We start from the raw sequence: 144,179 nt of genomic DNA on the forward strand, positions 1-144,179 counted from the left end.
AAAAACAATATTTCCCTCTGAAACGTAGTGGAATAGACCTATAATTCGAGGTAGGAAGACTACAAATAGTGAAATGTTAATTCTTTTGGGCTAAAGTTGCTCTTTTAAAATGAATTAAAAGGTAATTTAGGATATTTAGACGGATAGACGCCTCTCTAACACTAGAGGCCGCTGGCGCTCTTCTCCTCTCTATGCTCGGCAACAGACTGTGGTCGTTGCTTATTGGCTCGTGTGTTTTTTGCGTCACGCCTCCTCGAAGTCATTCTCCTTTCCCATTGGTCGGTTTATGCGTTGATCATCCGTGCGTCAAACTGAAAAACATAAGGTTAGTTTCACTGTCAAGAGTAAAAGGAAGCGGACTGATGGCAGCGACACAAACCCTCCAGCCACACTGTGAGTTCATTAATTTGTTACTCGCTGGTGACGGAAATATCATCGACATGCTCTCAGTCTTAAAGGCGTTAACATAAACAAACGCACAGACGTTTTATATTTGCTTCAAAATGCAGACAAAATGGCTCTGGAAGACTTGTTTACGTTACATTGCCGAACCAGCCGGGGGTGCTAAGCTAAGCTGAATGCTAACATTAGCTGAATGTGCTGCTAAATTTAACGGGAGCTCACCTTAATTTCGTCGCCAAATGACGTTTTGTAGAAGTAAGCCTACTGTATGTATGTATGGGCTGTCGAGAATGAGGTTCGTTTTACATGCTAATGCTACCCTTTAGTAGTGTTATTATCCAATGTACCAGCGCCTTGGTATTGCTAACATCTCTTTACAATAACGTACATTTGCACACAGCTTTAATGGACTTGATGCAGTAACGTAACGTTAGTTATTAACTAACGGTCGCAACATCCATCAGTCCCAGGTGGTTGAGTTACTTAACCTTCCTGCTAACGCTAGTTGCTGTAAGATTATTTTTTGGTTCAGGATGGGTTCACAATTTTTCAAGCCTTTCTTTAAACAACAGGTGCCCAAATGAAGTAAAAAGTCATTTTTATTTCTTGTAAATTTGTTTGGGATTTTGCACCACAAGAGTCCAATAACAGCTGGGTGCTGCATATTGCATACTCTTGTGGAAGGTTCCTGTTTTAGAATCAATCAATCAATCAAATTGCGTCTGTATGCCACCTCTCCTACAGGTCAGTACAGTTCACAGTGCTTTACAGATGACTGTCAAGACAAGACAAGACAGAACAAGTGTCAAAAGCAATTTGAGACTAATGCACATGTGATAAATCCATTAAAATAGATAAACAAAATAAAAATCCATCTATAACACCCTTATTATTCTGTCTTCGCTGTGCTTGCACATTGCATTTTCCTAATTAAAGTTGTGTTTTTATCAAATTACCACAAACACACCTTTAAGACATACTTAAAAATCTGTGACCCTACCCTTTAACATCCGGCCTTGTGCCTTAAGAATACATACAGTTAAACCTGGCAGGGCCTTTACAAAGGGAGACAGGAGCTATAACATTAGTACTTTTTCTGCAGTACATAAACTATTTTTATTAACAGTCACTGTGATAGGAAATGCACATACTGACTGCACTGAAATGCTGCCTTGGTTGCCAGGTCCAAAGCCAGGATTTTAGATTTACTGAGGTCATTAGTCCAAGCCTCCTTATTAAAAAAAAAAAAACCCAACAAAAAACTCGTTCTCTGTCCTGCTTAACATCTTGAAGGGACCCTGAATACAGTTTAGCTATTGATTTAGATTCAAAAACAGCTGAAACAATTACATGATTAAATGATTAGATCGTCAGAAAATTAATCATGAAGTATTCATAAAATCCAAAAAGTCTTTTCCAAACAAAAATGCCAAATATTCCCAAGTTCCAGCTTCTCAGTTGTGTGGATTTCTTGCTCATCTTTGTATTGTGTGATAGCAAACTGAATGTCTTTGCCTTTTGGACTGTTTTGGCAAAACAAGAAATCGATTTAAACATGAAACTAATCTGCAAATTAATTGATAATGTAAATAATTTTCTATTTATTTTATTTTTTATTTGAAGGGATTCATTTCTCCCAGAGTTCCCATAAGAATAAATAAAGGATCAGCATTTCCCCACCAGAACTTTACTTCTTGCAGTGTGCAAAAGGTTATTAGGAAGCACAGTTTGGACTCTCTATTAGTCCATACAGAGTAGAGTTCCGGTGGGGAAATGCTCGATCCTTTATGGGTCTAAAAATAGTCAAATGTGAAGACCCTTAGGCTAGAAATGATTGGTATCTGACTTTAGAAAGTAGAAAGGAGGCTATGCACATAACCACAGGCACGTGGCTTTTAGAAATCTAGATCTGGTAATAAATTAAACCCCCACACACCCTGTTCAGTCTGCAAGTTCATTCGGTCCAAACTGTCAGGTAAAAGATATTTAAAACTTTCTCCTGTCAATAAACGTCAAGTAAACGAGGCAGGGACAAAGTAGTTTTAATGAAACAAGTTCTGGTGCAGACTCAGGCTCCACTGCTCACTAGATTAAAGGTTGGAACAGATTCTGGCAGACTCCAGCTCTGCAGGAGGCAGTTGAGCCTGCCCAAGCAAGAAGTCCTGAGTCATCCGGTTCAAGGTGAGGTAGAGGTGAAGGTTTGTGAGACAAGAAACACGGAAAATGAGGAATAGGGCAAGTTTAGGAATGGAAAGAAATCCAGAACCTCAGACATGTATGATATGAAGTTAGGAGGTCAAAGGGCAATATTAATAAGAAGCTGGACTAGAGTTGAATGGTGCAAATGCAGCCTTGGCTCTGTCATATCATTGACCTTCAGTAAACTTTCACTTGCAAATTTGAGTTTGTGATCAGGCTTTACTACGAACACCTTACTAATACTTTGTCAAATCAGCCTTTAAAACCCACCATGTTGTTACAGTCCATTGGGTTGAGAAAATTTCTAAGTTTCTAGCTTTATTAAAACCCTCTAAAAACCAACAGGATTCTGTTGAAAATGCATTTTTATCAAGGTTAAAACAAGACTGTTTTTCTATGCAGATACAGGGGTTTCATCCCAAAGCTCTCATTTGTAGCATGAAATTGCAGAATGTAAACTTTACTCCGGGTCACCTGAACCCCTAAAGTCCCATAAAACATAAAACACACATGACCTCAGTGTCCTTAGTGGTAGCTGTGGTAGCCTGAGTAAGCAGGTGTAATAGAAGAGATTAACTGTTATGCTCAAGCTCTGAAACACTAATCCACTTAGGCACGGAAGGAGTTTATTTTAAATTAACTGAGTGCCAAAATGGGAGTAAGAATGAATTTCTCTACTTGTGTACCAGGCAGGAGTAAAACATTTATAAAGTAGTAAAACTTTCCAGCCACACACTTGACCTGAATGAATCCCTGTTTGCGTATTTGCACTGCTCTAAATGTATATGCATGTATTCTACTGTATGTGTGAATCTGTTTAGTAGACTAGTAACAAAAGATGAATGAATCATCACCCTTGACCAACCAGTCAACCAACATAAAAGCATTATACTTTAGTAATAATTGTGTTTAAATGGAAAGATAATTTCCTCAAAAATACATCTACTCAATATCTTTCCCCCTTTTTTTAATAGATTTTCTCAAGAACATTTAATTGGTGGAAGACAGCAGTAGGCTTTTCCTGCAGTCACACAAAGCTTTCATTGATCTGCTATTTGCTAAATGTTTTAAACAATTTTATTATCAACTAATCTGTGGATTATTTTCTTGACTAATCATCTGTAAAATGTCCAGAAACGGTGAAAAGTGCCCATCACAATTTCCCGAAGTGTAAGTTGACATTCACATTGCTTGTTTTTTCTGGTCAAGAGTCCAAAAAACTAATTTACTATCATAGAAAACAAAGAAAACATCAAATGCTCTAATTTTAGAAGCTGGATCCAGTGAATGTTTGGCCCCCCCCCAAAAAAAGACATTGCAGATTAATTTTCTCTAGATTGATTAATTGACTAATAAAGATTAAAAATGTTGCCTACATGGTTTGCTGTTATCTGTGGATCTTAGGAAGATTAAAGAGCTTTTTTTTAGGTCACAGGACCTTTTAAATAAACAACCAAATTCTTTGGAGAGAACTTGTCCTTTTTTGCAGCTTTATTTGTGTTCCCTCAGTTTGAGATCCCCAAGGCTTTGGACAGTTCTGTGTTTTGTTTATTGTCTCATGTGGACCCCTTCTAGGCTGCTTATTGCTAATAACACTGTTTTCAACTACAAACAGTCAGTTTTGACCCTTGTGCCTCACGCAAATGTCTGTCAGAAAAACTGCCATAAAATATTATATGTTAATATTTTCCACTTTCACAGAGTTAAATCTTTTAACCAACTTCAGGCCTGATCATCACTACAAAATATTCCTTCATTTTCAGAATTTTAACCCTTTAAAAGCCAGCTTACATAATGCCACTGTTTTTTATGGAAACAACACAAAAAATTAATAATTTTGTATATTCTAAATGCTAGGGGGAATTTTTTTATTTTTATTTTTTCACAGTCTGGGATATGTCAATGATTAGCAACAACATTGATTTTGATGCATACATATTTTTTGTTCAGTGTCACATTTGAAGACATCATTTAGAGGACAAAAATGTTCCCTTCATTAAAACTGACATAATAATACTATATATTTATATTATTTTCCACTTTCATTGAGTTAAATTTTTTAACCAACTTCAGTTCTGATCATCACTACAAAATATTCATTCAGTTTCAGAATTTTAACCCTTTAAATTCCAGTTTTTGAGGGAGAGAGACCTTCAGTACCATATAATTTCTATTTCTCTAGCTGCACACACCACTCTCCAACATCCATATCAACACACACGCACATCATTTTAGTTGCATACATTTGCTACATGTGCTCCGTAATACAGCAGCGCTTCCCTTGGTGAAAACCAGGAAAATAACATGTATTTGCCCCAAAGGACAAACATGAGAAAATGGCTCAGTCTGGTGGAAAATAATAAAAACTACAATTTTGAAGTCGGGGCTCTAGATTGAAAGCCTTATATAATAGAATGCATGATTTTATGCTGTATTGGCCGTGGGATCAAAAATTACAGTTTAAATGGGTTCATTTATGTCCATAAAGATCTGAGTGTCTTTATTTTGGCTACACAGTTTATTATAGATTTATTATATGAATGGAAGTTGAATCCACACCCTTGTTGAAATTTATGCTGTATACTGTAGCAGCTGTAAAACAGTAGATAAACTGTTTTGAGTGAAATGACTCCTTTCACTATCAGAATTTGGTCCATTTGGTCTGATAATATTTGGAAAGTCTAGAAGAGCCGCACGATTGAATTATTTTAGCCCCGTTCAAGTTAGCAGAGGGCTAACCGGAAATTAGCCACCCGGCTGGCAGATGTCTCTGGTGTGCAGGATGCTTTGTCCATAGAGCATGTGCAGTGTGCATTAATCTGGCCAGCGCGGGAATGTCGCCACTGACATCAGATTTAAAAACTCTGTATACTGTGAAATACAGAGAGATTTACCTGGCGGCGATAGACTTAATCAGCACTGTGTGAACCTGTTTGGCGTTTATTTATATGTAAAAGTTCTGCACTGCAGGTTTAACACAGCCAAAATAATCAAAAATTTGCAATTTAAAAAGCCAAAAATGTCCCTAGTGAGACACAAGGGCTAGAGTGACTGTGCCTGATGGTGAAGTGGTTTGTTGTTCACATGGGTGTCTTATAGCGTGCCAGAGAGTCTCCATGACTGCCTTATGTTTAGTGGTGATGGAAATGCAGATCAGAGCTTGTGCTCCTGCTGTTTCGCAGCACCAGACTGCAGCGTCAGGGCTAAATGTTCAACAGTAGAGTAAGCACTGGAGGTAATTATTGCTCAAGCACTCAACCATTTCTTTTTGAAAGTGACGGTATATCAGCCATGATTTGCGGTGCCAGACACTGTGTTTTACTGTGCAGAGGCCAAAACTACCTATATAACCTGGCATAATGGGACTGTACTGGAAAAAACAAAAACATTGCATGCTTTTTAACAAGGATAAGCACTGAAAGGATTTTATTAATTTTATATTTAATTCTGTTTATGATGGTGTATGACACAGAAACGCTTTAAAACCTCACATTCAAGAAGCTGCAACGAGCTAATTTTTTTAGCATTTTTTCTTTAAAAAATGACCATTATTTGATTATAAAAATTGCTGCCAATTAATTTTGTGTCGATCAATTAATTGACTAATTTCCTTTTTGAGAAATTATTGGGTGGAATAAGAATACATACACATTTTTTATTTAATTGTTTGTTGCCTAATATTTTACACACAACTCACATTAACTGAACAAATTGAACAGTATATACAGGAAATATAACATTTTAATAAAATCCCAAGAAAACCATAGAGTAACATTTGTTGAGTTGACAATAATTCTGCATATTTCTGGACCTTTGTTGCAGTTGACGAACATTATCCAAAATAAAAGCAGTTTTCTAGTTTACGTAAAATATCGTATAAGGTGTTTCAATTCACAGAAAATTTTCCTGCTTATGTGTGACTTTTACATTAACATTAGATGCTAATGTTAGATATATTTGATTTATTTTCTTTCCACGTGAAAACAAACATCCATGAGGGGTGTATGTTTTATAATATATCCTTGAGCGCAGTGAGACTGTAACTGTGATTAGTGGGCACCCAAATGAATAATACTCAACACTATGATGCATGTTGCATATGAAACAACTGCAAAAATAATATCCAATGTTTCGTTTCTCTTGCAGGACTGTCAGTCTTATATACAAATGGAGGAAAGGACTGTCACCAGATAATTGGAGCTGTAGCCTCCAGGTTGATGAAGACTCTGGAGAAACCAAAGCCAGACATATGAGATGGGAATTTACTAAATGAAGAATGAGAAACTTGAGCAAAGACGTCGTTACAGAGGACTGACCAACACCGTCGTTTCTCACATAACCTTTTACGTTTGAGTCCCGCTCATTCAGTGTTGTTCTGCTCCTCTGCCTTCATCCACACCTTCGTCTTCAAGCTCTGCTGTCCAGCCCAGGCAGAGTGGACCCGTCCCTCTCCCCAGGCCTCGTGCCCTTCCATCGGCGGCCCGCTCCGGCGGTGTGTTGGTGTACGATGGCGCGGTGGGACGCTGAGGGCTGCCGCGGGGGACTGTGATGTCAGAGCCCAACAGCCCGGGCGAGAGCCGGCGTGGCGCTCCCAGATTCTTCGTGGGCTGCGAGGACGATGAGAGCGAGGTCCTGGAGGATAGCATGAGGACAGACATGGAGCTGTATGAGGACGACGAAGACACAGACTCGGTGGGAGACTTCTGTCAAACCACATAATCTTTTTTTACTATAATCTGTTCCTTTCCTGAGCTATCTGTGCTGGCTACAAAAGCAGCAGATCATCTGTGAAAATCACAGATGAGTCATCAGCAGATGGCTTTCAGGGTGCTTTCACACCGATTCTTAAGAGTTTTAAAATGATTTGTTTTGGCTGGAGTGAAGCCAGTCGATGCGGACTAAACTACTGGATTGAGAGTGCTTGAAAAAGTGGGTCTCGATCCACTACCAGGCCGACTCTGGAGCAGCGTAGTTGTAGCGTGAAAGCAAAACAGACAAACAGCAGGATTGTATGATAGTAGATTTGTGATTTTATCATTACAATTAAATCTGCTGCTCGTTACTGTGAAGTAAACTGTGTCATAAACAATATGTAAAGGCAATGTATATATTGTAACGATGGTATGCACATAGTTACCACCTCCCAGGGTAATATTATGGTAAAATACATTTCTTTTTATCCATTATATTTATTAGTTTATTTGTCAGGGACGATGCAAACAACATTGTCACAGGTTAAAATAACATGAAACAGATGTGTTGCATATAGGATTTCTAGCTAAGGCTAATTTGTGACCCCTGTCCCCCTGTTTAGGCTTTTTCTACTTAAAAATAGTCCTAACATATCATTACCAGAAATACATTTAGTTAAATAGAGCTCATAATAAATAGTGACATTCTCATTTGTCCAGTTCCTCCCTGGATGTCACTGTTCATAAAATAACGTCGGAGTTACAGTCTTGAGCGATGACGCTCATTAATTTCTTTGTGAGCTCTTGTGTCACAATGTTCAGTAAAAAGTCTGCATAACTTTTTCAATCAATTTGATTTCCCCACCAAAACTGACTCGGTCGTTTGTAAAATGTTGGTGTGACCGCTACGCAGACCAGAACTAAAAAGGAAGGAAATAACTTTATTATGACTGGTTCCAACCGAACCACAGGTGTGAAAGTGCCCTAAATTAACACTCAGCACCCTTGACAGCCATAGTAGGTCTTCATCTTTTCTATTTTCTACTTTCATAAAGTAGCAGACACTACAGCCATCTCTCTCTGTTGATATGTGTAGCTATTTCTATGCACAGTCAGTTCTTTGCTATGAGATTTTTTGGGAGATTTGCGGGACAAAGCCGCCATTGTATTTCTCGTGCCCTTCAACGGTTCACTACAACATCGCTCTCTTTCTCCTCCTCATCCAGCCCCCGGAGCAACAGATCATGGTGGGGATCTGCTGCATGATGAAGAAGTCCAAGTCCAAGCCGATGACCCAGATCCTGGAGAGGCTGTGCAGGTTTGAGTACATCACCGTGGTCATCTTCCCAGAGGACGTCATCCTCAACGAGCCCGTGGACAAATGGCCTCTGTGTGACTGCCTCATCTCCTTCCACTCCAAGGGTACGACTGTCTTTGACACACACAAACAAAGATAGACAGAGTAGTGATCACCTGCACTGAGAAGATAAACAGGTTTTCTCTATTCACCCTAAAGGGCCTATATTCAACTAGACGACTCTATAGGGTTTCTAAACATGCATTTTTTTGTGTTTTCATGCATTGAGTGATCACATGGGCTCCTTATCAGCTGTTCAACCATTTACACATTAAACACAGTGTCTGTCTTGTAACACAATGTCAGCATTATGTTTTTAGTCTGATACACAGAGAATCCGCAGGTCCGGAAAATTCTGTTCAAAAGCTTTCAGTTTCCTCAACAAAAAAAGCCTCATAGAAGATTTTAAAAAGTCTTAAATTCAATTTACAAATAACGATGAGATTATGAAACAAGTATGTGTGTTTAAAAATATCTTAAAATGTCTTAAATTCAACTTGGTGAACCTTGAACAGAGTCATTCTGTGCCATGTGAGTGTCCCAACAATGTTTCAGTATTTTTTTGAATCTTGTAAAATCTGTAACTTTTAACAGGATGTTTTCTATAATTATTGAATAAATTCTTTGCATATCAACCAGGATTCCCGCTGGATAAGGCAGTGAGCTATGCCAAACTGAGAAACCCTCTGCTCCTCAATGACCTGAACATGCAGTACTACATACAGGACAGGTAAATCCACATAGCTCCAAGTCCCCTTCCTCCTCTTAAAAAATGTGTTTTTTGTCATTTTGGATGTTTGAGCTTCACTGTGCATAATATATGTCCAGAGACTGACACTAGAAGGCCATTTCTCACATTCATCCGCTGCTTTTGCACTCAGCTCAAGTTGCAGTTTTAACACGTGCGCCTACCTACGAGCGTGATTTGTGACATCACAACTAGCTGGGAGCCATTGTGCAGTATGCAGCTCACACAAACGTGATGTGGAAACGTGACGCCTCCAGTGCACAAACACTGAGAATGGACTTTGAAGTGAAGCAGGAGACATATTGTGTCCAGCAGTTAAACCTTTGACATGAAAAACGTTTGCATATTCATAGATTAGGAATTTTTCAATGATTAAAACATGTCTATATATTTCCAGTATTGGTTGAAAGACAACAACGATCATAGTTTTTTAATTAACATTTGTTCATGTTTTTCCAGGAGGGAGGTGTACCGCATCCTGCAGGAGGAAGGGATAGATCTACCACGCTATGCTGTGCTGAACCGTGACCCAGATAAACCAGATGGTCAGTCTGCTATTGATAATCAATATATCTTTTTTTTTTTTACTTTGCAGTTACAGCAAATGGGAGTAAAGACAATACAAAGTTAACTACATTCCCTCCACCTCTTGATTTCATTCTGGAAGATTTCTTTTTTTTTTCCTCCTCAAGAAAAATCTGTCAGAAAAACAGCCCCCCCAGCCCCTGTTCATGCAGCATCCTGAGGCCGTTAATTTTAAGACTGCATTGGTTTTATTTCAGCTTGAGGATAAATATAGTATCAAATGTGAAGCAGTTGCAAGTGTCCCATACTTGAGTGCTGTGATATGTTGTGTCTGGCATTTAAATCCTGTTTTTACACAGTGACGTAGAGGCAGTCCCTGAACCGATGAGCGATCAGTTATGTCTAGTGCCTTTCCTTGACAGTAACGACTGTTTTTAACAACAACCGATGAACGTCACATGGTTCAGAGCGCAGAGCTGCTCCACAGGGGGGCTCAGGAATAAAACACCGATGGGGCGAGCAACATCTGTGTGTATTATGAGGGTAGTGAAATGGGACTTACATCTGCTTTGTATGTGTGTGTATCTCTCAGAGTGCAACCTGGTGGAAGGAGAGGACCACGTGGAGGTGAACGGAGAAATATTCCAGAAGCCTTTCGTTGAGAAGCCCGTCTGTGCCGAGGACCACAACGTCTACATCTACTACCCCACGTCTGCTGGTGGTGGCAGCCAGCGCCTCTTCAGAAAGGTCCTTCATTTCATGCTTAAGTCATAAATTATAACCTTTTAATGCTACTAGTGGGATGAAACTGACAAGTAATTACAAAAAAAAATCACCAAATTTGTGACCATCCTGTAACCGTCCTGTCAACACCAGTGTGACCATCATACAGGGTATCTGCAGGTCTTGAAAAGTCTTAAAAAGCATTGAATTCACTTTACTAAAAAAATGCACGAGGAGGTTTAGTTTACAAAGGTCTTTCATATAGTTTTTCTTGTCTGCGGTAGACAACAGTGTCATCACAGGCCATCAGAACCATCCTGACTAGACCTGCAGCAAACTAAGCTAATGCTAGCTACAGTAGCAAGGAAGCTCATCCACTCATAATAGACAAGTGTCAGTTTTAACTAAAACTTAAATCAACTAATTAATTATTGTGTAATTAGTTAATCCAGCCATCATTTACTGCCACCTAGAGGGGCCCAGGTCACATTAATTGATTTTTTTTTTACTAAGAATTATTGTTATATACAGCTGGAAAGTACTGCAAAAATCTGATATAAATGTCTAAAATAAATAAATAATTTTAGGCCATATTCTCCCCTTTGGTTTCCTTTTCTTTGGCCAGTGTGTCTGTAAAAAAAAAAAAAAGTATTAAATTGCTTTCTTTGTGGTGTTGAAAAGGTCTTAATTTAATTATGTAAATGCTGCAGAAAGCTTGGTTATCCTAACACTTGTACATGTAGCAGGAACAAACTGATGTGTTTCACAGACTGTGAGTTGGACTTCCACACCACTGAAACTTTTCCCTGTAATTGTAGTGCTTTGGACTCGTCGTTTGGCTTCGGTCTGATTTGGCTTTTAGACTCTAGCCACCCCTCACCTCCATCCAAGTGCACTTGTGCGCCTGAAGTAACAGCACTCGTGTTATATTTGGAAAAGCGTTACAGGCCCCGGGGCTGGTCTTGACATTTTGAATGTACACCCCTGCTTTTATCTGTTAAGTAATAATGGCAACTGTTAATCAAGTGAACAGAGTAGAACACAACAGGTATTAATCTGCACCACTTAGTAGCCTCTCATAAAACACTTGAAACAGTACATGAGTCTTTTGCTCTGCCAGAGACGGATCATTATCATAAATCAGTTGCCAAACATGGAGCTGCAGCCCTTTTTGTTCTGATAGTGATGGATCTTAAAGAGACTGTGCACAGAGAGCAGCTGAACTAATGGCTTTGTCATTTCACAGTACTTTTTTTTACTCACTCAACTCACTCTGTGACTTGTGTAGATCGGGAGCCGGAGCAGCGTGTACTCACCGGAGAGCAGCGTGAGGAAGACTGGCTCTTACATCTATGAAGAGTTCATGCCAACAGATGGCACTGACGTGAAGGTAGAGTATCCGGTGATTACTGGCAGCAACGAACCGTGAACCGTCCACCAGCAAGCAGCTGGTTAAAACGTCTCCCTGAAGTATTTATTGTAAAAAAACTACCCTTTAAAACACAGACATGATCTGTGGGCTGATAGAATCCTTAAAAAATGTGTTAAAGGGATAGTTCGCATTTTTCAGAGTGGGGTTATATGGATGGTATAGATGGCAGTCCGCATCCCCCCAGGTAGGAGAAGCAGGCAGAAGCTAAACAATGTACTGCTGTGGACGGGGCCAGCAGCAAAACATATTTTAACCACTTAAAAAAATCCAATATCAGAATATTTTCACTGCTTTACCTTTACCTTTCCTTTGGCACTACATTTTCTCAACCGTAGCACCTTCATATTCCTACGCATGCAGCAGCACACTTTATGTCGCAACAGCACTTTCTGACCGAAAGAGCTGCTGTGTAATACAGTATGCAGCATGAAATTATTCTAAAAATATAGCGTACACTTAAACTGTTTTGTTTTGTTTTTTCTTTTTTTTTTACATTATGCTGCCGGCCTCGTCCACAGCGGTACATTACTTAGCTTCTGTGCCGCCATCTACTGCGAGTGATACACTGACTATGGATAAGTACCTCATACAACCCCGCTTCTTCAAGTTCAGTCATGAAAACAGTGTTAGCAACAAGCTAGCATTAGCAACACTAGATAAATATCCCTCCTTTGAAACAGCAGCTGAAACATCCACCTTCTAGATGGCAAAAGTTGTCAGTATTTTATATACAAACAAACGCTCCCTCTTAAAAGTGCAATGTGATTGGTTAGTCTTAATGTCACTCCTGATTGTGGTTTCCTTGTTTTTATATTGGCAAGACTGTCCAATCACAGAGCTCCCCTGTTTTTTTACCCAGTAACTGATCATTCCAATAAAGATTAATTGTAGAGTTGATTTTAATCTTAGGCCCAAAAACTAATTCATGTTTTTTTTAGTGTCATATTACTTTTTTGTGCTGTGGAACAATAATAATTCCAGTCAGTTCATTACTTTAAAATTTAAAATAATGACTGAGAGGATGTCTGTTGGTTTTGGGTGTTTCCTGTCCCCTTCAGGTGTACACTGTGGGGCCGGACTACGCTCACGCTGAGGCCCGAAAGTCTCCCGCTTTGGACGGGAAGGTGGAGAGAGACAGCGAGGGCAAGGAGGTCCGTTACCCGGTCATGCTCTCAGCCATGGAGAAACTGGTGGCGCGTAAAGTCTGTCTAGCGTTCAAGGTAAACAAAGAGAATGATATTGATGCCGTCTGGTTTGTTGTACTTAAACTTCCTTCTTACATCGCTGATTTTCTGCTTGTCGCATCTCAAAACATTTTTGCAGCAAACGGTGTGCGGCTTCGACCTTCTCCGAGCCAACGGACACTCCTACGTGTGTGACGTCAACGGTTTCAGTTTTGTGAAGAACTCGATGAAGTACTACGACGACTGTGCCAAGATCCTCGGGTACCGTTGTTTTTTTTATTTATCTGTCGTTCATGCTGGACGTCGGTTGTTTCTCATTCAGATCTGTGGATTGAATTTGTGTCTCTTCGTGACTCTTGTAGGAACATCGTGATGCGAGAGCTGGCTCCTCAGTTTCAGATTCCCTGGTCCATCCCTACTGAGGCAGAAGATATCCCCATCGTTCCCACCACGTCAGGGACCATGTGAGTCATAACACCAGAAAAACCAGTTTAGCAATATGTTTGCAGTGGAGATGTGTTCAGTGTACTTCAAATTAATTTGGATGGTGCCTAAGTTATCATCATGTGTATTATTATATTATAATTTACCTACCTACATATATATATATATATATATATGTTTTCCTTTTGTACAGCACTTTGGTCAGCTGAGGCTGTGTTTAAATGTGCTCTAGAAATAAACTTTACTTACTTTGAGTTCATCAGCTACACCTGGATTGAAAACTGAGACAATACTATGACTGTATGTAATTTAAATAACAATGAACAGTATTAATAAGCAGACTTGAAGTTACCTGATGTATAGAAACACTGCAGACATAAATATTAAGTTGTGTTCATAAATGGTTTTCTAATTGTTTTATAAAATTGCTGTTGGTCAGACAGACACAATCACACATTTCTCAGGTTATGAAATGTATCTTAAATGTTTAAACCCATTCACATCTGCTAAAGCTGGGTGGTTGCCGCGGTAACTGATACACATTTGAGACTTCAGGTGCTTGAGTTGTAAATTAGAACCCACCTCTCAAAGTTTGAGCTGCTGTTTAACTTCAAACTTTACACAAAGAGTCTGACCTGTGTGTGAGCTTTTGGTTAATATTGTTCTTGCAGTCTTGCATCTTATTTGTGTCGTTCTACTTCATTAGAAGGGCTTCAAATATTTTTTTTATCATCCTCTTACAAGAGTTTAGAAAGGAACAACGTAACCACATGACTATTAGTAAATGTTTGTAGTTGTAAGATTTTATCAACACAAGTTAAACCACATAGTGTTCATTTTCGAGTCTCATTGATGAGATTGATGAGACTTACATGTGCACTTTTCAGGATGGAGCTACGCTGTGTCATCGCCGTCATCCGCCATGGAGACAGAACGCCCAAACAGAAGATGAAGATGGAAGTTCGCAACCCCATGTAGGTTATCTCTTCTTTACAACTTTACCTCTGTGACTGATTTTTAAATATTAAAACTTTTGATTAATTTGAAGTTTGTTGTTAATTCATCCAGGTTCTTTGATCTATTTGAAAAATACGGAGGATACAAAACTGGGAAATTAAAGCTGAAGAAACCAAAACAACTGCAGGTAACAAAGATCGTATACGTTTTAAACTTGTAATATTTAACGCTCATATGTCCCAGCCTGTGTGTGGTGAACATCTGTATCGTCTCTAACGGCAACAGGAGGTGCTGGACATCACAAGGCAGTTGTTAGCAGAACTAGGACAGCACAACGACTGCGAAATAGAGGAGAAGAAATCCAAACTGGAGCAGCTGAAGACTGTCCTGGAAATGTAAGCGATAAATGAACCGGGCCACTTCTGTAACCACCAGTCCCCCCCCCGATCTCATATCCATCATTTTCTGGGTCATTTCAGCAAATTGTCTCGAACCACGACAGGCAGCGGAAAAAAATACAGATTTCTGACGTAGACCGGTCGTTAAGAAAAGCTTGAAACCTTGCATTAACCCAAAGTTCACCTAAATATACCGTCAGAACCAGGAAGTGATTTTGGTATTTTTGTGTTAAATGATATGAACAACCTCACTAAGTAAACTTTTAGAAGGTCAGTTTCCCAGACGCGGTCGGGACAGAGTTTCCCAACTTTGCTTTTGGCTTCCTCTCTCTCTCTCTCTCTCTGCTCTCTGTGCTTATGACACATGAGTCACTATCTGCCATACGGAGCTGAATAAACAGTCTGTACACAGAGAGAAGAAGCCCATTGTCTCTCAGACCTTTTTACATGTCTGCAAATTGTAACAGCAAATAGTTTTCTGACCTTCACACATATCGGCATGATAACGTAGAGACACTAATGCTATTTCAGAGAATATAAAACATGAACTGGACATTTCTCACCTGTTTCAACTGGAGCAACTAATGATTATTTTCATTATCAATTAATCTATTATTTTCTAGATTGATCATTTGGTCTGTAAAATGTCAGAAAATGGTAAAAAAAATGGCTTTTATAACTTGCCAGAGTCCAACACCCAAATATATTCAGTTTGTTATCATGTATGATAAGGAAAAGCAGCAAAGTTGAGAGCAAATTTTTGCTTGTATAATGACAATGATTAATTTTTCAATTTATTAATCAGCTAATTAACCAGCTCTAGTTTCTACATTAGTAACACCACATTATTAGTAGTCTGTTAGCTTTGGCTTTTAATGATCCCAGATGTGTTATGTTTCCTACTGATTAAAGGTACGGCCACTTCTCGGGGATCAACAGAAAAGTGCAACTAACCTACCTGCCCCATGGGCAGCCCAAAACCTCGAGTGAGGAAGAAGGTAGGAAGGAATCAGTCTCTCAACATGCGTATACTGGTGTTGGTATATAAACACTGGAGCGACTGTTGATTGTTTTCCTCTGGATTGTGTTTGCAGATACGCGTAAGGAAGGTCCGTCTCTGCTTCTGGTGCTGAAGTGGGGAGGAGAGCTGACTCCTGCTGGCAGAGTGCAGGCTGAGGAGCTTGGAAGGGCCTTTCGCTGTATGTACCCCGGAGGACAAGGTGAGACACACACACACAGCAGGGTTTCTAGACTCAAACCACGTCCGTCCTGTTGTATTTAATGTTTGTCAGAAATTTATAATCGGTGTTTGTTGGGGAGATGTTATAACAGTTCAGTTAAAGCATCAGATATATGGAAACATATCAGAATGCTAAAGCGTATACAGAAACAAACCACCATCACTCATGTTGTTTGACAGTAAATTAATCTGTAACTAATTTGATAACTAATAAATCGTTTTGAGTTATTTTTTTAAAGAAAGAATATCTAAATTCTGGTGTGTCGGCTTCTCTATTATGAGGTTTTACTGCTGTTTTATATCACTGTAAATCTGAACTGTCAGTCAGACAAAACAAGACGTCATTGTGGACTCTTGGAAACTGGAATGGACATTTTTAAAATCGGCTAAATGATTAATCAATAATGAAAATAATCGTTAATCGCTGCCCTACTAAGAGGCTGAGTTGGAGTTGCTTATGTGCCACCACACTGAGCTGCCTCTGATCCATATAAGGTCAGAACAAGAGGCGGGAAGAGGTTCATGAAAAGTGGGTCAAAAGACCATTATCCCTCTGTTCTGTATCTATAAGACACAGTGGAAGATCCTCAGAAAGAGAATATTGTATAAATAGTTTATTATTATGTACAGTCTCCATAAACAATGATGCTTAAGCAACAATCTAATATGTAGATCCTGTTATTAGTTTTATTCATATAATTAAACTGTTTCTGTTATGTCAAATTCCAAAAAATAGTTTGTACTTTAAAGCTGTTCTGCCTGCAAATAATCTCTCTTCTTTTTCCTCTGCTGTTCTCATTACTTCCTTACATAACTCTGCTGTAAACAAGATAATCTGGGTTAACGCGGCGAGGTGCTTCCAGGACAGTGTTTGTGCTCGTATCACAGATCAAAGACGTGACTCTAACCAAAGGAAATGAGATACAGCAGTGACAAAGAAGCAAAGAAAGGTGGAACACATAAAGGTTGTTTAGGATCTTTAGAATATGAGATGTTAGGACATGAGACGTAAACAAAGAAAAAAACTGGACGAGGAAAGCGACACTCTTCAATAAGGAAGAGAAAACAAATCATAAGATATTTTAGCCCAGTTGCAGATGGACATGTGGGACACAGTTAGTGTGTCTTAAGTCACACATGAGCTTGTTTTTTAGTTGGTATGAATTCCTCTGCCCGTCACAAAAAAACGCCTTCCTGCTGGCGTTTCATTGTCACTCAGTTAAAGTCAGAATTCATCCTGGCAGAGATCCAGAGTGTCTTTTAAACCAGCATGGGCAGTATATATATATATATATATATGTATATGTATATATATATATATATATATATATATATATATATATGTGTGTACAATCACAAATGCTGTTGTTTTGTCTCTGTGTGTCCTTGTAGGAGACTATGCTGGATTTCCAGGCTGCGGGTTGCTACGGTTACACAGCACCTACAGACATGACCTGAAGATATACGCGTCTGACGAAGGCAGGGTGCAGATGACGGCCGCAGCTTTCGCAAAGGTAATAATTATTGTTATTGTATTTATTGGGACAATGTACAGTTTTAAACATATAAATGTTAACATTTGATGTACTCTACCAGAGTTAGCTTTAAAGCTATTTTTTAATCTACAGTCCGTTACAAATAAAACATATAACAGCACAATAACAAACAGTACAAAGCAAAAAACACACACATACAAAATACAAAGCTACACACAATAACACATCACATACACGCACAATGTCAACTAGAAATGAATAATGTAAGCAGCGTCCAGAGAGTAGGGTCTTATATTTTTATTTTCTTGTTATTTATTTGCTTTGTATCACAATTAAAACATTTGATTCAACCTACAGCCGGTTAATTAAAGTGTTTTACTTGATTATAAAGCAATTAAAATTCTCTTCCATGTAGAAGGTGATGCTTTTTACATTTACAGAAATATCTACACCTGTTGGTTTTGATTTAATAGAAAAACTGTAGTTAAAACAAGCAGGAATCTACATTTTGTTTGAACAGAAAGAAAAGAGCGCCACCTGTAGACTTAAATGACACTAAAAGACACATTTTCAGGAGAAAGCAGCCTTCTCTGAGCCAAAACTGATCTTTTAGCCTTTTAGAGATAAACAGCAGCTTTACATGTAAGGGAGTCCTGACTGATATGTAATAACTGTAACTGTGACAATAACCTTTTACTGTATTATTTTATAACAGTTGTTTGATATATTTACACTGTGTAGATCACTGTCATGTCAGGAACATATTGTCATATCAAAATACTTTCCACACTGCTGATCTAAATGATCTCTGCACTGTTGTAAAAACACAGGAATGCATCACTATCACTTTACATCAAATATGTTGCCAAAACAAATCACAGACTACACTTCATTTGGTTTGTTTTGTGTGTCCGTGTGTGTGTGTGTGTGAGCAGGGCTTGCTGGCTCTGGAGGGTGAGCTGACCCCCATCCTGGTGCAGATGGTGAAGAGCGCCAACATGAACGGCCTGCTGGACAACGACAGCGACTCGCTGAGCAGCTGCCAGCACCGCGTCAAGGCCCGACTCCACGAGATTCTGCAGAAGGACAGGGACTTCACCGACGAAGACTACGACAGGGTGATTAGCTTAGTCGTCTGTTCCGAGAGGGAAGGAGGAGGGAAACGACGTTGAGAAACAAAGCTGTAAATCAGTAGACGGTGGTTTTGACACAGGAAGCACATGTGATGTCATGCATCATGTGTCGTGACCTGTTTTTGTTTTTTAAAGTCTGGTTGCAGCATCTGGATCAGCTGCAGTAAAAGTATAATAATTTACAGATTAACTGCAGTTTAGTGATCAGTCTGTAGCTCATGAGGAGGGATGGATTGAGATTTAGTTTGTGGTTAAAGATGTTAAATCTTTGCAAGGAACAAGTTCTTGGGACAGACAATACTGAACCAGAACATAGAGGATTAAAAACTTATTCCTCATGATTTACATTTGTGGTTTAAATGAGAAATTCACTCATCCCTAAATGCATAAGTTGAGCTGCTTACAGGCCAACAAGTTCTGTTTTGTGGTTATCATTAGCCGTGTACACGTTTTTATGCATCTTCAAAATCTAAAACCACTTACAGCCACTCCTCCCAAACTGTAGAAGTAGGTTTTTTTTTTGACAAATGTTTCCCACAGTAGTTGTTAGACCGGGAGGATGATATGTAGAGACATATTAACCTGTCTGTCTACCTAATCGCCAGACGATATCTCCTTTGATCATGCACAGGATTACTAACTGCTTGTAATGAAAGCAGAAAGGATTACATTTCATGTGCTGTTTGCAGATTAATTATTAAATCAAATTACAAAGTCGCACACACGTAGCGGCCTTTTGAAGTCTTTGTGCTGTGAAAATAGTCAGAATTAATTTGTTCTGTGTTCTTTTTAATTGGCTTTTTAATGAAAGTGCTGTGGGGTTTTTCTCTTGTGTGTGTGTGTGTGTGTGTGTGTGTGTGTGTGTGTGTGTGACAGTTGGCCCCAACCTGTAGCGCCTCTTTGGTGAATTCAATGAAGATAGTCCAGAACCCAGTGGCCACATGCGACCAGGTCTACGCCCTCATTCAGAGCCTCACCTCCCAGATCCGCAAAAGAATGGAGGACCCCAAGTCAGCTGGTGAGCCGAATCCCTTCATCAGCCGTCGGATGATTTCAACGTTTCCTTTTTATTATCAAAAGTCTTTTTATTATCACTGGTGGTATATAACTATGAGAATAGTTTTGGTTTAATTTGGCAAAGTGTAGAGATAATCCGGCTCAGACATTTCTGTTTCCAGCCAATACGATGGAGATGAACAGAATTTGTAGCACTCAAAATATTGAAAAATGACATTTGAGAAAGTCAGCAACATATTTTACTGGCAACAGTTTTAATTTAATCACATTTCTATCAAAATCCAAATCAAATGCATCTTTGATTTATCATTAATGGGGTGGAAAACCTCAATATAGTGTCTTAGGATATTCTCACAGTCTTCCTCGTCTTCGTCTGTCCTCCTCAGACCTGCAGCTGTACCACAGCGAGACACTGGAGCTGATGCTGCAGCGCTGGTCCAAACTGGAGAGAGACTTCCGCATGAAGAACGGCCGCTACGACATCAGTAAAATACCCGACATTTACGACTGCGTGAAGTACGATGTCATCCACAACGCCACTCTGGGTCTGGAGGACACGCTGGAGCTGTTCAGACTGTCTCACGCTCTGGCCGACATCGTCATCCCACAGGTGAGAGAGAGGAGGAGGAAAGGACACGAGTTACATCTGGACTACTGCAAAGAACTATATTCTTGACCTGTTTGAGTTTAAAGATATGTTTAGAGAACAAGAAGGAATGCACAGTTGCGAAATTTGGCAGGTAATTAAGAAATGTTGTGATTTACTCACTTTTAATTCTGCACAAAAGCGAGTTTGGTCACTGAATGTTTCATATTTAAAGGAGAAAAATCAGAAACAGATTAAAATGTAATAACAATGCTGAAGCAAGAGTGTGTTTTTGTGTTTTCATCATTCACAGTTAAAGGCCTGGAAATAAAATATATATATATATATTTTTAAATGTTTTGTCAACTATTTAACTTCATTTTCCATGATTAATTAATGCATGTTTTTGTTGTGTTTTTAACATTAGAAAATCTAAATCTTTACTTTAGCATCATCGTAATTAAGACTCATTTGAGAGCAGTGAGCTGCTGTTATTGGTATTATCAGTTCAGCAGTTAAATAGCTGTTTGAGCAAAACTTTATTTGTTTTTACAGGAATACGGAATAAATAAAGTTGAAAAATTGGACATTGCCTACGCCTACTGCCTCCCGTTGGTCAGAAAGATCCAGCTGGACCTGCAGAGGACCCACGAGGACGAGTCTGTCAACAAACTTCACCCTCTGTGAGTCTGAGATGAAATATATATAAAAGGCTGTTTATATAGAAAGACATGAAAAGTTTTAGACTGACAGAATATTTTGAAGCATCTAACACAGTTTATTTTTATTTGCAGGTATTCTCGTGGAGTGATGTCTCCCGGCCGCCACGTCAGGACACGTTTATATTTCACCAGCGAGAGTCACGTCCACTCTCTGCTCAGCATTTTCCGTTACGGAGGTTTGCTTGATGTAAGCAGTCAAACCTTAATATAACCATTCATAGTTCAACGGGACTATTAATGTTTTTATTATATTTCTAATGATGAATGCTTCTCATAGAGGGAGGTTAACGTTGAAACTGCTGTGTTTGTCTGCAACAGGAAGAGAAAGACCAGCAGTGGAAGCGAGCCATGGATTACCTCAGTGCTGTCTCTGAACTCAACTACATGACTCAGATTGTCATCATGCTGTATGAAGACAACAATAAGGTAATGTTTTGTTTTTTGTGTGTTTAATTTTCTGTTAGTATGTGAAGCTTCTGTTGCACATGGTGTCTGGGACATTGTATCATCTAGGTTGTGTGTAAAGTGTAACATAAGTGGAGGTTTTGTTCCTCAGTGTGTTAATAAAGCTGTGATTGAAGTGTTGAATGAGTTAAACTTGAAGAGAATATAAAAGTTTCATCTTTGCTTGTAGGTAATTGAGGTTTTGAAGCTTTGACAGATTAAATCTTGTTAAATTTTCTATAGTGCCTTGTTAAGCTGTATCTCTTTTTATCAATATGTATATTTTACAACAAACAATTTAACAATTTTTAAGATGTTTTTTGGATATATTTTGCAGGAATGTGACTGTTTTATGTGATTCTTTCAGGTACTTTTAAATGTATGTGATTTTGATTATTTATCAGGTCCGATAATGATATTTTGGGAGCTAAAATCCAGTGTGCAGACGCTCTACTTTTTCCTCCTCGTTGTATCATGATGTCTAGGGACAGCGGCTCAGGTGGATCTTGTGTTTGTGATGTTGAAGTTACTTTGCAAGTGTGATGACAAGTATCTGCCTTGTTCCCCCTTGAAGGATCTCACCTCGGAGGAACGGTTCCACGTAGAGCTTCACTTCAGCCCAGGGGTCAAAGGCGTTGAGGAGGAGGAGAACGCACCGACCGGTTTTGGCTTCAGGCCGGCTTCTGCAGAGGTAGCACGACAGGTAGAATCACATTCAAACGTTTTCACAGTGTGTTATTGTTCTGCAGATGGCAGCATGCGTCCTCTATTTTTTTTTTTTTTTTTTTCTCTCTGCTCATTCAGAACGGGCAGAAACAAACCGACCCCGGCAGCCTGGAGGACCTCTCACGGGATGAAACGGACCGCGCTGTGCCACTGTCTGAGCCAATCACCATTCAGAGGAGGTCCCCACTCATACGCAATCATAAGACTGGATCCATGGAGGTGAGACGCAAAGACTGATGCACCTAATCAAGGAAAACAGCAGACACTTTACAATTATCTCAGTTTCAAAGCCCCTTTAATTATGGACCACACCAAATCAGGCGGTGCGGCGAAAACGCCATTCATTTCAATGAGGGTAGTGCGGCCGGAGAGTTGAGCCAGAGTCACCATTTGGAGAAACACAACCCGACGTCACTGCGGCTAAAGGCTGTGGCGGCCAATCACAACAGGAGATCAGACTAAGAGTTGTAAAGTCTGCTATGAGGGAGGACAGAGACGTTGCTAGGACGAGGGGAGGACGTTTCTCTTCGCTTGATAACGTTAGTAAAGTTAGACTTCCCGACTCATCTTAAAAAAGACGAGAGAGAGCGGCTGTGGTCGAGCGAGCTAGACAGTGAATGAAGAGAGGGAGCGCTGGTAGCGAGAAAGCCGGTTAATCAGATCAATAAAACATTATATTCTGATTGTTTCACAGCGGTTACGTTGTAAAGCACAAATAAACACACCCACAACCCCCCCAGCACACCTCCGCTCCACCCTGCAGCTGATTCGGTGTGAATGCAGCCGAATCTGTTGAGTCATTAACCTCCACAGACACGGTGTATTTTTTTAGTCACTTATATAATCAGTGTGATTTATAGACCAGGAGTTTCTCCTCTGTGGTTTTGGCCTCTCCTCTCGTCCAAGGTCATATTTCACACTGCAAACCGGCAGCCAACAGTGCAGACCGGCGTATGATATCGAATATGCTCGAGCTACCGTGTTACCACCGTCTGACTGTCGTCTTGTTTTCCACCAGGTTCTGTCGGAGACATCGTCCTCCAAAGTGGGCAGTTATCGCCTCTTCTCGCTCTGCTCGCGTCAGTCCCCTGAGATGAAACAAAGTGGATTAGGTAGGTGTCATAATGCTCTGTTGTCGTGGCAACTGTGTGTATTCATTACAGTGTGAAATGGCTGTGGGAGTGGGAGGGATGATCAGGTTTCATAGATGACTTTTGATCTGGGAGGACATCATCATAAATGGAAATAATATATTTTGAGTGCTGTTTTCACTGTGTGTGGGGGAAATGCATGCAGTCAGATGGTCTTTTATGTCATTTCTACAGATTTTATAAATGTGTTTGTTGATACATTTGCTTGTTTTGTAAGAAAACTAGCCTCCAATTACAGTAGTTTAATGACAATCATTAGTCTTTAAGAACATTTTACTTGTGAGAATATTCCAGTTTTAATGTGCACTTACATGGAATAGTGAGAGGTAACGAAACACTGTTGAAGTTAACGTTTTTGTCACTTCATTCTTGCAATAGATGTCTGATAAACATGTGGAGTTTAAATACTTGCCTTTTAGAGAACAGTGTCAGTAACTGATACTCAGTTTGAGATTGTTGATGTAAAGTAATGATGAGAACTGTAGCTTTACCATACGTGCTTTTATAACTCAACTCAGTTTCCAAAGAGATTATCCTGGTCCTGAAAAATCTCTTTTTGCATGAAGAATCTCCAAATGTAGTTAAATCCAACAATGTGTTTAATCTTTGTCTGGGAAACCAGCCCAGCCCAGTTTTTACATCAATTAGTTAATTGAGATCAAATGTTGGTGCCAGTAGCGTCTTCAGACAGGCTACTGAGGTGTTAAATTCTGTTCACATCCAAAGTTTTAACCGTCATGCAGGTCCATACATACTGCCTCCTCTCTCCATCGCAGTAAGACTCAGATCTTTTCCCTCCTTCATTATAAGCCTGATAGACCGACTCTGCAGCTTTTAAGCTCTGATGTAGTGCTCTTTAAAAAAAAAAAAAAAAGATATGCCCCAATTTGGATTTCTAGGTCAGTTTTGTTTGGTAGCAAGTTCGTGGTGGTGATGAAAGTGTCAGCAGTCTAAAACATCAGAGATAAACATCACGTCCCTCAGAATTAAAGTGTGAAGCCTCATTTTACACTGATGTTCCTTCAGGAAGAGGCTCATCAGATCAGAGAAAAGTCACCACCATTGATCTCATTTTGTCTCTTTTTATCTCTGTTTTCTCTTACTGTTGTGCTCTATTGAGCTCTCTATTTGCACTAATGTTGAAAGGCTTCCTGGGAAACGTAGGAAATCTATAACTGCAGATTAAAGCATAATAATAATTACAAAATTACACTTAATGCATTGTAGGTGTCACAAATCAATAAGAAACACTGTGAAATGATTTCAGGGTGGATATTTTCTTTTTTTTTTTAGCTCCATAACCTGACTTAGTGGCTAAAACTTTAAATCTGTCTCCAGCCTTTCGTGAGGAGTGCAGAGATGTTGGAGTTGCATGGTCTCCTCTGGGTCTTTGTGTCTGCCTGTCTCTCTTTTTTTTTCTGTTTCTTTCTGTCTTTCCTTCTCTTTCTTTCTCTGTCTCTCTCTTTGGACAGATGTTTGAGTAACAGCATGTTATGTAGTGGTGACTAACCCCCCAACCCCCCCCCCCTCGACCCCCCAACCCTCCCCCCCCCCCCCTCGCAGGCTCTCAGTGCGCCGGGCTCTTCAGCACCACTGTCCTAGGTGGGTCCTCTAGCGCCCCTAACCTGCAGGACTACGCACGCGCACACCGCAAAAAATTCTCCACCGGCAGTCTGTCCTACAAAGACGGTACGTGTTTGAGACCGCGCTCCTTCACTTACCTCACACAGGGCAACAGCAGATCAGTGTCTGACACATTTCACTCAGTCCTCAAATGTAAAATACTGTAAGTTTGACATCCTGAGCGATGCCCTGTGGGGGAAACCGGGCACTTAAACATATAGAGCAGTACTGTAAGTTTAGTGTGGAAAAAAGTATTTATCACAGTAGTTGGATGATGTGAAAAATAACAGCAGTTATTCGGACAGGAGAAATATATGTGCCCATACATGTATATTACAGTATTTTATAGTCATGTTTTTTGTAGTTTCTGTATTTATTAGATTCCATATTCATTCTAGTCTCCAAAACCACTGTGGTTCCATCTTTTTTTTTTTTTTTTCACACCACTTCGAGTAAAATTGCTGTATTTCTTTTTTAGCGGTTCATATATGCTGCCTCAGGCCCAATTAAACCCTCCAATCAGAACATAGACTATAGATAATGTAGCTTCACAGAGAATAGTGAATGTAACAACAACTTCTAGATGTTTTGTTTTTTTATAGTGTATTAGATAATTATACATTAGTTAGTGGAGTCTACTAGCTGCATTATATAAGATATTGTTTCATATGTTTTTAAACTGCAACATTAAGTGTGCAGCGGCTATTTCTGCTTCCAATCAGTCCACATTTGTCATTTTTAGACAAGTTTGGGGTTCAGTCAACAATGAGTGTTTCTTTTATTTTTCATTCTGATCAGCACACAATATATATATATTTTTTTTAGGGCCAATGCATGTATGAAGCAACAGTTCATCAGTACATATCTCTTAACTTCCCCTCGCTCTCAAGATCATTATCCTCCCATGTTTATTTATTGATTTATTGATTTATTGCATGAACCATAGCTGCAATGACTTCCTATTACAGTTAATATTTGCACTGAACCCAAAATCTAAAACACTATTTAGTAAAAAAAACTACTAGTAGCCAATGTCATTTAAGAAATAACAATAATAAATAATAATAAATAAACAATCTGATGACATTTAAATTGGGTAATAAATTGTGATTCAGTAGCAGAAGTCATTCAGCAGTTTTACATCATCCACTCTTAATATTTTTATTTTTTTGCACATTATTCTGAGTTTCTCGGCCCTCTGCTGATTGAGTGTGGAAGCCAGGGCTGTAACTGTGCAAATATTATTCAAACCTTTTTCTTTTTTTTTTTTTTTTTTGAATAATATTTTTATTTGAAAACAATCTGTCAAACATATTAAAATTCAGGGCTTTAATAAAGATGCATCAAAAAACATGGCCACCATGCCCCCACCCCCACCCCCTCCCCCCTCCCCCCGGCCATGGTTGTGTGTGTTTAGCTGACATCGATGTCTGTCGTCATGTCGTCCAGTAGATGTCACTGTGGTATCATACAGACTCTCGTCTCGTCTCAGCTGCCATCCTCCTGGTCGTCTCTCTCTCACATGTGTACACAGCCTCTGCTGTCGGTCTTTGTCATCCATCTTGTTACACCTCATTTTCAAGAACCAAAGGAAGCGTTCTGGTCTGGACGCAGTCAGTACGCCCCCCCCAAATTATTGTGACGTTTCAGTGCATGCTCCTCTGTGAGTGTAGTGTGTCATATATATATATATATCTTCATTTGTTTTCATGCTGAAGCATCTTAGCGTAGAAGAGGTCCAGCTTAAATCCGGTCCAGGCGAACTCAGTGGACATTTTTTCATTGTTGTCTCAGTATACGACAGAGAGGCTGAACGGCTTTAAACTGTTCACCGGGATTGTTGCTCATCGCCACGATTAGAGGAAAAGGAAAGAGGAAATAAGACGTGAATATTGGGCTTGCTTTTCCGCTGTCTTTTTTTAAATTTTATTTTATTTTTTTGTATCTTACCTGTCGTGTCTTCACCTCCTAAGTTGAATTTCATTTCATCTTCACCTCGACATCAGAAGATGCTCCACCCATGTGTTGCCCTGCAAACATCTTCAAACATCTATGTTTTACCAGTAAACCTCAGTTTAGAGCTTCCTCATCAACTGGAAACCAGAGATCAGATTCTAAAAAAAACATTTGTTTAGAAGCTGTTGGTTGATCTTTCCACTTTTGCGTTTTGACATTAGAAAAGAACAGGGCATGATACAACATGATATATATATAAAAGTTACTGTGGCTCATGGTAACACTAGTGAATTTTTTTTTTTTCCTCAGAGTTGTTGTCTATGCCGGCAGTAAAACGATTTTCTGTGTCGTTTGCAAAGCATCCGACTAATGGTACGTCTGCTTCTTTCAAGTATATTTCCACTTCACCTCCCTTTGTCTTGCATGTCTTCAAACTTTTGTTTTTTGACCTTGGGTTTTTTGTTTTTTTGTTTTTTCCACATGGCCCTCCAGCATTCCAGGTTTCCGTTATTATTTTTCTAATTAATTTTTTTTTTGTTTATCCATATAAACGCTTTGGACTCTTACTTTTCTAACACTACCTGACATTCTCTTTCTAACCAGGGTTCCCACTGGTCATTGAATTTGTGAAACATAAAAAGAAATTTGGAGACAGGGAATGTCAGCGACTTTTACGAAGGCTTCATAGTAGCGTAGCAGAAAAAAAAATAGCCATCTTCACACTGCTTATACATTTAAAACACACACTGGATATCAGCAGGGATAAAGGCAGCTAACCACAGTCAACATCTCAGACTTTCACTGCAAAATCTACATCCACAGTTTCCATTTTAATAATGTAGTTTAGCGTCTGTCGGTTTCTTAATTCCTACCTGAGTCCGTTTTAAATCAGAGACTCAGCAACGGTCGACTTCTCTTTGTTTTGGCCGTAGTTGGTAGGTTGATTTTTACAGATGTCAATGAGCGGTTGACGTGCATTGAAGTAATCTGTTTACAGGTTTCTATCTGCAGTGATCTGATTTCTGCAGGGGAGGGGATTAAACAGCTAGTTTAGCTTTTATTTGTATAATCATACAAGTGTTCAACAGTAGCTGTTTGTTGGATCTCCTTCAGTCACTACTTGACATATAATAGTGAGCAGCAAACGGAGAGATCGGAACATTTACTAATCCTTGTCATTTTGTGTCATCGCACAACGTCACACAACGGAAATTTTTGCATCTATAAAGTGTGGAGCATTGCATTGTGGGATGGTAAGCAGAAACTAGTGCACATGCCATGCACATAACTTTTTTTTGTTTTGTTTTGAGTCTTTTATATAGCCGAGAAATTTACACTCAGAATTCAGACCCTCAAATTAAATTATGCAGGGTCTTTATAGTTCACTATATAGTAAACCAGCAATGGATTACAAAGCAATTTATCTGGACATAAAATGGAACATGGTGCGTAGTGGTTGCCATGGTTACCATGGCATTGCCCCCTCCATTTGTCTGTCCTGTTCTGGTTCTGCTGCTGGAGGAGACGTGGGTCAGAACCAAGCGGCTGAAACCTCCGGCGGCTGAAACCTCGGCTTTTTAATGTCAGTGTTTTTCTGTTTGAAGTTATCACAGATGTCGACTAACAGTTCTGTCGTTTTATTATTGTCGTTCATATTTAATACGAACCGACACTGAATCAGGTTGATCAGGATCAGCGAGAGTCAACGAGGGCCGGTTGAAAAAAATCATTTCTGAAGGTCAATATCAGCTCTGATTTATTAAAGGGCTTCTTTTAATTAAAGTTTGAGGACTTGCAAGAGACAAATTTATAAAAAAAAAAAAAAGGTTAAAAGAATGGATGCAGCAGAGTCTGAGATATCCTTTTGTCCCTGGTTTGGCTACAAAAACACAGGATCCTACATTTCCCATAATGCAGCTCCCTGACTAGTAATTGTTTTTCCAAGCTCAGGGCCTTTAGTTTGTACTTCAGGCTCTCTAGTGAACAATAGTCTGTAAACTGAGATAACTCTGGTCCTCCTGAGCCACAGAAGACAGAAATAAAACTGTAAACGACTTTAACTTTCCCTTTAACTTAGAACTAAAAACACGGTAATGAGTGAGTCCCGGCTGTCTCTCTTTTTTTGGGACCTGAAAGAGCTTTAACAATTCCATTTTAAAGTGTATAAATCTTCATCCCTCCCTCACTGTTTTCATGTTTAAATAGCAGCTTAACAGCGTAAAGAGCCTCATGAGGACAGGTGGTACTGAGCCGAGGGTGGGAACCCTGTTTAACATCCTGCATACAATTTGCAAATTGGTCACCATTATCCAATAATTCAGTATTTTTTTTTTGTTTCCAATGGATAGATGTGAGTGTGTGTGTGTGAGTGTGTGTGTGTGTGTGTGTGTGGGTGTATATACACACACTCGTATGCATGTGTACACAGTAATGACATAAACTACATACCTGTTATCATCATGTAGAAGATGTGAATTGAGCCCATTTGTTAAAAACGCCACCAACAGCACCTCAATGTTTAACCCTTCTCCTGTTTCCTCTGACCTGAGCTTCAGGACTCTCCTTCAGTCACGTTAACCCCTGATTTTTATTTTTTTAATCAAGGCTGCTCGTTATCATGTGGATTAAAGGATGAATACGGTTCAATAACAGCTGACTGAACCAGGATCAGCTCTTATTGAGAAACCGGGGGTAGGGTTAAAGCATTGTTCATCACATCTCAACTGTGTCTGTCGTGACAAGAATCTTCAGTCAGTTTTTGTTTTTTTAATCCATAAGCATACACATGCGTTTCAGTGTTGCATAGATGTAGTCGTCCTGTGTGTGCAAGACTTGAAAAAAGGCAAATATTCAATTATTATTGAAGAAGTGTTGTATTTTTATTGATTTTTTTTTTGGATCATTTCATGGGTTTGGGCTTTGTTCAGAGAGAAGGGGAGCGTCGACAGTTAAGAGTTGTTTTGTTGTGAGCCAGTTTCTTTAAAATATGGACTGTTTTAACTGGATTAAAGAGGCAAGTAATGGTCAGACTGGGTTTTGTAAATATGCTCTTCTTTTGTGATGAATAAGGCGGATTACTTTATTTGCATACGGAGAGTTTTTTGGTCGTGAAACTGGTGCGATCGTCATTCGCCAAGAGTTTGGGTTGCAAGTATCTTGAGAGTGGAGCTATCGGGCAGAGTGGTGTGTCAGAAAACCAACAATAAATAAACACTTCCTGTAAAGATAAACACAAACTTTCATTCAGTACAACTTCCACACGCTATATCCGTCTATTTCTCTTACATATATCATTCGCCGCAGGAACACAGGATGACTCATCCACCATAGCAGTGGATCCACCTCCATGGTGTTCTGCGACAGGTACGACGACCACACCCCCCCCCCTCGCCCGCCCCCCCCCCCACACACAGCGATGCAGTTTATGTGTTGTTGTCACCAAATGTCAAGCTGCAGCTTTTGTAGAAACACTGTGAGACGAGAAGAAATTCTCTGTAAATGTGGACACGAGACGTATCTGCACATTTACCAGCTGCTGTGGTGTCTCCGTGGAGACGTGGCTGCCAGACCGCTCTTAATTTTGGGCTCTACTGCTTCCTGTAAGTGTGTTTCACCCCTTGCTCCTCTGCGTGTTCTCGTTATTAATTGGGTTTTTTTTTTTTTTTTAACAGTATACTGAATTTTAAAGTTCGAGACGCCGCAGAGGAGCAACGTGACGTCTTTTTATTTTCAGCGTCTTTGCTTGAAGCTTTGCTTGTGCCGTTACTGAAAGCAACGGCGTTCTGCAGACGTGTGCTGGATGACTTTTAGTGAGATGATTTGCTGCTCTTTCTGTTGTTTTGGTGGCCAGGATCAGCTGTTGTTGGCTGCCTCTTTTTGTTTTTTTTTTCAGCTCTACCTTCATACACACACACTCCCACTTCTCCTCCCTCCTCCTCTCCTCCTCTCCTGTATCCCTCCTCTCATCTGTATCGTACTTCGGTCCTGATCTTCTATCCTTTCCTCCCTAGCTTACATCCTATCATTTCATGTCTTTTGTACTGCTCCTCCTCCTCCTCCTCCTCCTCCTCCTCCTCCTCCTCCTCCTCCTCCTCCTCTTCCCTCCACTGCTCTGTCCTTCCTCGCTCTCCCTCTTCTTCCTCAGAGCCCTTGGAGGAGCACCATGTGGCCCAGTTGTTGAGGCGTTTCTCCACCGACCTCAGCCTGGGCCGCTACCTCTCTCTGGACAGGGCTCTCGCCCACCACCTCCACCAGTGCTCCTACCACCTCCGCCTCTTCCGAAACTGGCTCATCTCCGGCCAGGACCCCCTAGAGTACTTCTACGGTCAGCCACTGACCCCGCCCTCCATACCCCAGCCTCACGCACTGTCCAACCACTGCTCACGGTTTAGTAGGGACTGTGCTTGTTCTGTGGTTGACTTCTCATGCTGTGTCTCTTGATGTTTCTGCATGCTTGCCTGTTTCTGTGGTTATGCAGATTGCAAGCTGGAGTGGTGTGAGCTGTTTCTTCTTCTTCTCGTTGTTATTCTGGGATTTCTGGGCCATTTGTTGTAGTAACTTTCTCTCCTTCCCCTCTGCGGTGGTAGTAGCTCCCCTCTGGAAACCCTCAGAGTTCGTAATTCTTTATTTGTTTTTAAGATCAGAGAGTTTATGAAATAAGATCGAAGTCACATCTTTCAGAATTTAACTGTAACAAGATATCAAAGGTATTATCAATTAGATCATTGTCTTGATTAATTGATACATCAGTAATTAAGGAAAAATACCCACCGTACCCACAGCACAAGTTGACATCTTCAAATGTCTGGTTTTTGTCCAACCAACAGTCTAAAGATATTGTGTTTACTGTTACAGAAAACGGAGAAAATCAGTAAATACTATGATTTGAGCTGTAAGAACCTGTAAATCTTTGGCATTTTTATTTAAAAATGGCTTTAATTGTTATTATTATTATCAAAATACAGTAGTTACTGATTTATTTTCTTGTCGATCGACTCCATAAATCATCATCATTAAGTACAATTAAACATTTTTGAAAGACATTTGAAGCTTTGGTTTAAAGTTTGAGAACTACAACACCAACAGCTGTAATGTGAACAGGCAGAGTGACTGTTACTGCCTGCAAAACACACATTTTACCAGCATTTTACCAGAATTTTACGGCTTCTAATTCCAGACATTGTGGTGTTTTACCGCTTTTTTTTTTTCTCCTTTCAGTCACTGAAAGGAGCCAAACAACCATATATATACATATACGTCTATAACAATAGCTCATGCATTCACTAAACACAGTTCTGTCTAATATACCAGTACAAGAAAACTCTAATTTTGGTAGCACACATTATGCACACAGTGAAACGAGCCACACGAGATATTTTATCTTCCGTGAATAAAGGCAGCTGCTTTGAGATTGACGCCACATAGATAGAAAAATGAACGCTTTATTTATCCCCGCAGGAAATTTAATCATCGCAGCAGCAACAAACACGGGACGCAATAATTAGTTTAACAAAATGACAAACGGGCAACAATCACCCACCGATGTGTCGACACACTGCGGTGATCACGAGGCACATCGGCACACAGAGAGAGGGCCGAACACCAAACACTGATAGTGTTTTTAGTGCAGACTGACATTTTGTCTGTTGCAGTAAATATCAAACTGTCATCGTCAAATACTCGCTCAGATTCTGAGTCTTGTTCACATATTGTTTGATTGGATGTAAATCAGGAAACGACAAGTTTTATACTGTAAGTTCAAAATTATTGTGCAGCTGCTCGTGTTGATTTATTTATTTATTTATTTATTTATTTATTAAATGGGACAGTTTGCAATTTGAAATATTAAAGGTGCACCAGAGTTAGCTTGAAGCTAATTAGCATCTGTAGTCCCAGACAAAAAACATACAACAGCACAACAATTCATAAAAAGCAAAAAAAAAATACAAAGCCACACAGCACATCACATCCACCCACAATGTCAATTAGAAATAATGTAAACTAAATTAAAAGTTTAGTGATTGTTGAGACATTAAACACTGATGCAAGAACATTTTCTTTACATTCCTCAAACTATTGATATTACATCAGTATCAAACCTCTCAGGTCTTCCAACCCTGCAGTATATACAGTGTATTATACATTATATAACATATTATCTCCACAAACTGTATACAAATCAACATATTGCACATAGCTGGTTTTTCACAACATGATATATGAATATTTACATGTTGAGACACCAGTCTGACATCACGCTGTCTCAGTTGAGGATTACATGTTTTTTTTTTATATATATATACTTCCATCTTTAAGCAGACATCTTGGTATCATCGTGTGTCATAAAGACATCTGGTATCACTATGAATCCACATGACGTTCAGCTCATTTGGAATCAGCTGCTCTTGTTTGAGTCCAGTTTGAATGCCAGTGGCTCCTCCTACCTGAACCTTTAACCAGCATGTGATTCCTGCTTGTTTGCTGTACACGTGGCGTACTCACACCTGTGCAGATGAACACACAGTAGAAAAAAAACAACAAAATCCTCTTCTGAGGTTTTTTTTAAGGCGATCGAAGCAAGCTGTGGTTTGACGCTTTGTGATTGTGAACGGCTCTGGTGAAATGCGGCTTGGTTGTGAACTAACAGCGGATGATTTGATAACATTTGTTTGGACCTGAGCTACAGTCTGGGACGACTCCGACCGCTGCGTGCCGCTGGTTAGAGCTGCAGCAGCGTGTGCGTGCGTGCGTGTGTGTGTGCGTGTGTGTGTGTGTGTGTGTGTGTGTGTGTGTGTGTCGGGACCGACTTAAAACGGCAGACGTCACGGTTGTAGATCTGCCTGCTTCTTCAAATAGAGCGAGACGTGTCGGTCGACTCGTTAGTGTCTGATATGGTGTCATGTTGTCTTGATGTCCAGCATGGTTTTTTTGCAACTTGCCTGCGTGGAAATGAAACCGTAGAGGCTGGCAGGAGTTAAGGCGCGTTGGGTTTGGGGGGGGGAAACAAGACCAGGATTTTAGAGCACCGTGTTGAGGTGTAGTATGGGGGGCGTTGTGGGGATGGGGGGTGGGAGGGGGGAGGGGCGGTGGTATCGGGTGGTCAGCTGAAGTGGTTCTGCCTGCTCCTCTTCCGACTGCCCCCGTCTAACTGAAGCCTTGATGTGCCCGCGGGCTTCATGTCTCTCCTCTGCCACAGGCTTCGAAGGCTGCTCCATGGTGCCCTCCATCTATCCTCTGGAAACGCTGCACAACTCGCTGTCGCTCAAACAGGTCAACGAATTCCTCACCGGCGTGTGCGAGAGCGCCGGGGACCCGCACACCAGGACTACCAGAGGTCAGAAACACACACAAATCTCATGCAACTAACAATTGTTTTCATCTCTGTATTTGTGGTCATCATCACGACTTAAGTTCACCTGTGGTCTTTTATCCCCGCTGCAGCTCTGTCGGCCATGTTTGACACACACAACCAGCCGTCGGTGGACTCGTACATCCCCCAGAGAGTCCTCTCTTCCTCCATCTCTCTCAGATCTCGCTCTGACAGACCTCCTTGGTGTGAGTATCACAGCGTTTCCTGTATTCGCACCGGGGTTTGACATTTCTAGGTTGGCCTCCCCCCCGGCTGTTTCAGCTTCAGACGTCTGTGGATTATTTATGGAACACAAGTCGTCCGTTACACAGTTTAGTCTCTGTTACCGCCGCCTGTCAGCTTTTCAGACTCACTAAACCCAACGAACAGACGCACAAACACATTTACATCTTTGTACAGTTTTTTTTTTTTTCAGGTGTCGACATGTTGAGCAAATGAATCATAATAATTTGGTTCTGTCCGTGTCGTCTACCTCTTCTCGTCTTCGCAGACAGCAGCGGTCCTTCCAGCACAGTATCCAGCGCCGGGCCGTCTTCTCCCACCACAGCCGACACTTCCCCGCGCTTCAGCTTCAGCGACAAGATCTCCCTCACTCCTCAGAGCAGCGAGGAAACCCACTCCTCTCAAAACATTTCCACTCAGCCGGCGCCGGCAGTCGGGTCACAAGTCCTCGACCCGACCTGCCCCGCCGTTTCAAACCCCTCCGAGGTCCCTCTGACTCCAAATAACTCTCCAGAGGACGACGCCGAGCACCAAGCCGATCATCCCGATCAGGAAGGGTCGGAGGCGGCTGTGGATCCTTCCGGCGATGAAATTCTAGATCCCAGTTTGAGGCCGCCGTGCGCCGCGCTGGGTGAGCTCACTCTGGGTCGGATGGAGGGTTACTGCCTCCCGGGTTCTCTGCCCGTGCTGTTGGAGCTCAGAGAGAGCAGCAGCGAGGCGGGCTCCAGCTCCCAGACGCCACAGTCTCCCGAGGGGCCCGACGAGTTCTTCGACACCCAGGAGTCGATGGAGTTGTGGATGGACAGTCCGGAAAACCCGCCTCCTCCTGAGACGCCTCTGGAGGTCGGAGCCACTCACACAGCAGAGCCGTAGACGCCGAGACACTCAATGCTACAGATCTGTCAGAAACTACTGGTGACGCCTGTAACTTTAAGAGCATCGTCTTCGTCGTCCAATCACGAGCGGCGGGGCATTGTACTGCAGCCCGCTGGGCCTCCCGCCCCCCCCTCCTCCTTTCTCCAGCTACATGACTGTATGTCGAGTAATTACGAAAGGGCAGCTGATCCTCACGCTCGGCTCAGTGCTGGAGAATCATATGACAATGCCATACATGCTGTTCAACGCCTTTTTTTTGAAAAGCACACTGGTTACACACCAGTGACACCACTGAGCCTCCTCTGACAGTGGACTGGTTCAGTCCATCAGTCTGTAAAGATGTGGGAAGCCACTTGTTGTAAGGTGAAGCTTAAATTAAACAGCTCTCTGTTACTGTCGCTTATATGCTGTTGCACAAGCCCTTTCCTCAAAGCTGCATTAATCCATTTCTGACATATAACTAAAATATAAGATTGTCTGTGTGTTAGAAATCAGACGCCCAGTTACATATCCAGCAGACTCAGAGCAACGTTATCATCCTGTTTGAGTGGCGTTTGTGTCCATCTGGTGAACGTTAGTCCGACGTCGATTCTCCTTTTAACAACTCTAAAATATCTGAACCTTTTTAGATGTTCCGCTTTCTTCACCAGTTAAGTCTCTTAACTTTGTGTGTCGGCCATTTTTTGCTGAGCAGGCGGCGTACGGTGGGTTCGTCAGTGGGTCGATGGAAGTGGTGAGACTGAACTTTCAGAGTAAATGTGCCGCAAAAACAAAAAGAGGCTAAAAAAAATGGTGATTTATTTCCTGGTGGTTCATCACTGAGAGCAAAACCTTCAGTTAATTAATTTTTTACCATAAAGATATTGATTAATGAAGCTTTAAATCGTGTTATATCTGCGCTAACGCTTTATTTTACAGGTCTCTTAATTTTATACAAATTTCCTGGGTAAATTGCAGGTATTTAGATTTTTCTGACATCTTACAGAGATGGTTGGTGCAGTCTGGTACAAATTATAAGAAAAGACTTAATAAAGTGTCACATTATTCATTATATTTGGGTTCATACATAGTTTATTTGCCTTTTTTTTTAATAAATTAGACTCTTTACAATTCTTTAACTGACAGAAAATACTTCAGTGTGTAGTTTTGTGTGTCAAACAATATATTAGCATATTCTGTTTTTTCAGTAATTTCCTGAAAGTCGCTGCTGTGTAAATGTTAAATCTTTAGACTTTTATTTGAACGAGTTCTGTAATTTGGTCGTAAACGAGAAATGTGCTGAACCTGATCTGCTAATATCTTAGTTTGACACCAAACTACACTGAAAAATAAGAGTCTAATTTATTAAGACTTTTTACAAATGAACAATGTAATGAATCAGCACTTACCAACTAAACCAATTTAACACTTTTTCTGTTTTTTCTTATAATTTGTACCACATTGCATCAGCTTTTCTGTAAAACGTCTCTAAACATGAACTGTTACACATCTGCAGATTACTCAGAAAATCAGTATAAATTTGAAATACCTGTAATAATAAAACGTTACCGGATCTGCTTCACGTCTTTCTCACCATCATCACTTTCTTCTCACATCATCCATCCATCACGATCAGGTGACAGGTATCAGGTGTTGCCGGGGCAACAGTGCTCGATCATTGCTGTAAGAGCACAAGCTTTTTTGTTGTTGTTGTTGTTGTTTTCTTCGTTTGTTACAGGATTCGGCGACTTATCGACTCACAGCTTTTTTTTTTAAAGGAGAATCACAGGAAACGACTGAAAAGAGGAAAATACAATCAGCAGCTCTTCTTCTTCTGTTCTTTATTACACGCCAGCGTCCGTCCTGTGCTGAGATTCTGCGGCGCTGCATGTTCACAAACTGCGTCGGTGATTTTTTTTTTTTTAAAAGCTGAACTGTTTGCAGCTGAATCTTCATCACTGCCAGCGAAATAGAAACGATGGATCTCCAGGAGAAACCGTGTGTGTGCACTGCTTACTGCCAAAGTCCTTAAGCCTCATTGAAGATTTAATATAATCAGTAGGAAAATGATAGAAAGAGAAAATATTTATTTTGAAATTGCATCTTGAAAGAAGAAAAAAAAAAAAAAGTCAGGTATTTTGAATACCCACACATCAGATATTTAATTGTACCATAGTTATTGTATATTTTTTTTGTAAAATCACCTCATTATGTGGGAGAAATCTAAAAGCTAAATCTCATTTTATCACTGAACAAACAAAGAGGGGCATTTTACATTCAATGTGCTTTTATTGTGGCTAGCGGTTATGTAGCAGGTGTGTATGTGTGTGTGTGTGGGAGGGGGGGATGATGTACGCTGACGTGCAACTGTGTGTTTAATCGGTGGGATTTCATGTGACACTGCGATGTACTGTAGAGGTGAAACTCTGAACCGTCATCCTGTCTGTCTGTGTGTGTGTACAGATTAAAAAAAAAAAAAAACGGCACCGATATGATTGTGTGTGTCGTCTTCTTGAGCTTGTTGTGATTATCGTTTAAAGGGTCAATTCACCCAAAATAACCCTCATTCACCTCTAGTGGTTTTCAGCCACGCAGATAGTTTTGTTGGTTTATTTGTCCAGGTGTGTTTGACGTTTCTTTTAAATCAGTTTTGTTTATTAGTATTCGAGCATAATTATATCGACGGTCGAAGAGCAAAACCTCCGATCTGAAAAATGCACTTTTTTGAGAAAACTAAAAAAAACTTGTTTTCTTGCAGAATGCTATTTGTTAAGGACACCGAATACATAAAACACTGTTATTGGACTAGATATTAATGCCTCACAAAGTGCAGATAGGAGCTTTTGCACTTGGTGCAACTTGGAAGAGGTTCTACAAAACTAACTAAAACTACAAAACGATGCTCTAAATTAAGTTTATAATTAAAATTAAGTTTGTTCTCAGGTAAAAAGATGTAGTAAATGTAATAGTTACTATATTGTAGTATACTCGGGTCAGAACTCCTGAAATTCAGTGTATTTGCTTCCTCGTCCGCTGGAGATGAATGTTCAGTGATTCGTGCTGTAGCCTCTCTGCACATCCAGGGACTCTACGTTGTGTTTTTGTTTTGTTGTGTGACTTTTCTGTCACAACGAAGGGCGGGATTATCTCACAGACAGACTGAATATGAGCAGCCTTCCTGGTTCTCATCATCCAAAGTGAAATCCGCCAATCAGAACATTCTGCAGATAAGAGGTTTTGCGCTTTGGCCATTGATATAAAGCCGGGGTTACAAGTTGATAGACTATAAAAAAAAGTAAATGAATGTAATCAGAAATGTCCAAGCATTAACCAAAATAAGATGATGAAGAAGATGAAAAACTAGAAATAAGAGCACCTGTTCTGTAACTCCCTCTCCAGAAACCTTCACCTCCTGGACTCTCTGGGACAAAGATGAGCCCAACACAACTGAATGACTCACTAAATAACTAATAAGATATTGTTCTGCCAGATGAGGTTCTGATTTGTGTTGTTCTTTAAGATTTCTGTCTGTAACTGTGACTTTAAAAAAAGATCAACAGCAGCTTGTCTTTCCAGAACTCATCAATCTGTTAAAAAAAGATTAAATTCTTAAGTAGTGGCTGCAGCCTTTAGAGAGAACCAGGCCTTAATTGGGTCATTATACATAGTTCCAATTGGGAAATTATAACTCTAAACTTCCTCCATCATTAACTCCATCAGTGCAGCAAGAATCATGTTTACTTTAAAATAAAAATCTTTGAAGTGAGATAAAGGCTTCTGGAGGAAAATACAGCAAAAGATGTGAAATATTTCAGGCTTAATTATCTTGAATATGACAGATTGAAGCTAAATATAACAGCAGAGGAGGATATGAGGCCTTCCTGTTCATTCAGAGGTGATGGATGAGGTTGAGGTCAGAGCTCTCGGGGAAATCTTTATGCAGCTGGTGTCGAGTACTCAACGGAGCCCTCGCTGAACTGTTGTTATAAAGTTGGAAGCTCACGATCATTTAAAACTTTATTGTACACTGTAGCATTAAGATTTCCCTTCATTGGAACTAGAGCTGCAACGATTAGTTGATTGACAGAAAAATATGGCGACTATTTTTTAAAAGCAATTAATCGTTTGCTGAATATTCTCCAGTTGAAGCTTCTCACATGTGAGGATTTGCTGCTTTTCTCTGTTTTATGTGATAAACTGAATATATTTAGGTTTTGTCAGACAAAACCTTTGAAAACTTCAGGAAATTATGAAGTGTTGATTGAGAAAATAATCTGCAGATTAATCAATAATGAAAGTTGCAACCCTAATTGGGATTAAGACACCCAGACTAGGGATGTGCAGAGAGTCCAGTATTTGTATTTGTATCTGTATTTGTTGAGGCAGCAAAATTATTTTTTATTTGTATCCGAATAAAAGTGTAAAGAGGCTTAAAAATCCTATTTTTGCTTTTATTACGCTTTTAATTCTAGAAAATTCAAGTGTTACAATAAGTGTTCATGAATAAACTACCTTACGAAGAATACAAATATTTTTAAAAAATATTTGTATAAAACAAATATTCATAAAAAAACCTACTATTTGTGCTTTGCTGAATAATGTATTTGTATTTGTACTAACCCAGACTATCAGTACACTAGACGATGTGCGACAGGCGTGTGTTTCTTGCTGCTGATGATATGACTCAGACCTCAGCAGGTAAATTTACCTCTGAAGTCAGACAGTGTGACTCTGTTGAGTAAATCTGTCAGAGGTAAGTGTGTCCGGATGTCTGCAGTCAGCAGCATCGCAGTGTGTGCTGTCAAAGTGAAGGTCAGTGTGCAGTGAGAGCGATGTTGAGAAGGAAAGAACGTTAAGAAGATATAACAGATATTTTTCGAGTAGTGGTTCTCAACCTTTTCGGTGTCAAGGACCCTCAAATTAATACACATCAGACCGCAGACTCGTATTTTTAAGATGAGAGTCTCAGGGATCCCCATCTGATAAGATTTTATTATTCCATAACTGTCTATACTGTAGATTAGCAGATTAATGTTCTCTCATTGGGCTCATTTCTAGTCAATGACATAATAGTGAAATTAAAATATACCCTATTTTTCTGGGGACCCCCTCTAGGATCCCTAGAGTCCCCGAACCCCAGGTTGAGAACCACTGCTCAAACAGTGTGTTAAATGTAAAATCTGTCTGCAAAGTAAGTAGTAACTGGATTAAGTGTCAGATGAATGCAGTCGAGTAAAAAGTAGAACGTTTACTTCTGAAAAGTAGAAAATACCACCTCACAACAGTACAGTAGTTAATTAAATGTACTTTAGTAGTTATTTTCCTCTGAAGAAAAGGGAAACTGTGTGTTCACATCTGTTGTTCCTGCTGTACTCCATCCTGATCATGTGACTCTGGAGGTGATGTCATTGCTGCATCTATTCAGCAGCTTCTCACAGCGGGGATTGTTCTCCGGACGGCTCCTTCCTCCGACACACTATCAGCTTTACAAAGACCGAACAGTGTCCGGGCTTCTCCACCTGACAACAAAAAACGGGGATTTGACGCTCTGTGAATCACTGCCGTCTCTGTCTGGTTTTGCATGACAAACAGCTCATATCAGCCCCGCGGGGCCTCGACGCTCCCATCCTGCAGATCTCTGGACTCTCAGACTGTTGAAAAAGGGTTTAACACAGCCAGAACAAAGACCACACTGTTCGTCTGTCTGGACCCCTCTATGGGCTTCAGCCCCCACTGGATTACATCATCCTTACACCCCAAAGCAGTGAGGAAGAAAACTGCTGTGTACAAGGCTGAGATCAGTGGTTCCCAACCTGTGGCTCTGGGCCCTCTAATGGTAGGATGATTCATCTGAGGGAACGTGAGACGATTAACAAGATAGGAAAGAAGAAGAGAAGTAGTTTCTGACTTTATTGATTCTCTGAGTTTTCCTCTAGCAAGTCAAACACTTTGTTAAATATTTCAACACCTGGATAGGCACTAAACGTTGTCCCCAGAAGATCCTACTGACATTAATGATCCCCTGACTTTTCCTTTAAAGGACATAGCTGGTGATTTTCTATGTTTTTACCTTTGCTAGCTTGTTGTGCTACATATCACAACCTCTTGACTTTCTACTGAAGTTCTTTGGTAAACTTACAATGTAGTACAAAATCGAGAGGTTGTGATATGAAGCACAACAAGCTAATGAAGCTGTAAACAGAAGCAGTGTTCCCGCACATGCTCAGTAGCGTCTTACACAGAACTACTCTTAAGAGACTGAAAATGTGATCATTGTTATTAGACTTTTGAGCCGTTTCTAAACAAAGTAATGTGACCAAACTCTTCATAATGAAGGAACATGTGACAGAGTACAGCGTAATAGTTTTCAGACAACAAGGAAGGTCTACGGCACAGAGGAATAAGATATATCAGGCTTTGGAAACACATATAATACTTGTTAGTAGATCAGTTCATTGTAGGTTTGGCTCTGCAAATGAGATTTGTTGACAAGAAAAATATCCCTTATCCTTTAAACCCAACATAAGTCACATTTGAATGAAATGTCTCGCCAACTATTGGACGCATGGAATTTGGTACACACATTAATTTTCCCCCTTGGATGAATTGCAATAACTCTGAAGATACCTTAACTATTTCTCTGGCGCCATCAGGTCACTTTGGAAGCCTTAGCTTATAAACTAATGACATTCCCATCAGACTCAGCTGTACTCTTGTGTTTGGTGCCGATTAGCTATGTTAGCATGCTAAACTGAGACAGTCAACATGATAAACATTATAACTGCTAAACTCAGTATGTTCATATTGTTTGCATGTTAGCATGCTAACGTTAGCATGTAGCTCAAAGCTCACAGAGCTGCTAGCAGGGCTGGAGACTCTTAGTTTCTTTTGAAATGCTGGAGAGTTTTATCTCTTTAGATTTCTAAAAACTACTAAAATAACACATAACTCTTCATCAAAGTGCAGAGACATAATACGAACTGTAAGTAGGCATTGCTTAGCTACAAAAGGTCACAAGCTAAAGAGGTTGGGAACCTACAGTCTATACATCACCTGATCAGTTTGCTAAATAAGCTAAAACTCATAATTTCCGTCACTTTTCATAAGGAAAATATTTACTTCATGTAATATAAAAAGACAAGAAGATGGAGACATTTTTCTTCAGTAAATGATGTTTTATTGGTCTTCACCACACTTTTTTCCCTTTTTAACAATAAATCTGTTTTCTATTTTGACCTTTTTAAGCATTTAAAGAGAGATAAAGAGAATATTGCACTTAAAACAAGAGATGAAAGTAGAACCATGAAGCAGAAAGGAGGAAAAAACGATCACAAGGCTTTCTTTACAGCACAACACGGCCAGGTTACATGTGCCTCCTCGGTACCGGACAGCCTAGCTATTTAAATATACATCTTTTAAAATAGCACTTCTATGTTAAGTCAGTTTTTCTTCAGCTATTACAATACAAGGGAACTCAAAAGGTACACATGCACGTACAAGCAGGGCTCACTGGAAACCAACAGTCTTTATGATGATTTGTTTCACGGCAGGATTCAGACGAGTCTGAACACCAGATTTTTTTTTTTTTTTTTTTTTGCACAATACGAAAATGTAGCAGTTATGTGTGAGTGTGTGTGTGTGTGTTTATTACGCTTTACCTGGAAAAAGTGTGAATAATAGGAAATCTTCTATAGATAAAAATGTACTGACACGAGTGAACCGAGTCTCTCATGTCTGGCAGTCTGGGTTTTGAGTGATCTGCTCATATGTGAGTAGTGTTGCTATTTTAATTATTAGCCTTTATAGTGATGCAGTATGTAATAGTAATGCAGATTACATTGTCATTAACTTGTTAACGAGCCCACACGGGCAGCACAGTAGGTTAACAGCGAAAAAACACCGGCATAAAGGTTAACCCTGTTTCATCGAAGAAGCCATTAATGGATCTTTTTTTTTTAATTAGGCAGGAATTAGGAACTTCAACTCAACATCAATATCGCCTCAATGTGGCAGACAACGTTACTTGTTTATCATTTTTGACAACATCTGCAGACAGAAATGTTTTAAAACTGTATCCTGTCGTCCAAAGAAAGAGAGGAATGGTCGTGTTTTTTTTAACCCGCACATTTAAGTTTAGTTAAAACTGCCCTGCACTGAGTTGTGGTGTATCGCAGGCAAACAGTAAGGACAGCGTGACCGATGAGTCAGATGTACCATATGATGCACGGTAACCAAGGCAACCAGGAGATCAGAGTCCTCCATGGAGAAGGTAAAGGTAATCTGCATCTTCACATTCAAATCATCTGGAGCCGCTGGGCTCCGCTCCCTGCAGCCCTACGCCTTTTTCTTTTTTTTTATTTTAAAGAGCCATCGCCTTTATGTGCATGCATCTGTCATACATGCATCATTAGATGAGTCGAGGAAATAAAATAATATACAGAGAAATATCTGGATTTTTTTTTTATTGTAGATCATAAAATAGCAACCCTGGTGAGGCTTGTTGGTCCGCTAATTTTGTTAAGATAGTTGGTTTTGTTCCTGGTTAAAATCTATCAAATTACTTAAAACTTATCAAAATATAAAATCATCAATATCAAATTAAAACACATCTACACATAATAATAAGTTAATAAAGTGTTACTTAAACACAACCACTTAAATATCAGAAAGAAAACTGATACTGGAAATAACCAGTTAAACGAAGCGATTTAAAAATGCAAGAAGTTGAGGTGATTGTGGCTTTAAACTAGTTTGCAAACTAAAGACCATGATGAGAAAAAAATAGCACGAGATTCAAGTGCAAATAGTGAATTGCTAAATTTGAAAAACAGCAAAAACCACAGTTTTGCACACTGGTTGCTGTTTGTGCTTCTTCGAGTGGCAGCTCCAGGAAAAAAAATAAAAAGACTGAAATACTGAATTGGTGCTTTGAAAAGTGCCGTTTTTATGCTCAAATATGTACAACTCCGACCTTTGCTTTTTTTTTTTTTGTGCGCTGACCTCACCAACAGAAAAACTCACAACCACAGAGGAGACCAGCTCGCCGAAAAAGCCTCCGCCACAGAGCCGTGGATGCACCGCACGCCGGCATACCTCAAAAACCTCTAAGGACGAATTTTCACAATTTCACTTCCCTTCCAGCACAGCGGGACAGAAAGGCACATGTGGGTGACAGTCTAACCTCTAACCACCAGTCGAACCAGCCCCACATCTTTTGTTCACCAAGCAAACACAATCTCTCCTCGCGCAGCCACATGTTCCTATATTATTTGTTGTAGCGGAATACATTCTTCGTTCTTTAACACAGCTTTTTTTTGTATAAAGATCATATTGACACAGCAACTGATGCAAGGTTTGTCCTTCTAACGAGCTCTGAACACAAAGTGCTGCTCCGTATGTAAAGATATAAACAGGTAGAATCCAAAGATCGGATGACGATTCCATTTTTTTTTGTTTGTTTTGTTTTGTTTTTTTTTAAGCGGCATCATCGCCTCTGCCTGCAGTTCTCCTCATGATTCTCTGCAACGATATGTTAACCGGAAACACTGAAAAATACATCAAAGACTACAGAAAACAATTATAGTAGAACTTAACCGTCAAATTCACTGTAGGAAATAACAGCCACTGAGAAATTCTTACTGTAACGAAGTTGAGTTTCACTTTGAGATAACCGTAGAAATATCATAATTCACTACAATACAGAGTTTTGAATATGGTCTTCCCTATGCTACGGTAAATATATTCTCAAAAGACATCTTGAAAAGGACCGCTGGGATCCGTTTGAACGTTTTTCTATCTCACTATGTCAGTAGGAGGCACAAAGTTCAACACCGGGTCATTGTCGTAGAAGAGAGACGGAAAGGGAAAGTAAAGTAAAACTGATCAGGACTAATGATTTTCTATCAGTAAAATGTTGTGAGAGGCTTGATGTTTGGGATCCGGTGGAGAGAAACAATGTTGTTGTTTGTTGCTGGCTTTAAGGTGCGTGAACTTGTGCTTTGATTTAAGCCAATTAGAAGACGAGCGACCAAGCATCAGCATTTCAATTTTTTTTTTTTTACAATACAACGGGCATGTTGTCTCAGCCAATCAATAGAGAAGTTAATGTCTCACAAGGTTTGGAAAAAAACAAGTTAAAAAACAGAAAGAAAACTGTCCCTTTCACAGGACTGAGTATTAATAATGTAGTGGAGGACATAGCTGTCAGAAATTTGCAATACAAATAGTGATAGCCACGACAAGCTTATAAATGAATAAAAATCTAGAAAAAAAAAATAGACAGTTATCCAGATCTGTCTCTGCTGCTTTTCATACGACTTCAACACGAGCGCCCGAAGCTGAGACAGATTTGCATAATCAGGCTATCGAGAAGAGCAATTAAAAACAGGTCTACACCGGGGGGAGGCCAGAGGAGGAGAGAGAGAGAGAGAGAGAGAGAGGAGGAAAGGAGGTCTTAAAACTCGATCTTGCAGGCGGGGAAAGACTCGTCCTGCATGACGACGGTGCTGCTGGAGGCCAGGACCATGATGTTGAGCTCCTGCTGCTTCTCGTGCGTCTGCTGGTACCACTCACGGGTCACCTCCGTGTCGTGGGTGGGGATCAGCGTCACCTGATGGGAGACAAGAGATCTGGATGTGTCACAGCTGATGAGGGTGACAACAAAATAGAAAAGGGAACCTAAATTTCCTGTGAGCGTCAGATTCTCTTAAAATGAACATTAACACTCTTTTGTAGTACAAGTAAACCAGAGCTAATCTAAAATATTTTTTAATTTTGAGCCTTCATATGAAAGTAAAATCGCTCACTCATTCACGCCCACCTCCATCCTCTGGGAAATAACAAATATCAGACTTCGCCCACATAGTTTTTTGCTTTGCTGTCGAGGGGAGGATTTCAGATTCGGTATAATATTTCTCCCCACATAGGAGTCCTTTCTCTCTCTCATGGAAGTACAGCAAAGCTCAGGTTCATATCCAGCTGTTGATGTCATTATAACACACAAATATCTCTTTAGTTTAGTGAAATCTAACAAAGTGTGGATTAGGAGTTAGGATTATTTGAAAGATTATACTGCATTTAGAGCCGAAATGAAACTAGAACTTCCAGTTTCTGCTGCAGAAGTAAGAAAACCTTATTTATAATAAGGCAAATAACAAAAATACAGTCTTCCTCAACGTAATGTTGTTCATACCATATATTTAGATTAGGGTCGTCTTATTTTGAAACACAATCTAATACTGTTGTTTATGCAATATTTCTGTTGATGGTCTGCAGTTATGTCTGTTATAACAGCAGGACAGAGAGGACTGAATGGAGGAGACATGTCTAAACAGCAGAGATTGCAGCTAAAAAGTTGGAAAAACCATTTTGAAGAGTGAGTGTTGGCAAATTTTATGAATATGAAGGAAACCAAATTATGTTGGGAGCTGTAATTTTTCAATTTCTAATTGCAAGTGCTAGAAAATAAAAGCCACGAACATGTTTAATTTTGATGAACATTCATTTTAATGCTGTAGAGAGTTCACTACTTTTGTGTGAGAGTTTATGTTGACCTACATGACCAAACACTACAATCAAAGTTGTCAACGTCAGTCAGTGTGATTTACACACCACAGACAAAATTTTCGCCAAATTAGGCAAGGCAATTTAAAATCCTGAGACTCATCATGAATAAGAAAGATCATTTTAGAATACGGGTTAGCCTTTGTGCAAAACTTAATATAGAAATGTTACCTGAAGGTTTGATCCCCACTGAGCTTTGCCATCCAACAGCGCGTCAAGGACTCCTCGGCTCGGTTCACCGCTCGCTCCGTCGTTCCCGCTCACCACGTAGTACGCAGAGCGGACGCGTTTGAAAAACTCTTGGTCCACGTTCTTGGCACTGCAGTGGTTGGGAATGTAGGCCAAGTCCACATAAATGGGAAGGCCAGGAGCAGCCGCAGAGCCGGACTTCTGAGAACCTGAGCGGGAGAACGAAACCAAACTGTCACTATCGTATGCAAAAAGATTTATCTTACAAAATATCCTGTTAAAAGCTTTCATGATTATTTTTTTAGTTAATTCTGCTCACTTGAACTGCTCTTGACACCGTTGGTCAGCCCCTTGCCAGGGTTGTAGCTCGACCTGGAGAGGTCATCGTCTTTGGAGCCTTGTCCATCTGACAGACGAGACATACGTGAGCTCTTGTCCGCCTCCTTCTTCTTCATCGAGGCGCTGCGTGGAGACGGCGTCTGTTTGACGGGCATGGGAGACCTCTTACGCCTGGCTGGGGAAGATGATTTGGTTTTCCCGGAGGTCTTCTTCAGGCCTTTGGTTTTTGTCTCTTTCTTAACCGAGCTGTTATCCAAAGAGTCAGGATCCACCATGCAAACATCTGGGCGTGGAGGGTGAGGGTAGGGGTCCATGAGGGGTGCGGGAGGAGGGTCGTGGCTCCTCCTAGTAGTAGAGTGATGGCTGCCTCCTCCTGTGGCAGATAATTTATCAACAGGCATGTAGTCTGCATCCTCATCTGAGTCCATGTTGCCTTCACCGGTGACAGAGGGGTATTCCTCGGTTCCTGGAGGCACATCAGAGTCTGACTGAGAGGCGAGAGACTCGCTGACGGAGGTGGGCGGTGTGTCCTCCGTGGCCAGACCCAGCCCTGCCGACATGCCGCCGGCTTGGTGCAGAGAGCTGCTGTGAGACTGGTGATGGTGAGGCTGTTTGTGAGCCCTTCTCTTCACTGACAAGTCGTGCTCATCTCCCTCCTGCGATTGGTCGCTTCTTTGTCCGTCCTCTTCGTCGTCGTCGTCGCTGCATAGCTGCCGCATGCTGGGGTTGATGAAGGAAGGTGAGAGGTCTTCTTTGCGCTGTTTGAACTCAGAGGAGGAATATCCTGGAGAGGTGCGGCTGGCGTAAGAGGAGGTGGCTCCCATGGGTACATCACCAACAAGATCCTGATCGCTGTCATCATCGTCGTCGTCGTCATGCCCTCCTCGGCTGCACTCTTCAGCATAGAATGGCGAGCGGAAAGGCTTATCGGTTGAAGAGAGTGAAAGAGGGCGGGCCGGGTGCTCTGGCTCCATCTCACACTCCTCTTCAAACTCATCATCGTGACGATAATGGGGAGGAGAGTCTCCGGGCATCATTCCTATCTGTGGCTTTGGTATCTCCCACTCGTAAGTGCTCCTGCATCCTCCTGCTGCCTCTTTGGGCTCCACCTTGGCCAGGCCTGATGCTGCACCGCTGGCTGCTGCTCCAGCGAGGAGGGCGGAGCTTGTGCTGACCTCCGTGGGGCCGTTGGCTGTGTCCGGCTTGCTGGCCTGGAGAGGTGAGGACATGTAGGAGCCGAGAACATCAGGGAGTGCACCGCCTGTCTTTTCACTGGCAGCTGGAGCAGCAGGTTTGTCAGAAAATGACAGGCTTCCAGCCAGACCACTAGAGGGCGACCGCCGAGTCATCTCACGCATGTAAACCTCCTCATCCTCTTCTTCGCTGCTGTCAGTCTCCTCGAAGTAATGTTTGCCTTCTATGTCTGGGCGTGGTGAAGAAGTGACACCAAACAGAGCGGCGCTGGCTGCCTCTTTATCCTTGGAGAGTTTAGCGGGTTGAGAGAACAGTCCTGCTGAGGCCCCAAACCCACCAGCTGAGTCCAGCTTGGACCCTTCAGACCACTCAGGCTTATAGAAGCAATCTGATTGAGGGCCTTTGTCCATAAGTCCACCTAATGAAGTGGTATGCTCCTTCTTCTCCTCAGCAAAGGCAGCGGATGATAGTGAAGGGAAGGATTTAACCTCCTCGAACGGGCTGAGGGGTGAGAAGCGGGCTAAACTGGAGGTAGACTCAGCCGTGGTTGTCGTGGTGATTTGTTTCTCAGACACTTCCAGATAGTCGTCTTTGGCACCAGCTGAGCTGGAGAATGGAGAATCCATAACCAGTGAGTGTTCCTCTTTAAAGGAGGAGTATTCAAAGGGAGGCTCGGCAGAGGCAGGCGTCTCCAGCTCCTCTCCGAACTGACGGCTGGTGGAGAGGGAGCCCGAGGTGGAGGAGGAGTAGCTGTAGGCCGAAGAGGAGGAGTATCCGGGGGCAGCCGTGGTCGTATACTGGAAGCTTGTGTCCAGTGACTTCTTGCTCAGAAGGTCTGGTGTCTTCTGTTTTTCAAAATCAGGATCAGCTCTGTCAGTCTGGTAGAAACTGTCCTCTGTTGATTTCAAAGTGAAATCCCCTTTAGCTTTGTCTGCGGTCTGACTGGATAAAAACAAGTCTTTCTCTCCACCTCCATACGAGTATTCAAACCCGGACGAGTAGCCGGAGAAACCCGTAGCTCCTAAATCCATTGGCTTTCCACTGAGGGATGAGGAGTCAATCTTAGCATCTTTGTCTTCAGCTTTTGTGAGAGAGCTAGAGATGCTTTCTTTCACGCTCGGCTTCCCCTGACTGTTATAACCGTATCCAGCCATGGAAATCATAAACTCAGGCCTGTTTGAGCCGAACATTTCACTGATTGGACTTTTTACTTCCTTCTCAGACTTCTCTTTGGCACCTTTCTCCATACCGGAATCAACAGTGCTTTCATCCTCCTCCTCCTCCTCCTCCTCCTCTTCGTATTCCTCCTCATCATCCTCATCAACGACTTCGTCATCATCATAATCTTCCTCATCCCTTGCTGTTAGTTTTCGCATATCAACCTCCAAACAGGCTCCTTTCTCGCTGTAGCCTGGGGCAGCGGCTTTGTCGACATCAAATGCTGTCATTGAGGAGTATGTCGGGGGCTTAGCGCTGTCAGTCTGGCTTTTAAAGGAGAAGGAGTCTTTTTCTGCAGATAAGGAAGTGGATGAGGCTTCAGGTCTATCAGCCACTGACGGGAATCGGCTACCTGCGCTGTATTCAAACGTCTCCTTTTCTTTGACCTCTTTTTCAAATGGAGGAATAGCAGGAGTGCTCTTAGAGTCCAACCATGATGGGATGGAGGACTCTTTTCCATAAGAGGTGGTAAATCCATCCTTCTCTGACATCTTGTCCATGTCTTGAACCGGGGATGGGGACTTGTGTTTCTGCGAATCCACTTCACCCTTTGCTACGTCCTTCTCCGTCTTATCTAAGGACTCGTGACGATATAAATCAGAGTCCACTGAGCTTGTTTTGCTGTCATAAAAGTCGCCGTATGAGAATGTTTTGCCGTGCACATAAGGCGTGTCTTGTCTTATGTATAAGGCCTTTTCTTTGCTCTCCTTCTCTGGGAAATTATAGAGATCGAAATGAACGCTTTTCTCAGACTCTTTAGAAGCGACATCTGTTTTCTCTGCACTGTCCTTTTCTAAGTCTGCTTTGCTTTGATCTGTTGATAACGATTTAGACCCTACCTCACCCGGGAAATAATCTTTTACATCGTCAACCTCGTCTTCATCTTCATCTTCGTCTTCATCTGAGTACATCACTTGAACCTTTGGTTTCTCATCTGTGCTGAAGGACACCTGTGTCTTGTCTGAGGTCTTGACTTCTGTTTCTATCTTTGCAGATTTGGCCACAAAGGAGGAGTCATCGTCCAGGAAACAACCTTCTTTTGCCTCCATAAGCTTAGCCTTAACGGTAGGCTGTAGATCCTTTTTGGCGAAAAAATCAGCTTCATCCTCATCTTCTTCATCGGATTCTTCGGAAGCTTCGAATGCTGTCTTATCGCCTGGCTGACCAATGAAAGAGGTATTGTCAGACACAGTGACTGATTTTTCTGTTTTCTGGGTGTCGGCTTTCACTGCCTCGTCTTTATCTTCTGACTTAAAAGGTTTGTCTTCTGTTGGGGAGTAGCCGCTGCTGGTAGGCACAGACTGTGTGGGCGAGGCCAGTCTCATCGTGCTATCATCTGGACTTAGACATCTTTCCTCACTCTCCTGCCTGGAGTGGGACTCTAACCCGGGGGAGAAAGATGGAGGGGGTGAAACAGTCTTTATCTCAGCACCAGTCTTAAATCCCTCTGTGCTAAAGAGAGCCTGGTTCTCTTTGACAGCCTGCGTGGGAGAAAACTGCGTGGTAGCGAAGGGAGAAGGAGAAATAGCGGCAGAGGGGGATTTCTCTTTCTCCTGGAGCATCATGGAGGTTGCGTGTTCGTAGCCCTCTTGAAGTTTCCCCAGAGGTATGTCAACATTTGGAGTCTGGTCCTCGTCCTCGTCTTCCTCGTCGTCTTCTTCTTCGTGGACCGCTGTGATCTTTGCGTCGCCCTCCATCTCAGGAATGTGGGGCTGGTACTCATCAGAGGACGGAGACTTAAAGCATTTGTCGTCCTCCAGAGAGGAGGTGGGTGAGATGGTTCCTGCTGAGTGGAGATAGTCCTTCCCATGGGCGGCCTCTGCACGCAAGGGGATACTGTTGATGGTGTCGAGCATGAGAGAGTTCCTCCCGACTTCCTCGGTCTGAGGTGCCGTCACCGAGGTTATGGACTGGTCCTCGGCTACAGATGTGGCGAAGGAGGACAGTTTGTCATATTCTGTGATGGATGTTGCTGAGGAGATGTGCTCTTCCTCCGCAAGAGGAGCAGCGATGATGGCAGGGTACGGTGCAAGTTCGGGCTCCTGAGCTCCCATGAAGGCTTTTGGTTTGACATCCGCGACATCAGACACGACGGAGCTCTTCATCTCTTTTATACCTTGCATGGAGTCAAAGGTACCGGGGACATCGGGGACGGAGACGTCATAGGAGCCCACATCATATCGTAGCTGTGGGATCCTATCTTCTGTTTCCTCGTGGATCTCCTCATCAGAGAGGGTCTGTTCAGTCTCGGAGTAACCGGGGATGGTCTCATCTTGGATGAAGGAGAACTGCTCAGAGGCCGAAGCTGCGGCTTGTCCAGACAGAGCTGCGGTTGGTTTTTGCTCAGTTGGCTTGGTGTCCCACTCCTTTCCAGTTTTGTCTTTCTTTGTCTCGTCTGTTTTGTACTTCAGAACCTCGTCGTCTTCTGTTCCTTCGAACTCGGCTTTTTCAATCACATCCCCCTCCTCCTCTGAGCTGTCACTCTTCTTTGATCTGTCTTTTATGTCGTCCTTTACAGGATATTTGTCATATTTCTCCATTTTCTCCTCTTCATATTTCTTGTCAAAGCCATCACTTGCATCCTTCTTTTCAGTGGCTGCACCCTTGCCATCGTTATCTTCTTGTTTGACAGGAGATATGGGTGAAGCAGGTTTTATCTCAGTGGTTGGGGGTATAATTTTTTCATCAGGGAAAATTATGGAAGAAACTTTAGTATCTGTGTACATTGAACGCCCAGATATCACATCATTCTGTATTGGCTCACTAATAAGTTTGGACAGTTCTTCTTGCTTCAGAGCCTCGAAGTCCTCGGTGAGGTCCTCGGGGGACGACACGATGGACCTGTCTGCCAGAGCCGCTGCCGCGACCTCTTCAGGGATGTTCTTCGGGACTGGCTTTTTGTCATTTGCTTCTTCTTTAACTGCTTTATTTTTGTCTGTCTTGGGCTTTGCCTGAGTCTTGGCCTTGTGCAGAGTTTTTCTCACTTCAGGGGTCAGCGGCTTCAGGTCAGGTTTAGTGATTTTTCTCAGCTCCGGTTTACTTGGGTCCTTCTTTTTATCCTCCTTGGCTTTACTTTCTTTTTTCTCTTCCTTTCTTATGTTTTCATCTTTCTTTACTTCACGTTTCTCTTTCTTGATTTCTTTCTTTTCTTTGTCTTTCTTTTCATCCATCTTGGAGGCTTTCTCCTGCTTGGCGGTTTTGTCCTTGGATATTTTCTTTTTCTCTGTCTTCACTCCCACAGGGGCCACCTCGCTGTTTTTCTGTTGTTTGGTCGCTTTTAGACTTTCGCTTTTGACTTTCTTCTCTTCTTTCTTTTCTACTTTGTTCTCTTTAACGATCTCAGCCTTGGACTCTTCCTCCTGCCCGCTGGCTTCCTTCTTGGTTGTTTTAGAGTGTGGTTTGGGTGAAGATTTGAGACTCTCTTTGCTGTCAGTTCTTGATCTCATTTTAGTCTGTTTGATGATGGGAGGCGGTGCACCGGAGGATATGTCTTTTTGGGTAGCCACTGGGTATCGCAGGAAGTCCAGGTGTTTCAGTTTCTCAAGACCCTCGAAGATTTTATTCTGTGGTGCATTTCCTGGGAAGAGCACCCTGACTATCTTTTCTGTGGGACGGTGAGGAATCCAGACAATGAGAGCAGTAACTGATGTCAAATAGGGGACGGATATTTCTCCTTCTTTTCCATTTGGCATCATAATCCCGGTCTTGGCTTTGCTGTTTCCAGCCCATTTTTGCATTAGAAACTGCATCTCCTTGCTCTCTTTTACAGGGTTTAACACATACATCTCTAACTTTCCGACTCCGAGTTTGTGGAACAGTGTGATGGGTTCAATGGTGTTGCTGACGACCCTGTGAAGAGGCTCTGGTGTGATACCGAGCTTGTTGAGGTACTGCAATGTAAGAGATGCTTCTTCAATGCTTCGCTTTACTTTCAGAGTTGACTCCGGCATCCGAAGCTTCTCTGGGACGTTGAAAAACACGATCCCGAGCTCAGGAGAGATCAGGTTCTTCATCCAGTCACCGTTGCTGCTGGAGCCAGATCCTTGGTTACGCTCCTCCTCCTGCTCTGCAATCTTTCTCTGGAACAACCCGTTGATGCCAGGAAGGTTGTCTGCCCCGATATGGGTGAGCAGAACAGAGTCAATCCTGTCCAGGTGGCGAACCAGCTTCCAGAAGCAAGACTTGTGATCAGACCCTCCATCCACCAGGATGTTAAATCCATTAACGGCGAACAGAGCAGAGTCTCCTCTGCCTCCAGGGAAGATGTAGCAGCAGGGTTTGGACAGCTTCAGAAAACCTCCGGAGGTCGGTGGCTCCAAGAGGTCAAAGGGCGATGGCACGTCCACTGTCTCTGAGACATACTCGGTGAACTCTGTGACTCCGTCCATGTCGGGCAGGTGGGGTTCAGGGTTCAGGCGGTATTCCATAAGATTTTGGAGTGGCTGCTGCTCCTGGCTTTGGCCCAGGGAGCTCCAGCCCCCGTCTCCCTGACAGGAAACAGTAAGTCTGGACGGCTGCTCTGAAGAGGCCCTGGACAGGACTTCAATCACCTGTGAATACAGACGCAGGGAAACAAGAAGAATCAAACTAAAATAGATGTGCTTATGTTATCTTTCATAAATGTACACTGTTAAGTATTTGGAGAGAAGTGCACCTTGTTATGGGTTTTTTTGGGGGAGTTTTTCCTTATCCGAATCAAGGGTCTAAGGATAAAAGATGTTGTATTGCTGTATAGATTGTAAAACTCCCTGAGCCTGTACAAATACAACTGACTTGACTTGACTTGACACTCTGCTTACTTGAGGGTCGGAGACGATGTTGGAGAAGTGTTGCCAGGTGAAGGCTCCACCTTGCAGCAGGATGTCACCTCCCTGCTCGGAGTTCTGGCCGCTGAGTATCAGCAACTTATTTCCAGCAAGGTCAGTGATCAGAGAGCGGATCTGGGTAGAGAGTAGTACAGAATAACCACTATAAACACTGCTGACATTAATGCTTCATAATAATAAAAAAATCTTCCATGAATCATTAAAACAAAAGTACAACTGAGCTGAACTGATGGAAGTCTTTTTGGAGCAGCAAAATACAAGCCATTGAACTGAGATCGGGGTTATTTTGACTTTTACTCAACAGTACAACTATCTATTACTGATATGACAGTAACCACATGTCTGTTCTGTAAAGTTTGAGTTTTCTAGGATCTCCAAAGAACAAAACTAACTAACTAATATTTATTTTTGGTTTGAGAGCTGCTTTATTTGTCCCCTAATATATGTCATCCAGGCAACAGTGAGCCACTGAGTGATAATAATAGTAGTAATGGCACTTCAGAGTGACATTCTCAAAGAGAGAAGACATTTTTAAAGATTCCATATCAAAGTAGATATTGCAACACAATGAGTATGAGATGAAAGGTTGAGCATTCATTTTGAAGAACAGTCTAAAATTACTCGTAATAGTTGAACAGTTTCTGTCCCTGCCACTCACAAGTGAATTATTTAGACATGTCAATCTCAGCAAAAGGAGCAAAAATAGATATTTTAGACACAATTTGATTGTAAAATCTCTATTCAGCAACAATTCATTGAGTCTTTAAAGTAGCTGAAGTTGCTGAAGCATTAAGAATAAAGGTTAAATGTAGAATAAATGAATGGTACACTGTATTTCCCAACAAACACACCTTTCCATTCACTTGGATGAGAAAGTGTGTCCAAACTTTTGACTAGTACCTCAGGTTTAATCATTAATTGACTTTCCATTATACTACATTAGACAAAAACAATAGCGAAAACTAAAAGGTTAGCTTATTTTAAGCGTTCGAAAGCCAAACACCTGACAAATATTCACACTGAGGCAGAGGGTTTATTTATAGGCAGAATATTAAAGAGTGTCTCACACTGTGGTGCTTCAGCTGAGAGTGACAAAGTGTTTCCTGTTAATCAAACGAGTAATGATCACTAGCAGGAAAGACATCAACCTCCCATTGGGGCTAAATGATGAACAGCAGATGCTGCTGTGTTCTTCACACTTGAAACCGAGCTCAACCCAGACTGAACACTGTGGTCTGAAACTCCTCATTGTGATTTTAATAAATAATAACTACTAATACCAGAGCATCTGGTCATCGTCACCCAGTGGTTGTTTAGTCAGTGTCGTCCGGTTGTGACTCACCTCTGAACAAGTGGTCTCCTCTGACGGGTTCACCAACACCACTGTCTCGAGGACATCACTCTGATACTGGAGAATCCGCTGGCCTACATGAAACAGAGACAAAAAACCTTATGACTACAATACTAAACTTTAAAGAGCGACGACCAAACCAGCATCTAATGGGTCCGAAGTGACATTTGCAGGTATGTTTAGATGCTACTTAGCTAATTAGCTGCCTGGCTGCTAACTGACATTAGCGGTGAATGTTTGTTTGGTGGCTCGTTCAACAAGCTAAGTTGCAGGACAAGACGTGTGTTCATGTGTGTAAGTTAGATTAGAAGGAGACTTTAGCAGGAAAGCTAATGTGGGTTGTTGTTCAGAGTCTGTGGCTATTGTGTTGTGTAGCAGGATGCAATCAGGCTCAGTGTGACCATCTGCTCTACTGATGACAGAACGACACGTTATCGCTTTATGTAAAGATTTGACTGGCTGAGTCATAATAAGACCTCCAGATACATGATGGAACAGTATTTAATCGAAATGATCCAAAACTAGGGGGCGCCATAATGAAGTCAGAGAATTTAAAACATAAAATTCTCCCTTTTGGTTTCTGATGACAGGATGAGTTACAGAGCAGATATGTTGCTGTAGTAGACAAAAAAAAATGCAGTTAAATTTCAGTTGGACTTTAAAACTGTTTTGGGGGGAAATTTGGCCTCCTTTATAAAGTGACTGCATGCTAATACTGTATTTACGCTGCTTAGGATGTGTGCTTTAATGAACAGCGTATAGGATTTGTGATAGAACTCTAAAGAAAAACAGTTTTGTCTGCTGATTGGTTAAATAAGAAGAGAAACACCAATGTTGCTCAGAATGAAAAATATGATCAGGATCAATCACTGGCAACACAACACCCTGTCTTACAGTATTTTCTCACTGTAATTACCCTCCACATATGGCTGTGCACAAACATCCTCAACCCCGCCCCGTCTCCTCTCTTGCTCACTTGCCATCTTATTTCTCCAGTGGTGTTAACTAAACCCCTCCCCCCCCTCCCCACCACAGATGAGCTTAATCCTGCAAATATGCTCTTTTCATATACAATCACAACAATAATGCAAAAAAAAAAAAAAAAATCCCTCAGCCACAAGCCTCATTGGCTGTTGCTATGGGGACGCTTCTCTCTGGCTGTTGCTGCTAGCCGAGTTACACTGACCCAGTCCTGGCTGAGGGAGACGCATTGCAGCATTTCTGTCTGTGAGAGGGGAGGGGAAGCTCGTACTGCATGAGAGTATGCACGCAGCATCGCATGGTACTGGAGGTGAAGGCAAGTGCCAAAGCAGCAGCAGCAGCATTATAGGCATGCAAGCTCTTCATCAGGGGGATCTATATTTAGCATGAAAGATGTTGTTTAGCTGTTCCTCCACCTTGAAAATCTGAAGGAGCTGTCACACGGTGTTTATCTCACCTTTCCCTACTGAAAAAGAGAAAGGCAAGGGCGATGACAGGTGAAATACATAAATTAAGTGCTCAGGAAGGAAATGACATGCCTTAATATAATAGGGGTTGCGTGTTAGGTCAGAGAACTTTACATTCATTAAACAAGTCACAGATAACACGAGGCACTGGAAGAGCTGCCCCTTTATAACAGTTTCACAAGCATCTGGGGGGGAACGACGGAGCCAATTTATGCGAGCGAACGGCCAACGTCGGATCAGCCGGCTGTTTAGTGAGTAAACACGCAGTGGCCCAGTTTAAAGTTGCTGTTGTTTTTACTGCCACATTCTCTGAAAAACACACCAACAATCTGAATTTGCTCAGCTGCTGATCAAGCAAGCAAGCAGAGTGGAAATGGTGGTTCAGTTTCCTTTTTGAAACCCAGGAGACGGTTTGAATGTGAGAGTAACAAAACCAGAGCGAAGGCATGTATGTATGTATGTATGTATGCAGCATGGAGGTTGTATTTTTAATGAATTAATGAGTGCTGCTGAAAAGACTGGAAGCTCATTGATTACTATGAGATCCTGGAGTATGCATGTTTTATTGATGTGGATGAAACGACCACCGAACTATAAAGTTTCAGCACTTTCTCGGCCACTTTTACATGTATTTATTCCAATCGGCAGAGATGTTCTTAAACCCAAAGATGCAGCTTATTGGCTCTCACAGGCAGCTGCTTTCACTCAACATCAGTACACAGAGTGACAGAAACTGTTTAAACTGTGGCTGAATGTTGCTAATATTGCTGCCAACAGTGGATCGAGCAATAATTGGAGTAAACAGCTGTCGAGTATGTCAACAATTCAAACATCCATCCCACTTTTGAGGACGGTCCCAAAGGAAAAAATCGTTGGACTCCTGCAATGAATTTCGACATGATGTTTTCGAGGATGGATGGTGAGATGATTAACAGGATAGAAAAGAAGATAATTATTCTTTTTAAATTTTCACCATTCACAGGTATACACACCTTGTGGCAAGAGGTCCCAACAACTTTATTTTAAGGTGTCACAAGCCAAAAAGGATGGGATCCACCAATTAAAGGAGGTTTCAATAGTTATAAAAATGTCTCCTGTGTCATAGATTTGATTTTCTCGATACTGTAAAATCATCAGTACTACTTTAATCATAAAGGTTGTTTAAAGCTGTTAAAGAGCAACAACCAAAGTGTGTTTCCAGGTGTTGGGCAGTAAAAAAAAGGAAGTTAAAAAAGAAGTATAAATCATTTTGTGTCTCCAGAGGGGAAATCTGATAAAGAGCATCAAGTGATGTCACTTGAGTCAGCGTCAGTTGGGGCTGAAGACTACAAATTTGAAAATGAAAGAAATCTGAGGGTTTGGAGTTAGAAAGAAGTGAGGTTATCAGACCTCTCTGCTGGAGGCTAGCAGCTCCACGCTACATTAGCCGCTACTAGCGTAACACACCTGAACCTCTGGCTGAACTGTCAGCGGTCGAGTTGCATTGTGGGTGATGTAGGCGCCGGATTTTGACAAGGTAGAAGAATATGTGGAATAAAAAAGACGATATCTCTGGTTTTGCTGCATTGATTTTGATATTTTTTTTGTTTAAACTGTACATCATGAAACCGACAATGTTACAGAAGTGCAATAGTAAATTGGTGGGGTGCTCCTTTAAAGAAATATATATAGCATTATTATGTTAAATCTTATTATCTGATCTTTTAATGGCAAAAAATGTGAATGGCAACAATTATTTTGATTTGTAATAACATTTAGATATTAAAAGTATATCTTGGTATCAGATTCAGAGCTCTAGCCTCCTCAGTACAGTATCTGCCTACGATAACTTTATTCCAGGGAGGGCTGAATGACCACAGAGATGTTCTTTATATTAGCAGTGTAACATTATCTCATCTCTTTTAGTGCCTTTAACTGTTACGACATCACATTAATCTGAGCGCCGTCCTGACACCAGAGGAGATATCTGAAAGACAAAATGTGCTTTGCCGGAATCAAGATAAAACGACCTCGACATCGTCTCATAAAACGGAGAGCTGATAGGAACGTTTTCTCTCCGGTGCTAATGATGAGAACAAACCCTCATTTGTCCACTGGAGTCATAACAGAATATATCACGTATATGTCATGACAGGAACGTCTCAGCAGGAGGAACATGGCTGTGAGCTGAGAGACGGCTCCTAAACATCTGGACTAAAACACTTTTTTATAATATTCAAGTTTAAGGTTTGCTTAAAAACTGCAAATACAGCTTTCTCACATAAGACAACAGCTGCTGCTATGTGAGACAAATTGTACCAACAAGAATAAAATCAGGCTCAGTGTTATCTGTTATCGGACTAAAGCCGGGTTTCATTTGAAGTTTTATGCTACTGGTGCAAATACAAGACCTGATTCTCTGTAACAATACCATTGTTTTCCATGTTTTTCCTCAAAAGCCCTTTTAAAATATGCTAAACTTCTTAATGCAACAGTGTCTAATGTTGCCTTAACACAAAAAGACACACAAGAATTTGCCTACATGCAGTAAAATTTTGTGATTTCTTGATTTAGTTCACGACTACAAAGGATTCAACGGCATTTTTATCAAAAACAAATAGTTTGAAATCTCTTATTAAATCTAATCAGATTCAATTTCAACATTTGCAAGTAACTTAAGTTATAAGTAACTAAAACTCAAAGGTTTAAATTTTGTCTGAAATACCAGAAACACTAGAGTTTTGAGCGGCAGCTTAATTAATGTTAATAACCTGAAAATAACCTGAAAAAGAACCTCATCATTTATGAAATGTTGATTAAACATGAATGTTACAAACATATCTGACACATTGTAATAACATCTACAGCATATTTACTTTTACATTTTATTTTTTTACTAACTACTTGCTACAAATATTAGCGATCCATGTGCAAAACTATTTAGTTGATAATGATGATGTGATACGATATGGATGGATGGAGCCACATTTAACATTTAAGCAGCTCAAAACCAGAAATACTCCTGAAACATAACAAAGTCTTTAATCCAATGAAGAATCGCCACCATGTTGTTGGCGCTGAAGAGTCGACTCGCAGCCATAGATTGACGTGTTTCTTTTCACTGTAGCACATTATTCAGACGACAGCTAAAAGTTTTGTTATAGCTGTTGTGGAATTAACGTTAATAAGCTTCAACTGATTTAATCTGCCGCCAGTGATGTTTGAGGAAATGATATTTACGCAATATCATGTTTAACTGGATAAAACAACAGTCAGCACCACACTGAAAGTTAAAATCTGAATAAAAGATGATAAATTACAAGCTGAAATGTTTGATAAGAGATTCGTTAACCAACTGGGAACCGATCCCAAATGGAACCAGCTATCAGAAACCAAACTCAAGACAATATCTGATCAAAGAATGTAAAGTAAACAAGTGTAACTATGTGACAAAGTATATTTGATCATTTTTCATACTTGCTACAGGAACATTTCAGTCGATTGTTTTCTGTTAGTTAGAACCGAGAACCCAGCTGTGTCTGATCGTTTATTGAGCCGATGATGAAGTTGTGATTGTCACAAGCCAGGTTCCCATTTTAATGGAATTTCCAGAAAATCGGTAAGATAAAATTAGAATTAATGCACGTTTCCATCCGCAGCCGTTGGGTTGTCGAGATAAACAGCTGGTGGTGATAATTCTCCAGTCAGGGGCCGTTAAACACAACCAGATGACGTCATTAAACCTCAAATGGTGAAAAACAATATTTAAAAACATGGTGGAAATATGACATTTCTGTTTGTTTCATGTATTAATTTAATTTAATTTAATTAACACAGATCTGCTGCTATTTTTCATCTCTTTCATCTCTCTTCAGTGAAGTCACATGACTCATGTACATCAGCATTTATCAGCGACTTTTCCACCTCAACCAAGCATACAAACTTTTTCTTGCAACATTTTGGTATTTTTTTTAGAATTTTTCAACATTTCAATTTTTTATGCACAAACTGAAAATGCAAATAAAAGCAGGTGGATGTACAGTAATGTTAGTGAGGCAATAAAATGACCAACAGTAGGGGGGGGGTTGGGCTCTCTAATCCATATCCTCTGTGTTGTGCCAAAACACGACCACTCGAACCATCCGATATAAACGCTTTGCATGTCTGAGAAGCTTATTAACCGCCTCGCTCCTCTCGTTCCTATTTCTAGTTATTAACATGTCCAAGGACAATCTCCTGCGAAACCACTTCAGTGCCCACAAATCATTCAGACTGTTATCATGGAAACAAATGTTCGACAAAATGCAGTCTGGGCCTCTGTGGCTCGAGCCTCTCATCTGGCTGAATACCAAGGACTAATAATGGGAGGATAAGCGGGGCAGCGTGGATGCTGGTAGAACTGTGACCCTCTGTTTGTCTTGTTGGCTCTGAGGGGATAAAGTGGCAGCGGCAAAACACAGAAAAACACACACACACACACACATTATGGTTGGTGTGTAAGACTGTCTCCTTAACAACTGGATGATGAATGAATGGTCAGTGTTGCCTGTAGCTAAGAAATGATATATGTACGCTGTAAAAGATGCAGTGTAATACATCCTGAACATTATATACTAGGAAATAATAAACCTCAAAGAATTACATGAGTCACAAAACAGGATGAGATGATTCACACACAAGATGTTCTCTGTACACCAGTATAGATGAGGATTTTATAGGATATAATGTAGTTTTCCTTTGTAGCAAAATTTCACACAGTGAAGACAATAAAGTTATAATTCTTTGGAAACTGTTTTTTACAAAAACATTCTTTCTTGTTTGCTTTCTTTGTGTTCATTGTCTTTTTTGTCTGTGATAAAGACCTCAGATCATTTATTTTTCCATTTTGAGTTGAGATATTTTGATTCTGGGAACTGAAATAAGCTTAATTGATTAATTGTTCAACAGAAAATTAATGGGCATAAATTTTGAGAACAGATTAAATTGTTGTTGATCATTTTTATGTAAAAAATACCCAACATTCACTGGTTCCATCATCTGTTCTTTGCCAGTTTTCTTTGTCTTCTATGATAATAAATTTAATATCTTTGCGTTTGGGACTGTTGGTCTGACAAAACAGGATGTTGCTTCATGCTCTGGGAAGATGTGACGGATATTTTCCACAATTTTCTCCCATTTTATGCATAGATTAACTTCAACAGCAACATTAAACAGACTTCTTACTGCATTCTGTCAATTCTGTCTAAGATTAACAATATTTTTATTAATATTAGTAGAAACACATATAAACACAAACCTCTAGCACATGTATTCTGTCTTGTTTCCCTGAGCTTTAAGGAACGAGAAGCTTCTCTCTACTCTTGAATATGGAAGTGAGATGTCTAATAGTGAGGGGGTGTTTGCAGCATTAAGGAATAAATCCAAAGCAGAGCGAGAGCCTACACACTTGTACCTCCGGTGCATGATGGGAGGTGAATTGCAGCCGCTATCATCCTTAACTGGCAGCGACACATTTTTTTTTTCTGCCCACTCACAGTCAAGCGGAGGCCATGGCTTCACGTGCCGAGATGCCACCTGAGGCCGAGGCGGATGTCAACTGCGAGTGTGTGTTTATTTGTGAACCTCACCACGGTAAAAGTAGACCATGTTCCATATATGTCACTTCACAATGGCACCATCCTCCTACTGCTCAACCACCGCAGTTAAAAATAAAACAGGGAAAATGTTGCCTGCGGTGTTTCAGTGCTACATTAGAGAGAAGATACATACAGACCATATTCTACTGTGAAAATATTAAAATATAACTCAGTTTAAATGTATAATATGTAATTATTCCACATTAAAATGTCTAAAAACAACTAGACCTATGTTATATATGTTGTTGAGTTGTGTACTGACATTATTCCAAATGTTTCCAACAATTTTCAAACCCAGAGAAATCTGTAATTTAATCAAAGTAACGGACCGTTTCATTTGGTCGCATGTCAATGACGTCATACCTCCTCTACCAAAGAGTAAACACACACAAGATGCATACAGCGGCGCTGTGTTTGTCCGCTACAATGGCGTCTACCAAAGAGTAACTTACACACATACAAGATAATACATCAGCATTGTGGTTGTTCCACAGAAACTGTTATAAATCGACTTTTATTCAGTTTTAAGCCACATTTTCATGATAAATGAAACTACTTTTAACTATATCTTTGAGCCAGAAGAAGGATTTTAGTCATTGGACGTCTGGATCTTAAGTTATCAGAGAAATAAACTGGACAAACGTTAGCAGCAGCTCGGCTAACAGCCCCTCCAGGAAGTCCGGTGGTCACCAAACATCGTCGGAGAAATATTGATTTTTTTAGGTGTAACAGCTTTAATTAGTATTTTAACGATTTTAATCTGCGTGTACGTTTGTTTCTGGAGAGGAGGAGACCTCTGCGGATAATTCGGCTCCCGGGAGAAACCGACCGAACGTCTGGATCTTAAGTTATAAGAGAAATAAACCGAACAAGTGTTAGCAGCAGCTCAGCTAACAGCCCGTACCGGATGTCCGGTGGTCGCTGAACATCGTCGGAGAAACACTGATTTTTTTTTAGGTGAAACAGTTTTATTCAGTGTTTTTACCTGTAATCTCCGGGTCCGTTTGTTCTGGAGAGGAGGAGACCTCTGAGGGTAAAAACATCCTGAACGATTAACACCGGAGTAATGCTATCCCGGTGAACGAAGACAACTCCCATGATCCCTTGCTACTACACACCGTCATCACACTCCATCTTTTGTTGTTGTTTTGATTGAGACCCCTAGCGGCTGAAATTACGTATATTTTGACTCTTAGTTTCATTACAAACACTTCAACATATTTTTCAGTTTATCCAGCAAGGATTCGGGAGGATTTCATAAGCGAAAGTGTTGTAAGCTATAAGTTTTAACTAAGATGAACAAATGCAAATGGGGCTGAGTATATAAAAACATAATTGGCCACAGAAGCTTTGAAGAACAAACTAATTAATGTTGTCTGGCAGGTTGCTGCTCATTCACTGTCCAGCTGGCAGCGGGTTTTGTTTATAACCTGTAAGCTGGTTCATTTTGGCAGCATGATAACCGATTCTGTTCCTTTATTATAAAAGCAATAAGCTGCCCTCGTTACGACAGGTCAGAGTCATTCAGAAGGCCATTAAGCTCAGTGGGGAAAGCTGAATGTGAATATAATGAGTGGAGGTTATTAACGGTGTTTGCTCACGCTGGAGTGTACAACGTATAAAGAGTGGTGATAATTACTGTCTGTTCAGCCACCAGCAGCAGGTTTCAGCTGGTTTCGGTTTAACATTCGGTTGCTATAGCAACCCCTACTGGCACAGATCTACAGCAGTTTCTACAGGACATTGTTACGTCCACCATTTTGTCAGATCTGTGACTCAGCAAATATTGACAGACGACTGCTGGAGCATTAAAGTATCTGTAGGTGTTCTTTTTATTACAGCTGTTTTATAATGGTTGATTTATGATTAAAGGACGTGTTCACAATTTTTCAAGTCTGTCTTAAAGGAGCCCAAATGAACAGTGAAACATGTTTTTCTTGCTGTAATCATTCCTCCTGTTCATACTGACCATTAGAAGATCCCTTCATAATGACCTTACAATGGAAGTGATGGGGGACAAAATCTACAGTCCTCCTTCTGTGCAAAAATGTATCTAAAAGTTTATCTGAAGCTAATATGAAGTTGTTCAAATGAGTCAGATCAAGTAGATATCTTTCCAAAGTCCCTCTTTTTGTTACTATACTTCCACCGCAGCTCAACAGGGAAACACTGTCCGAGGAAACACAAAGAGGGAATTTGATGCTAAAAAGACTGTAAATGTGTCAGATATCCACTTGATATGACTAACTCAGACTGCTGAAGCCTCATATAAGCTTCACATCAACTTTTAAATGACTGTGGATTTTAGCCTCCATCACTTACATTGAAGGATCTTTTAATATCCAGTATGAACAGGAGGAATGATTACAGCGAGGAAAACCTCTTTCACTGTTTATATGGACACCTGACTGTTGTTTTAAGACAGATTTGAAAAATTGTGAAACTGTCCTTTAAGTAGAATTTAGTTTTTCTTTGACTAGCTTGCTGCTAATCAAGCTAGCTACTTCACTATGTATCTGGAGCTAATGTTGGCTAATGCTACATTCTAAGTAATTGTTGAAGTACTGCTGGGTTCTGTGTTTACTAGAGTAATTACTAGAGCTGCAACGATTAGGCTAGTCGATCAAACATTTTTTAAGATAAAATGCTAACATTCTCTGTTTCCAGCTTCTCAAATGTGAATAGTTTCTGGCATCTTAAATCCTCTGTGATGCTAAACTGAATATCTTTGGTTTTTCGGACTGTTTGTCGGGAACAAAATGAGACATTTTAGGTTGCATCTTGGGAAACAGTGAGCGACATTTTATACCAGATACCTTTTTCTGCTCTGCCATCGCTACTCTTGTTTCTTTAGATAGTTATTACATCCTGTTTCACATCAACAAATACAGTATTATTTAGTTACTAATACATCACAATTTAATTCCCATACATGATGAACATTGTTGTTAATTTGCAATACCACACACACTTTATCTTTATGTATATTGTTTGTCTTTTATATAATCTGTAGATTGTTTATATATTGTGTATTGTCTGTTAATAATATGTATATTGTCTGTATTGCTTGAGAGACTCTAACGTACCAAATTCCTTGTGTGTGTTAACATATTTGGCCAATGAATCTGATATTTTATATCTTATTTCTTCTTTTGGTTGGAAGGTTATATTTTTTAAGCAGCATTTTTTATGTAACTAGTTACTATTTTGTACAGGAAGTAAAGGACGATGTCAGTTTGGAAAATAACCAACAAAAATCCAACAATGATAACAGAATGGTTACGTCATCCCTGTGTAACTGAGGCAGAGGTGATGTTTCTTCTTTAGTGTGATTGATAAGTACTTTAGTAAATCACTGTTCCGCCCTGATTGATCAGTTAACTCCTCTTCCATCAGACTGTACAGAACATATAAACCAGTGTCGCACACAGACCCAACACTGTAACTGCATGATATTAAACATAAAAGTGAATCATGACTTCGAGCAACAGGGACATACAGAGAGATAAAAATGTACATTTCCTCGGAGGAACATAACGGTGACATGCAGGTGATTTGTACCTGCTGCTTTCGCTGTCGGAGGTTTTAACAGTGACGCAGTGTTCAGGTGAACCTTCAGGGAAATAATCAAAGGGCTGAATTAAAGCCTGTAGAGCAGCAGGAGTCTTCATGACATTAAGTGCTGCCTGACATAAATGTTCTTTATTACAGGAAGTCATTTTTATATTTATAAAGATACTGTATATAACCAAAGAAGTATAATGAATTGTTCATTAAACTTATGTATTTCAAAATCTTTCATGTTAGGCTGAATAAGCTGGTGTTCAGACCCAAAACAGTACTATGTGTTTAAAAAGTAGCTGCATTAGCTTGTTGCTTCTGTTGAAACAATGAAATATGATCCAGGAATTTCAGTTTTAGTACTTTGTACATTTAATTTATATAACTCACATGAGTTTGAAGTCTTATAAGACAGTTTATCATAACATGAGACAGGATTTCTGTCTCTAGAAGAGTCTGTCCTCCCATAAAAACAACAGAATATGTCAAGTCATTGGCCCAAAACAACTTGTACTGATGTCCAAGTGACAGATACCATCTATCAGCTGTTTAATTACGACCGGAGCAAAGAAGGAAATCAGATGATGTCAATTTATAGCCACAAATTATGTGAAGAGGTCACCGGACTTTGCCACAGGAGACTGTTGTTCATTTCCTGTTTCCAACCCTGAGTTAAGACCATGACTATGATTGTCCCCTAACCTGAACCTCACGGTTATTATTATTGTAGCCATGACGATGAGGGCCGCCTACCTTTAAGGAAGTAATCATTTTAACCCACACCATGGTTCTCTAACCTTAACAAACTGATCATTTTAACCCGAACTATGATCTCTCCCAAAACCTAACCAAGTGGTTATGGTGCCTAAACATAACCAGACATAAACCACAGAGTTGTCACATCATAAAACATCATTATTTTTTAACAGTGAACAGTTTTGGAAAACAGACAAATGATGTTGTCCTGCCAATTACAGCCGAGAGGGGCTCCAGATTAGAAAATGTGTCGTTCTGGATTATGTGGACAAAAGACATGTTTGGTTATTTAATTTGGAGGATTTGTTGCTCTTGTTAGACAGACTGGTTGTCTATCTCAACGATCATGAGGTTAAGATGAATTGCCAGAAGGACTTTGGATTGTGTTGCAGCAAAAGTCAGTTTGAACACGTTTGCAGGAGAAACCTGCATTTTTCATCAGAGTCGTCTGCATCTCCATCGTCTCACTGACATGAATTAGGAGGCTGTGTTGTTTGATTAGTTCTAGTGTTGGTCTGAACGTGACCCCCTTCAGGAAAGACTTCAAACTGGACTCGGTCCTGACTCAGACTAATCCTTTTCCTCACAATGTTAGCTGTCCGTTAGAGAATTTAGCTTGAAAAAGTTCTGAAAACAGTTTAAAGGCGACAATTTCTCATACCTACACATCAAAATATGTCCTGTCGATGCATTTTGGATGAATTCAGCAACTGTTTTTTAATGGTTTTGGTTGGTTTTATTTTAAACTGGTGTATAATAAAACTCCAGTTTCATGCAGCAGCCACTGAGCTTCATGTTTGCTGTAGTTTTTCATGACATTTGACACAAAAAACTGAAAATAGTTTGTCAGGATCAAACATTGAAACATAAAAACCTTCCGATTAAAGTGTGAATTGGATCAAAAGTTAATGTTTCTTTAATGAGTAACGCTGAGTTTATCTTTAAAAGTAATATTTCAATACTTGTAGAATCACTTATTTGTCCATTTTAATTAAATTCAACTCTTAATAAGTATCTATATTAACTTATTATTACAAAAACCTTTGTCTTCTCTTAAGCCGTAGACGATGTTAAGTATATAAACGTGTGACGTCATTAATTAGTCTGAATGCTTTGGGAACTTGACAGCAAACAGGCTTAATTAAATGAGCACTCGGGGTGGAGAGGTGCACTCGGGACAATTTGAAGGTGATCCATCAATCGGTGGTCTGTGTGAGATGGGAACATGCAAAGCTCCGGTGTGAACAGATACAGATCAGAGTGTAATTGCATCTCACAGCATGAGCGAGCACAAAACTGAGCTGGACTCTCCGAGAGCTGCTTTCACCCCCGATTATAGACTCGCAACACTGAACACGAGACTGGAAGACGGAATTTCAATAAATGCGTTTCCTTCCACCTGTTTTAAATGCTCATTTTCAATTTAGCCATGAAAAAGTGGAAGTATGTCCCAAAAAAATTGGTGGATTGATAAAGTGCAATAGAAACAGATTTAGTGAATAAATAAACATCAGATCTGTGTGGAGCGACGAGGAGACTGTAACGTTCCTCAAATTCATACATAAAGCTAACAGAAATGTCATAATTCCATCACGTTTTCCATGATTTTCCATCATTTGAGCTTTGACTGTCACGCTTTTAATATTGTTGTGTCTTCTTCTTCTGCAATGATTTAATGGCACCAACTGGAGAAGTAGCGCCACCTACTGTTTATCTTGATGAACTCCTAATATTTACATGCATTAATTACCATTTTCTTTTGGAGATTTTCTGGCAATTTGGATAAAAATTTGTGCTACATTTGGATGGAAACATGGCCAGTAAATGACACCAATCAACCTAACCTGCATGTATCTGGACTGTGGGAGGAAACCCAGTCGGCCTGTAGATTCAAACCAGTGCAAACCTCTACACCGCTGTGCTGCTTACTTCATTTTATGATATCTGAAAATGTCACACAACAGAGCTATATGACGAGTATATTTCATTTCTTCCATTTACCACCTGCTGCAAAAAAAAGGTCTTGCCTCACGTAACCAGGAAACAGAGCTTGTTAGCAGCAACAGAAACCAATTTGCACTGTAGAACCTTCTCCTGTAGAGATAAACAGCCTGTGGATTTATATAACAGTAACATGTTTAAAATAGTCCTCCGTTTCATCCCAACGACCTATTACTCACCACACCATGTGTTGTACATACTGTATTTACTTACAGTGCTATAAGAGCATCTTAAAGAATAAGACTGGTGATGGTTTGTGTTTTTCTTATTGTCAACTAATTCAATGAAAAGACCCAAAACCAACAATGTGTCGATACTTTCTGACTGGCTCTCAGCCTAAAGCCCATCGGTTCCACTGAAGAGATAAATCTTTAAAAATGGGTCACAAATATATAGTTCCTCAAGACTCATCAAAGAGCTGGACACTGTAGTTTTTAGTTATTCAATAGTGCATTTATTGGGGACTATTTTCAGCTGCGGATTAATACACATTTGGTGCATTTTTTGCTGTTAATCAATTTTCTTGCGATTAATCATTTCATTACTACTTTATAGTACCAGCTTTCCCTCAGCTGGTCTCATCTACCTATAATATTGTTAAAGGATAAGACTGTTGATGTTTTTATATTTTACTTATTATCAATAAATCTCATGTTTGAAGCCAAACAAAGTATTTTGTGTGTATCAAAGCCTGATATATCTCATTCCTCTGTGCTGTAGACCTCCATCGTTGTCCAAAAAGCTATTAAAAACACATCAATGAGTCACACCGCCACACAGGGAGACATGTTCCTTCATCCCTGAAGATTATGGTCACATTAGTTTGGTTAGAAATGGCTCCAAAGACTAATAACAGTGATCAGATTTTCAGTCTCCAGAGAGTAGTTCTGTGTAAAGCAGATGCCGCTGCACATGTGTGGGAACACGGCTCTGTTTACAGAGTTTCACTTGCTTGTTGTGCTACATATCACAACCTCTTGACTTTGTACTGAAGTTCTTTAACCCTCCTGTTGTCCACAGATGCTATAAATTTTAATAAAACACCTAAAATTCAATGAAAGTAGTGTTCATTACTTTTACTTGCAAAGTGTGTGGTATGGAACCATCCATGTGATTTTCAGGCAATTAGATGAAAGAAATCCATATTTCTGATATAAAAACATTTGAAAATGGGTCAAATTTGACCCGAGGACAACAGGAGGGTTAAAAAATCTAAAAAGTGTTCATGTACAAATGTGTCCAAGAACATGTTCTTTCCTTTGTGGTGAAGGAACAAGTCGCCCATTGCAACAGTGTGGCTCATTGATGAGCTTTTGATATTATTTGGACAACAACGGAGGTTTACAGCACAGAGGAATAAGCTTTGGATACACACACAATACTTTTTAGTAGATCATTGTTAGTTTGGCTCTGCACATGAGATTTATTGTAAGAAAAATATAGAAAAATGCAGCCTTATCCTTTAATAATTTCCTGCATTTCCCATAATTCCTCTGATCTTAGAGAACAGACCTTGTGCTGTCGGTTACATGAAGGCAGCAGCAGTTAGTACAAGTGAGAAAGCAGGTTTTTGTACTCCTCTTCCTCAAAGCACTTGTCTTTTGAGGCGATACTGCGGGTGTAGAAATCAATCTCTGTGCTTCTAGTTCGATGGATTTCTGCGGTATAGTTGTTGGATATAAAGGCAGCTCTGGAAGGACGTCCTTGCTTTTTGATTATCAAACGCCGAAGGTACACGGCGAGCACAAAGCCGAGTATTTCAGGGTGGATTTTTTTGCTTTAAGAATTAGAAAGCCTGTGCTGATTTCGAGTATCAGCACACACAACTGTCTCTGTTGCAGGGAAGCCAGTGTTACCACGCTCCACCCTGCCTGATCCCGCTGAGCTAAGCACTCTGCCTCACCCGCCCTGAGGCATTGTGGGAGTTCACCGAGCGCACTATGTGGGGGTTACTGAGGAGGAGCAGGTGGATGGGTTTGTCTATGGGAGATTCTGATAATAGAAAGAAAACAATCTGATCTCATTCGGTCGACGTCCTGAAACGAGTTCCGTCACAGAATCTGGAAACATTATTACAAGATGGCCGACGACCTGAGCTGCTCCGCTCTGTCCTCTTGCCCCGACCTGCACGTCCAAACCCTTCAGTCTGTGTGAAAGATGAAGCCTGTTCAAGGACGTTTCAATGACAGCCTCCAGTTAGGGGCAGTAATAATAAACCGCCTGCTTAGAGCTGCAACGATTAGTCGATTAATTGATCGGTCGCTTGAAAGAAAATGAATCGGCAACCGTTTAGATAATCAAATAATCAATCAAGTCACTTTTAAAACAACAGTTCTAAACGTTTGATGGATCAAGTGTCCTTAAATGTGAGTATTTGCTCATTTATATTATAGTTAATTCATATTTTTGGGACTGAATGTCAGACAAATGTTTTCATCGACATTTTTCAGTTTTATAGACCAAACGATTAATCAATTAATTGAGAAAATAACCTACAGCTTAATCAATTATGTCAACAATCATTAGTTGCAGCTCTGCACTAGTTAACTGGGTTATTTAGTTACAACAGTAGAGTTACAACTAACTATTATTGATGTTCTGTCCATTAGTCGATTAATATTTTCAGTCTTGTGAAAATTATTTCTCAGACCCTGATCTGATAAAACTGAAACGATGAATCAATTAGTTGATTGACAGAAAATTAATCAGCTACAAGTAATTTTTCAAGTAAAAATGACAAAAATTCTCCTGTTGTCTTATATGATAGTTAAATAAATATCGTTGGGTTAGGGACTGTTGGTCAGACAAAAACAAACAATCTGAAGATGTCACCTCCGGTTTCTGAAATATTTTAATATTTTTCACTGTTTTCTGACATTTTATAGATAAAAATCATCAGAATAAGCAGGTTAAATGAAATAATTGTTGTCCAAAACCCGATGATATTGAATTACAAATGATATAAAACAGGAAAAAGCTAGTTTGAAAAACGGTTTGATAAATAAATGTAACAATAAGTCAATTATCAAAACTGTCGTCCCTTATTTGAATCGAGCGACTAATCAATTAATCGACTAATTCTTTCAGCACTGAACATCAGATAAATATAACATTTCCATCATGTCAATAAAACTCAAAATTTTTATTTTTTTTCGCCTGATTTGAAGACAGCTGTCAGTCAAGTTTCTATTTTTAGACGTTTTTTTTTTTGTCTAGTCAGTTGCATAAGTTTGGGGTTATTTGGGGAGTGCAATCTAATCCACATCCCTGAACAGTTTACACACGAGTGAATCCGCTGCTGTAGACCAGAAACTCAGCTTCACTGTCACTGAGTCTCAGCTGTTGCCTTCAGGTCAGAAGATGCACTGTGTTGTGTTGTGTTGTGTTGTGTTGTGTTGTGTTGTGTTGTGTGTTTTTTTTCACCACCTTATAAATCAGGTCACCTAAATTTACTGAAGTGAATTGAGAGCAGCTCGTGCCCTGACAAATGAACATTAACTGCGGGTTAAAATGTGAACATGAGTCAGACGGGCTGTTTACACTGGTAGCTGATAAGAAGAGAGGCTTCAGGCCTTCACACCACAACTGCATCATCATCCTCTGCTATAATATAAAATATAATTAACCTTTAGCAGTAGGAAGCTGTAGCTACAGTAAAGGACAACGAGGTCATGTCTTAAGTCTTGTTTTTAAGTATTTTGCATGTTTTAACAACCTAAAAGGAGGAGAAATATTCAACAAATGCACATAAATTATACATGATGAGTTTATTTTAAGGCAGATCTTCTATTTTTAGGGGTTTTATTCATAGATTTGACTGTTTTTAAGCCACAAATACATACAAAATAAAGAGATTCCACTCTAATTACATTCCTAGCGTTTGAAACCATTGTGTAGGGTGATGACATGTGCAGAAAATACACATTTAAATGTAATTTTTACGTGTTTGTGCTGAGGGGGAGTTAGGACTGATGACCTCAGTAGGATAGCTCTGATACAGGAAAGTACATAATCATCTAAAATGCGTCATAAATACATGTTTCCTATCTGAAAATTGTTGTAATAAACGAGACATAACAGGCTTCTCATATGAAAGTAACAGCATATGTAAACAAGTGCAGCATCCAGTGAAAAGATTTAGCCATAATTTTACTCACATCATATGTAGTCCACGGCCTCAGAAAAAAAGTCTACAACGAATATGGTTTTTGAATCCTCACATTTACTGTCAATACAGATTCATAGAGGCAGATTCCTCCAGTGATTTCGACCATCTGCCTGCAGTGAGACGCTCCAGATTAACGATGTATAAAAAAAAAAAACAAGCAGCGGAGCCGGATCACACCACCAGTCCAGCAGTCATCCTCCGAGTCACTCTCCGCCTGCCTTTTTTTTTTAACGCGTCTTTAACCAGAAAAAGAAGCAGGTTTTCCGCCGTTTTGTGAAGCTGTTTTAACGGAGAATAAACGGAGAGTTGTCTTACCGTCCGTCAGAGGTGCGGATGGAGCTGAGGGAGGGGCGGTGCTGATGCTGCTGCTGCTGCTGCTGCTCCTGCTGCTGCTGTGGGGCTGCGGATGAGGATGAAGATGAAGGAAGGATCGGCCTTACAGCTCAACACCTACACTCATCTGGTGGCTCATGATGCATTCAGGAACCCGTCGGACAATCCGCTGTCCGAGATTGCAAAAGTCGTAAATGAACGAATCTCAGTAGCGATTAATCGATTTGTCGGCTTTAAAATGTCAGAAAGTACCGAGATACAACCTCAAATGTCTTGTTTAGTCCATTACCCAGTTTACCCACAGGAAATGTTGACATTTAAGAAGCTGGAGCAACAGAATGTATCACTTTTTCTTAAAAAAAATGACTAAAACGATGAATCAATTATCACAACTTGTGTCAGTCGACTAATCATTTAATTTATTAATGGCTGCAGCTCTTATTGAAATAATGATTAGGCTATATTATGATATACAGCTAGAAATAGAAAGAACTGGGCATGAAATATAACCTATTTATCAATCTCAGATCTCAAATTTTGACTAGAAAGTAAAAAGAAAGTCTTTAAATTTGTCTTTTAATTAGCTGCATTGTTCATGTTTTTGTTATTAAGTCTTCAGTTAGGACACAGTTTGTTTTAATTGTATTTTCCAACGTGAAAGTCTAACTAATGTTTCAAAGACTCTGAACTGTTTATTTTTTACTATTTTGCTGGTCTAAAGGTAATCCGATCTATATATTGAGTCTAAAAATAGCCTAAGTAATAAAACTATGTAAGTTTTTAATTGTAAAAGGAATTCCTGTCATGGTTGCTAATTCATCTTCGTCTCCTTGAAACTTTCTTGGATAGTTTTGATTTAAAACAGTCTGAGATAAGTAGACATATACCAGGTCTCAGAGGTGAATGACGGGCTATAAATGTAGTTTACTGAGACAAAAACAGCAAGATATTCTTATTTAGAGGGAAGCGAGTGGATTGTTCTGGGAAGGGACTTTTCAAACAGCTGTGACTCAAACAGCTGCTGCTAAGTGGGACAGAAACAAACTAAAATAGACTCTAAGCTCTGCCAAGCCGGACCGTCTATAAACCATGAATCACAACATTTGACTCACAGAGAGACGCTATTGCTAATGCAGAGAGGTGGATGTCAGAGTTTCAGTTAAAATGTCTAGACAAAAGTTTTTCTATCGCTTTTGTCCCTTAAATAACATCTCTACCTTTTTTGGATCACACATTAAATTAGTTTCTTTTGATACGGAAATAGCTTGCAAAGGTTGGTAGAGAAATATGCACAAAGTTAAACATGATAAGACTGTCAGTTATTGGAAATCTTCACCCTCCAGGTCTCCTGCTGATTATAAAAAGGTTGTTTGAAGTTTGACTTTTTTCAGTCAGAAGCAGGTAAAACTTTGCCTCTAAAAGCTGAACAATATGATCAATTCTAATAATTATAATCAGTATCACTTGTAGTTTTCATCATGTTTATTTCATTCTGTGAAAGACAAACAGGTTTAACTGTGTTTTGCAACGTGGCAGAAAACTTTAAATTTGATGTAACTAATGTGGTTTTACAATTAAACCAGATATGACAAAGTTTAAAAACCAAGATGATGGTTTTCAGTTGTCTTTGGTGTTTTAATTGATAAGTGGTTTGAGCATGATTGGATTGGGAAAATATTGACTTTTGGAGGAGGAGACACACTTTAAAGTCTTTGCCCTCAACTTATCCATTATGTTGCTACACGCAAGAATCAATCGATGTTACTTAAAAAACTTTTTGCAGCAATTACTGTCAACCTTCCAAGATTGCAGCCAAAGCCCCCCCCCCCCCCCCCCCCCCCCCCCCCCCCCCCATCCACCCACTGTTCAGCAGTGAAAAGTTGATCCAACTGATCCTGAAACTACAACAAAGATGTCAGTTCTTGCAGACATTTGTGTGGATTGTTGATTTGAACCATCACTGTGATACAACTTGTGCACGCTCTGTGGATTTTGTTTGTTTGTTTTGAACAGATTTTATTGGCCTTGTCAACCAGGAAAAGACAGATTCTCAAGAGACTTCAACCAGACTAATCGACCATTCACTAAACTCCTTCCTTGAACCGGAAACGTCCAATTATAGCTAAAGCATGAGCATGCCGGTCTTTTTATGGACTTTCTAAATCCAAAAAATACAAGAGCCAGTGTGTAAGGAATAGACCGAGCAGCGTGTTTATCTGTTCTAATGTACAGTGAGCTGCAATCGTTATCATGTCTGGCATAGTAGCTACAGTAATAATCTAGTGTGCATAACAGTTAAATTAGTTTGGAGGTTAGAGGTTATGTAAACAAAAACAACTAAAACATTCACAACTAGCTATACACTATGAATTTATGGATAGTCCCACTGTGTGGAAGCTAGTTTAGGGTCACGTTAACAGCCTTTTCTCCTGTAATATTAAAAGTGCAAACACTGAAAATACAAGCTAAGTATCTGAGCTCAGCAGCCAGACAGGATGAGAATGAAATAACAGTCTAATCTTACATTTTGCCCCATCATAGTAGGACTAGCTAGCGCTGTCCTCTGCATGCCTGGATAATCAGCTGGCGAGGATGCTAATGTTTTGACTGGAACTGCACTTTTTTGCCATAACGTGCAAAGTTAAGACATTAGAAAGTCAGCTCTAGACAGCAGTTTTCAAGTTAGCCGTAGCTGATGAAATTTGTCAGCAGCATTTATCTTTCCAGTTGGCAAAATCGATGGTTGGAGGCTAGAAATGAATCTTTTATCTTCCTCAGTCTGAAATCAAAGACCCGTTGGTTCAACCGTGGTAAACAGTCAACGGTGCCTGTTTTTAGGTTTCATGGTTCTCCAGAGATGAGGATAACAACTTGTTATTTTTAAGAAGTGTGAAATGTAAATTTGCAAGTCATCTAATAAAGTGAGGTCTTCATGTGTTTTGACCCGCGGGGCCTCTTTAATTACAACATGCAGGTCTCCACTAACTCTTCAAACAGGGCGTCGCCACCAGTGGTTTTTAAGGTATTTTTAATGCCTCTGCAAAAAGCCTGTTAGTGAAACTCAAGTGCATCACAGGCACTCAGCAGCACTGATGCAGCATCATCTCAGATGACCGGCGGTCTCCTCTAAATGTCAGACAGCTGTTAGTCGTGTGGCTCGGATGCCCGGCCTGCCGCGCCCTTCTCTCTCCGAACGCGCTGCTTTTCTCTCCCCCTGAATGTCTCAGCTATTCCAGCCCTCCTCCTCCTCCTCCTCCTCCTCCTCCTCTACTCCTTACATCACTTACAGTTCTCTCACACATGGGAGAACACACAAACACACACACACACAGCTGCGGGTCAAGGTCACATGGTTTTCCAGTATTTGTAGACTAATGTGTGTCTGAGCGGGTTGTTAAGTGTTACTGTACCACCATGACTGGCTGCTTTTAAACTTGAACAGCTCTATTCTTTGAGTCCTGTGTGGAGCAGTTCATCTAAAAGGCAGCAGCTGTGTTAAAAAAAAACACACACATTAACAAGCATGTGAGGTATTTATGGTCCAGCATAAGAGTAAACAAGTAAATTCTGTGTGTCACATTTATGGTAAAGAGTGACGTACGTGCTCCCTTGTGAGTTTCATAAATTAAGTGGGGTTGAAGTAAACACCACTCAAAACTACACCAGCAGATGCTTGACCTCTAAAACAACCCTTAAAGGATAAAGCTGCTGATTTTCTATGTTTTTCTTACTGTTAAATAATCCCATAAACCAACAATGAATCGATCCTACAAGTACGTAAGTAAATAACAAGTATTATATGTGAATCTAAAGCCTGATATATCTTTATTCCTCTCTGTCATAGAGCTCTGTTATTGTCCAAAAACTATTAAAAACACATCAACGAGCCACACAGCTGCACATTATGAAGAATATGGGCATTGTAGTTTATTTAGTTCCAAAGACTAATTACAGTGATCACATTTCCAGTCTCCGGAGAGTTGTTCCGTTTCAGGCAGATGATGCTGTTATTAGTGTTAAAACAAGCAGAGTTATGTTTAGATTCAGTGTTAATCATGCTGTGAATCCGCGAGGTCTCAAATGCTTTAGTCCTAATTTTCACATGTGATTTTTTGAATATTTTAAATCCTGTTTCGTTTCTTTGCAATATGTCGAATAGTTGAATGAAACCAACGACAGAAACGTGTGTTGTGTTGATGAAACGGGAGCATAAACATTACATACAAAAACTCTGCTGGGTTCCTGTAATCAGATTTCCTCTGTTCAGCCAAACAGGTTTACAATTACTTTCTCCAAAAATACATCATAGCATTACATCAAATTTGATTTGCTTAGTCACTAGATGATGTTTTGATGTAATATGCAGAAACTTTCTCTTTCCCTTCGCATGTAATTGACACCACGTTGCTAAGCAACAAATCCTCCGCTCTGGCTTCTGACAAGTCCTATTAAAATACATGTGAAAAGGTCCGTTGTTTCCTAAAAGCTGGTGCCAGTCTGACATCATCCCTCAGCAGCTCCCTGCAGACAGCCGGACAAAACTCAACCCTGTAAACTGTGTCATCAACTACAAGACGTTAAAAAATATATGAAACAATTAATCAGTTTATCATCAGAACATTTTCATAATCAGTTTATGAAGCAAAAATGTTAAATATTCTCTCATTCCAGCTTTTTAAATGTGAAGATTTGCTGTTTTTCTCTGTTTTGTATCCTTGTAAATTAAATAATTTGGTGTTTTTTATAATTTATTCAGACAAAAGGAGCGATTTGAAGGCATCACCTTGAATTCTGGGACGCTGATGAAAAGCTTTTTTCTTTTCCTGTTTATTGACATTTTATAGACCAAAATAAAAGCATTTTTAATTAATAACTCATGAAAATGAATGTTACAGCACAAATAAGATAACAAGCAGGATATTTATAGTAATGATTATTTATCCTCTCGTCATTATGTACTGTAGATGGAGGTGAACAAGATACTTTTAACTATTTTTCTACAGTAACTACAACCTTAAAAACAGCTCTTGTCAACAAACATCATAAGCTTTTAAAGCAATAAAGACTTTATTCCAGAGATGTCGATGAACTGGTAACTCATTCGCCCTCCATCTGAAGGACATTATAAACATCCCTACAGACTCTCTTCTTTCACAATGCAGTTCACATTACAGTCATTCTGTCTTTCACATCTTTAAGTGCATGCATGTGTGTGTGCTCACATACGTGTGTGTTTACATGTGTGTCGGTATGTGTGTTGTCAGGTCCAGATGAAAGGCGCAGGAGCCGGGGACACTCCTTCATGATGTACAGCCCTGACTGCAGAGAGAGGCTGAGGGACGGATCAATAAGAGCTGCTGAATTATTAATCAGCACACGTCCTCCAAACCGCGCCCAGGACGAGAGCTGTTTACCGTGCCTGGAAAATTTTTAAGGCGTGTCATTAAAATTTTAACTACTCATTAGATAAATGACAACGACACAGATTGCATGTTGTGCCTGCGGGTTATTATCTAAACCATATCAATCACCTCCCCGCTCGTAGGAATTGCTTTTTCAAAGCACGTCTCTGTGATTTTCGGTATATATTTGAGCCTTTTTCAGGCAGAAATCAATAGAGAAACAGATTTCTGAGAGCCGAGCATGTGGAGGAGAAACTCATAACCGGCCCCGACTGTTGGCTCAGCATCGTTACTAGAAAATCCCCGAGAGAGGGAAAAACTTTTAAAGACGTAAAACATAAAAGACAGAACAAAAAAAAAAAAAGAAGAGTTGTGAGTGCAGGTAATAACGTAATAATGCAGTTGTCACACACAGGAACTACGCCTGCTGACGCTGCAACATTACTGCCCACTCATGATGCATCTGCCTCCATCACTCTGTGAATATTGTTTGCTCTGCCCTTTTTTCCCTTTTGCCTCCCCGCCAGCATATGTTGTGTGTACGTGAGGGGAATATAGCAGAGGATGATATTATACCTGTGTGTCTGATGCATGTGTGTGTGTGTGTGTGGAAGGTCTTTAATAATGCTGCTCAGCTCTCCTGACAGCTTCCTCTCTCTAGCAGGCATCACTCACTCATCTCCGGCTGTCAGGTTCATCCTGCTGTTACGCTCTGTGAACATCCACTCAGCCTGTGGGTGCGGGTTTGTAGGGAACTCAGGTAGCATGTCATATATGATGTGAACACCCATCTCATTCGCACGCTACTGTTATGCACAAGAAAATCCTCCATAAAAAATTCACACAAATACCATTCAGTGCTGAGTGACAGTTGAAAATGCTGCACCTTTATTCAAGTCTGGATTATTATGCAGAGACGTAACTGCACGAGCTGCCTCGATACTGCAGGTTTATCACGCTTCAGCTGTCTTGTGATAATTTGATTTAATGCCAATTTGTTTGTAAATGTATAATTCAAAGTGGTATTTTTTAATTTTTGGTCACTTGAGGGCAGCAGAACGCGTCATAAACACAACATTGACATATTATTAATGTATAGATTTTGTATGGTGAATGTGTTCACGCTTCCAGCAGACACAGAGCGACACAAGCAATCAATCGTTGTCTTGTTTCTGGATGCACAACAAAAGCAAGTCCAACATTCATCTTATTCATCATCTTCTCTCTTTTAGCTCTGTTTTTGTTCTCCACCAACTCCTGAGGGAAATATCTGACTCTTTAGTTACTAAATGCTTCACTATGTTCACCAGCTAGTCTACAGCTAACTGTGTCTGTTTGCCGTTCGGTGCCGAGCAGGTAGTGTACAGTGGCTTTTTAGAGCTTTTTCTCTGAAAACAGCTGCCTGGTGCTGCCAAAAACGATACTATGAGAGCGCTGAGAGTGAACTAAAACAGTAAAGTCGCAGCCAAACAACTAAACAATGAGCTGAAACTCACTATAAAGCTCCAGAAAGCCGAGAGGAGCTGCAGAGTCACTGATAATCCTCTGTAGCTTCATCACTACGAGCTCTGTAGAGCTCAGAGGAACTGCAGAGTTGCAGGTGTTAATTCTCTGTGGGCTCTTTACTACAAGTGAACCCTTTCAGACAACATATCTTGAGGTCTATATACTATATATTTGTAATATATTGGAACCTGCATGTTTTACATTCATTTTTGCTAGCTAGCAATGCTTCCCTGCTTTTTGCCGCCACCAACAGTTGATCAGTGGCGTATCGTGGTATCAGACTGCATCACCAGCGTGCTCGTTCATGTACGTGCGCGTCCTCATTCGTCTGCTAGTAGAGCACAAGATATAAAGAAAACAGGAGCCCACTCATCAAAACGTTGCTCTATAGCGCCTCTAGTGGTCTAAAACTCCACATGGCGCCTTTAAACAAGGTGATGTAACGTAGTGGAGGCCAAGTGGATAAACGTGGCCTTATTGTTTTACTTTTTTCATAATTTACATGAACAAAAATGGGAATAAAATGAAAAGAATATTAAAATTTAAAGAATAGTGTGTTAACCTTTTAGTTACAGAAATGTCTCTGTGCTCATTTTACTTACAAACGCATTAACTTCTATAACTAAGACTCGGCATAATGGTTAAAATCAATATCTAATAATATATATCATAATATTTATTGCATGTAAAATAATCAAACTGGTGTTCAATGCAGAAACTGTGTCATCCATCATACCAGACAACTCATTTTATTAGTTATTAGTCATTTCATATTAAAGAATTTGAAATGATTCAACATACAAACACCTTATCAATAACAGTGACCATAAAGGTAGATGTATTGACACGAGGATGGTTGTGTGTCAGTATATATGTGTACAGACCTGTATGATAACATCTGATGAGCTTTACTGTCCGTTATTGATCGTTTCCCCCTGAGGGATCTCTGATGCCACCGGGTTTGTTTAGCAGCTATCAGTCTGCAGCGAAGGTCCACTGAGTCTTTATTAATTGCGCGCCGTGTGGGCGACAGCTGCATTCATGGAAGCCATTACAGCCACCTTCCTCCTCCTCATCCTCCTCTCCTGGGATGGAACGTGATCTTTCATGTTGCCAGACTGTCCCAGTGCCTCATCAGTCAATCAGGAAACAGGCCGGTGTTGAGAAGAGGAGAAGCTGAGACGCTAATGGTCACACAGTGATGGATGCACTGATTACCTGTGTGTCATACTGTATGTATCCATTTCATCATGACGTAACAGCGCGTCAATACTGCACGGCTCCACGGGGAATCTGAGAGCATCTTCAGGGGACTTAAAAGAGGCCACGAAGGATTTTTTAGTCGACACTCAGTGGAGGAGGAGCGGCTGTTTATCACTGGAGTCATATTCTTATTGATTTGTTTATTTTTAGAGACCATAAATCTATTTTGACTGAATGTTTTAAATGACACAGTTTAAAGTCAAACCATAAAACCACAATTATGAACAGACACTACATAAACAAACAGGGACATTAGCAAAACGTTAGCTATAGCAGGCATTTATGATTTAAAGGGTGTATATATTATGCTTTTAGTGATTTTCTGTTATTTTTACACTGTTATAATGTTGGATGTTTATGTTAAACATGGTTCATCAAAGCCATCATGCTATTTAGTCTGTATTCTAATTAGAGTGGAAGCTAATTAGCACAGCCTGCTACCGTTAGCGCTGATTCCTACAAGGTGTCACTTTTTGTTGATGTTATTTCAACACCTGCTGAGTCTCTGCTGGTGTACTTTGAGCTGTTTCTCTTTCATGTCACGGATCCAGATGTGGTGACAGCAAACAGCCAGACTGTCAAATCTCCAGGCAACAGATACACCTGTGACCTCTAACGTCACCCCATGATGGGGTCGTTACTCAAAAAATGTAATGTATTACAAATTACCCATTACTTTTTTTAAAGTAATGCATTACTTTACTTAATTACTCCCTGTGAAATGTAACTAATTACACTACTCGTTATATTACTTTTGCATCAACAACACCTGAGATGCATTGTCGTGTAATTGCCAGTTACTAATATAACGTTAAACCTTACATATGCCCACATATCAGAGCAAATCCTTATCTTAATAAGGAGGACATAGAAAAGAAAAAGTTTGATGATGGTTGTCGTCCGTTTCCTGTTATCGGTATTTTGCTGATTATGTTCCTGAAAGACAGAGATTCCACTGTAGAAACAGGCAACATTTCCTCTATTATGTAAGATGCTACAAGCCTGTTCATCTCTGCTTTTGTTAACGTTACCTGTTGAAAATCAGGCTTTGGCTGCTTTGTTGGGGTCAAGCCAAAGTCACGTCATGAGAGATCAGGCGATTGTTGTGCATGAAAGGCACCTTTGATTATTTTTAAATGCAGATAATTGAAGAACCTGTGTAACGCAAGTAACGACAGAATTTTTTGATTAGTAACTCTAATGTGATTACTGAATGTAGGAACAGTAACACGTTACATTACAAACCTACACAGTCATTTGCTTAAAATTGTCTATTGTTATGTCACTTCACTTAAAACAACACTTACAACAGTGTAATTGAGGCTGAATGAGTCTTTGTCATAGCAGACATTTTAACTTGTGATAGTAAGAAAAACACAGGTGTTACTAATATTATAATGGATGATGGTTCTGTTGTATTAATTATTTATTCTGGTTTATTTCTTCCTCCTGTAGTTTTAGAAAGTTGAAGCTGTTTTGCCTCCAGTGTTCCTCTTATGTATTATTGTAACGTTCGAGTCAGAGGACTAAAATAAATACTTGATGATCTTTGAAAAAGATTTGAATGTGTTTCCAGAATCCTCAAAGACTCTTCAAACATCTGGATTAAACAACATCTGGTCTGCTGCAAAATAAATAGTTTAAACCAAGTTATGACCAAAAAAATATATAACAAATATATTATCATACACCACTATAGTGTATGATAATGTAAAATAATGGGTATCGTTAATATAATTGATAATAAACGTTGTTAGTTTTTGGTTGAGAAAGGACGTGTGTCGCTTTTTAGAAATAGATTTGCAACTTTGGAAATGGGATTTTTTTTGTGTGTGCTGTGGATTGAATAGAAAACTGAAAAGTTTGTTTAACATTCTTCTGGGTTTTTTGATTGTCTGGGATTTATCTTTTCAGAAAAAAAACAATGTAACGCCAAAACATTAGAGGCACGAACTGCATACTGACGTTTACTGACCCAACAAAGCTTTTCCCACAATCATTATAAAATAAATGGCTGAATGCAATGAACTTTTCAGTGAATTTTCTTTTCACAAACACTCTAAAATTACTTTCTGTTATTATTGTTTGAGGCATTATGTCAAATAAAAATAAATTTAAATAGTTGAAACACTTCCTGTAATCATATTCCACTGCTACAGTAGTCCTAGTTTTCCTTTAAACGCCTCACAGCTCGTCACGCTTCCCCTCACGCCTCGATCAGACAACATGAGCCAACCCTGTCTCAACTCTTAAACCCCCCCGTCCCTGTGCTGTGTCTCTCTCTGTCTATCCTTTGTGTGTGTGTGTGTGTGTTAAGGCAGAGGAGTGTGTGTGTATGTATTCAAACTAGCCCCGGGGAAACAGAGCGAGGCCTTCAGGAAAGCCTGAGTGACTCGAGGGCACTGGCTGTCCTTCAGCACATATGCCATCTGTCAGGGAGGTCACTGCCATCTTGGCTGCTTGAGCTCATCAGAGGGTTCAGTTGGATGATGTTATTTTCCTGCAACACACATTTTTACTCTAATGAGATGTTAATGAAAAACGCCCCCATGGCTTAAAAGCTAATTCTAACTGAAAGCAGTGCTGAGAAAGAAAGCTTTGTTAGTGGAACTGATGACATAAAGACCATTTTCCTGGATCTAAATCAGTCTTTCTCTGCTGATGAGCTGTTTTAAAGGTGATACAAACAGCTTTTTGTGATTTTCTGTTATTTTTATACTATTATGATGTTGGACGTCTATGTTAAACATGATTAAAGTTCTGAAATTTGAGTTGAATGTATGTAAAAATGCTCCCTGCATGTTTTGTTCACGTCGTCCGCTCACATATTTCAGATCAGATTTGAGTTCGAACCATAGACTGTATAAAAATATGGACGTAGTTACCGTGACGTCACCCGTTGGTTTCTGAAGAGTGGTTTTGAAGCTCAAAGTGAGCCCCCCCCGCCCGTCGCCATCTTGGCAGTACGTGACTCTGCCTAACTCTCAGCCAATCAAAAATAGGCAAAAAGGCGGGGCCGAAAGGCTGAAACAAGCCACCTAGCGGCTGGCGGACCTGTCACTCAAAGCAGCCATGTCCTTCATTATGCATAACTTTACGGCTTAATAAAATTTAAACGGGTGAGTTATAGAAAAATTCACCCCCCGTACAGTTGTCATGAAAGAGGAAATTAGCTACAGAGACCAAAACCGTTTTTTGTACCAGGCTGTAAACATGTTTATTTCTGCTGTAAAGTTGGGCATTTTAACATGGGGGTCTATGGGGATTGACTCGCTTTGGAGCCTCAAGTGGTCATTCAAGGAACTGCAGTTTTTGGCACTTCAGCATTGGCTTAATTTTCCAGCCGCTTGGTTCGAACATGTACGGATGTATTTGAGAAGTTTCCATCTCAAGTTAAAAAAAAAACAGAAAAAGAAGTGAAACCTAATAATGCTGTTTTCTTACGTAGTGTCCGGAGCCAGAAGCTGACCAATCAGAGCAGAGCGGGCTCATCAGGAGGTGGGACTTTAAAGAGACAGGAGCTTAAACAGCCTGTTTCAGACGGAGGCTGAACTGAGGGGCTGCATAAATGGATAATATAAGATTTCTTTTTTTACTTTAAATCATACAAATATATTCAAATAGAGCCCCAGAATATAAATATAGATCTGTAAATGTGCATGATACGCCTCCTTTAGGCACTTTACACCTCTGTCAGTCAGAATATATGATCATATAATCATGCTCAGATCATTTCTAAACCATTCAATAAAAAACAATTAACTCCTGACTTTTCATCTGTTCACATTCTGCCCTGTAAGTGAAAACCAGTCGGTCCCATTTCATCATAAAATCCATCCCGCCTTCTCGGCCTTATAGATTTTTCTTTGTGGTCTCTGTGTCTGAGCCTGTCAGCCATGATGACTGTGCACTCCCATGCCGGCTGGGGATTAGTATTCAAGTCACAGACCAGCAGGAGCCATAGTATGACAGCCAGTCCTGCAACACCTTGTCCTCTTAAAGATTTTCCTGAAAGGTAAATACGAATCAGGAGAGCATTCCTAAAGCCGTCTGAGCATTACTCGCATGAGAAGAGCTGCTGAACAGGACTGACCTTCAGTTCGAGGGTGCATCCTCTTGTGAATGGACATTTTTACTGCGTGGATCTGATCAATTTTCCAATGTGACCTTTGCATGTCAGCGAGCAACACAGTTCCCACCTCCAACGAGCTGAACTGTGAATCCTGAATATATTATCTGAGATCCACTCAGGCTTAAATGTGCAATATAGAAACCAGTATAGCGTTAAAAGACAGTAGGATTGAAATGTTTTAATAGGGATGAATCTTAATAGAGGCTACTCTCACCACACAGCATCCCATGGCACCGTAACATTCACGATTACAGAGCTATTACCCTCTCCACGCTCAGTGCACCTTCTCCCCCCCCCAAGCAAAAATTGATCAGGGTGGTTTGGTTCACTCATTTTTTTTACTCACACCACTAAAGTCAATAAGAGCCTACGCAGTGTAATTCTGGACACACAGGCAAAAGGAAAGCAGTGCTACAAATCATAACATCACCTCCTGCGAACAAGCGATTTCTCCCAAAATGCAGAATTCTCAAATGTCCTTTACTTTCTCCTTACTTTAATAGATGATACAGAGGATGTCTTTTCATTTTTTCATGTCAATAATCTCATGAAAAGACTAAAACCAACATTAAATTGATCTACTAACAAGCAGCGGTGTGCCCGAATACAAATACGTTATTCGGCAAAGCACAAATAGTGTTTTTTTTTGTTTGTTTTTTTAACGAATATTTGTTTCATACAAATATTTCAAAAATTATTTGTTTTCAGGAAGAAAAATAAACCATGTCAAATACCAGAGTGCAGGTCGATTACATCGTTATCTCAGTGTCTCTCCTCTGCTCCGCTGTGACGTCTATCAGCAGGTCTCAGTGAGGGGAGTCACATCCACCTGCTACATGACGCACATTTCCTAATTTGGACGTCACTCCCAGAGTTGGGGTCGTTCCCCAGAGATAAAGCTTCATGAACACTTATTGTAACACTTAAAAGCGTAATAAAAACAAAAACAACAAAAACGTAATAAATACAAATACAAATAATTTTGCTGCCTCAACAAATACAGATACAAATACAAATACTGGACTCTCTGCACATCCCTACTAACAAATATCGTGTTTGCATTCAAACCCTGATACGTCTTTTTTCCTCTGTTGTTGTCCCGAAACTATTATACTGCACTGGGTGACATGTTCCTTCATCACCATGAACACACACACTATTTTCACTCAATCACACACACACACACACACGCACACACACACACACACACACACACTGTGTCCTGCTGCCAGAAATACTCACTAGAGGACCAAATGTGGACTCATCTGAAAATAGTCCCCAACAAATTTCTTCCTGTTGCAGCTACAGCTGTAAAAGCTACAGTGACCAGCTGTTTTATAAAATTACTGAGCCATATTTGTGATTTTCTGGTATTTTTATACCGTTATAATGTCGGACGTCTATTTTAAACATGGTCAAAGCTCCAAAACTTATGGTGAACGTATATAAAAATGCTCCCTGAAACTTCTACTTCCTTAACAAACTGACGTCAGACTGTTCGCACGAGCCCACAAACAGCCGTCTGTGCCACAAGCTTAAGGTTTACAAATGAAATTGCATACTATAAGATTTAAAGAACCTTAAGTATTGAGGTAACACATCGCTGCTTTTGGTCTTTTTAATGGTATTTATTGACAAAATTAAATGTATAGAAATATCAGCAGGCCTTCTCTTTTCAAATCAGGATCAGGACATCAGACTCCAGTGAGGGAAGGTTTGTTGCTGCCATTTTGACTGGAGCTGTTTTTTTTTTTTTGATGTCAGCTTGTTTGAAGTTTCTGCTTCAGGCAATGTGGCCTTTTGAATCTGCTCTCTGTCAGGGCGGGTGGGGGGGGTTCAGGGAAATTTTTCACAGGCTGTAAGTTCGTAGCCCCGAATCCAAACATGCTTCAATGTCCCTCCTTCAGTCGATTTTTATTTTGCACACAAAGACGTTTTTTTTTTTTTACTCATTCGCGTGTCTGTGCTCGCTGCTGTCGAAGTCTACCTGTTTTTTTTAGACATAAAACAAGAAGAAGTGGTTTAAAAAACATTTCACAGCAGTTTTTCAGCAGCATCTTTTCCTGAAATTCATCAACACCTCAGACTAACCCACTTAAACTGACACGTTACCTGCTCATTTCCCTTTTTTTCTCAGGATTTCAACCATCATCTGTATCTGCAGAAACAATCTTCTCTATATCTCAACGTATTTTAACTCATGTACAGTTACAGGATATGAAAAATCCATCACTTTATATGTTATTAAAGCTGTCAGTGGCTTCATTTCTTTTGTCTGTAGACTCTAGATTCTCTTCTTTCATTGCAGTGGCAGGAAGCAAACAAACTGTTATATTATAACATTATTAAATTATTTCAGTTATAATATAATTGTTGAATGAACAAAAGCAGCGGAGTGCAGAGTGGATCCTATAATGTGCTATAATGCAGTTTTCTGGATAATCTCTTACATCATATTAAATTACTTAAATGGTCAAATCCGGACAGGTTGATATTCTCTTTGCTTGTTTGCAGCATGAACACACAGTCTAGACGAATCCTGCAAATGAATGACATACAATCATGTTGTGTGTGTGTGTGTGTGTTGCTTTATCAGGCAGATGACTGCAGCAGTCTGCTTGTAATCCGGAGGGAAAGACTGTGTTTGCTTTACGTAGCTGCACACATCTCTATATGTGATATATATGATGCCTTCATATCTGCGTTGACCTGCATGTTTTACTGCTGTGGGGTTTCGAGCGGGATAAGATTTCAGTGAGTCTGAGCAGCGAGGAAGAATGAACAGTTGTGAAGCAGAGATCAAAGACATGCAGGGAGTAATCAATAGCAATCAATAGTATCTGTGTGGAGCTTGACTGTATCACGTAATGCAATTTGTGCAACTGCAGTTGTGCAGTTCAGTGGGAGGAGGAAACATTTATCTTTACCTTTTATTTTTAAGCTTAATGCTGCAGAGTTTCTCACTTTTTTGCACTAAAAATGTTGTTCAAGGACTCAGAGAATTTGTTTATGTGCACAGCCTGGTTACTGTAACACTCATAACACACAGCCATTCAGGAGGAATCAGATTTATTCCCTATTTTTCCTTATTTGTGATCAAGACTCACATATACTTTATAAAACATATGAATCAGCTGCTAAAAGTGTCAAAGAGTTTTTAGGTTTTGTTTTTAGGCGCTGTATATGGACATTCATACTGTAGTTTATCTTACTGCACATATGTGTCTGAATTTTACAAATACTCTTCTATTCAGCTGTTGAAAACTATTTAACTGATTGTCAGTTTCAGATTTACTGTGACTTTGGGTTGAATTAATTGGATATAATGACGTCCAACACGGCTGTCACGGCGACACTTTACCTCTCAAAAGATATTATCATATGCAAATGCATGTAAAAACCTGTCAAATCCTGAGTATAAAGTGTATAAATACCCAAGAAATCATCTCCACTCTCTATTTTATTCATTTATGTACATATATTGTCTCTATTATCACTCTGATGTCCTCGTGACCACATAACTAGATGATGATGACGAGTTAACGAGTTCATAGGAAACACCTTCTCGCTCTCACCACCTTTCCTTTATTGGCTACGGCTGTTTGTCTGATAATCTGTTAAAAGGCCTAAAAGTTCCTTCAGTTTGTGAGCATTTTTCTTATGAACTGTTTCATTTGTCAGTGTCAGTCATCATCCTGCCACCTTGTTGACACTTTTCCTCTCTGAAATCCTGCAAATACTTATAAAAACCCAGTAGAAACCCAATAAACATACATACCCAATAAATAAATCTAGCTAATCAGGTTTCTCTTAATCTTTTACCTGCCTTTACATGATGTTGAAGAAACCAGGTTACTGCAGAAAGCAGATAGTAACTAAGATACGTAAAGATAATTAGAATCAGAAACTATTTTATTAGCTGCATAAAACCTTACTGACAGAAAAAGGACTTTGACTCCCATAAATAATAGTTATATAAATAATAGAAACAGTTTCTTTTGAGGTTGCATGTCAGGAAGATGTATTTCAATTACTAGTACAATGAAGAACAGCGTAAAAATAAACTAAAGATAGAAATTTTAAAATGAGGTCTTTTGTTTATCCTGCTTTAAAAAATGATGGATTCATATGATGTCAAGCCACACAAGTACAGAGAATATAGCACTATGTTAGAAGATATAAACAGATATAAATATTAAAACTGTGAAGCCAGAAATAAGGAGCTGTTTTTTTAAACATTGTGATGATGTTGAGTCCCAGCAGTGGCAGGGTTAACTCTCCATACCAGCGGGATAAATATTCTGCCTTTCAGCATGTCTGCTCAAGCTGGAGCACAGATGACACTCTCTGCCAGCCATCTCAGCATATCTGAGTCTCCAGCAGCACCGAGCTGCACTCAGCGAGCCGCTTTCTGTGCTTCAGTAAAAAAACCGTCACATCAGGAGGGAGAAAAATACAGCAGGACAAAGAAAGGAAAGAGAGGAAGAGGAGAGGGTTCACGTAGAGAAATAGGATGAAACAGATGAAACATATGGAGGTGTTGACAATAGTTATTTATCAGCAAATGATAATTAATTAAGAATCCTTTATTATTCATAAAGCTGCAGCCAGGAAAGCTAGAATAGAGAGTCATAACACAATCTCTAACGGCTGCTGTATACTTGAAAGTATCGTAGCGAGGTGATAACACTGTGAAATATTCCAGTTAAAGTGAATCATCCCAGAGGGGGAAACATGTTGGCGTGTTGGTGTGTGTGTGGTGTTAGAAGAGAGAGAGAGAGGTGAGATCCAGAGAAATTTATGCATCGTGAGTGGATTGTGATTGTGAGACAGTGACGTAATGTGAAATTATGCAGAGTCGAGTCGATCTGAGAAGCTTCAGATGAGTTACAAACTAAAAGTAGCAGAAGTCTGAACTCGGACCTGAAAGAAGAACAACACGTCTCTAAAATCACTGGTGCTTAAAAATCCCAAAACACACTCTGAATGACCACATGCAGGTCTAGTTTAAAGGAAGAGTTTGATGTTTTAAGAAACATATTCAGTTAAATGACAAGATTGTTCATAGTTCATACTGACCATTAGAAGATCCCTTCATAATGCACTTACAGTGTAAGTGATGGAGGACAAAATCCACAGTCCTCCTTCTGTGCATAAAATGTATTTAAAAGTTTATCTGAAGCTAATATGAAGCTTCAGCGTCCAAATGAGTCAAATCAAGTAGATATCTTTCAACGTTACAGTCTTTTTAGTGTCAAAGTCCCTCTTTTTGTTACTATACTTCCACCTGCAGCTCAACAGGGAAACACTGTCACAGAAACACAAAGAGGGAATTTGATGCTAAAAAGACTGTAAATGTGTCAGATATCCACTTGATAGACTAACTCAGACTGCTGAAGCCTCATATAAGCTTCACATCCACTTTTAAATAACTGTGTGGACACACTGTGGATTTTGGCCTCCATCACTTCCATTGAAAGCACATTTGAAGGATCTTTTAATAGCCAGTATGAACAGGAGGAATGATTACAGCGAGGAAAACCTCTTTCACTGTTACTATGGACACCTGACTTGAAAAACTGCAGACCTGTCCTTTAACATGTCTGCATGTATACGGATCAAAACAAAATACAACATCTTCATTACTGAGCTTTAGACTTCCTGATTCCAAACACTTCCAGTCTTTATGCTAAGCTAAGCTAATCACTTCCTGGCTATAGTACCACATTTAAAGGAACAGTTTGCTTTCTTGCTGAGAGTGAGATGACAAATGTTGAAATATTCCTTTAAATTCTCAGCGGAATATCTTTAAAGCCAATAACGTTTTCTCAGTAGTAATCCATTTATCTCTTTATAACCGTGTCTCCATCTGACCTTCAGTTCTTTAAAGGGGCACTCCACTTATTTGAGTTTGTTTGAGTGCATGTAAAACAGTTCAGTAGATGATTGTGTGCTGCGGTACCCCCTCCTGGTCATACAACAGCAGTAGTCTTCATGCAGGGAATTTCCCCTCAGAGTTAATGAGGTATAATAGAGACACAATGTGACTGTTTCTCCTGCTGCAGTTTGTCTATGAATATTTTGTTTTATCAGATTTTTTTTATACTACAAGCATAATATATTTGCTGTATATTTGTTTTGCTGCAAATTAGATTATTTGACAACTAGCGTGGCTGTAACTGGTAATAAGATGCTGTGACTCAGCGTTTTGTATTTATTACAGTCGTGTCAGCGTAATGAATATTATTCATATTCTGATGTGTGTTTGCAGTTTGTGCTTTGCTGCAGTTTTACAGTAAAATTGTGAATCTTGTGTTTATTGGAGGAGCTCTCAATGACAGTTTACTCATCATGAGGAGGACTACTCAGCCTTTGGGAACAGCTGTAAACAAAATGATGCTATCTGTTGCATCATGGGAAATGTAGGATCCAGTGTTTTTAGAGCTTGAGCCATACTATCGACTAGAAATCAATTCTGACTTTTCTTTTCTTGTGATTCCTCCAACTTTTTATGGAAGTGCAATCATCAATCACTATTTTACGCCTCTGAGATGGATTTCTATGAACAGTTGATTCATAATAAAAGTGCTAAGACACTGTTTGTTATCTGTGTATTACAAACACACACACACAGCATTGATATCAACAAACAGATGCACTCATCTCTTTTTTTTTTACATAACACTACCAGCCAAGAACTGTGTGGGAGGATAAATGTGGACCAAAGATCAATTTTATTCAGCCAGTGCTTCTTCTTCTCTTCTGAGCTGCTCGTTTGACCCCGCTAAGCTACAGTCAGGGCTGAATATGAAATAGTTACAGTATTATAAATGCAGCGACACAAGTGTTGTCTTTGTAACGCGGTAAGCAGTGACCCAGAGAGCAGAAACATTCACAGCAGCAACATCACAGCCAGATCCACACGAACACTGGCTCCATTCAGCGTCTACCGCAGGGCCTGAGCTTATACTCCCCCCAGCAGATAGTGTTCACTCTCATTGATTCCACCTCTTAACATGCAGTCTGCATATGAGAGCCTTATCAATAGAGGCTGTGCAGCTCCCACAGGAACCGTCTCACGCACGCGTCGATAAACAGACACAGAGGAAAAAAAAGGACATATTGTTGTCAGACTGAGTACGATCTGATCTGCCGTCAGAGTGTCTTTTCTAACAGCTGCAGACCGTCTGCATGGGAACAGACACGAACGATGAGATGATAAGCAGGTAGCGAGACAGTGCCACACATTAAATCCCTCTCATACCATCGCTACTCAGAGCCGGCAATTATCGTCTCTAAGCAACAAAAAAAAGAGATAAATGAACATGAACGAGTGTCACACAAACAACTTAATCACGCAGCAACAACAACCGCTGCCAGATCGGTATTTATACAGAAACACAGACTGACCTTTGACCTGTGAAGAGAACTGAGCCGTGTGTTTGGTCTCAAACAGCTGCAGCTCTTTGTTCAAGTCGCAAACGGTCAGATCGACGTTCCAGGAACGCAAACCTGAGAAAAGAAAGAGGACAACAAAATCTATAATCTTCATCTACACTGCAGCATTTATTATTCACAATGTTTAACTGTTCATGTTAAATGACAGCTGCGGCCCAAAAAGTAAAGTGCTCTCATTTCTATTTAGTCAATATCTGAGTTCATCTGTCATTTAAGGAGCTTTATGTCTTATCATAGCTTGTACATCACTTAAAGGGCAGTTTCACATTTTTTAAAGTCTGTCTTAAAACAACAGTCAGGAGCCCAAATACCATTCAATCTGTTCATACTGACCATTAAAACTGACTGATATGAACGGCTGAAACCTCATATTTTTATCTTCAGATAGACTTCTACATTAATTTTTGCACAGACTGTGGATTTTGTCCCCCATCACTTCCATTGTAAGTTCATTATGAAGGGATCTTCTAATGGTCAGTATGAACAGGAGGAATGATTACAGCAAGAAAAACATGTTTCACTGTTCATTTGGGCTCCTGACTGTTGTTTTAAGACAGACTCCTTGTTTATATCTTGATGAAAACCATTATAACTTGAATACCACATGACAGAGTGAGGAAATTAATAAAGACAGTCTGATGTCCAAACTAACCACCCACAGGAGTGACTGTCATATATTTCCATACAAGCATAGTTTTTTTTTATTTGAAAAGAATCAGTCTTGTGAATTAACTTTTAAATATCTCCCAATGTGAAATGGTGGAAGTATATGATGGAGTACAGTATTTAAAAGGATAATAAGAAGCTGAAGTTGTTAGTATTGTAACATATTCCTCCCACATGTTAAAATATTGAAGAACTTACTGCGGTTTTCTATGTCGAAACCAACAATTTGCAGATGTTCAAAGGCATTTTGGGGATTTTAGAGATTCAGCATGTGCAACATCAGACTTCCAAGTACTGTATCCTCAACATTTTACAAAATTGAATAACTTACTGCGTTTTTTTTTTTTTTATGTTGAAAAAACCTTTTTTCTGAATTTTTGGGGATTTCAGAGGTTCAGCATGTGGACTATCATGACATTTTTTGACATATAATAAGAAACTGACGTCCTTTTCTGACAATATCAGACTTTCAATGATTGTATCCTCCTCATTTTACAAATACAAAATGACTGACAACAGTTTTTTATGTAACAAAAATTAAAACTGACATATATCTAGACAGTTTGGGGAATTGAATCCGATCATACAAGTTTATTTTAGTCTTTCTGATAACATTTAAACAGAAAATAACAACAGGTTACCAGAACACAGAGATATTTTCTGTTGCGGTGAGACTTTCTAGGCTCAGATACAAGTTATTCCCTGCAGCCTCTGGGCTCCTGGCTGCTCCTCAGCTGGCTCACCTTGTGTGATCTGTTTCCTGGCAACGTCGAGGTGATGGCTGGTGGAAATCTCTCCGATCACAATCAGCATGCGATGGTTTCTGTGCTGGAACGCGGCTCCTGCACGGTGCTGTCCATGGTGCTGAACAGGCTCCTCCGGCTCTGCTCGCTCTACTGAGGCAGCTGCTGCGGTGGGGATTTCCATGGTAACAGTGCCACTAGTGGACGCTGAGCCTTTTTCCATCTCCATGACAACTGCATCCGGAGCAAGCACCATGACAATGCAGGATGAGCTGGGAGGACGGGTGGGCGTGGCTCTGTGGAAGGTGAATATTTGATTGGATCGCAGGTTATGTGGCTATTTGATGTCACAGCGTATCATTGGGCAAAAGAGGGATTTGAGAATTTATGTTGATTATAATTCCTGTATGAGACCACTGAGGCAGACTGTCACTACTGATAAAGACGATGGTGATGATGATGGTGATGAAGAAGACGGTGAAGGTGAAGATATTCCCTATGAACTATGTAATTGATGATTTATTTTCCATAGACAATGTTTGAAAAGGTCAAGAATGAACTTCAAATGTTTTAAAACATGCATAAAATAATCAGTGAACGCTCACAGCAGATAACTTTCTTTAAACATCATTTTTATGGAGTGTCATCAGTGCCACTCTCATCCATTACGTTGATCTTATATTGAACTCTGCCAAACAAAATGGGCTGAAAATAAGAAGTGTGTGTCACACAAAGGTTCTATTTATATCAGTGTCACTGCAAGTACCAGGCAATGTGCTTTGCTTACTAAACTGACACTTCTTTGTTCCCATCGTGAGCAAAACAGCGCTTCATCTGTGCACAGAGTAACAACAAAGGCGTAGAGTCAGCATAGAAAAACCGGTTATTTTAAGCTTCACAAGCCATGTGAATAAAATAAGCTCATTCTGCAACACAAAAGTCACAAGTTTGCATTATATTGACAACAAATTGTGTGGTAAGTCTAATAAAAAAAACACAATGTTTCATTTATTAGGTTTCCCAGTAGCTTCATTACAGCAGAGTCCAGTCTCCCAGTACATACATGACGAAACAACTCCAACTCATCACAAGACAAAGTAAAAAAGTATCTTCAAGAGGTCAAAAATGACAAAATTACATTACAAAATACCTCACATGTTACTTAAGATTGCTGTAAATACACAGACTTTAAAATCATTAAAACAATTCAACAACTTAAATGAAACTACAGCAGATAAATGTGTCTTATAATGATCTACATTATTATAAGGATGTAAAACTATAAATGGACGACACACAGAGGCAGAGAGTCTCATGAAGCCATAGATCTATAAGTAACAATATTGCTCTTGTTTGCAGTTTAGGTATCATATAAATAAACATATAACTTCTTGATTTTTTAATAAGGAACTGATGCAAAAAGTTTCTCGAACATGCCCGATCATTGCAACGCTCATATAACGGTGCTAAAAATATTAGCACTCGAGACTTTCCCAACAAAATCTCATATCAGGCTGCTGATGGATGATGATTGGCCTGCACTGCAGATATCAATGCACTCTGGGCAAACATCCAAGCCGGAGCAAAAGGGGGGAAATGAACGGACGGAATACGGTCGGAGAGACTGGAAGGGAAATTAAAACTGTTTTTTGTGTTCTAATATTTTCTAATAAAAGACCAGTTCTGTATTAACAGCTGGAGGGAAACACGAGGCTGAACCCTGCTTTATATTGCATGAGGTTTCACTTTGCTATTGCAGCTTGAGAATCGTCTATTTCTATATTTTTATGTTATATTATGTACAGTGAACTGCTGCTAACTGAAACATCCTTTCATTCCATCTGAAGCTAAATGATTTTAATGATGTCTGGATGAATATGAGGAGATTTGAATACTTAAATGGATGCAATAAAAGCCAAAAAAAGACAAATATGAAATGACAAACACACGGCCACAAGTAGCACTAAAACAAATCAGTCCTACTTTAGAAAATGAGGTTCAGGTTGGTCATAATTTATTGAACGTAACTCCTCTTCTCTCGTCTTTATTCGGTCTGGAACACAGATTTCAGTTGATGAGCTGCTGCAAAAGAAAAAGGAGCAAAACAAGTCAATTTATAATATGTAGTTCACAGGATCTGCCTTTCTTTTAATACAGTGTTATTGGAGAGTTTTTGCATTAATTAGTTGTGATTTAATGGTTTCCATTTTCTCCTGGAAGATGATAGAAACAACAATAAGTCCCACAGCAAAATAAATCAAGAAATGAGTGTGTTCTTACATCATAAATGTGACTTATTTTTTAAAAAAGGACTTTATATATCTCCCTTATTGTAATATGTAAACAAACTTTATATATCATTCATTATTCTGGGCTTTAATGAGCCTTTAATCCTCTCTCTCTCTTCTTTCCAAAGCTTGTTTCTCTTTACATGTATGTTCCAGATCAGAGGCTGTGGCTGGTGGGCCGTGACGGCTCCCACGGCGTTGATGGATCACTGTGAGGTTTAATTTGGCCCTTATGTCTGTAAATCTGTCTTTGGGAAGATGTGTGTTAGCAGTGAGTCAGCACTCCTCCCAGTCGCAGACACTCCAGAGTGTCTACTGGCCTCTGCTGGGAGAAATGGGAGCTGCAAGAGCTGTTTTGATTCCCAGTGAGTTTTCTGATGTTTGCAACCCAAGAACCCAGTTACAGATGAATCCATCCAGATGTATTTGATTGTAATGAGCTTGTTTCACCGCTGACTTTGTTGAGAAATGTTATAGAAGATGAAGGATAATTCAGTTTTTGTTTAAGATGTGAGAGTTGAGAGAAAATAAACATTATAAAGACAAAAATGAGGATAAGAATTAAGAAAGCATGAAGAATTAACACATGAAATAATAATTACACAGACAAACGCCTATTTATATTCATATTTATCTTAAAATGTAGCACCAGTGGACATTCTCTGCAAGCCTCATACATGTTGCATTAACATGTAATAATGTTTTACTGCCACAGATTCATAAATAAACATCACTTTCATCAAGTTTTAACTGCTCAAACTAAAGACAGTTTTTGAAGATTATGACAGAAACTCTGATTTCTTTTATTAAGTTTTGAATCTTATGATAGTTTGAACTTGAATCTTACAAATTCTTACAAAACTAGACTTTATATGTTTACTTTCAAAGCTCTGAGTGTGTTGGAGTGTCAGCACACATAACAACAAAATACTTTTTATCCTTTTTGTCTTCATTCACTGTTTCTTTGTCTATTTCATACTAATATAATAGATAGACCGTTGGGTAAATTATAACTGAACAGTTGCATCTGTAAAGTACAGAAGCTGAGAGCAGTCGTGCTTGCAATTGTTGTTTTTTTAATGCTGCTATCTATGAAGTCACCATTTAATTATTTCTTTATCTCGAGAAAACGAGCTTTGGTATCTCGCGATAACGAGATAATTAACCATCATGAGAAAACAAAAAGGGTCTGATGTTTCTACTGTTTGGAGGCTGAGGATGTCTAACACTATATATTCTTTATTTTTCAAGCTATATTCATACATGGAAATGCTACAGTATGTCCACTTGAATGAGTCATCCATTTCATGTGAACAATAATTCAAAACCTCAGAGTATTACATAAATAAACACAACATTAACCATCCACTGCACAGTGAACTCCACTGGCTACCATGATGGTTCAGTTTACACCACTAACAATTTAAATGCTTTTATCATGTCGATAACAATAATAAACCTTAATGAAAATATAACAATGCATATGATTTAGTCATGTAGACCCACATTAGTCTCAGTATTTTGTTAGTATCAGAGATTCTGCTGTGTAGTCTGACCTCTGGCTACAGGACAGTGTGGTGAGACGTGTTTGTCTCTTCAAACTTCCTCCATGAGTGCTCTTCTGTGACAGCAGTGTTGTGATAATTATTATAAGTGCACTATTATAGATGTATCAGTGGTTCAACATAATGGACAGGAATGACATGCATTGATTTTCTCGTTCTCTCGAGATAACAAATCTCGTTTTCTCCAGATAACGTAATAATTAACTCGTGATTTCGAGACGACATTTAAATAAAAGTAAAAAAAATTGCAAGCACGGTCGTCCTCGGCTTCCGTAGAAAAGGCTTCCAGTTAGAGGATACTAGAGAATTAAACTGATTTTAGAAATAATGTGCACAACTATTTATGGCTATGGATTTGACAAAACTGAATTATCTTTAAAAAACACGTTTCTATTCTATTTTACTCTCTTCTGTTCCATATAAACATTAAAAAAAACCCTCAAACTGCCTTTTATCGGCTTTATTTAAAAGTTATTTTGAAGTACTGAAGTAAAAATATTTCACTTCCATTTAATGAATCTACTGTCATCCGTGTGAAGCAGCTCTGTTTGATCCAGAGGATGTGAGCATGGTATCTACATTAAAAAATGCCTTTGCATCTTTACGTGCCATGCGTGTGTATTCCTCCACACCCTGACTCTCAGCAAAACAGAGGCAGGGAAGGACTGAGCGATGTCGGACGCGTTATTATTGCACGCAACGGGACAGTGAGACAAATTGGAAAAACCCAAGAGCAGACGTATTGATTTCTAAGGTAAAGCTGTTTATGTTCCCTTTTTTTGCATTGCGGTTGAATTAATAGTAAAAAAAAAAAGAAAAAAAAGTGAAATGAGGTTGAGGACGCGTCGCAGGATGCTCCTCCAGTGTGCGTTTCGGTGTTTGTCAGCTCCAGCAGAGGTGGCTCAGATTAGACATTTTTGGGTTGTGGCTGCGCATTTCTTAATGTGGGTGTCAGCCCGACCTGCAGAAATGACGACGTAACGCTGAACTTTGCGGTGCCAGTCGGTGAGGGTTGGATACAGGAGGCTGATGCCCACCAGCATCCATCCAACCGGGGGGCTAAAAAAATGACATTTCCTATACTCTGTGAGCTGCATATCTGGCTGTTTTTAGCAGAATCAGGTGTTCATTATTGCATTGTTTCCAGCCGGCATGGCTCCACCTCAGTGTTCCCATATTGAACTGCCGGTCAGTAATGTCCCTGATGCTGCTGCTGCTGCTGCTGTCCCTGATGCTGCTGATGCTGATGCTTTCCTGTAAACCACAGCTACTGTCCAGGCTCATGGCTGCTGTCTGGAAGGATACACCTTCAGCTGACTTGGAGCAGAATAGAAAAAAAGACCAAGAGGCATCAAACACACAAACAGGCTGCACAGAGAGGATCATATGTGTGCTGAAATCATTCAGATCTGGATTTTTTGCAGAAACCTGCAGAGAAATTACAAGCTATACCCTTATAAAAATCACTCTAATAGGCCTAATGATATATGGAGTTCTAGTCTGTGTGTAATCCTCAATAGGGAATTAAAATGACCTAATGGTGCTTCATGGTATTTAATCTCTTGTGGTGTCATCTTATGATATTATTTACAGCCTCCTCACAGTAAAGCATCCTTCTAACATCCTTCTGAAATGTATGCATAAACTTTAGATCTTTATTGGTGAGTTAAAAGCATTTGTGCTCGTACTCATGGGGGGGTTTTTGACTCCTGAGGTCATCTCTGGTTTCTTTTTTAAACACAGTGTTTCTTAGTTCAAAGACAGATTTCAGTTTCATTTCAAAGACTCGCTGTGTGGCAACTTATTTTTCCCAGCAGCAGCAGCAGCAGCAGCAGCAAATCAGTCAAATGATTGGAGCTTTGTACTTTCTCCTCCAACAGTAGGCTACCTCTCTGATGTGATTTGCATAGACTGCGGTGTTACAGGAAATGTGGTGTCTCCATGGAAACTGAGGCTGTCAAATGATGACAAAGTGATGTTAATATTTGAAAGGCTGCCTGCTAATCCTCAAAACTGTGAGCAGACATCACGACTCAAAAAAAGAAAAAAAAAATCTCATTACAAAAGGCTTCTAGTCTAACGTGTTCTTGTTTGCAATTTTAATCTCTTAAAATCACCACAGCCGGGTGCTGGTAGAGACATCCAAGTTTGAACAGGGAGACCTTCACAGTGTAAGCAAATAGCTGTCAGTTTAGCTACAAACCTCCTTCAGATTTGTGAATCACTCTTTGTGTTTGTTAGTTTTTCTTCAAGCATTTCACATCAGAAATGACACAGATGCACATTCGTTACATCTCGTATCCTCATGTAGTCAGACTGTGTTCCAAGTTTCACCTTTTTCGAGATGTTTGAGATGCTTTTTTTTTTGCCTCAGTGATGATTAAAGTGTACAATAGCTTGGAAGATGCAGGAAGTGTGGAGATAATATCAGGCTTACATACACAGACAAACTCAGTGACTCTCAGCTGAGGGAAATAGTAAAAAAGTTAACCTATATATCTCATTTTGCTGGAAGCCCTTCAAGGACGCACGAAGGTCTGTGAGATCCCGCTGTGGGACGCAGTGGCCCAGATTTCTCTGTTTTATATGATTTATCATTACAGGGTGTAAAACTACATACATGTAATATCTTGAAGCTGAGGCATAGATTTAAATCAGAAATGGAAAAAAACAAAGAAACAATAGTTGAGAAAGTATAAATAGATGTAAAAAATGATTACAAGAAAAAAAATGCAATTTAGTTTATTTCAAATTACAGTAAACAGTTGGAGCCAAGAAACACAGTATATATAATGACAAGTAAAATATTGATTATCAATGAAACTAAAAAGCAAAAAAGTGACTAAATAAAACAAGAAAACCTTGTTAACTGCAGCTAAATAGCAGCTGTGTTATTGTGATACATTTGTATAATTACAAATCATATAAATATGTATAAATACAAATGTGTAGAACTATTTAAAGTCCCCCTTCACTCAAAAATATGTTTTTATTCTTGTTCCTTCAGTTTGATGTTTCAGCTTCTCTGTGCAGAATAATGTTCGTGCAGTTTGTTTTCACAATCATCTGCTGAAGGAGGAAAGTTTCTCTGAGCTCACTAAAAAAAAAATCTAATTTTTAGGGGCGGACCTACGAGCATGATTTGTGACATCACAACTAGTTTGGAGCCACTCGTGGTCCAGTATGCAACTTACACAAGTGTGGTGTAGAAACCTGAAGCCTCCAGTGCACAAACACTGAGAATGAACTTTACAGTGAAGTAGGAGACATCTTGTGTCCGGCAGGAAACTTCTGAAATGAAATATCTTTGCATATTTATGGATAATGAGGTAGAAGGAGGAGATGTCATTTTGAGGATTTTAAAGTGGTAATTATACTTTTTTATGGAAAGATAATATCAGACAAACATTATTGTTCCAAGCGGAGTATTTTTATATGTCTGGATGGGATCTTTAACAATAATGGATAAAAAAACAAATAAACTATAAATTAAAAAGTTGTCCTGAAACCATAAAACTAACCATCGGTCTGGCGTGACGTCACAGCTGCCGGACCAATGAAATCGCTTGTAGCTCACTTTTTCGCGGGGAGCGGAGCTACGTTGAAGTGGGTGTGCAGCTGTAGCGGTGGTTGTTTTGAGGAAAGAGCCAGAGACTCGTTAAATAAACAAATTAATCGATACGTTGCTAACTTATCGGTGACGCTACATGGCCCCGGGTGTGTGCTAAGCTTGTCCTCCGAGCACAACGGCTCTTCACCGGGCAGCTACACGCTTTGCTGCTGGGCGGAGCGTTGAGCTAACATGCTAGCACCGGCTGGTTCCAGGTAACAATAACCGGCTCCCTCACTCTCATGTCCGCCTCCGTTGTTTCACTGCTGCCTGGTTAGACAACAACGGCCCGTTTCCTTGTCCTCGGCCTGACCTCATGGATCCCGGTGGAAGTGAACTGGACTCCAGCCTGCCTCAGCCCGAGAACCCTTGTCTGATCGTGGAGGACTCCCAGCCGGACAGCGTTGCCCTGGAGGACGACCCGGAGAGCAGCTACCGAGCTCTGCTGGCCCGCCGCCTGTCCAGCCTGCAGCCCACCGCCCGCAGCCCTGTTCTGGTGAGCTGCAAACCGATCTTACCAAGTTACCCACATCAAAGGCTTGTGTATGGTTTCTGCTGGGCTGGAAGAAGTGTTCTTAAAGTCCCCCTCCACTCAAAAATGTGTTTCTTCTTGTTCCTTCAGTTGGATGTTTGAGCTTCACTATGCAGAGTAATGTTTGTGCAGTTTGTTTTCACAATCATCTGCTGAAGGAAAGTTTCTTTGTGCTCATTGAACATCAGAGTTAAAGGAGGGGGGGCTACGAGCAGCATTTGTGACATCACAACTAGTTTGGATCCTGGTGCAATATTCAATTAATTTACACAAATGTGGAAACTTGAAGCTTCCAGTGCACAAACACTGAGAATGAACTTCACAGTGAATAATAAACATGTTGTGTCCTGCAGGAAAACTTTAGAAATGAGATATATTTGCATATTTATAGATTCTGGAATTATTAACGAGGGAGAAGGAGGAGAAGTCATTTTAAATATTTTAACAAGATAATTGAACTTGTTTGTGGAAAAAAACATCAGAAACAAATTATTATTCAAAGTAGAGTATTTTATATTCATCTTAAATCATGTCTGGAGGGGATCTATAAGATAAAGTAATATGATTGAATGAATATATGCTGTTAACCTCTTTGTGTGAGGATAAGTTATCAGTCATGTATGTTCATGTTTATGAGTCATTTTTTGCTTAATGAACATCAACACAAGTTGCTGTAACTCACTTACTAATTGGAACCATGACATCTGCCTTCAGATACAACCCCAAAACTGTTTTAAAAATACATTTTCTTCTCAAATTAATTCAAAGAAATAAACAAATAATGCATATTAAAAGCATATTGGGCTGTGTTTTCACCGCGCCTGTAGAACTTCTGCCCATAATAAACTGAATAAATCTGACCTACGGTTGATCTTAATTTCTGAAAGTCCCGAGCCGCGAGGTGACGAGCGCTCACCCCAGATGGTCAGAGTCAGCAGCCATATGTGAATCTCTGAGATCATTTACTATTCAACATTGAATTTGAGTCATTTTTCCTTCTTTTCTAGCGAGGAAGCAGATGGTAAAATTGACCTTTTTACAACAACAGTTTGATCTTATTTGATCAAATTTAGCAGCTTTCAATATGAGACACGCTTTATTATCTTTTACGCTCTTTAGTGAACTTCTGCATATTCTACTCGAGTGCAGCGACCAAGACGAAATGCTCCGCCAGCCCTGAAATAACAAACAATGTCCGTCGTCCATTATTAGCAGTGTGGCTTTAATACATTTGTTTCACAGCTTCGGTGCTTGTCAGCTATTTTTCAGTCTTTTTTTTTTTCCCGCTCTTGGCTCAGCAGCACGTCCACATGACCTGACAAATAGAATAAGATTTAAATGACTTTTTCATGTCTTGTGTGTTTTGACAGTTTATTATTCTGTGAAATTAATGATGTTTTTTTTTTTTTTTCCTTCTCCAGGAGCTGATATCCTCACCGCTCGGAAGCAGATGCTCTCAGACTGACAGCCAATCAGAGAGCTCCCAGAGCAACAGCCAGACCGAACCTGGTCAGTCTTTATCTAATAAGACATCACTCACCCGGTAGAAAACAAACAAAATAAAACAAAGATTGTGCTTGTTTTTTTTTTTTCTTTATTTAGGCATTCTGGCAGCAGCCAACCCCAGCTCAGCGTTCCAAGAAGAGAGTCAAGTTATCAATATCTGCCCTCCTCCAAACAAAAATAAGTATGTGGGCAACAGACATTTTTTTTGCTGATTGATGATGCTCAGCGTCCCACAGTGACTAAGTACTTTTCACTCTGGTTCCCTAATATTTCAGGTGTGCATCTGAGGACACAGATATGGATTCTGGAGCTGATTCCACCACACACTGCATCCAGTCTGAAGGTAGGAGCTCTTCTCTCTTATTAAAGAATAACACGAGTCATTTTAAAGAACTGCATATTACTGCATGTGTGTAATGAGGTGTATTTCTGTGTTTTAGAGGGAACCTCTCAGTTTGGTTTTCTGGAGCTTTCTCAGAGTCAAGATCTGCGCGGCGAAGTTGTGAACAGTCAGGAGGAAGATGAAGACGTCGTCCCTCAGCCTGACAGCGAGACTCGCTCCAAATTAGGTAATAAGACTTTAATCTCCCTTTGGATTGATACAGAGAACATGACCTGCACATCTCAAACGATTCCACATTCGGTACTCAAGAAATTTGATTTCAATCGACAGACGGGTGACAAATATAAGGAACGCTGTGGCCTTCACGGTTCAACATCATCAAAACATCTTTTATATCTCGATATTCTCCCCTCCAGTAGAGTTCACAGATTTGAAGAATCTATGAGAAGAAGCAGCGCTGAAGTTGTTCTGGAGGCTTGTGGTGGAACAAAAGCTTACTAACACACTTCATGATGGTTTTTTAAGGGTCAAAGTTCAGTTTAATTGTCATGATATAATACAGGATCGCCTTCATGCTGCAAACACAGAAAATAAGAACCGTGTATATAAAAGTTGCACTAAAGGAAGACATAAAAACAGGGAAAACTATTATATTTACAAGGATTATACAGTTACATACACAAATAGTATAGTATTTGTCACCCATTTGTAGATCAAGTGTATCTGGGTTGCGTTTATATTGTTTATATTTGGATATTTTGCCTTCAGATAACACTTTCATCAGCTCAAAGTGCATCAATGAAGTGTAAACAGAGTTGAGATGTACCTGCTCCAGGGGAAGCACTCACAGTTTACTTTGTACTGTGAAAAGCTTCCATATACTGTGTGTGTGTGTGTGTGTGTGTGTGTGTGTGGGTGAGAGCAAGAAATAAATTGTTAATCCTGCTGGATGCAGTATGACAGCCGAGTGTAACGCTTCATTATTCAGTACGTGATCAGAGCAGCCGTACTGACATCAAGCTCTACGGCTGCAGATGGTTTGGAAGAGTCAATCTAATTTCTACCTGCGTTTCATCGCCAGCAGAGCAGAACATCAGCTCCGTGACTTCAGGGAGTCAGGACAACAAAGCATTGAGGTACGGCTCTATATTTTTTAAATTCTACATTCATCTGACTTGCACACGCTAAGCTTTTGCTAACAGTTTTTATTTCCTCTCCTCCAGGTCTGAGGTGAGCTCCAGCAGCTCGTCGGAGTCCCCGGGTCAGTCGGGCAGGAAGCTGAACGTCCAGGCTCTGCTGCACTCACAGAGCCTCCAGACCTCCGCTGAGCAGGACCAGCAGGACTGTGAGATACTGTCGTCACAGCAGGACCTGTTCGACACTGACAAGACAGGTACGTTGACGTGGCACGCACAGGTACTTAAAGGATCACGCTGGTGTTATAATCTAATACACACACAATGTTTTTAAATGTCTTGTCTTGAGGATATGGATTTGTAAAAGTGAATGATTTGAGTTGAAAAGCTTGCTGGTGATGTATTTATGTGCTGAGGGGGAGGATTCAACCTCTGAGACCTGAGAAACAGCAGCGAAACATGATGTGTTATGTATTGTAGTGTATTAAATTATAGCATTCACAAGTTATATTGTCAGAAAATCAAACCAGGAAGGCAAACAGATCATGAGTTTGGTAACTACCAAACTACCAAAACTCATATTGCATTAAAAAAAGAAAGTTGCTTTGCTTTTGAACTGTATGAATGTACCAAGCAGGCAGAAGTTTCCCTGCTGGTTAATTTGCATAATATGCTGAAATGAATAGAAACCAACAGCTTCTGGATGACGACAACAGCACTTTAAAAATTCAAAAACAAAACTGCTTTGCATATGGATGTAAATGCAACATGTAGTAAATGAGCTAAAACATGAAAAGGGCTGCAACCAAAGATTATTTTTATGATTAATCAATTGTTGGTTCTATAAAACATCAGATTATGGTGAAAAATCATAGTTAACATAGTGAAAAATGTACTTCTTGACCATCTGGTTTAGCTGTTGGATGAAACTGATGCGTGACCTCTGTGTTGCTCTCAGGTGCTGCAGTCGACAGCACAGTGTCTGAGCCAGAGCAGCAGGGTAACCCCACCCCGACACCAGCCCACACCCTGCGACTCCTGCATCTCTCCGGACAGGGAACACTGGTGCAGGAAAGTCTGTCCCAGTAAGTCACAGGAGAGCTGTTAGATCTTGTTGTTCCATCCACACACAAGAAAAAGACCTGATTTTTTTTCTTCTCTTTCCCTCCTTTTTCTAGGAGCTCTGTTGATTATGTCGCTCCGACCCCGGACAACTTCACCGAAACCCCTTTAATCGTTCCCAGCTCGCCAACCGGACCAGAGAATGAACATGGTAACGAGTAAAACCTGCTTGAATTCAAAGCCGAGGAAGCGAAACAGCTGCTCAGTAGAGCTAAAAAGTTATCTGCTTTGTCAGGTGCCGATGAGCCAATGGATACCTCGCTGCCCCCGGAAGACCGAGCAGGGGAAAAGGAGGACGAGCCAATGGACACGGACGCTGCCTCTAAGCCGCACCCCTCCGCCTCAACGCCTGTATCCCAGAATTCCCCTGGTTTTGTGTTGGAGCGAACTCTCTCTTTACCTTCCCAGCCAGAGTTCTCTCACGTATGTACTTCAGTTTTTAAATGATAAATAATTAGGACTGGTCGATTAGTTGGTCGATATGCTCTCATCCGACCAAATTCTCAGTGGTCGAATAATCTCCGTGTTCCTTTTATAAAAAGAAAAGTGCTACATCTGATCGGTAGCTTTCCAGGATTAATCCATTATTTCCTGCAGCGGGGGGAACAGACTAACAAATTACCTGTGGAAACGGTGGTGTATTCAAAACACCCCCGTTGTTTTCACAACTTTGAACTCGCCCAACCTAATGGAGACTGCGGGGTCTAACTGTACTCGACGTTTACTGAATCAGTATTTCTCCTGTAATTATAACAACGAGAACCCCTGCCAGGTCAAAAAAAAAGTTTAATGCCAAAAATAACGCCAAATATCCATTCATTCGGAAATCAATAGCGTTTGGGAGTCTCTGTGCAGCGCTGTTCCGGTACGTGAGTCAACCGCTGTGTCGTTGCCAGGGAAACTATTGGTCGCTCCGTTAAGGAATACGTCATTGCGTATACGTTTGCGTAGCGAGTGGGAAAGAGTGAGCGGTGGGAAAGTGAAAGATGCGAGCGGAGCAGAGGAAACGATTAGCGGTAAGTTGTCAGTCTGGCAGTAAATGTACAGTACAGACTCCAATGTAAGAGTTAATAAATGCTAAAAAAAAAAGTCACGTCTGTTGTTTCCCCAAGTGCTGGAAAAGTGAAGGGGGTTAGCTCCAAAGTTAGCAACAATGGGTTAGCTTAACCTGAAGACGCTAAACAGAGAAATAGAGTTCACTGTGCGCTCTGTCCCGTTACATCCAACCTCCCCGCGACTAAACGATTAGTTGAAGATTATATACGATTTCAGTCGACCAAGATTTTCTTTGGTTGACTACAGCCCTATAAATAATCAGCTTATTCATTTAATTTTCAGGCTGCAACACACATTTTTTCATGATTGATTTACCTGTCGATAATTTATAAATTAAGCAGGTTGTTTTTGAGTCTGTAAAATGCCAAAAAATAGAGAAAATTTTCCATCACAGCTTCCCAGAGCTCAAGTTGACATCTTTAAATGTCGTGTGATATTCATTCAACAATGATATAAAACAGAGAAAAGCAGCAAATCCTCACATTTGTGAGGCTTGAGCCATAGAGTGTTTGGTATGTTTACTTGATTCATTGTCTAATTTCCTAATCGATTTCAGCCCTAATTTCATCATTTGTGACTTGCTGTGTTTATGGTTTATTGTTTTTGTTTTTTTGTTTTTTTCTGTTTCTCAGGATGTGTTTGTCCCAACGCAGAGCCAGGAGTCTCCACAACAGTCAGATAAGAAAACAGCATCATTATCTCAGTCTGCACACCTGGAGTCAGCTCCTTTCACTTTGCCTTTGCAGCTCTCCGTGAATACGGAGAGCTGCAGCCTGGCTCCCAAGACGTCAGAACAGATCGAGGAGGACAGCCAGGCCACGCAGATAGAGGAGCTGGAGGAGCCGCCGGGTGTCGACACCAGTGACTCCGTGATTTCACGCCGCGATCAGAGGAGCGAGAGCAACGGCGTCCCATCGGAATCACAGACCGCCACCAGCTCCAACGCTTCCACCACCACCACCACCGCCGCCGAATCACCAAAGCATCGCAGTGAATGTGCCAAGACCGAGCCGTCCGATCTGTCGCAAAAGTCTGACGTGCACAAAAAGACGGCGACTTCTTTGAATGTACAAAATGTGAATGTAAAAGACAGTGAGAGCGGCATCAAAGAGGCTGCTGACATGGTGTCCTGCTCTCAACCAAAGTTTGATTCCTCTGATTTGACTGTTAACAGCTGTGTGCCGGAGACTCCTGCAGGCACGACACCGTGCAGTTTAAACTCGCAGTCTATGATCTCTCAGACATCTGTTGTAGATGTAAGAGGAGGAGGAACTGCGAAGAGTCAGTCAGAGTCATTGTCACAGAAATGTGGAACAGTTGGTAACAGTCAGACAGACAAACACATGATAGATGAGCAGGTTGAAGTAGAGGAAGAGGAGGAGGAGGTGGTGATGGAGGAGGAAGAGGAGAGCGCAGGGGGAGGTGGAGCTTCAGGAATAGCTTTGGTTCTCTCTCAGAGCCAGCTGTTAACACCTGAACCCATGGAGGAGGAGGAGAGCGAAGACAGAGGAGAGGAGAGCATCATCGTGGTCACAGACAGCGAGAGAGACTCGCAGATTCTGCAGAAAGACGTGACGCCGCCACAGTCCAAGACCGGCGGCTCGCAGCCAGTCAGAGGCAAAGTGTCTCCCTCCACCAACGGCCACCAGTCCCAGGCTGAGGTGAAGGAGGTGCACGGCGCTCCTGATAGGCTCTCCCAGACCGAGAGGGTGGGGCCTGAACCAGAAGGGCTCAAAGATAAGAGCCTCAGTGATAGCTCGGGAGGTAAGCGGGGCACGGACGTATCTCACTGCCAGTGACGTGTGACATCCAGGGCTGGGTTTAGATTATTGATTTCAGTGTTTACTTCCACTGCTTCCACTCTGGTCTTTGAATACAACTTTTTATCAGTATTATCAACCAGTAAAAGAACAACCAGACAAACCAAACAGAATTAGTCATTAACGGCTGTCCTTAAAGGATCATTACTGGTTAATTCAAATTAGGGTCTAATTTTTTAATTATTTCTATCAGTGATGATAAGACTGTTCTCACCAAAGTCATCACCAATATCTGGGAACACTGACATCACTACAACCAAGTTCTAAAAACATGTTTTGTGATGTTTTATGTTTGAGTCTGTGTTTTATGTGACTGTGAGTCTAATTTCCCTCGGCGACAATAAAGTTGAAGCTCAAATCTGGGCTGGAAAAACAAGCAGTCAAACAATCAGACAGGTTGTAAACAAATCAACAGTTTAGTCATATTATCTCTATCTTGAGGCACCTGAAATGTGTATAGTAATCCCTCATTAAACAGGAAAACTGTGCTCAAATGGGGAAAGTACTGTTGGTCAAAGCTGAGGTCAAACATTGGGTAATAATTTACCCGTTGGCTTTGGTTTTCTCTTCCAGATATGTTTGGCTGTCCTGCAGATTTGCTTTTAAGTGATTATCTGACTGCTTGTATTTCTTGGATTTCTTTTTTTAGCTGTGTTGCTGCTCTCTCAGATCTCAGCAATTAACTGATTCAGCCTTATTATAGAATAGAAATGATGGCCAAAACTACGAAGATAAGACCAAAGTTGTAATTAACCATAATTATGGTTTAAGGAATGGAGCAACATGCCATCGTACATGATCATCCACTCAACTTCCTAAACAGAGTCTTAAATGCATATTTTCATTCAGTTGTAGCATTCAATGTAGGAAATATGTTGGTACACAAAAAGATAGCTGTAGCACCTTCTTCTGCAGAAAGACTATAGCTTTAAACACCTTGAATACTATGAATTACAGAGATCCAACAGGGATTTCTTCACAACACTGGTGCTTGTTGACATTACATCTAATCTGATATTTTCTGTAAAGGTTAGTCTACGAGGTTACATCAGAGTTGGGAGGTGTAGGTGAGGTATGACAGGCTTTGTTTGTGACTTTAACAGGAACAACATACTGAAATAGATCTAATCTGGTTCTAATGATGCTTTCCTACCACAGAAATTTCCTTCCATTTCACACTTCCTAAAGAAGGAGAGCTGATTGGTCCTGTTGTCGGAGCCACGCCCCCGCTCATCAACCAGCTGAAGCAGACGCTCAGACACAGCACTCCCATTGGTGGGTTCTTGTGACAGACAAACTGGAAGTTGTACAACTTGTTTAAGTAGGACAAAACGCTCTGACGCTGAAGTTTCTTCAACATTGTTTTTCTTTTTATCCAGAGATCACCTCCTTCTCTGAAAAGCCAGATGGGGTGGGTGATGTCTCCGCGGACGTGGCGATGGCGGCCAGTGACATCGTTTCAGGGGAAAGCGGGGAGGACACGACGGACAAGGGCGACGGGAAGCTGAGTTTGAGGATGAAGCTGGTGACCCCGGTTGAAGAGGGCAGCTCGGAGCGCTTCAGCCTGCAGAGTAAGAGCTGCTCGTTGTTCAGCTGCTCAACCGCGGCCGTTTGTCTGCATCGTCCTGGGAGTGACAAGATTGTTTCCATAGAGACGCTGCATGCACTCATCACCCTTTCATTAATACGTTTCTTCCCCTCCAGAGCCGGCACTATCAGAAGAGGACAGATCTGTCGTCAAGGTTACTACTGTTGCCAAGGCTGTAACCAGGTAACCCGGCCCCCCTCTCTTTATGCACATTAACTGAATTCCTTCATAAGTGTGTTGCTGCCTCCCATTCAGCCTCTTGAGCACGAAGAGGAGCTGAAGGACGTTCTCCAGTACTTACACTGATAAATATCTCTGACCCTTTTGTTACTTGATTCAGCACTAAGAATCACAGATAAAAAAATTAAGCTCCAAATGATGAAAAACCTGTTTTAGTGAGACGAGGCTCGCAGGCAGACGTCTAAAGGTTGGAAACAGTGTTTGAAATGAATAAACCTGTTACAGCCCGACTGATTTAACAGCATATTTTCAGCTGATTTATTAATATCTAAGCATATGATGTCCAATGAGTAATTACAGTGCAGAAATGCCAAAGATATGTTTGTGGTTATTTAAAAACATTGTTGCTGTTACACAGTTTGTCCACAAGAGGGAACTGACAAGCTTATTTATCTTACTATTCTTATTTACTTTAACCTGCGCAGTACATATCTTGCTCACTGTTCTTAAACAACTAAATGTGAGGTATTCTTATCTGTTTATGTTTTTATATTGTCTTCATCAGAGTTCTAAAACTCTCAAATATTGATATATGTATCAGTTGGGCTCTGAAAACTATAATATCAACATTTTGGAACATATCGTCTGATATGATGTTAAATACCAAAATGATATATAATGATATAATGATGTAATAACTTGAATAGTTGTGATTTTCATTGATCTTGGAGGTGACAGCATATTTTGATGCTATTTTCTGGTGGTAAGAAATGACAGTTAATGATGGAACTGTAATTTGGGGGTGAAACTACTGATCGTTTTCATTATTGGTTAATTTACAGATCATTTCCTTGATTAATTGGTTCAACGCTTAGTCTACAAAGTTGTGAAAAAATGCCATTTACAACTTCTCAAAAACCACACTGATGTCTTCAATTTGCTTGTTTTGTCTGACCATCAGTTCTAAATCAATTTACTGTCATATATGATGAAGAAAAGCAGCAAATCATCACATTTGAGAAGCTCAAACCAGAGAATATTTTGCATTTGTGCTTAAAAAAATGGCTAAAACAATTAATCAATTATAAAAAAAATGTTGCTGATTAACTTGCTGTCGACTAATTGATTAATCGGCTTATGATAGCAGCTCTACTGTAATTAGAATCTAATATATAAACTCATAAAACCTCAATTCTTGCACATTGAGTCGCTCACAGCTCGATGAAAAGCTTTTCTATTTTTTCACTGCTCTTTCTTTTGATTGTGCTGATTGTGCAGAATCAGTGTTACATTTTTCCAACTAAAAGCTTTCTAAACAAGCACACCGAGTTCACCATGTTGCTAAAAAGGCTTTTAAATACTTTGTTTTATCTCCTCTGTGAGGTGGAGTTACATCCATGGTCGCTGTTAGTTAAATGCATTCTCAGGTTTTCATCAGCTCTTTAAACCCTGTTTCTTGCAGTTTAAACTACTAGATGAATGAGTTATTCTACCTCCGGTCATAAAACCAGGAGTGTTGAACACTGTTGACGTTTTGTGTCCCAGCAGCCCGTCGGTGTTCAGTCGTGTCAGGCAGGTGCACAGACAGCAGGAGACGGAGGATGACAGCCAACCCGGAGACAACACTCCACCTGTCAGGTAAGCACACCCACCGTCACAGGTCAGGAGTGCATCTGCTGAGGTAATGGAGCCAGATGTGACAGATGTACTGGTTGAAAGTGTTGTTGTAATTGGCTGAAATGTCAAGGTGGAGACACACATGGCTGCTTATGATTTGGGGCGTGACGACTGATGGGAGCGAGTCGGAGCGGGTCTGTTCCAGTCTGAGTCCGTCGGAGTTGATACAATCGTTTAGTGTGTGTGATATGTAAAGATTCTAATCTCAAGTTCAGATCCAGTCGCTGTCAGTTGTTGTCATAACGATTTTTGAAACATGTTTGATATTTGGGGACCAATGTTGTCGCTACTGGTTGAATTAATAAAAGAGGAAAAGTTGAGTTATCTGGACAACTGAAATGTAAGAAAAGCTGACTAAGCTGTAAAGAAATTGAACAACAACAACAAATGTCTTTCATTATGTCTAAATGGCTTTATGAGGTCATTTATTCGTTGCGTACTGTGAATGCAACGTCTGCATTGTTTGCTTCAGCTGGTAATCATGTCTCAAATGGCTTTTTATGGTGTTATTTATTTGTCGTGTGCCTGTGAATGCATTACCTATTATTATTTGTTATCTGCATGAGTTCATTTGGTGGCAAATGAGTTTCCCCCTTTTGGAAAGAGCTCAAAGAGCTACACAGCCGACCAGAACCTGAAGTTTTATAAACTTTACAAACACCCAAACTCAAACTTTGAGCTTTTTTTGCCTTCTCAGTGTTTCAAACATCTCTGCAGGTATAAACAGTACAAGCGGCTGGTTGCTGGTTGCACGATAACGGCGTTCTCGCGGGATCGTCGTCAACCACCAGAACTCAGAACAGATGTTACTTAGCTGTGGTTCAGCTGTGGTGTTCTCTGTGTGATTATTCAGTTGTAAGAGATCGGTGCCAGTCGGTGTAAAACAATCTTTATACGTGTGGTCTGTGCAGGTTTCAGCTCGTCTTCAGGTTTGTTTCCAGCTTCACTAGCAAACTTTGTTCCACTTCCTTTGCGGTTTCTCATCTGAATTCTGCCGTCACTAACCATCAGACGGGAGCAGAAATTTCAGACTTTGCTTCCACTCATATTTTAGCCAAACGTTGTCCCCAGATGTACGTGTTTTTATATATAAATACATATTTATAGCTCTGATCCTGCGAGACTTTGTGCAATGTGTAACAGTCATGAAGGCACAGAGGGAAACGTCTGCCATATGCTCACAACACTGTTGTCCCACTTTTGTTATCTTGGCAGTCTGGATATTTAAAGGCACCATGTGTCAGATTTGAAGTGTTCAGACTGTTGTGACCTCCACAAATTTAAAGGATGCTAATGATTACATAAAAAAAAATAATCTCCAGGAGGGTTAATTTTACTTGTGTAGTTAATTTATACTTTCTTTATGTTCATGTGCCATCTGATGTGCTGGAGCTTCATATGTCCCTTTGACCTGGGGATGTATGAATAGCTTTCCCCTGTTGTAATGTATTTTAGTAGACAGAAATAGGTCTACCACTGTGTGTGTGTGTGTGTGTGTGTGTGTGGGGGGGGGGGGGGGGGGGGGGGGGGGGGGGGGGGGGTGTGTGTGAGAGAGAGAGAGAGAGAGAGAGTGTGAGACCTACTTTTGGAGTCTGGAGGTGGGATAGATGGTTATTTTTTGCGCCGTGTGCATATTCTCTTGGGACCTGCTGAGCAGTAAGGTGAAGTTTTGTCCTTTTGACAAAGTGAGGTCATTTTACAACTTGTCCTTTGCAGCTGAATTGTCTCTTTTATCTGATTGTTTCTTGCAGAGAACTGTGCTGTTTGCATTTCTATCTAAAAGTGATTGATATTAACACTAACAGTCTATAGTTGTTACCACCACCTACATGTTCTCATACAGTACAAGTGAAATTAAAGGCCCTGAAAACCTACTTTCTCCGTCAGCTTACTACGAGGTCAGACCCAATTTTACGACAATCCCCTTGGTTTTAATACTCCAGTAGTAATGAGTGATAGCCGGCTTAACAATCACTGGACTAATCACAGGAGTGTCGATTTAAATAACTTGATCATGATTCGGACTGTTTGCTTGCCACAGAAGGAAGCAAATCAAGGGGTCATGAACCTGGACTCAAAACATAACCTGTTACTGTGTTCTCCACTTATCAATAGCACCACTTGCGGCTTTGGAGACTCAAATTTGGAGGATCATATGAATGTGTGTAGTATTGTATCCAAAATGGACTATATTAAAGTCTGAAACAAACTGACCTTGACATTTTTGTGTTTTCTGGTTGTTGAACAAAGTTAAAAATGCTGATATTTGTCTTTAACTATAATGTTTTCTATGTGATCGGTCTGCTAAGGGAGGAGGCGTTAATCTGTTGTTACCTCTGTTTCTAAGCCAAAATGTTTTGAACTCTTGGCTGTAAGTGTTTGTTTGGGGAAAAATAATACTGGAAAAGTACTAGTTATTGGGTTTTATTGATCACCCTCTGCACCTGCAGGTACAATAGATGTTTTATTGATTTGATATCCAGCTATAAAAATTCAGAACTGGGTGATATGAACGTTAACTTGGTTAACTAACTAATCATTTAAAAAAATCTCTGCAATGAATTCAATCTCACACAGCTTATTTCTTCTCTACTTGTCTGGATCCAAAAATGCAGGAAAAGCTACACTTCTAGATATTATTTTAACCAGTAGCCTCTAACATTATGAATATAGTGGTGTTTTTCCTCAACTTCAGTAACCACTACCCAACTGCATGCATCCGTCACATGAAATTGCAAAGATCCAAACCGCATATCACTGTCAAAACTAATGTTAAACACTTTTCTGAACAAACATGCAATGAACATTTTATTGCATCAGGTTATTTATTTGAAACTGCTGGACTTCCTCCCTCTGTCTCTCATCATAGAGCACATTACTGGACAAACAATGTGGGTACTCAGACCTCTTCATTGAAGCCTTTTATGAATCATAAAGTGTTTTAATGCTCTTTCTTCTGTTCATCCAAAAAAGTCCACTGGGGCTGATAATTTAGAGCCAAAGTTTTTATTATTAGCAGCTCCATTTTAGTTGATTGCTTAACTTGTACTTCTGAATCTAACTGTGGTAACAGGAAGCGTCCCTGACGTTTGGATGACAGCCTACATTCAACCTTTACATGAAGGTCCAATGAGCTACATAATTATCAACCAGTTTCTAAACTATCATTTCTAGCTAAAGTGTTAGAGAAACTGGTAAAAGAACATCTTAGCTCAACACTCCATTTTGAAAATCTTTTCAACAGGATTTAGAGCTGAGCATAGTACTATGACGGCAGCATCAAAAGTCTTGAACAATGTTGCTAATGCATTAGATAACAGGCAGGATTGTGTCACCCTTTTTATTGATTTATCTGAGGCTTTCGATGCTGTCGATCATCAAATTCTTTTGAAACGCCTTTAATCTATTGGATTTGATGAAAAGTGTTGGTTTGAGAATGATCTCAGTGGTCAAACTGTTGTGACTGATGGCTATATGTCAAGCTTTAGCAGTGTTTATAAAGGTGTGCCACAGGGCTCCGTTTTAGGCCCACTTGTATTCACAGTTTTCATAAATGAATTAGGTAAAAAAGTGACAAACAGCACAAACCATCTGTATGCGGACGACGCTATTATTTATATAATAGTGCCCTCTGTTGCCCAGGTGGTTCAAAACTTGCATATCGATTTCAGTGCAGTAAAGCAAACATTGATTGATCTTGAATTACTGTGCAACTCAGATATAACAAAATGTATGCTGTTTTCTAGAAAACTGACTAACAGGAACCATGGAAGTAAATATTACTACTCTTAATGGGACACCGATTGAATGAGTATCCTTCTATAAAGGATAGATGCAAAACTGGCATTCTTTTATAGAAATAAGACATGTATTACCATTAATTATGGAACGCAAATTGTTCAGTCAACCTTTTTATCCATTATGGGCTATGGTGATGTAATTTATACGCACTCTCTTGCTTCTACTCTTAAACCTCTCAATGCAGTCTATCATTCTGTCCTCAGGTTCATAACTGGCGATGGCGTTAGGGCTCATCGTTGTATTCTTTATGAGAAAGTTGAGATGGCAGTTGTTGGCAGCGAGAAGAGAACGGCGCTGCATCCTATTTATATATATATATAAAGCTCTCCTTGGCAGACTTCCTGGGTACCCGACATGTCTTATTAACTATAGTTCAATTTCACACTGCACTAGGTCCCAAGACTATTTTGATCCTTGAAAATCAACATGTTAGCCCTGAGATTGGGAAATTGGCTTGTAAATATTACGCTCCATACAAGTGGAACAACTTGCAGAAGATGGTAAAATTAGATGAGCTAATCCCTTTTAATCATTTTAAATCTCTTTTTAGCAAACACAGGGCAGTGTGAATGCATAAGCTTTGAGCTTTATGTGCATATATTGCTTTTTATTGACTTAATATGTTTTCATATTATGTTTTATTGCTTCTTATATTTGCTTGCTACATATTTGCTTTTTTATATTTGCTGATTATGTTCACTGTTATATATTTGTTTTGTAATCAGGGTGTCCTTGTAAATGGCCTACCCTTCCAAACAGTCACGTACGATGGTGGAGTGGCTGGTTTTGGATCTTTGGGTGAGATGTGATGAATTGTTCAGATATGAGGACAGTCTCTCCTGGAAGGCATTTATAATATATAATATAAGAGTGACACATATAGTTGTGTAAAGAATGAGAAATGACACGACTTAACAAAGAAGTTGAACCGCTGCGTGCTTTCTCACCTTCACACATCTGCCTATTTGCTGCATAAAGTGGGTGACAGTGATGGATTATCGGTTTTGGAAAGTTACAAAAAATTGTCAGACACGTCCCCAACAATCCTGATGTCAGAAAGGTGTGCTGGGAATGGGGTTTCTGAAGATGTTGGACCATCAGAGAAGCACTCCTGATGAAGCATACTGTAGTTAGGCTTAGTTTAGCCTCGTTTGCGATGTCTCATCCGGTTTGTGGGAAACAGTACTGGATGCTTGCTATTGAAAAGCTCACGGAAGCGGCTATTTACTGCTCTTAATCGTGTTGAGGAAGTAAGTCAGATGTACATTTGCTAAATCAACCTCTTAGTCCTCATCCTTGAACTCTTTTCTCTTATAAAAAAGGATTTGTGCTGCTTGAAAACACTTTCTATAAAGCATAAATCTCACTTTTGTGTAGCTTGTACTAGTAAGTTTCTGGATCTTTTCTCCCATAACTGAGTCGTGATTGTCTGTAGAAAAATGTCATAACAATCCATCCCCTTATTGTCAAGATATTCACTCTGAACTGAAGTGTTAAACTAACAGACCTACAGTGTCTTCTCATACTGACGCTGTATTTTTGTTGGTTGTCTGTGCCTTTTTTTTAAACATCTCTGCAGGAGTGAGCTGTTCGCCTCACCGCAGAGGAGCCCTCAGACTCCATCGCCGGGATGCAACAGCCTCCCTAACAGCCAATCGGAGCCTTCACAGCAGGTGGCACCGCAGGAGACCGCCAGCGATCCCTTCGCCCTCACAGAGCAGTCTGAGGAGAGGCGAGGGCCGCCAGAGCCGCCGACGCCAAACAGGACAGATGTCAGGCAGAGGGTGGTCTCCCAGCAGACCCATGACAGCACCATCACCTCCAGTCCGTCCAACAAGGTCAGTCAGTATAGATCTACTGCTCACCACAGCGCAGAAGATTTACAGTAGGGCTGCAGTTATTGATTGTTTTCATTATTGATCAATCTACTGATGGGTTTCTTGATTAACTGATGAATCACTTGCTTTATCGGGAGAAAAAAGAACATTATAGAGCTCAAGTTGACATATTTACACATTTTGTTTTGTCCGAGCAACAATCCACAACCTCAAAGCAGCTGATTCACACATTAGAAAAGCTGAACCATCAAATGTTTGGTTTATTTTCTTGAAAAATGACTTAAATGATTGATAAAATGCGAATAGTTGCCAATTAATGTTCTGTCGATCAATTAATCAACTTATCTGTCACGCTCAAACTTAAAAACGGTATTCAAATTTTCCTGAAGATACTCGTCGTCATGTCGACAGTCAGGCATCCGTCTCTTATAAAGTTTCATCAAACTAACATCATGTAGCACAACGTCCTCTTCACAGTCAGAGGATTTTATTGTCTCCACAGAAACATCATCACAATGCAACCAAGGCTCACGCTCAATAAAAAAATAAACATAAATGTAGTTTAAATTTAATTTTCATTGCAGAATTTAAATAACATTAAGTTGCCTCAACACCTTTTTTTTTTTTTTTTTTGGTTCAGTAATTCAAATTTACACCCACACTTCGTATAAGATCTGCAATTACAGATCTCGTTATGCACAAGTAATGTTCTTTTATTATTCGATTTAAATGAAATGTCATAAAGAGATGCTTGGTTGTGAGTTTAACACATTTTCTCAAATGTTGTTAAAGTTAATAATATTTGAAGCTTTTCTAATGATTTAACTTCCTGGTTGAGCTGCTGCTGTGCTCCATGTTTTTGTTTACGTACGTTGTGACTATATTTTAAAGTTATGTTTAAGTTAATTACTGGACATAACATTTCATAGCGTTTAGAGGCTCATATGTCCTGTGTGTCTCAGCTCCGTCAGCGGACAGTCTCCCAGCAGACCAGCTTCGATGCACCGGGGCTGCGCTCCCCAGCTGGCCGGGTACGGAGATTCAGGTGTTTTATATGAAGGAGAAAATTACAGCTTCTGTCTGAATATCGTCCGGTTGACACTTTATATATTTTTTTTGTCTAAAAGGGCGAACCGGAGACTCCGTCCTTTCGAAGAGCAGCAGGCCCCGCCCATCGCAGACACGTGCGCACCATCCAGGAAGTACGGACGACCATCACACGGATCATTACAGACGTGTATTATGAGGACGGTAAAGAGGTGGAACGCAAAGTCACAGAGGTAACAGCAGATTATTTGATATTTACTTACTGTTACTGTTTTTATTCAAATGTGTGGAAGCTGCTGTTGTATTTTCATTAACTGTCAGGAAGTCCTGACGTTGCATCCGAGCTTCTTCTATATATCAATACAATCTCTGGTTCAGCTTTTCTTTCACTGGTCTATATGAAAAAATACCTTACTTTCCATATTCTAAAACAACTTACAAGAAACTACAGCTCCCGCTAAAATATACCAGCATGACAGCACCACAGTCTGTATATAAAGACGGACGTAGTGAGGTGTGATGTTAGCCGTTGGTTTAATTGGAGCTGGTTTGAAGCCAAGAGTTGCAGCTTACAGTTGGCGCTATCTTCTCCATTTGGAGCCAGAAGCTTCCACATAAGGAGCGCAGGGTGTTGCCTTTCACACTCTGGAAACACGCCCAGTTATCTCAGAACTGAAGCTAAAGCTAAATAGTTGCACAATATGATCTGCAGCTTTGGTAGCAAGTTAGAAATTCACAGTACATATTTAATTTTAATGTGAAAGTGAATGTCATTGCTATCTGTTGATGTTATCAGGAGAACGAGGAGCCAGTGGTGGACTGCCAGGTGTTGGACAGCGACATCTCTCCATGCCGCACGGGCAGCAGCTCCATGACCTCCGGTGACCTCGGTGACATCAGCTCTCTGTCATCCAAGGCCTCCAGCCATCACCACAGCTCCGGAGGAACCAGCAGCAGCACCGGCTTCAGCAGGCCGGACTTCATCATGCCGCTCAGCCGAGGGGCCAAATCCATCAGGTGCTGCTGCTGTCTCACTGTTTCTCCTCAGTCCTGTCAGTCAGATCTCTGCTTCGTCTGTCTATACTAGTTGCATGCTGGATCCTGTGTCTTTCCTTCACCTTCTTTGACTTTCTAACACCCTAATTTCTCAGTGATTCACTGATACCTGCCTGCTTCAGGTTCAGGTTGCTTCCAGGCATGAATCTGGGGTCACTACACACCCCTCAGTCAATGAGGTGGCGTCTGAGTTGAAGAGTAGCCCCAGAGCTGTGCCTGCGCAACCTGACCGGCTCCATTCGTCCCCTCTGTGTGTCTGCAGTCCCAGGAGGGGAGGCGGGCATCAACAGAGGGGTCACAGGGGTCACAGGGCAGGGTCAGTGGTCACAATGGACAGAGGCTACGGCACCCTCGGGTCCCGGGCCTTCGTCCCGCTGTCACCCAGAGGAAGGGCTAGAAGGGGCCGACCCCCGTCCCGCTCCTCCCCATCCAGGTGAGTCCTCCCGGAGGCTCGCCTTGCATTTAGAGGCTGAAATGAACAGCTTGAACCGGCACAACCTGCAGATCTCTAATAACACTTTACTTTTCCTCTTTTCACTAATCTTCTTGCACCTTACTCACTCAGAACTGCAACTAATGATTAGTTTCAGTAGCAATTCATCTGTTGATTGTTTTTTTTTTTTCCAATAAATCAATTAGTGATTTAATCTTTTCTCTTCCAAATATAATAAAATACTGAAAAATACCCGTCAAGTTCCCAAAGCCCAACAGGACATCTTTTTCCATCCAAAAACCCAAAGATATTTGATCAATAATGATTTGAAAATAAAACCAAAGAATCCTGCACACTGTTTATCACTTTAATAACGCAGCATTTCAGTCCTCAGACCTTCATCTGGGAAAAATTCATTATTGTTTGTATCAGGGCTGCAACTAACGATCATTTTCTCGATTTATCGGTTAATCGTTTGGTCTATAAAATGCCAGAAAATAGTACAAAAAAAAAAAGAGCCTTCAGATGTTTTTTTTCGTCTGATCATCAGTCCAAAACCTGCATATTATTCTAGATATCTATATCAAAGAGAAGCATTAAATCTTCACATCTGAGAAGCTGAAACCAGCAAATTTTAAATAAATACGACTGAACAAATATTCAGTTGTTATTAGTTGATTAATTATCGCAGCTCTAGTTTGTATGAATTTTTCTTCACGAAGGCCTGAGCAGTGAAACGTCGCGTTATGAAAGTGATGGACGATGTGCAGGATTCTTTGGTTTTCTTTTCAAATTAAGAGGTTTTGATTGTTGGAACCCGTCAATAACACTTTATGATAAATAATGATATAAAACACAGAAAAGCAGAAAATCCTCACATTTGAAAATCTGGAACCAGAGAATGTTTGACCAAATAGTTTCTCTGTAAAAGTTACTAATTAACTAATTGTTGCCAAACTAATGTCTAATGCACTAAAGTCAAATGTTCAGATTTCATATGAACTTTTCCTGAATGAGATATCAACATTTTACAGGGTATTAAATTGTATCATTGATTTATAGCCATATAAACCAAACACATGCTGCAAAAGTACATTTATCAAGGACTGAAAACTTTCTAGTACTCTGTTACATCACCTGCCTTCACAGTTAGTCTGAGCTGTTTACATGTTGGTGGATAAAAGTTGATTTAAATATGTTTTTGTTCATTATTATTCAGTGTGTTTTTGTCAGTAAACCAGAAAAGATATAATTGAAAACTGTGGAACATGTAGATTATTATTCTTATAGATAAAGACTAAACATAGAACAAACACTGGAGGTTTTCCAGTTCCTGTCATGTGATTGAAATCTTTGGTTATGTGTGGATGGACGTTGAGGGAACATGTTAGCAGGAGCTCTTTAAAGTAGCTCCTCACGCCGGCTGCGGTCTAAACAGGCTCTCTCTCTTGAAGGGGGGGCGGTCCAGGCTCGCTGCATCGGCTTGGTCCTCACGGTCAGCCGCATTCCTCCTCGGAGGACGAGCCCTACACCCGCATGTTGCCGCCGCGCCTCCCCATCAGCCCCACAGACGCCGAGCTCCCCAGCCACTCCGACTCCCTCCGGTCGTCGCCGGAGGAGGCGAGCTCGGCCGGCAGCAGCTTCGTGGGACTGCGGGTGGTGGCCAAGTGGTCGTCCAACGGCTACTTCTACTCGGGCCGCATCATCAAGGACGCCGGGGAGGGGAGGTTCCGCCTGCGGTTCGACGACGGCTACGAGTGCGAGGTGATGGGGAAAGACATCCTGCTGTGTGATCCTATTCCCCTGGAGACGGAGGTCACCGCTCTGCTGGAGGATGAATACTTCAGCATAGGTGAGCGAGAGAAGTGATCTCCACAGATAAATGAATACTTTTAAATGTGACATGTAGACAGAAAATATTCAGCATGTCATTCAGGACCGTTGAGGGAGGGACGAGGGGTTGGTTGGATACGAGGATGTTGCAAATGATCTAACAGGACTGTTTGGATTTACAGGATCTGTGCACAGATGTGATGAACTACTTTGTTTTGTCACATATTTAATTCACTGAATGACTCAAAAATGGACGTTCCATCTGTCTATTCTGTTTATGAAGGATTTCTTCATTTAATTTCCAGAAAATGTGATATATCTGTATGTATATATCAGTATATTGCTGTATAAAATTATATATATCTTCGTCGAGGATTTTATCCCTATTATCTACTTTTAATAGGAAACTAATGAGACCACATAGTGTATGTATTCATCAGAATAATATCGTATGTGTTGGAAAGAAGATAAAAAACAATACTATAGGAAAAAAAGATGTCATACTGTTGAAACATACTTAAATCTTTTGGGGATTAATTCATGTGTGTGGGCGCGTTTCTCTAGTATAAATGACCACTTTAATATCACTAAATTATATTAAAAAAAAAAAAAGAGAGAATACATAAATAAATTGCAGCTGTGGTTAGAGAGGAACATCAGTTCTACCTGCAGGTGGAGGTGTAGTTTGATATTTTAAAGCAGCTATAATCCATTGACTCACTGTATGAGCTCATAGTGATGAGTTATCAGTGACTCTGCAGCTTGATAGCGATTTTATAAAAGCCTCAAATCAAAAAACTAATATTGTAAAATGTTAAGTCTAAACCCAGGACTTCTTATGATCCTCAGTCTTGTGTGTGTGTGTGTGTGTGTGTGTGTGTGCAGGTGTCGTGAAGGGCCATAAGACGGAGGGTCAGGAGCTGTTCTACAGTGTGGAGAAGGAGGGTCAGAGGCAGTGGTACAACAGGACCGCCGTCATCCTGTCTCTGGAGCAGGGAAACAGGCTGAGGGAGCAGCACAGCCTCGGACCCTACGAGCCCTCCACTCCCCTGGCCAAGGCCTCCGACATCAGCCTGGGTAAGACGACCTATAGGCCAATAGGAGCTCTTGATTAGTAGCATCACCTTTTTTTTGAGCATCTGCTTTTATTAGATAGTAGTAGACCTGACAGGAAATGACCAAAAAACACATCAATTCATTGAGGAAAAAATATGAAAATAATAGTCAGTTGCAGGCCTAGTATATAGACGGATCATTGATAAAACGTGGGTCCATCATTATTGTTATAGATAACCTGGTGGAGGGAAAGAGGCGGCGCAGAGGACCCCCCGGAGATCAGAACACGCCCAACCGCAGCTCCTCCAGCAGCCCCCGAACTCCCGGACCGTCCGGCAAGAGGAAGCTGATCCCCTGCGAGGACGAGAGGACGCCGTCCAAGAGAGGCCGCAGGGGGGCGGGCGCCAGAGCCGGTACGGAGACGCGCTCGCCGAAACCATGACTGCATCTTAACGGGGAGGGGAGGGGGCGGGGTTTAGTTCTTCATAGCAGGACCGTTGTTTGGTTGATTCAACCTCATCTTCAACAGGGAAATTCAGCTTTTTGGAGGATTTTCCAGGTTTTTCAGTTGATGTTTTGATTTTATTTTTCTTTCTATATTCTTCCAAATGAAGCTTCTGTGTATTTATATCCATTATCAGAACATTTTTATCGTTTTTAGACTTTAAAAATTATACATGGACTTTTATATCAAATTTTTGAGGTTTTATTTAGTTTTGCTCTGTAATAGTACTTGATTTTAAGTGATTTAAAATAAGTTTTTAGCAAAGTTCATGACTTTTAAACACATTTTTACATTATTATCCATGTTACTTTGAACATGTGAAAAAGTTTTTAATGAAATCAGTCTTGTTTTCTGTCTTCATGACAAAAATATTCCACTGACGGCAATGATTGTAATTGTAAGGTGTGATTTTTGTGCTGAGTATAACTAAGACATTCTGACCTCCATGTCGCCTGCGTCCATCCTGCTGCTGCTGTTTGCTGGCCGCTGCTGAGTCTGACTCGGTAATTAAAAACATGTCACATGTTGGTCCACCGGTGGAGGGAAGATGTGGAGAGAAATATTTCTGTAAAATCACAAGGGCTGTAGTCTCCTGGTCGACTGGTCGATTAGTTGGTCGATATGCTCTCATCCGACCAAATTCTCATTGGTCGAATAATCTCTATGTTCCTTTCATAAGAAGAAAAGTGCTGCATCAGTAGTCTTCCAGGATTAATCCATTATTTCCTGCAGCGGGAGGAACAGACTAACAAATTACCTGTGAAAACGGTAAATGTATTCAAAACACCCCCGATGTTTTCACAACTTTGAACTCGCCCAACCTAATGGAGACTACTGGGTCTAACTGTACTCAACGTTTACTGAGCGTTTACTGAACGTATTTAACGTTTACTGAATCAGTTTCTCCTGTAATTATAACAACGAGAACTCCTGCCAGGTCAAAAAAAATATTTTAGTCCCAAAAATAACGCCAAATATCCATTCATTCGGAAATCAATAGCGTTTGGGAGTCTCTGTGCAGCGCTGTTCCGGTACGTGAGTCAACCTCTGTGCCGTTGCCTGGGAAACTGTTGGTAGCGTAACTCCGTTAAGGAATACGTCATTACGTAGTATGTTTGCGCAGCCAAAGGGGAAAGAGTGAGCGGCAGGAAAGTGACGGTGGATGCGGAGCAGAGGAAAAGGTTAGCGGTAAGTTGTCAGTCTGGCAGTAAATGTACAGTACAGACTCCAATGTAACAGTCAATAATTGCTAAAAGAAAAAAAAAAAAACAACAAGTCTGCCGTTTCCCCAAATGCTGGAAAAGTGAAGGAGGTTAGCTCCGAAGTTAGCAACAATGAGTTAGCTTAACCTGAAGACGCTAAACAGAAATAGAGAACAGAGAAATATGCGCTCTGTCCCGTTACATCCAACCTCCCCGCGACTAATCGATTAGTTGAGGATTATGTACGATTTCAGCCGACCAAGATTTTCTTTGGTTGACTACAGCCCTATAAATCACAGGTGTTTCTGCTTTGAGAATCAGTTCAATACAACCGGTTTATGTTTGATCGTTCACCGAAATAACAAAAAACTTTTCACTCACTTGCCTTTAACTTTCTAGCCAAACAGATTTTATTCACCCAGACTTTAAGAAATCTGTCTCTGACATTTTTGCACAGCATTAAATTCAACAGCAGAGAGTCTCTGTCACTCTGGATAATCAACAGAACGCACTATCAGCAGCAATATCTCAGATTATATCAAACAGCTAAATACCACTACATGTAAGTGTTTTATTTAGATGAACTGATCTTTTAAATATGTACTTTAACATCTATGTATCATCTTGTCTACAGGTCAGCGTGTCGGCGTCTGTAACACCTCCGGCAGCGGTACAGATCTTCCCGGTCAGTCATGTGACCTGCCGGAGACTCACGGTCCGCTGCCCCAGAACTCTTCGCTCTTTATGGGCTTCGCCTTCATGCTGACGGCCTCGTCCGAGATCGACCGGCTCACCAACAGGCTCACCAGCGATGACGAGGAGGGTGAGGCAGACGATGCGTTACCGTGCACGCTAGCTGCTGCTGAATCTGCAGTTTCCTTTAGGATCGATAGTTATTGTCGATATTTTTTTTTTGTTACAGATTATGTGCAGACGGGTCCGTATAACAAAGCGTACACAGAGTCCCAGCTGCAGGCAGGTGGAGGCTTCGTTCTGCCGGACTTCAATGAAGAACAAGTAAGCTCTCTGAAAACACCAGAAACATGAAGCTTCCAACGTTCAGTAAATACAAACGTTTGGATTAAAGCCTGATGAATTTACAGCTGCAACTAACGATTACTTTCAATATCGATACATCTGCTGATTTTTATTTTCTCGATTTTATCAATAAAATGTCTGAAAATAGTGAAATATTGACATCACAGTTTTCCCAGAGTCAAAGGTGACGTCTTCAGGTGTTTTGTTTTGTCCAAAACTCAAAAATAAATCGTTTACAATCAGATATGACAAATAAAGCATTAAATCGTCACATTTAAGAAATTGAAAACAACAAATTTCTTGCATTTTTGCTTAAAAAATGACTAATATGATTAATCGATGATCAGAATAGCTTTGATTGACTAATGGAGTAATAGTTGCAGCTCTAAATAAATCTCATTTATGATTACTGCTTTCAGTGTTCATAACCTTAAATTATTCTGGGTTTAAGTAGCTAACGTGCTGATTCATTTCAACATATTGTAGAACTTCCAGTTCAGGTTAAATAGCAGCTGTTAATCTGCATGTTTGCTCATAAATAAACTGATATTGATTCATATAAATGTCAGATATTATGTTTCAAACAAAGTTAAACATGCAAATACAGTTTGTCACACAATGTGTCACGTCCTTGTCATTTTTCACTGATATACTTTTCATGGTGGTATTTTAGGACATTTATTCAGCCAAACAATAAGTAAACAACAATAAATAAACATAATCATAATTAATAAGAATAAAACAAGATGTAAAGAAAGGAAAAACAGAAAAAGACAAATGACAATAAATAGATGAATGTCAATAACTAAATGGATAAATAAAGATGAAAATTAAGTTACAAGTTCAATTTATTTGCATCCATATTTTCATAGGTCAGGAAAGGTTGCCAGGCAACAAAACATCTGAGTAGATCCTTTTATGGAGTATATTTCCATTTTTATTATTAGTAAATATTGTAACTGTATGTTAGCATACTTAATTTACTTTCATCATGTTTATTATTCCAGATTTTATTGGTTTCCATATTGTGACATCATCATATTGTTAAACATGTGACTGCATTTATCCAACATGATAAACATCATGTGTATGTGAATAATGTGGTTTATCTGTGGTTTCGTTTCCTTGTTTCAGTGTAAAGCAGCCTATCAGAGCCTGCTCATCGCAGACCAGCACTGCCGCACCAGGAAGTACTTGCTGTGTTTGGCCAGCGGAGTGCCGTGTGTGTCTCATATATGGGTACGAGACTGCTGCAAAGACAACAAGCTGCTCAACTACAGGAACTACCTGCTGCCTGCCGGCGTCGGGCCAAATGACGCCATCGTAGAATGGTGAGATGAAGCGCCACCTTCTGTCGCTTTTTATTCATCTTCACTTGATGGATTAATCAGCCTCTGTGACTCGTGTGTATTATCCTTCAAATCAGAGCGAAGCTTCTGCGGCAATCATTAAAAAAAACCCAGAAGATTGTTAAAAAAACACTCACTGCTGTTTTGTAGTTTCCAGAATCATCTAAAACTCTTCATATCGGAACCAAAACATATTTCATCTGTTACACAGTAAAAACATGTTAAACAACTTTCATCCAATATTCCAAATGTTAGTATGTATGAAAACAGACAAACATGTTATGGAAAAACATTACAGACAAATGTATGTGATAATAAAACCTTTTGATTCATAGTTGCAGTGTGAACTATTTAAAATGATTGTTTGTAGTATTGAACTGGGACACAGCTAGTGTGTTTATACAGGGTTCCCACACCACCTCAAACATCACATTGAAGGACTTTTCAAGGACTTTGCAGGCTTAATTCCCCTAAATTCAAGGACCCAACACGGCATAGGTTGAGACAGGGATCAAGGTTAATTACTGTTAGTTTGTATAATGAGAACTATCAGGCTTTATAGAAGCTCACAGACTTCTATAACACAGCAAAACAATATTCTAATCTTGCACTAAATATATCAATTCAAGCACTTTCAATGACCCTTGGAAGCGCAGGTTATAGATGTAGCAGGTCTGTCAGCAGCAGCCCAACAGCAGAAGTGTGATACATCCTAACCAATATAAAATAAAAGTTTATCCAGTTTAAAAAGACACTTGGTCACTGGTCTGAAGATGCTGACTGAAACTTCACAATAAAGGATTAAACAGCTTCCTGTAATCCCACATTTTGTTTACATGTAGAACATCTTCCGACAACGACATACGAAAACATTTTAATAACTAACTTTCTGGCACAACTTCACCTACTTCCAACAAGTCTAAAGCAACTTTATAAAGTTAAACTTATAACTAACATTACTGCCGAGGCAAGACAAAATATATAACTTTTTAATAGCTTTTTTTTGAAGAAGCTCAATGATTTAAGACTTTTCAAGACCTGCAGATAAATGTTTTAATATTATCTTGTGCAGAGCCAAGACAGCTGGACTGGCTGTTCTAATACAGTTTTCTCTGTTAAGGCATCCCCGCTGCAGTCCCTTCAAGGCCCTGCGGATCCTGCTGGTGTTCGAGAAGCCGGAGGAGCTCTGGAGTCAGCTGATCACGATGGGTGGAGGCTCCTCCGTCCGACAGTTCCAGGCAGACAAAGACGGCTCCGGTACGAACTTCACCACATGATGCACAAACAAGAATATTACGCTTGATCTTTGTCACTGACAGTTTTTGTTTTTTTCTCCTCCGTCTGCAGACATTCCTGCCGGCAAGTACGACGTCGTGGTGACAGACCATGCCTGTCCGCCATTGGTAGAGAAGAACGTGACGTCACAGGAAGTCCCGCTGGTGTCCGCCGAGTGGCTCATCCAGAGTCTCATCTGCGGGGAGCGTCTGGGTTTCCACAGCAAGCCTCAGTATCGCCATGACTACTCATCCTCATAATCCGACTCCTCATGTGCAAAAATGCCTTCGACCATATTAAATGTTGAGCATTAGTTCTGTTGCATGCCTCTGCTGTATATAACTTTATCCTGTCTGTTTTTATGGGATAATAAATTGTGACCCTTGTTTCATTTTAATGGATCTGAGTTTATTTTCTCTACAGATGATGATACATGCAACAAAGGTTTAATATTTACAGTTTATACAAGGAGCAAGAGCTGTTTCAAAGAGTCAGATCAGACAAATTACAAAAAACTATTTCACACTTAATCCCAGTCGTATCAAACCATGCAGATAGTTTGATTTATTTCTGCCTCCATCACAATAAAGTGAAATGTGGTTTCCTTTGTCGTACTCGCAGCACTGAAATAACTGACTGGAAATCCAGTTTTATAAAGTTTATTAAGAGCTTCATTTAGAAAGTGATCTGCTGGCTGTGGATGATTTACAGACTTCATTGTAAACAGTTGTCTCTAGAACTGATTCCTATCAAGGAAATAATACTTTCAGATTATATTTATGTCATCAGTTTAGGAGAAATGTCACTTCTGGCTGGAGATTAGGAATTAAGAATCCCAAATAGGGAAAATGGGTTAAAAATCTTTCTATCTTGCAGCAGTAAGGGGAACGTTTCACCAAATTTGCAACGTATAAAATGTGAATTACAAAGTTAGATCATTTCCTCTCACTTAGCAGAAACAACGTCCCAGAGGATGTTTCATAAAGTAAGATTTCTAGTTAAAGCAGAGTTATTTCAGTAGACTGGACTGTCTGGAAATCCAGTTTTATAAAGCAGCTTCCTCACACAAACTGAAGAAAATGTCCTGCTAGCTGTGGATAATTTACAGACTTCATTGTAAACAGTAGTTGACACTAATTTCTACCAGAAATTTAGTCCTGATGAAGTTCTGAAAAAACAAGTTGTAAATGTTCTCTTTCAGTGCTGCGAGCAACACAACAAACTGCTTTCACCTTCATTATATCAGAGATGAAGACGGACTATCTGATCACTTCTGCACATAAAAGTTAAACTATCTGCTTGACCGGACATCACCAGGAGTAACTGAGAAAATGTGTTTTTGTAATTTAGTTGAACTCACCCTTTAAAGATAGTTTAACAGACATGTCACACTAACAGTGTTTTCACAAAACCTGAAGGACAAGACTGATGACGGAGTTCAACATGGACGCGTCTCTGAGTCGTAATCCTTTATGTTCTTCTCAAACACTGTAAGACAGAACATTTTAGTTTAACTAAAGCTCGCTGATCGCTGTTTGATTAGTGCATTCTAACAGTTGTTTAATTTAATGTCATAGTTTTAGTATCGTAACAATCACAGAAGTCTTTAAACTAAAACCAGCTGATAGAACATGATGTTGTCTCGTGTCCTACCTGCCCAGCGTGCCTCCTGCCTGCGTGTAGTACTTGTTGTAGTCCAGACGCAGTAACAGCTGAGCCAGATCAGAGTTTATCTGATGATTCCTCACGCTGGAGAGGATTTTAAACAGTAAGGACGACTGACGCCTGAAGCCCTGAAATTTGACATAAAAACTTTAGTACAAAAAACTATTTTCTAACATTTATGGAGAATGAAGAGAAGAGTTTGTCCACCTTGACCAGGATGTCCAGCTGAGCGGTTCCTCTGTCGTCCAGCGACGCCACGCTCTGACTGACCAGAGAGCAGAAGTTATGACACAGCTCCAGGATCTCGTTCAGACAGTGGAAGACCTGCAGGCGGGAGCATCTATTAAGACTGATGTATGTTTTTTTTATTCTGTGAACAAACAGTCTCACGGTTCGGCTCGTGGGTTTCGTACCGGCTTCAGGAGGATGAAGGACTGGGCCAGCAGGTTGCTGAGGAAATGATCGTGAGCCAGTCTGATGCTCTCGAAGTCTCTGGTGGAGTTGATCTGCTGAAGCAGCTGAGAGAACTGAGACTCCAGCACGTCCACCTGCAGACGAACGACAGGGAAACAACTCGCTCCGTTAATATGGAGCACCGGGAAATATGTCTCTGTTTCATCAGATTTATAAAGCGGTTTGTTCTCATTCATTGTGCGACTGTGCAGACACGAGCCTGACCTCCATAGTGATCCTGAAATAGATGCAGACGTGTCATTGTTTGCATATCAATACATCTTTCTGTTCCACCAGTCTAACCTGTCTCTGATAAACAACCATTATGCACAGCTGTGGCTGTTTACAGCATCTGTATCATCATCATCATCATGATGAATTCATCATGTGTTCCTGTAAACCTTCATCTGCAGTGATCTCTCAATCATCATCATCATCAAACCTCAGAACAGCAATCAGCACTAATTATGTTAATGACACTCACATCAACAAAGTTTACATCAAGCTTCACAGAGCGAAATGAAGGCAACATAAACAAGAAATTATTAAGCAGAATATATATATATAAATAAATAATAAAACTGAGTGCATAAATGTAATTAATTAAAATATAATAACTTGCTTTATGAATACAAAGCAATGTTTAATTTCCACTGGAACATGTCGCACTTGGATCAAAGTCAATTAAAAGTTTTACCATCAGGTATATTTATCTGGATTGTGTTATTTCCCAGTGTTTTTATATTTCCATTCATAATAACACATTCATATTTTTCTTGTCATACAAAACTTGAGGAGAAATGTCACTTCTGGCTGCCACTTTTTCGCAGATTAGGAACTGAGAATCCCACTTTGGAAAACAGGTAAATAACCTTTTCTTTCTTGCAACAACAAGAGGTTGACTTCAGTAAATGTGCAACACGCAGGCTGCGACTTGCAAAACATGAGATCATTTCCTCTCATGTTGATTTTGATATGTTTGATACTGAAAAGAAACTTCCATGCATGCATGAGCTGCGGATTTATCTGCACTTCATGAACGCTCGCAAGTCGCTTTTGTCTTTGAAGGTTCTGAAGATGCCTTCAAAACTGCAGAACATGTTTAATTCTGCTGCATGTGAGGTTGCAGAATCTCGCAGCATGTTCTGTTTTTATAAATACTGGTTAAGTGTGAGAGTTTACACATTTCCTCTCACCGTCCCTGCACTGTTACCTGTAGGTAATACTGCAGGTTGTCGATGAGGAAAGCCATGTGGTTGCGTAGTCTCCACTTGACAGCATCTGTCTGGCTGGATTTGAGGTGTTTCCTCTGCATCTGCAGAGCCCAGCAGTGCTGCAGCTGCGACTGCACCCGCCGCACGCTCAGCAGGTACCTGAACACCACGTTGTACCTGACAACAGAGAAGAAGAACAGACAGGAGGAGAGGATGATGCTCGTCAGCTGAACTCAGAGTAAACAGATGAAAAGAATAAAAGCTATGATAGAGAGAGATACAGACTTCTCCAGCACAGCAGGAGTGAAGAGGATGTGCAGCGGCCACTGGACTTTGTAGGTCAGGCCGAGAGCCGCCCAGCCTGTGGGAGGGATCTCACGAGGAGAAGTGTCTTGCGGAGGAGTGGCTCCGTCTCTGGGGCCCATCGTCTCTGAAGAAACAGTATAACACAGAGATAAGAAGAATGAACGCTCAGGATGCTTCACTCAACAGCACCGAATGAATAATCCTCTTCTACAGTGATAGTGGGGAGGTTTCACCATGTAAAGGTAATTTTAATATAACATATTTGGCTTTAAAATTATATAGAAAAGAGGAAAACAACAGAGAACAAGGGAAAAACATACTCAAATTTGAAGAATAATAAACATGTTTTCCATTTTCTTTTCTGGATAAATCAGTTGTTGATTAATTTGGTTTCAGCACTAGTTTAAAGACCGCACCATTAATGTGTGTTTAAAGTCAACAAAGTGTCAAGATGAAGCTCTCCAGTGACAAATAAATGATGCATCTGCCTCTAATGACAGCATATTTTATCAAAAAAACCACTGGATGGCGCCAAACACTAAATAAAGCAAAGTGAGAAGGTGTCTGTTTCTGTTCATTTCTGTTAACACAACATCATCCAGATGCTTTTCTCCTTAAGTAGATTTTCACCTTTGCTGTCTTTGCCCTGGTAGTCAACAGTGAGGTGCAGCAGAGGCAGGAGGTTGTCGTCGTCCAGTAAGACCTTATGAGCCGCCTGCTGAAACGCCACATTCACGTCTGTCGAATAGAAAACACACATGACATTAAAATGCATCCAGTTCCCTCTTATAACAGCAGTCGCCACACGAGTCAGTGAGTTTGGTGCTTAAATATGTCAGAAAAATTATATGCTGATGTACAAAAAGGCTTCATCACAATCTGGCCCCTACACCTCAACACATTTACTGCACCTTCTTCATTAAGGGCCAAAAACCAGCTAATGTGAAGGGAAAGTGGACAATAAAACCCCTTTGAAAGGGAGTCTACACCAGTAAATCACCCTAACCAGAGACATGAGGGCCAGATAATGAAGGAAATATCATTCAAATTTGAATTCTGTCTTAATACTTTATGAACATTATATCTGTCCTGCACTGCTTTGGCTCAGTGGGGTTAGAATCCCAGAATATGAAGTTAAGTAAAATAAAATGAACCGTCTCTTCGTCTCTGGTTAAATGGATTTGATTTGTCTTGATACTAATATATGCACATTAATTTAAAACAAACATACTATCTACATATTTATGAAGCACATGATGAGTGTTTCGGGGTTGCTATGGCGACAAATCTGCAACTGTTCAATATTATATAATAAAGTTTTCTTTCTGCTTGTGTCACCTGCACAGTAGATTATCATCAGCATAAAGACGTTGGTGTTGGTTTGCTGCCTGTTGACCTTGTGCAAAAATGGCTGAATTAGTACTTACATTAATTAGACAAAACTTTATTTCATTTTGTGGCTCATATATATTTATAACATCTGAACTCCAAACTGAACCGTGATGCCACAACACAAAGACAGCATGTCAATAAGACTCTGTAAACACTTTGTTTATAGAAGAGACATTTTTTTAAGTGGTCATGTGTTCATAGATAAGATAAAAACAAACTAACTAATAAATTAGTATCTTATTAATAGACATTTTCTTTTGAAAGTGTTTACTTGGGGTTTAAATTCTGGGCTTTGTCACAATATGAGTTCAACATGTTAGACCATGAATTCAATAATTGACAAAATTCAATATAAAAATATCAAATGATATTAGGATACTGTGATATTTATGTCAGCAATATAAATAAAAGATCAATATACCTACAAATAATAAAAGTATAAATAAGTGAATCAGTGGCTGAAATTTATGTTGTTTTGGTTTTATTACCTCCTGAAGGTTTGAATCAAAACTGTTCAGTCAATAAAAGATGTTTTATTATTATTATTATTATTGTTATTATATTATTATTGTTTTATTATTCCCTCAGTTTGTTTCCCAGTACGGCCTGTGATCACTCTGTAGCTGTAAATATTGATGGATTATTACATCGCAGCGACTCTACTGAACAATAAAGCCTGAAGGAGAACAGTTTCACATCTGAAGATGTAGATTTACCGTGTTCAGTGACGGCTGTCGGCGGAGCTTTCAGCATGTGTTGAGCGAGGTCAATAAAAACCTGGTAGAGCTCGCCGCGACCCAGCAGGTAGAAGTCCTTAATGATCTGGAGGAAGATACAAACGTCAACAACACTGTTCATCTCGAGTTATTATCATCAGAGACCGACTGTGACCAGTTCAAACCTTGAGCTGCTCCAGTAGATCTGACTCCTCCACCATCAACGTCCAGAGATGCTGAAAGTCAATTAGATATGTATTTGTGACTATTTCCTTTGTCGCATTGTGGCTTTATTTGAGTGAAATACTAACACTGAATGAGCTCACCTCTGCTACTGTGCTCCTGATGCGATCGATCAGGTTTTCAAAGTCCACCAGGCTGAAGAGCGGCTGCTGTTTGAGTCTGTGCAGCTCGGAGGCAAACATGTCCTCCTGGTGCTTCAGTATGGAGCCTAAAACAAACAAAACAAGTGTGTGTTGTGTTATTTTAGTGACAAATGAGAGTATTCTAGTATAATTCACTTTGATTTCCTACCAGCTCTAGATGGGCTGTGGTTGTGGTTTTCAAACATCTGGACGGATTCTCCCACGAAGAGGATCTTCTCGGCCACTCGGATGGGAATGTAAGAAGGCAGCATCTCTGTCCGCAGGGAGAACTGCTGGAGAGACGGAGCCAGCATGTTCTCCTCTTCAATCAGCCTCTGCACAACGACACAGCAGGACGTAATCAAGACTCGGTTTAAAAACACACCCGGAGCTTTTGTCTGCGTGCTCGACCACAGCTCTCACCAAGTCCTGCAGTTCTCGGAGCTGTTTCCCGCTCAAGCCTCCCAGACCCAGGTCCTCCTCTTCCTCCTCCTGGTTGGCGGCAGCTCCTCCCGCGCTGGGACCCTGCTTCACGAAAAACTCCTCACTCTGGTCCAGCAGCAACCCGTGCAGCATCCAAGCTGCCAGCTGTTTGTACATCACACCGTGGCACACGGCAAGAATCCTGCACGATGTGTTAAAAACAACATCAGATAAGATGAAATGACGATACAGACGATGACATCACCTGACGTTTGGAGTGACACTCAATAATAAGAGTTATTAGAGGGGCAGCAATAAAATAACTCGATGGAACAGGAAGTAAGTGATGACATCAAGCTCTATCCATCAGAACTGACACCAGAGTGGAAACCACATAAAAATGATACAGAGGAAGTTAAGAAAACATAATTTTTCTTCTTCTGTTGTTTAGTGACAGGTTAAAGGTATCCTGTGGAGTCTCTGACCTCTAGTAGCACAATGGAGCCGTTTTTTAAAGTGCAGCTCCATGTTTTCTTCATCACATGCACGGAGGTGACGTGATCAACAGTCCTGCCAATAGTTTCATATTATTCCAATGATCTACAGGCGTCAGGAAACACAACAATGCACCAGAAAAGGCAGAGAAGAAGAAGACTGTAAAGCTAGTAAACATGGATGTAAATAATGCAGCATTATGCAGCAAATGTTTTATGAGGAAGGAAATGAATTCAGCACTTTTGTTAGATCTCAAGGATAAACATGATGTGCAGAACTTTAGTTTGTTTACAATAAAACACCACAGGACACTTTTTAACCAGTCTAAAGCTGTTAAAAGTGTCTAATTTTGTGCTGTTTAACATCACATTACATTACTGTTCCTGTACTATGAGCAACAGCAGCTGGAATTCATGAGATGCTGTTTGACAGACGAGAGCTCAGATAAAACAGCGAGCACTTTAACACACATGGAAACATCTAAACATGTCATAATTTATGTGTCAGACAGCCATTATTACCTCACTCCAAACTGCAGCAAATGACTGATGCACATACTGTGTGTCATAGCAACCCAAACTAAACACTTAATTATTTGCAATCCTTTCAAACATCTAAAACATCTGTGTTTCTGTATCAGTAACACATGAGAAGACAACATTATTGCGACATACTGGTCTATAAATGATTCATCTCAGTTGCAGACTTACTTCTCTAGGGCCATGCGTACAGGAGGAAGCCCGCCACAGCTGTGCTTGTAAACCGTCTCCAGGATCTGACAGCCGTGAATCTAAAGCAGCACAGACGACGAGACAAAGAGCAGACGGTTGTCAGCTCGGTCACTGAGGTGTTACTCTGAGCTCACACAGAAATATCAAAGACGTGACCGAGTTTTGGTTCAAAGATCTGATATTTATCTTATAAAGCTGTGCAGCCATTCAATTAAACTCATGGTACCAGTCATGTCTCAGATTGCTGAGTTAATTTGAGGTTTTATGTAGAGCTGCAACAATTAATCGATTCATCAGCTGGTTGTTTCAGTCACTTTTTAAGCAAAAATGCTACAAATTTGCTGGTTGCAGCTTCTACAACGTGATGATTTTGAAGCTTTTATGTGTCATACATTATATTAAGCTGATTATCTTTAGATTTTAGACTGCTGATCAGATAAAATGTGACATTTGAAGACGTCACCATGAGCATTTTTCACTACTTTCCGACATTTTATTAACAAAACAATTAATTGATTACTCCAGAGAACAATCGTCAGATTAATAGATAATGAAAATAATGATTAGTTGCAGCCCTAGTTATATAAACTCAAAGTTCCAGCTGGTATAGAGATGAGTAGATGATGTTTGACAAGTGTTTCCATGTTTTCTTTCCAAATATGAGCTTTATGAGCAGCAAAGTTATAAACAGTCTTTACCTTCTGTGATTTTATAGTCTCTACCACCACCATCACCGAGGGAAACAGCAACTGGAACTAAAGAGAGAAAAAATACACATATGTTAGCTGTATTTAAATGAAAATATCTTAATATTACCTCCTCAAGTATTTTAAATAACACTTTACCTGATCGAGCTTATAATTCACATGTGATATCGTCAGATGTGGATCTCCGAGGAACTGAAACATAAACACAAGTTAAATGAGCATCTCCTCACCTGCGTCACCATTCATTGTTTATGGCGGCGGCGTTGTTTTACCTCTTGTTCCAGGTCCAGCAGGGCCTGTCTGTACGGCTGCAGCATGGAGTCCAGACCTGTGCAGAAAGCCCGCAAGTAAATTCCATGAAGTCCGGTCTGGCTGGGCTGGTTCATGTGATGTTCCTAAAAAGAGCAGAGCATGAACATTCATTTTCATTTTGTTCATTTAGGTTATGGTTAAATGGTGCAATGTGGCATCTGGAGACTCTACTCGCCTGTTGATGCACATGGCCGGTGTGTTGTTCTATGAACTCTGTGAAGCGAATGTAATCTGAGCCCAGTTTACAGAGTCGGTTGAGGACGCTGGTCTCACTGGGGTGAAGGAAGGGCAGGTCCTGGGACACCTGTAGGTGAAACAAAGTTCATGTTCCACAAGAAAACACTGTTGTGCTTCTAGTACATGAAAGATACAGCAGTGCAAAGCAAAGACGCCTCCTGACCACCTGACAAACAGACGCCCAGTTTGTGATCACCTCAGACCTTCTGCAGAGGTTTTCAGATGAGTCTGCAGTTGTTGGGTTGGACAGGAAGTGGACTACACAAACCTGGTGGACAGTTGAGGACTACAATAGAGCTGCAAGCAAATCTGTGGCATTGAACAACTTGTACAAAAGGTCAGATTTCCTTGAGTTGTATCTCTTCCATTGAAGCGTTCAGATGACACTCAGGTGGATTTGATCTACTCATCAGAGGCTCGTTCAACCTGCAGCCAGTGTTCACCTGTTATAAATACGGCTGTGCCTCAAGTTCCCTGCAGATCATTACTTACTAACTAGCATTGTGATAGTGGGAAATATGCCATCAGAACTAAGTGAAAGTGTCAGAAGTCAGATTGTTATTCTAAGCAAAGAGCAGCTTTCTCAGCATCAAATCATGGCTAGACTCAAGGTTGTCTAGCCATGGAGCTCTAAAACACTTTGCAGAAACCGGATCAGTTGTATCCAAAGCACGATCAGGCAGATCAAAAGTGATCACACCATATAGAAGATCAATACATCAAGCTTAGCTCCCTGAGAGATAGAAAGGCAACTTCATCACAGAGACAGAAAGTTGAATAAAGAACACAAGACTCCAATCAGCAAAAGTAGGGTCAAAGAAGTCTGTGTTGTTGTGTCTCAGAGGACGAGCAGCAGTTTCTAAATTACTTCTCAGGAGGGGAAACAAGACCAAACACTTGCAGTGGGCTAAAAAATACCAGCATTTCACAGTGGATGACTGGAAAAAAGTCCTTTTTACTGATGAATCCAAGCTTGAGATTGATGGCAGTAACAGAGGGGTGTATGTAAAGAGATGAACAGGAGAGAGAATGACACCATGGCGGTGGGAATATTCAAGTCTGGGAATGTTTTGCCTGCTTGTACCACTCTGTTCTTCAGAGACATGCTGGACCCTCCGGTTTGCATTTGTGTGGAAAAGGATTCATACTGCAGCGGGATAATGAGCCCAAACACACCTCAAAGCTTTTCAAGAACTACTTAAAGACCAAGGAAGACCAAGGCGTCCTGACTGTCATAGACTTTCCTCCACAGTCACCTGACCTCAACCCTATTGAACATCTATGGGGGCATCTGAAGACTGAAAAAGTAGGCACTCTGTGACATGACAAGAAATTCCCTCTTTGTGTTTCCCTGTTGAGCTGCGGTGGAAGTATAGTAACAAAAGAGGGACTTTGGCACTAAAAAGACTGTAACGTTGAAAGATATCTACTTGATTTGACTCATTTGGACGCTGAAGCTTCATATTAGCTTCAGATAAACTTTTAAATACATTTTTGCACAGACTGTGGATTTTGTCCCCCATCACTTACATTGTAAGTGTATTATGAAGGGATCTTCTAATGGTCAGTATGAACAGGAGGAATGATTACAGCAAGAAAAACATGTTTCACTGTTCATTTGGGCTCCTGACTGTTGTTTTAAGACACACTTGAAAAAATGTGAACCTGTTCTTTAAGCTAACTTGGCAGTAATTTATGTTAAAATGAAGTAAAAACATATATTTAAAAATGTGAATATTCAGAATTAACGTCATCCTGTCAGAGAGCTGCACCGTGTCTCAGTTTTACCTGTAAACCTGTCCGTTTGTTCCATGTGAAAATCGTTCCCGGATATCCGCTCAACGCCAGCAGCAGCTCGTGAATCATCTTAATTCACCTTTGGGATGAATTAAAGTAGAAAATGCTGCGGTGAGATTGTCATTCATCCACCAAAACAAAACAACACAAACTGCCGCCCGAGATGTCGCAGGCTGACTACGTCATCACGTCGCAAAGCATCACGGGAGGCGGCTGGTTGCGTCGTTTTTTTTCGTTTACCTTGATTTTAAAAGGAAATTGGGGGAAAAAACCTGACTTTTACCTTATAAATACCCATTTGTCTAATAATAACAAGGAAAATCTACATTGTATACGTCCTGTTAATTCTTTTATTGCAAAATAAGTGGACATTGCAGATCTTTGTACTTTTTGTAATCATCTTTTCTTTCTCTGTGATGTTGTACAGACCATAGACTGTATATACAGATAAATAAATAATACAATATAAATAATAAATAAATGTAAATCTTTATATACAGTTTATGGTACAAACCTTTTGACAAGAGCTTACTACACATATTTTCAGCTTCATTGATGAGCCTTCTACCTTTTACTTGATGTATTTTTTTCCGACACAAGAACAATTCCTTTCAGTGCATTGTCAATTTTTATATTTTGATGGCTAAATTTTATACCCAGAAATGCAAATTTTCACCTAGCTTGCTGCCTTTCCTTGCAGAAATTAAAAGTCTCCAGCATTATTTATAAGCCATATGAAGAACCACAAAAGTGCCTTACTACTGTCTTTAACACTCAGAAGTCACTTATGTAAACAAACATATAATCTTTATTTATTTATTCTTATTTATTTACCTAATCATCAATTCTCTTATTTCTTTTGGGGTTTTTTGTTTGTTTTTCTTAAAGATATGATTCTATTCCTGTGCCTTTTATGTTGTTTTATGTCCTTTATGGTTTTGTTCAACTGTTTGTTGTGTGTGATGGTTTTCCTGGTTATTACTACTACTATTACTGCTTCTGGGAAATGTAGTGGTACAATATTTTCCTCTGAAGTAGAAGTATACATTAAGCAAGTAGTATGCAGTTGTATATTTTGGGGGCCTTTTGTAATTTATCTCAGAGTATAATGAGTTAGAATAGTAACATAATTCAATATTTTTCATATCTAAGCATCACAATAAATCTATAGCTGTTTGGAGTCCAACCCAGGAAGTTGCCCTTCTGGTCTAATGGAAAAGTCTGCCCCTGACTACTACCACTACTACTACTACTACTACCACTACTACTACTGCTACTACTACTACTACTACTACTACTAGGGTGACTTAGTGTAATGTTTAAGCTCAAATGCATCTATCTCTTCTTCTAATAAATGCTGATGAAAAGGACTGCTGTAACGAGTTGACAATTCTGTCTTATATCAGGCAAGTCATATATGTTCTTAAATTGGTGAAATATGTATTTAAGCACATTAAATGTTCAGCACCAATAGTTATTAATCTTTTAATCTTAATCTAGTAATAAAATAAATATATCTTGCTGAAGTGCCAGTTGCAAAAATTGTTCCACGTCACTTTAATTCACTATTACTGCTACCATTGACTATATATGTAAAAATATAAAATACATTTATTTACAGTCAATGACTACAACTAATACTGCTACTACCGCTACTGCTTCTGGGAAATGTAGTTCTTCTCGCACAAAGGAAGCGTCGTCAGTTGTACGTCATCATTTGGTCATGTAGTTAGCTAGCAACACCTGGCAACCATCGGAGAGAGCTTAACGTTAGTTGGTATTTCCTTGTTATGAGTTAAATAATCGCTTTATATAGACTGTTATAGTTACGGACAGCACGTTACTTGTATTGTTATTATTAAGCTTGATCGCACATTATAGTTATCAGCGTGGTTAATGTCGCTCCGTTAGCCGTTTTGGCTGAACTTTGCGTTGACGTTACTTGCTAAAGTCAGTTTGTCACTCTGGAAAACATTAACTGGTTAGCTTAACTAGATTTTTACATTACCAGGCAACGTAGCAACAAAACAACAGCTGTATGCGGTTGAAAACGTTAACTAGTAGGTACACAGCTATATCAAGTGTTGTTAGGCTAAATTAGCTTCATTCTAGCTAGCTGTAGTAACTACAATAGGTGTGAAACAAATCAAGGAGTAAGTGCGTTGTTTTCTGTGCTGATGTTGAGTGTTTTCTGTTGCAGGGATGGCGGGGGAGAGGAGCGAACAGAGTATAGTGTCGGAGTACCTGGGCCAGAACCCGCAGCTGGCCCAGTGGGTCGACACTTTCAGGGGCTACTGTGAGAGCAACAAACAGTGGTTTGCCCGGAGAGAGTTCATCCTCAGAAACATGGAGGCTTTCCCCACAGTGGAGCAAGGAGTCTCCAACAGCAGTCTGGACAGGCTGCTCTCTCTGTCCATGGTCTGGGCCAATCACGTTTTCCTCGGCTGCAGGTAGGACACATTAGAGCTGGATAGTTTGATTGATAGTTAATGTGTTTAACAAAAACACAAGGCAATAAAAATGTAAAAATCTCCTTAAAGGTGCAATAAAGGACATTCAGCCCCACCAGGTGTCAAACAACTATTTGCTATGTAAACATATAGTGGCGTTATGACGACCTGAGCAGAGAATGAAGTCACACTCCCTCTGTGTGTGTTGTTATCTGACCTTATCTGCTCTTTGTTTGATAGTCGGTCAGGCCACATGTGCATGTTAGCACCTGTGAGCGTACATGCGTCTGTCTTCAACATGGCGGCCACGTCACAAATGTTCTCATATCACAGCTAAACACTAAAATATGTTTCTGAAATCATTTGAGGCGAGAAATAAGTAGCAACAGAATCTTGATCCATATTTGATCAGCGCTGCCTAGTTTGACAGTTTGATCTGTGTTTCATTTCATAATTGAGTAAATAATGTTTTGGTCTGAGAGGCTGTTGCTCTAGTGCGACATATAGTGGGGCTGAATGTCATATATTGCACCTTTAAAGTGCCAATAGAGCAAATAGGAATACAGAAGCCTTAACAGCCAACAGTAATAAATAACTATAAAGGCCTAAAAGGCCCACAATGCTCTAGCACGCCATTGGAAAGCCTCACCGCAGCAGGCGCAAAGGACCAAATCTGTCTGTTGAGCATCGAGGCTGGAACAGCCATCCACTAAAAGAGCTGTTGACAGC

At 40.2% G+C, this 144,179-nt stretch overlaps 5 protein-coding genes across 27 annotated transcripts in view; 3 read left to right on the forward strand and 2 right to left on the reverse strand.

Annotated features, from left to right (window-relative positions):
- The first annotated feature begins 287 nt into the window (after positions 1–287).
- Positions 288–37,155, forward strand: ppip5k1a (diphosphoinositol pentakisphosphate kinase 1a). Of its 17 annotated transcripts, XM_067609197.1 has the most exons (32): positions 288–393; positions 6,748–7,293; positions 8,519–8,714; positions 9,289–9,379; positions 9,857–9,942; positions 10,515–10,669; positions 11,934–12,035; positions 13,136–13,297; positions 13,401–13,522; positions 13,624–13,725; positions 14,593–14,679; positions 14,774–14,849; positions 14,948–15,057; positions 15,973–16,058; positions 16,155–16,280; positions 17,693–17,814; positions 18,732–18,914; positions 19,806–19,947; positions 20,333–20,556; positions 21,088–21,215; positions 21,327–21,441; positions 21,573–21,680; positions 22,273–22,401; positions 22,503–22,643; positions 23,443–23,536; positions 25,139–25,264; positions 27,464–27,526; positions 30,458–30,517; positions 31,299–31,478; positions 34,350–34,487; positions 34,595–34,708; positions 35,014–37,155. In XM_067609197.1, exons 2-32 carry the CDS (start codon positions 7,150–7,152, stop codon positions 35,616–35,618), a joined length of 4,317 nt encoding a protein of 1,438 aa, XP_067465298.1. In that variant the 5' UTR covers positions 288–393; positions 6,748–7,149; the 3' UTR covers positions 35,619–37,155. The 17 variants fall into 17 exon arrangements, 16 of the variants coding, with proteins under 16 accessions (XP_067465298.1, XP_067464130.1, XP_067464385.1 ...); XR_010931247.1 differs by lacking the exon at positions 27,464–27,526 and having other exon boundaries at positions 31,299–31,539; positions 35,014–35,153; XM_067608029.1 differs by lacking the exon at positions 27,464–27,526 and having other exon boundaries at positions 31,299–31,544.
- A 5,595-nt stretch (positions 37,156–42,750) lies between these two features.
- On the reverse strand, positions 42,751–74,217 carry map1aa (microtubule-associated protein 1Aa). The gene is made up of 6 exons (XM_067607905.1): positions 74,144–74,217; positions 56,271–56,353; positions 54,902–55,042; positions 47,671–54,652; positions 47,334–47,560; positions 42,751–46,209 (listed from the first exon to the last, which is right to left on the reverse strand). The coding sequence occupies exons 4-6, from the start codon at positions 54,527–54,529 to the stop codon at positions 46,054–46,056; spliced, it is 7,242 nt and encodes a 2,413-aa protein (XP_067464006.1). The 5' UTR covers positions 54,530–54,652; positions 54,902–55,042; positions 56,271–56,353; positions 74,144–74,217; the 3' UTR covers positions 42,751–46,053.
- A 28,534-nt stretch (positions 74,218–102,751) lies between these two features.
- Positions 102,752–130,584, forward strand: tp53bp1 (tumor protein p53 binding protein, 1). Of its 6 annotated transcripts, none has more exons than XM_067609219.1 (28): positions 102,752–103,290; positions 104,748–104,835; positions 104,929–105,013; positions 105,108–105,175; positions 105,273–105,401; positions 106,257–106,311; positions 106,399–106,568; positions 107,270–107,396; positions 107,490–107,584; positions 107,669–107,856; positions 109,122–110,253; positions 111,468–111,584; positions 111,689–111,880; positions 112,014–112,080; positions 113,623–113,715; positions 119,135–119,393; positions 120,356–120,424; positions 120,521–120,673; positions 121,237–121,457; positions 121,759–121,929; positions 123,384–123,781; positions 124,648–124,839; positions 125,052–125,231; positions 127,160–127,348; positions 127,448–127,542; positions 128,698–128,894; positions 130,033–130,169; positions 130,260–130,584. In XM_067609219.1, exons 1-28 carry the CDS (start codon positions 103,111–103,113, stop codon positions 130,445–130,447), a joined length of 5,235 nt encoding a protein of 1,744 aa, XP_067465320.1. In that variant the 5' UTR covers positions 102,752–103,110; the 3' UTR covers positions 130,448–130,584. The 6 variants fall into 6 exon arrangements, with proteins under 6 accessions (XP_067465320.1, XP_067465484.1, XP_067465559.1 ...); XM_067609383.1 differs by having other exon boundaries at positions 113,626–113,715; XM_067609302.1 differs by having other exon boundaries at positions 102,753–103,290; positions 106,260–106,311.
- Positions 130,569–141,184, reverse strand: tubgcp4 (tubulin gamma complex component 4). The gene is made up of 18 exons (XM_067609749.1): positions 140,992–141,184; positions 139,142–139,270; positions 138,927–139,049; positions 138,793–138,846; positions 138,646–138,702; positions 137,927–138,006; positions 136,722–136,923; positions 136,468–136,633; positions 136,260–136,384; positions 136,119–136,169; positions 135,934–136,039; positions 134,456–134,563; positions 133,805–133,949; positions 133,519–133,696; positions 132,266–132,400; positions 132,060–132,176; positions 131,841–131,980; positions 130,569–131,675 (listed from the first exon to the last, which is right to left on the reverse strand). Exons 1-18 carry the CDS (start codon positions 141,067–141,069, stop codon positions 131,669–131,671), a joined length of 2,001 nt encoding a protein of 666 aa, XP_067465850.1. The 5' UTR covers positions 141,070–141,184; the 3' UTR covers positions 130,569–131,668.
- Positions 141,185–142,686: 1,502 nt separating this feature from the next.
- Positions 142,687–144,179, forward strand: part of cdkn2aip (CDKN2A interacting protein) — a 3,561-nt gene continuing 2,068 nt past the window's right edge. Inside the window, exons 1-2 of one of the 2 annotated variants that reach the window (XM_067609966.1) lie at positions 142,687–142,769; positions 143,201–143,450. In XM_067609966.1, coding sequence (XP_067466067.1) covers positions 143,203–143,450 — 248 coding nt within the window. In that variant the 5' untranslated portion in view covers positions 142,687–142,769; positions 143,201–143,202. The other variant, XM_067609882.1, reaches the window with a different exon arrangement.

The sequence above is a fragment of the Thunnus thynnus genome, chromosome 1 (genome assembly GCF_963924715.1).
Source record: "Thunnus thynnus chromosome 1, fThuThy2.1, whole genome shotgun sequence".
Lineage (NCBI taxonomy): Eukaryota > Metazoa > Chordata > Actinopteri > Scombriformes > Scombridae > Thunnus > Thunnus thynnus.

What these genes read in the sequence shown, in the direction of transcription:
- map1aa (XM_067607905.1), bottom strand. Translation starts at nt 54,529, where the DNA reads ATGGAATACCGCCTGAACCCTGAACCCCACCTGCCCGACATGGACGGA. An exon ending in CGGTGTCAAGAGCAGTTCAA is followed by an intron (nt 47,561 to 47,670) that starts GTGAGCAGAATT and finishes TCTCCCGCTCAG; the next exon opens with GTTCTCAGAAGTCCGGCTCT. An exon ending in AGTGGGGATCAAACCTTCAG is followed by an intron (nt 46,210 to 47,333) that starts GTAACATTTCTA and finishes GTCTCCCATCAG; the next exon opens with GTGACGCTGATCCCCACCCA.
- tp53bp1 (XM_067609219.1), top strand. Translation starts at nt 103,111, where the DNA reads ATGGATCCCGGTGGAAGTGAACTGGACTCCAGCCTGCCTCAGCCCGAG. An exon ending in CAGGACAACAAAGCATTGAG is followed by an intron (nt 106,312 to 106,398) that starts GTACGGCTCTAT and finishes CCTCTCCTCCAG; the next exon opens with GTCTGAGGTGAGCTCCAGCA. An exon ending in CACCAGCGATGACGAGGAGG is followed by an intron (nt 127,349 to 127,447) that starts GTGAGGCAGACG and finishes TTTTTGTTACAG; the next exon opens with ATTATGTGCAGACGGGTCCG.
- tubgcp4 (XM_067609749.1), bottom strand. Translation starts at nt 141,069, where the DNA reads ATGATTCACGAGCTGCTGCTGGCGTTGAGCGGATATCCGGGAACGATT. An exon ending in CCGGCCATGTGCATCAACAG is followed by an intron (nt 139,050 to 139,141) that starts GCGAGTAGAGTC and finishes TGCTCTTTTTAG; the next exon opens with GAACATCACATGAACCAGCC. An exon ending in CCTTCATCCTCCTGAAGCCG is followed by an intron (nt 132,177 to 132,265) that starts GTACGAAACCCA and finishes TCCCGCCTGCAG; the next exon opens with GTCTTCCACTGTCTGAACGA.
- ppip5k1a (XM_067608029.1), top strand. Translation starts at nt 7,150, where the DNA reads ATGTCAGAGCCCAACAGCCCGGGCGAGAGCCGGCGTGGCGCTCCCAGA. An exon ending in CCCACCACGTCAGGGACCAT is followed by an intron (nt 13,726 to 14,592) that starts GTGAGTCATAAC and finishes TGCACTTTTCAG; the next exon opens with GATGGAGCTACGCTGTGTCA. An exon ending in TCCATGGTGTTCTGCGACAG is followed by an intron (nt 30,518 to 31,298) that starts GTACGACGACCA and finishes CTTCTTCCTCAG; the next exon opens with AGCCCTTGGAGGAGCACCAT.